Below are 144,179 nucleotides of genomic sequence, written 5' to 3'. Positions count from 1 at the left end.
TTTAAAGTAGAACATACCAGTAAAAAAACATGCACACATCAGACATACTACACCAGTTTTTCAGCCCCAAAAAGTGAGGTACCGTGGGCCCAAAATTATATAAAACCTGTATCTATTATTAAAATCAGCTTGGTTTAATATTGTGAGAACCACAGAAAATCAAGCTACTGAAAAAAATAATAATAATAGTAATAATAACAACAACAATAATAATACACACATTGTTTATATTAAAACAATATATATTATTTAAAAGAGCTTGATTTTATATTTTGTAGTCTTATTCACTGACTTTTAAAATGTGACATTTTAAAATGTGGTTTAAATGCAAATGACCTTAGGTGAAGTGCCTGATTTCATTGTTATTCAACAATTTCAGCACCAAATTCATATATTCAAGTTCATGGTTGGATAAGACCAATGTGTGGTCAGGCAGATAAGATACACCTGAAGCTCTGACAAAAACGTATTCTGCAAAATGTGGCCATTTTTACCTCCCCAGGTGTGTAAAGACTATTACAGAACAGAAATGCAACACAGCTCTGAGCTGCCTTCTGAGGTCAGTGGTACAGAAATACATTTCTTTTCCAGCTTTGGGAATACTAGGAATATTTAAAGACAGCTGTGCCAACCATTTTAACTCACAAAAAAAAAAATTACACATAATTACAGACCTTAGTGTACTTAAATTATTCCTGAAATCCCAGAAGCACCATTTCCATTAAAATGCTAATTTGTACAAACAAATTAAATGCTGGCGTAGTGCTAAAATAAAATTCTACATGTGCTGGCAAAATGGGCAAGTCTCATATATTTACCACTGTATGCTCATAGCTTGCAGCAAAAACAACAGAAATGTAATGCTACACAGATTTAAAGCACATGGGAAAGAGGTTAAGGTTCAGCAACAAAGAAACTCAGGGAGGAATTTTACTTTTCAGATCACCAAAAAGTCAGTTGGGTCCTGCAATGTAAACTATTATTCATCATTTAAAATTAAAATAATCACATTAAATTTGGTGCATGAATTATATCAACAGCCCATAACATCAATGGATTTATAAAAGTGTATATTACAATGCATAAAAACATTACTCAATGCATTGCAGTGTAAGTCTGATAATCTATCAGACTTGGCATCATGGGTAATCTTTAAAGAAATGTCTTTTACAGGGAGATAAAAAAATAATCATGTTGCATTTGGCATTCGACATGCTGAGCTAATGCATTTAGTTCAGGGGCTAAATCAGGAAATAGAAGCACTGTGCATAATTTAATGGAAACTATCCGCTGTCGAAGAGAGTCCGACCACTCTTAGTGGCCACCGGCGGAGCCAGTGAAAACACGAATCTGTGTCTCAGCTTGACTGTGAGACCACTGCTGTGGAAACCTGAGGAAACACAATCGTTTTCTGAAATTCATTATACTGTGATCTGTCACCATGGAGTGGTGTAAAGTGCTCTGTGTGATACAAAGGGATGTTAGTCAAACTCTTACAGTACTTGCCGCAAACATAAAACATTATTATTGAGAATTAGACCTAAACTTAAAGGGATAGTTCACCACCCAAAATTCTGTCATTTATTCACCATGATGTTATTCGAAACTTGACTTTCTTATTTTCTTTTAGAACACAAAAGAATACATTTTGGAGAACTGTTTTTGGCCATAAAGTGGCAATCAGACAATACTGAAAAAATATTGAGATTTAGAGAAAAATATTGAAAAATATACTTTGTGTTCCAAGTCAGTCAGGTTTGGCAGTAGGCTACTATATGTGAAAGTCCCTTTCATCAACGGGTGTATAGTTTGTCATGAACAACCTTAAAATAACATTAAAATCCAACTTTTTTAAAATGGGGCAGTGTATTGAAAATGTAAAACAATCTTTAAAAAAAGGCATTTGTTTCATATCACAATTGAGGAGTAATAAAAACAGTTTTATTCACAGGCCCAAATATGGGCAAAAATTAATATGAAAATCTTATGCTTGTGATGTCAATCAGTGAGATATTTACTTAGATCAAATGCATACAAATATATCAGTTATCACTCTAGATCAATAACTGCTTAATTAAGGTCTTAAATGCTTAGTAAACGAAGTAAAAGTTGTTTCAATCCAGTAAATGTTACTGTTTACTTTGTAAAAATAATTTCACACATGTAACAAAACCTAAAGGTAGACATTTCTATAGTTATACTACAAGGCCTTTTATTTGCTAAAATGGTGTAAACTACCAATCAGGTTACAGAAGGCATGATGAAGAGTAGAAAAGAAGGAAAGAAGAATTCTCCTTGGCAAGTATGAATTCACATGCCTTTAGCTGGGAGAGGGCTCCTGGTGAAGGTAACGGTGGCTGTGTTCTTCTGGTAGGCATACTTGATCTCAATGGATGCTCGGAACCAGCAGCAGACAAACTGCTATAGGACTGGATTTGCATAACTGGGTCATTAACTGTCAGCTGTTGTTCTCTCTTTGGGGAATAACTGTCAGTAGGCGGGTGAGTCTTCCTTTGCTGCCTTGCAAAGAGTGTGGGAAAGATAACTTAATTCACAGTGAGGAAATAAAGCTTCTTTCTATTTCTGTTGGAAATGATAAAGCATTAGGAGAGACTGGGGCTTGTTGTCACACGGGGAAGATGTCACAATAACAAGGTATACCTTAACTGTAAGGTTTTGAGTCTTAAAGGAATAGTTCACCCTAGAGTTATTATAGTTCTGTCAGGACCACTATCGTCAAAATGTTTGACATTTAGCGTACAGTTTCGACTTGACGGTATGGTTCTGGCCATCCATGCAGCTTGGGAGAGCAGCAATAACCGCCCCCAACAAGGTAATAAAATAAAATAAAATAAAATAAAATAAAATATAAAATAAAATAAAATTCGTTACAAACTCTTTCTCTATTTTATATTTTATTAATATATTGTAGTGTTAGTAAACAAACTAAAACTGAAATAAAATAAAAAATATATTAAAACTGTTTAAAAAAAGACTAATAAAAATAACGCAATCACAACAAAATTTTATTTGTAAAACAGCTAAAACTGAAAGAAAAGATCTATTAAAAACTGTAGCATACATAAATTACAAAAGCAATTTAAATTAAAATGAAGATGAAAAGCACACAAATATATAGAAATAGTTCAAAATAGTAATACAATAGTAATAAAAAAACTAATAGCATCTCATTGTTACCTAGATAAAACAGGAAAATAATAATCCTTTACTCATCACAGTTTCATTCAAAACCTGTTGACTTCTGCGGCACACAAAAGCAGATATTTTAAAGAATGTTTTGGTCCCCAAAAAAAGATGGTCTAAAAGGCTCTAAAACATCACTGGACCCCATTGGCTGTAATTTTATGAAAACAGAAGAAAGTCAAACAGGTTTGGAATAACATGAGGGTGAGTCTTTGTGGACATGAACCAGGGTCTTAAACTGTGTCAACTTAACAAATTTATTTTCACTGGAGAAAAATAAGAATAACCCTTTTATTACAGCTTTATGGATGTTTTCAGGATACATAATGACTACAAATTAAATATTTGGTCAAATGTTGATTCAGGGAATTCTAAAGATTTCCTGTGTACACCTCTAAGCAATATTCTAACTTAATTGCACTGAACCAAAAAGCTTTGATACTATAGTCTTTGACCTGGAATACCTCAACAGTTTGCCTGCCCTCTGATGCTTTTCATTCCAACAAAAGCTGTTCCGCTAAACATTGACACACTGTAATAAATCAGAGTGATTTTGTTGTCAAAGCTGATGGTGAACTGGAAAGTGGTCAAGTCCAGCTATCAAGATTTTTAAGAATCATCCCATTAAGATCCATTTACGTAAGAGTTTCCTTAATTTTAGAAAGGATCACAGACCTTTAGAGACTGATGCTGATGAAAATACATATGTTGTTCCAGCACATCTGGGAACAGTGCGATAAGAATAATGCCCATTTGAAAGTGACGTGACATAAAGCCAAGTATGGTGACCCATACTCAGAATTCGTGCTCTGCATTTAACCCATCCAAACTGCACACACAAACCATGAACACACACCCAGAGCAGTGGGCAGCCATTTACGCTGTGGCACACGGGGAGCAGTTGGGGGTTCGACTAGAACTCACAACCTTAGGCAAACTCTCTAACCACTAAGCCATGACTTCCCTACTTGTTTACACTGGCACAGATTTGCACAAATCAAAGATGATAGACAGAAAAAAAAATTAAAAGAAAAAAAAAGGTCATTTGAGGACGAGGTATAATACTTATAAATAGCTGTTCATGACATCAGTTTGTTAAATGCTGCATGGGAATTGTTTAAAGTTAAAGATAAAATCAGATTGTGACATAATAAACAGAATTCAATTCTAGATAATATAATATAATATAATATAATATAATATAATATAATATAATATAATATAATATAATATAATATAATATAAACCATTAAAAAGAGATATTCTTTATCAAACTCTGCCACTCCCCCCTAAAACGGCTCGTTCAAACATGCCCCCCACGTCTACATCACTATGTGGAAATATTTGCGTAATGCTGCACATTTGTTCAGCAAAGACGGAAGGCGTGTTTTCAGTTACCGCAGTTAGTGTTGAAGCAGCCATGTCAGGGAGATGTTTGTGTGTATTTAGGCCACAGCAAAATCACTTTATTTGGCCTTCAGAAACTAGATGCATTTAGGAATCTTTAAGATTACTTACAAAAGAGCAGCAACGCATTATGGACGACTGTTTCGTGAACCTAGGAGAGGAGGTAATTCTGATTTTGCTACGACAATCCGGCGCTTCTGAATCAGCTATGTCAGTATTTTATATTATTAATTGAAGTATTTGCTCTTGATTGTTCAAATGTACAATTTTGCGCATCTTGTGTGTGTATGTGAGAGAGAGAGAAAGAGAGAGAGAGAGAGAGAGAGAGAGAGAGGGTCACACAGTGGAGTCATCTGTCTTAACCGTCCGTGGCTTGTGTACTGCAGACACATATGAGCTTGAACTGATGGTAAAACGGAGGACATTATTAACTGTCTTTACATTTACATTTGTCTTTACATTTTTTGAAAGATGAAGCTTGCGAGTCGCGATTATGGAAAGGGGCATTACATTTCAGACGAGTGCTTGCAGTGTTCAGCCAATCACAATGCACTGGGTCAGTTGGCCAATCAGAGCAGATTGTGCTTGTCAGAAGGAGGGATTTTGTAGAAAATGACTTGTTCGAGAGAGGCGGGGCATAAAGGACCTATAATACTGTACAGTATTTGAAAAATAATGTGTTTTATGCACATTAAAGCATGTCAACATATTCTGTTACACCAAATACACCAAATAATGATCTTCAAAAAAGCATCATACGACCCCTTTAAGTTCACGATGAACAAGATTTAAAGTGACTTGATGTTTTGATTTTGTGTGAGCGTGCAGTGCCAATCCCAGATGTAACATTCGGCGTGATGATTGGTCAGACTTCACTGCGGTTTGTGTCAATTACCTCACCGCTGTACATCAAGGCCAGCAGCCACATCCATAAAGCTTTTATACATCCAAAACCTGCCAGCAAACTCACACGCATAATCAGTGCTGATGAGTTGTATGCAACATTTCTGTGGAATTTCAAAATAATCAGAGGCATATACTTTATTGATAAAACATATGATCTAATTTTAATGTGCTTGAAGCATCTTTAGATTTTTTATCTTCAACTTCATGAAGGTAAAAGAAAAATGTCTTTAATAGATATGTATTAAAATACTGAAATAAAGGTACATTAACTTTCAAAAGAAATAGAAAATGTTGAATAAAATAAAATATACATTAAAATAAAATAAAACTTTTAGTCAAGTAGGCACCCTTTATCTTTATAGGATTTATAAGATTTTATTTGGTCACAAAACTACCTGCTCAAACCAATTTTCTAAATGAATGTCAACCTCTCCATGGAAAGAATTATTAATTTATATTTAGCTTTGAGCTATTTTTCTTTTATATTATTTTATGCAACTCCTCTGGGTTAGACACAGTGCACCTCTCAGCATTCTCCACCTTCGGGCTGTATACGCATACAAATGGCTTTGCAAAGTGAATAGCAATTACCTTAATCTGAAATAAATAATTTAATTTATTACTCATGGAGAATAGAGACAAGCATGTTGAAGAGCATTTATTTCTAGCAGAAATACAGTCCAAGTGCACTCAAGTCTTTTATGTTTATAACCATTCTTACTCCTTCTGACCTGGCTGTATTGAGTTGTATGCTTCATTCAAGAATAGAATATTAATACTTTGCACTGGCATAACAAATAAAATAATAATGAGATCTAAATATGAATCATAATTAGTGCATGAAAGACATCATTAGACTCGTAGTATATTTCTTCAGATGTTATGCTCAATCATCTTCTCAGCACAAAACATCCAGAAACTGTCAACAAATATTTACTGACTGTTCAGCAGTAAATAAAATTGAGTACAAAAAAACAAAGGATTTGATATAATAGTAAATATTCAAATTAATTTCAAACCCATACTGTTACTGCTTAAGAGGCTTTGATATTTATCAAATGTGAGCCAATAATGAAAACTGTGCAAATACATTAATTCAACGGCTGTTGTTATTAGCAAGTGGTGCCCACATGTTTCAGTCATTGTCAGTACTAATGTGCCGTCCATGTGTAAAACAAAAGTCTTTGGCCTAAAGGGAGGTTTTGGCTTTATGCTACACAGATGTGTGTTTGGAGGGTTATTTGCTGTGGGTGTAGTATTAACCCAACTGACTTAAGTAATGACCTCATGGTCATTTACAATTTTGTGACTTCAAAGAAATGAGGACTGTGTATAATAAAGAGGAACGTTTAGTTCTAGTTGTAAACACACATGCACAGACTATGCTGTGTATTTCAGAGGGGACAACACGATTACAATAAATGGAAAAATCTAAATAATAAATGTTTTATTGATAAACTCATATTAAGTCAATACATTTGATGCCATTCTGGTGTAATAGAGGCTGCATGATAATATGAAAGATATAATAAATATAGAACCCCCCCCCCCCCCCCCAAAATCTAAACAACAGAAACATTATTTCTTTAAAGATAATCAATGAAGCCAATATGTTTTAAAATATTAATATTTGAAAACCAGAATGATGAACTTACAGAAAGTCAGTTATGTGACAAGAAAAGCATAAAAGACCCCATTAGATCCCTCTTGACTGTGCGTCAAGGTTAAGCTTTGTTTGCATTTACGCATTTTGATTCACTATAATGCCATTGATTTACTTCTGCGGCAAATCTTTTATTAGTGTGTATGGTTGTGTTTCACCTGGTTTGTATGAAGTCTTCATACCGAGTTCTCAGAAGGATGTAGAGACAGACGCTTTGATGTAGATCAAACCAGTCTGTATGTTTTAATGTTCCCACATTGCTTCTTTCAGGTGTCAGATCTGTTACTTGACAATATCATTGCAAGTAAATGATTAGCCTACAAACAAACACATTAAGGCTAGTGAAGCACAGCACTTATTAATATAAGCCACAGTGGAGTTCAAACGAGCATATTCTTTGCCCTTTGAAGAACGATCACAAATAATTGAAAAGAAAAAAACAGTTTAAACTCAAAATAAGAGTATTACATTACTCTCGCCTCATGGAGCAGTTCTAGCAAATACACATGTCTTATTATCTGTAATGTAATAGATTCTAGAGCTGGTTCAGACTGTTGACAGGGAACGTTAAAGGCTGAAACATCACAGAAATATACTGCCTTTATTAACACATGGCTGAGTGCTTCTAATGTTCAGCCATCACGGAAGGTGAAAAAAATACTCCTGCTGTGCAAGCAAAACATAAGAAACCTTTATACCGTCAAAACCTGTGCAGAATTTATGCGCACTGTAATTCATCTGCGGACATAAAACATAGAACATGTTTTCACAGATTTTATACTTCAGATGTCTTGTCTGCTATGAATTTTGCCACAGCTGTGTAGAAGTGGAATATTTCAGCATGCATAACTCAATTCTGAGAATGTCTTATTTGAGAATTCTGGTAAACAGATGACGCCAGTGCTGTTTACTGACTAAATACTGAGAAACCAATGACAGTGAATTAAACCATAACCTAAATAAATATGATAAAAGCCAGAGGCAGAAAAAAAATCACAGCATTTTGTCATAAATGAGCATGAATACATGTTTAGAGTATCTGTGAATTCTATTAATGAAACAGACCTGAAATAAAACATACAGCATGTGATGTTGATACATTGCTGTTGGGCTGCGAAATATAAATTATGGAAAACATGTAGATATGGCTTAGTTTCAACATGGAGAAACAAATCATATAGTGTTGCGGCTTGAACAGTATAGGTCAGATATTTGACAACTGCTATTAACGGTCGGTCACATTTAACTTTTTCTGTGGGAGCCAAGTATTAACAAATGTGTGACTGTATTCTGGAAATAAGCCTTAAAAATGCCTGTATTAATAAAGCATTTTATGAAGAAAAAAGTTGCTTATAATAAGTGGACAACACCATTTATTCCTTTCCTTTCCTTTAATCCATATTTAGGATTAATTTGAGTGGCAAACCACTTTTAGCCTTGTTCTGTCTGACCAGGGTGTTTGATCTTCTAAAGATTTGGCAGCCTCTTGAGTGGAGCGGGAGGAACAATCTTTGGTGGGCCATTTTAATGACATTGAAAGCCCATTGAAGCGTACAGCCAACATGTGTGCCAAACATTTGATTGATGGGAGCAAGTTTAGGGAATTTATGTTCTGCCCGAGGTCAATACTGTTCTTCAGGTTTTTTTTCAGGCACCATAAGGCTGCTTTGCCTATCTGCAAATGGTGTGGGATCTCACGGTTATTGCTTATGAGTCGTATGAGTTCTATATAAAATTCTAATGAAGGTATGCGGTCAGTTGGTCTCTAAGACAATTTCGAGTTTGGCTGTATGATTCATAGCTTCCTAATAGCCAACTCAATTCCGCAACCTAATATAGAAAGATTGCTGGTTTTACATCGACAGCATAATGGCTACCTAAAAAGTAGGCCACCAAATCTGAACTACAGTACATACTGTTTAATGAAGGAAATGGATTAAAATATTAGATTTACAAATGCAACGTTCCTAGATATCCAATTAGCTTCAATGCTGAAATGCAAAAACATGATTAATTTAAGCTAGAGATTACGATTTGTGACGTTTTAAAAATAGGTTATTTTTCTTAAAAAGGCGCATTAATTCGCTTCAGGAGGCCTTTATTTACCCCTAGGAGCCATGTGGATATTCTTTATGATGGATGGATTGCTCTTTATTGGATTTCTTTTGTAATCTTGAAAAATAACACCCATTCACTGCCATATAAGTCTTGGAAGAGCCAAGACATTTAATGTAACTCTGATCGGATTAGTCTGAAAGAAAAAGTTATATACACCTATTATGTTTTTGGACATTCAAAAACATAATGAACAACAGTATTACACTAAATATTTCATTATAAAAAAATGTGCACAGGGATATGAAACTGATTTTTATTTTATTTTTTAATTGGTTTGTTTATCGAAGATGAACTATCCGAATCAGTTGATTCAAGCTACATAATCGAGAACAGTGTTTGATTACAGTGTTTTGATTATGTGGTTTCTTCCCTTGCATTTTTAAAATCCATTCAAACATCTTGGAAAACATTCACTTTCGTATCGGTCAGATATGTCCCTAAACCACTAACCTTCTAAAACGTTTTGGTAGTCTTCCAAACTGCAAGTCTGAGCATTCACATCATAACTGTCAAAAACTTCAGAAACACATTGGACCCCTCTCTCTGAAATCCATTTGTAAATAGGGTCCCTAACCCGAGCAAAGTATTGAATTTCTGGAGAGTGCCTGCCAGGATGGGAACTACACAGGTCAGCTACTGCAGATGACCTGTGTGTGCTGAGCAAAGCCAACAGTGTCAAAACAAGGTAAGACAAACCTCTCCAATATAGGTTGTGTCGCGCCTATGCATCCACCCACCGGTGTCCCATTTCGAACATTTGAATTTTTGTCCCCTATGAGCGTCCCAACCTATTAGCAACATTTTGCACTCCCTTTCGTCACGTTGCCACAATGCCACAGATTCTGTGGGAGGGGGGCGCATAGCCTGCCAGTGCTCCAGTTTTGCATGATGGATGAATCCGGTGGCTGCTTGGGACAGATCGTCTGTGGTAATGGCTCTCTAAGGACCCCAATCAGCAATGACTGGAGCTCAGCGGATAAATAATGAGCCACAGGATCCTGCTAGACCCACTCTGGGGGTCCGACAAGGTACCAGCAGCACATTGTGGTACAGAGTCAGCGGTCTGTTTTCAGCAAGATGATATTCATAGCATTAAGGGAGGGAAAGTCAGTTATATACGTATATTCTCCTAACATATGCTTTGTTCTGGAAATACAGGCCTACCTGTCATTCCGTATGCACTCGGCAGGTAGAAAAATCTATCCCAAAAGGGAGTGTAAGGTGTGCTGGCTTTACTTTAAACATCACGTTGAAATTCTGAAGGCTTGTGTGGCTCTGAAAGCCTCTGAAGGCTCCACTGAGATGTTTTTTTGTAAGGTAAGAAAGCAGTTCTGTGCCATGAGGCATTGAGTGCTATGTTGACATGTTCCTTCAGACAAAAAAATAAAATAAATAAAACTGCTGGAAAATCCAGCTTCAAGTCGACATGAAATGGCAATTTATCCTATCATCTAATGCTACATCTACATTAATCTGGATATATTTCAAAACAGTGTTTTTGTTACAAAACACTCTCGGTTCACACTTGTTCACACTGACATATCTGAAGACGCTTTAATCACCTTGTGATTACTTCTGCTTTCTGAGTAAACATTGCAACGTGAAAACATAATTTTCCAATGAAATTCTTAAAAAAAAAAACACACACAGTTTTAACTGGATAAAAAACACTGTCTCAGTGTGGACAAAAGGCCAAAATATAGAGAAAAAGGGGTTTTCATTTTCATCCATATTAACGTGGGTGTAGCCTAAAGCATATTATTGGTTCATCTATACATGCGTTTCATTTTTTGTAAACATTTTAAGGGACAGTGAATATGAATGCAATTATTGTTCAATAACCCCAGGTTAAAGCACTAAATTAATGACATTTCCCCATTTACAGTGACCTAATCTGAAAAGTGAAAGCTATTTACTTCTTCTTACCAATTAACAATTTGAACTAATACAAACTACAATAAGTGTGTTAATTACAGTGATAATGAAAAATACTTTACTATTTGTATAGAATCTAATAATGTATTAACCACAGTTTATAAACTATGAATTAATATAAACGAATAGTTTGTAAATGATTTGTAAGTACCAGTTGGACCACCTGAAGATGGTAAGATGGTAGCAGCTTTTTTTGCTGGTCCAAGATGGTCTACCAGCTACGGCATTCCAAAACGCAGTTACCATCTCAAGCTGGATTTTCCAGCAGGGTAAACACATTTTAAATGGAGTGACAATGCCAGAAGGATACATTTCACATTTACATTTGGTGTAAGCACATTTCTTGTGGCCATTCAGGAAATGAGCCTGATTCCTATACAGCATCTTGGCAAAAGATTAAATTATTACACTTAACAGATGGTTGGGAACGGAAGGAACCAACCAAAGCGGCTGATGATGCCAGCATCCACATGCCAGTATTCCTCTGAGCAACCTTCCTGAAATGGAGCATGAAAACCAACAATATTTATGACGAAAAAAGTGATGCTAGGCATATTCGGTTGGTGACATATAAATGGAGCTAAATGCTTAGTGTTGAAATGCTAATTGCCCCTTTTTCATTAAATAGCTGTTGGAGAGCATTCTGCATGACAAATTCCTAGCTGTGTTGTTTTGTTAAAACAGATCTTGAAATAATCCATCTTTTATCAAGAGCTGCTAATAGTCTACTGTCTGCAATTCATCTGAGACACTAAACATCACAGCACAAGAAAAATGACTCTTCCTACTATCATAATTTTGAGTGAGCCTACATTTTGCCATTAACACAAATGCATTTCATATTCACCGTTTTTCATTTCTTAAATGAACTCAGATTTAGACTCTGTAAAGAATGTTTTGTTTCCTAACAAGCCTAGCGCCCAGAGCTGAACTCTTTCAGCTGCTACTCGCGGAGAAAATGGATAATAGTGCTTTACAGTGTGATCACATAAACAGTGATTACTCCTCGATGGAGCTTTCTCTAGAAAAAAAGAACAATCTATTCCCATACATGTCAAGTCAGACGATAAATAATGGTTTACTGCATAATATTATAGCTCTCAGAGTGGGTGTACATTTAAAGTGGGAACATTATGTAGAAATATGTGATGAGAAAGTCCTTTCTTGTCAAAAGTGGGACAGTTAAAGGTCAGGAGAGTCATGATAGAAATGAGAAGCCGTATTACGATGCACAGGGGATTCATTATACCTTCTTGACACCTATATTTTAATATTTTATAGCATCATAATAAATAATTGTTATAGGAGATATACAGTAAGTACACACCGTAGTATTCTAGTTTATGTGCTGTAACCGGTTTTACAACAATTTATTAATATTTATTCACTGTGTACTGAAAATCCAACCATTTCAGATATACTTACAGTACATGCACGAAGACTTGATTTTTTTTTTTTCTTAAAACAAATCATATGAGCAGATACAAAATTGCTGCAACCCCGACCTTACCTAACCACAAGTCAAAACTCAACTACATCTTTTAAAGAAAAGGTCACATATTATTATGTTCACATTAGAAATACAAAGCAGAAATACCACACTTTTCAAAAAAAAAAAAAACTATAAATAATAATATATATATATATATATATATATATATATATATATATATATATATATATATATATATATATATATATATATACTTTAGTATTTCCATCTGATACTAATCACAGTATTTATTTGTTATTTTTTTTGTTTATATACCAATAAACAACTTACGCTACTGTCTGAGGTCAGTAAGATATTTTATTAAAGAAATTAATACTTTTATTCAGCATTGAGTTGATCAAAGGTGTTGATCAAAATATAATAAAAAATATTATAAAATCTCTTTAAAACAAGATAAATACTGTTCTTTTAAACATTTTATTAATCAATGAATCCTGAATATATATATATATATATATATATATATATATATATATATATATATATATATATATATATATATATATATATATAATATACATTTTAGAATTTTGATAAGGATAATAATTTTTTTTTAAAGACTGGAGTAATGGCTGCTGAAATTCAGAGAGAAAAATGTATTCCCACAAAGGAATAAATTATATTTTAAAATCTAGAAAAAATCAAAATATTTATTTTAAATTGCAATAATATTTCACAATATTTACTGTTAATAGTTACTGTTCCTTTTATCAAATATCTGCAGCTTTGGAGAACATAAGAGACTTAAAAAAAAAGAAGGAAAGTCCATACAAACCACATTGGTCAATATTGTACATATTTTAACATTACACATCAATATGCTAATGCAGAAACTTAAACAAATGTTTAAAAAGTAAAAAAAAAAAAAAGGACATTAATATAATATATAACCACATTTATTCGAAATTACTGTGTTTTGCAAGACGTCTATGTGGTTATTTTCCTTTTTCTATTTCTATATTTTTCTTTTCTGTGAGCGTTGGGATGTTATACACATATAACCTTGAAGAAAGTCACAGATGCTACAACTCTCTTCCTTATTTTTATCTGATTTACTGTCAGTACTTATTGACAACCTCATTATATTGTGCGGCGAGTTCGGATTGAAAGGTTAATAAGCAGTATGTTTCCAGGGACAAATCTATCTCAGCAGTGTCCCTGGTCTACATCCAATCTTTCTTTGAATTTATCTCCACCTGTCTTGTCGAGACATCAACATCCGTTTGTGGGCCCGGAACTAATTAAAGCCGAATACATGCACGGCATACCCACCAGACCACACAAACACTGAACTGAACAGATGCAAAACATCCCAACTGTGAGACTCAGAGATAACATGAAGCAGAAAGAGTGTGAGGCTACAAACAGCAATTTAGTTTGACAAGGTTGTCATTCCCATTTTTTGTCCTTACCCACTACGTAAACTGATTATAACGTATTTTAAAGTGTCTCTGGTTTTGGCAGGATGGCTATAATTAAGATAGAAGTTCTTGGATGACAGTGGTCTGGGTAATATCGCTCACTCCTCATTTCACACCCACTGTGATTACACCGTCATTCAGGACGACTGCCAGTGTGGGCCAGTAAGATGTGACATATAGCCACTCCACCTTTGGGGTATTTAGTTTGTTACCTTACTAGGGTGCTATACAATCCTTACTGACAGCTGAGACATGCTCAACAGCAGTATCTCTCATACAACTTATTCAAGTCCTGGCCATCATAACATCTTTTGAGTATGTTAAGGTTTAGAAATAAAAGCAAAACTTAAAGGTAAAGTTCACCCCCCCCCCATACAAGATCAAATAAATAAATCAATAATATTTAGCTTTTTATGATCTTCATATCTTTCCAAACCTGTATCCATTTTTGTCCATACAATGAAAGTCAATGGGCTCCAATAATGTTTGGACCCAAACATTTTTCAATTTATCTTTTTATTTATCTATTTATTTTTTATGGGCCACTTCGGTAAGCTGTCTGCCATATTGGAATGGTCAAAACCGGTCCATGAACACTCAAGAGGAAGCCTACTGTGCGTCTGCAACCATTATTATAGGATGTATAAATATCTATATCTGCAATAGACTTCAGCTGATGATTTCGCTAAACTAACACAATACAACAAGACAAATGATTTATGTAAAAATATACCATAGTTTAAAAACCTACAATATTGAGGTACTAATAATAAAAAAAACAACAACAACAACAAAAAAAAAACACACACACACACACGTTGTCAACTACTGTATGAAAGGTAATCCCGTTTCTTTGCTAGTTCTTGGCGGCTTTTACAACCAGAGGCTGCACAATGTTGTGGCATCTTGGACAATTCACTGACATTTGCCATGCATAATTTTACAAATGGGAAAACCTTTCACAGGTGAAAATGTGTTGGTTTGTGCTAAAGCCTTTGTCTTGTTGTATTGTGTTAGTTTTGTGTGAGTGATGACATGGTGACTGTTCCTAGATGATAAACGTGTCGATGAATCTGAAGCGGTCAAGTGTGGCATCTATGTATACAGTATGTATCTACTGTATAGGGAAACTACAATAATTATATATGCTTTACTGTAAACCAAACTTGAATTTCAGCACACAGCTTCAGTTTTTAACAGTCAAAGAATGTAAGGTAAGATTATATTTACAGTAGTATAAATAGTATAGCTAAACTGTTTTACTATAGAAATGTTGAACAACCAATTGTAAAATCATACTATGTAACGTGTAATTACATATGTAATACATACTACTCAAAATTTCACTGTTCTGATGTGAAAATATGGAAAAATATTTATATGATTCATGTAATTCAGAATTGTGAATGTCATAAGTATTTTTCTTCTTTGTTTTCAACATATTAGGCATATAAATGAAACGGAATGGTTGCATATTATTTGCAAACAGTTTAATGATTACTACTTGTTATTTTACCCCTAAGTCAATTTATTTATTTAATTCCTTTCAATAAAGACAATTACCTTTGGGGTCTGTTCTTTAATTACTTCCTTGCCTTTTAGAAAGGTTTCATATTACATTTTGTTCACTTAGGAAGATCATTTAGATGCAAACATTTCAAATTCTTTACAAATAACGTTACAACAGTTGAGTCAATATTCTATTGGCACCAAACTTGGTCCTTTTTGCCAAAAAATGTGGAGATTAGCTTGTATTCTTACAAAATACTTGTGTGGATCAAGTTTATGATTAATACTGGCGCACAGGAGAAAAACATTGTGCATTATCTTAAAGCCGATTCAGATTAACATTACTGGGTTGTTGCTTGCTCAAATGTTGCATCATATATTCAGTTGTGGAGAAAAATTACATGCGCATCAAGACTTCAGCTTGATGAATTATAGACCACTGTAGCTGCTTATGTGACGTCTATTAAACATACAGCCAGTGGACAGATAGTCATCCTTACACTCAAGTACAAGCTGCTTTGAAAGAATTTATATATATATATATATATATATATATATATATATATATATATATATATATATATATATATATATATATATATATATATATATATATACAGTACCAACAGAAAACAAAAACATGCAATATTTACTATGCATAGCCTTAGTTTGAGTGGATGACTGATTTCCCTGGAGCTAAATTACACTGTCATCTCAGTAATTATGATTGATTGCTCTGACAAAATGCACATCCCTGTGATAAAAATTCATAAATGGGGGATTTGGACTGATGTGCAGGTGCCATTTTTATATGGAGTGTTGCATAATGTAAAAAAGTGCTGGTTTATTTAATGCAAAGGGGAAACAGATTGAAAATGTGAATGATACAGTCCTAAAATGATTTTGTCGTAATCACAACGTAATTTTTATCAACAAAAATTTCAGAGGACCATTTTGTTTCCCACAAGATCACAAATGACTGATAATAGAAGATTGCAACACTTTTTTTCCCTCAACGAGATCTTGAGGACAAACCAGAAGTATAAGCAATAATAATAGTCATGCTTGCTTCAGCCATTTATCTAGCTTATTTATGTATGGAACCTGGATGCGATCTAACATGCAGTGAATAACAGTCCTATTTTCTTGTATTATGGGATTGTGTGTATACGATCCATCACGCCTTGACTCTTCCAATATACAGCTCTGCTGCTACATACCTGTCATCTACAACACAAAGTGAAGAAAAATCTAATTTCCTTCACGCTTCAGAAAACTCTATGAAAAGCCTGAAAAAGCTGATACCACATTGTTGAGTTTAGCATTTTGTGCAAAATGCCTTTCCTAATACCCCATCTGTCATGCAATAACATCAGCTATTGGGTCCAGAGGTGAAGACATCCCTGTGTCACGCACCGCGTTGCCCTCAAAAGATACAGAACATCTGACAAGGCCAGCCAGATCAAAGGCCCAAGAGGTTGTCTGCACATTCTTAACAATATTTGCTTGATAACAGCTGGCAGATTTTCTATGTAACAACATAATAAGAAAAAGGCGCTCATAAGGAAACGGTAAGCTCCTCTCCTTTACCAGAGAGTTCTATTTAAGCAAAAGGCAATACTGTAATGGTGAAGTGGGTCATGAAAACAAGATGCAGATGTTTTGATTTCCTCCATCGCTGGACATGGAGGATCTGAGACTTAATGCCTAATCAAAGAGATCAAAATGCGCGCTTATTGATAGAGAAACAGGAAATCATATCGCGTGTGATGGATGCCTGTGTCGCATGAGGTTTTTGGTGAAGTTTATCACAATATTAAGATCTCTGAACTTTGGGTCAGGGCTATGAGCCAGATTAACTATCAAAGCAGGTGACTGCTCGCAGTCGCACTTTTATAGGCGTTGATGGGAAAGGAGGAACCCATTGACGGCTACAAGATGCTGTTAGACCTCACGCAGGTGATGTAATTAACAGTTCCTCAAAGTGTTGCTTAGTGGACAAGAGAAAACTGATACTAGCTGTGTAGTAAAAAAAAACATTTAAACAACCCTAAGAACAGGACCGTATTATAGGTAGGAAATGGTTACAAATTTACAAGTTACAAATTTCAGCCATTAGGAATGATGCGTACCTGCAGTCTCATACACCATCCATACCCTTTTTGAAAATGAAGTACATTTTAGCATACTTAAAAATGGGCATTACAGAAAAGGCTTAATTGCAAACCCAATGTAATAATATTATTCAACTGCAGTTAAAATGCATTTAAGTATCTAAACATAATACTTAAATGCATTTTAACTGCAATTAAATGAAAATGTATTATAGTTTACATTTTGGAATTTATTTTCAACTCACTCTTCAACTCTTCATAAGAAGGACTTATGAATTTTGAACATCTTTGAAATATTGTTAAAGTGTAATGTCAAATGTACTGACACGCATTTGTAAACTAAAATATACTTAACCCTCTGTCATTTCTGAACTTGTATGTCATGCTTTTAAATACATTTTTACTGTATATAATAGTAATGAAGAAGTTTCAATTTAGTACAAATAGTAATTTAGTAAAAGTATTAACTTTTTGAATGACACTTGACAGTTAAAATCAAGAACTTCAAATGTTCTTTAGTAGGTAAGTCAACAGATCAAAATAAGTGTACTTTTTATTATTTGACGCATAAAATGTGCACCATTCTTAAATATGCATGACTGTGCTTAAGGTTGGCTAAAACATACATGCGTTGTTCCTGCAACATTCCTACACTTTATAAATAAATGAGCATAATAAAAATATAAAATTATACAGCATAACAGTACCGTGCATGCTTTCACAAACAGAGGCTTGTTCTGGCTAAGAGCAGACACATTTATATTCATTTGTGCCACGCATATCACACAGACTTCTCTCTAATGAATCTTATTAGTACATTAATTGCAGCTGGATCATGGCTAATTATTACAATGATTAGTTGAGCAGGCACAGCTGCAAAACAAAGGCCTGCAAAGGAACTGTGGAAAGACAAAATGAAATCTGCAAACCCTTTAAGCTGTTTTTCAGAAAAGTATAAGTCTGCAAAGTATATCATGTATACTATGCACATAGTATCCAAGTTTATCTAAAAATGTGCTAACTTTCCGACATATATATATATATATATATATATATGTGTGTGTGTGTGTGTGTGTGTTTGTAAATAGTGACTTGTGCATGCTTTTTAAACAGTAATGGTACAGTGTTGTCACATGACCATTATGAGACAAATTAAAGGAAGACAGTTCTCTCACTACCTCTCTCTATCTCTTTGTTTAATCTGGTTTATTAGACACACTGGACATGGAAGGTTAAGTGTTTTGCAAGATAAAGTAGCTATATGCAAATTTCTATAAGTAGAATATGTATTTGTAAGTAGTTTTTTCAGTATACTCTACACACTATATATTGCAGAAATATTTAAAGTATGATTTTCTCAAAATAGCCTTAATTTGTAAGACTTAAGGCTACGTACATAACTCACAAGATATATTTTAAATGCTTGAGAACATTGAGAGAGACTGTAATGTAAATGTATTAAATACGCATCTAAGAACTGTGAAGTAGCTGAAGGTGTACGTCACTGGCTTTCTGGGAAAATCCTCCAACCCTGGATGGAAAGAAAAGCAATGTGTAAGAAAACAGTTGTGCAGTTCAAACACTGTACTGTTTTAACTTGAAGCACTTTTCACACCAGACTTCTGTCTGACTGTCACTAGCTGAGAAATGAGACACCTGTGTTTTTCTAAAGGAGATGAGAAACAGGTAGCGGACATGCACACAAATGCCTCACACAAATGCCTCACACAATCGCCCCATAGTGTGATCAGACGTGAGAAAGGGCCACGGAGAAGAACATGTCAGATACAACACATGGCTTAGTATCTTTCCAGGGTGGATGGCTTCTGGCTGTCAACGGGATAGTGTGTGTGTGTGTGTGTGTGGAGGAGGGGCGAAACACATGTCCCAGATGTGAATGTGAATATTTACATTACATGGTTATGCAGCAAGAGCAAAAGGGCAGATATGAATGACACATTTAAGAAATTTGCAGGTTAAACTTCTACCTTCACATTTTTTAGAGGCACATTATTTACAAAAATATTGAGTCCATTGCTCAACAGGGAAAATGATACGCTTGATCACTTAAGCAGAACAGTTTGCGGTCTCATTCATAAGTGCAGCACAAACAAGGTTGAATATAGTTAAAGATCTGAACAACCCCTAATGTAAAGTATTAGCAATAATAACAATGAAACTTGTGCAAATTAAATTAACATGAACCCAGATCAATTCATGCTGTAAACTGTGACATCTAATGCAGCAAGTCAGAAATTTGTATTTTTTTTTTTAAACAATTAACTTTTATTTTAAAATGGTTCCAATAAATCTCCTACATGAACTACTCTCTTCATGACCTCTTTCTTTGGAGATCATGAATTATCAGTCCTTTTTAAGTATTTATGTAACTATAAGATTTGCAGGAATAATACTCAATGCTACTTGATAGAGTCATTGTGCAAAGCATTGCCGTATCCCAGCATTTACAATAAATGAAGTCAAACGAAAACAAAATGAAAGGGAAAGGATCACAGACCTCTGAAATGTTTATATTTCAATGATATAGAGTCTGGAAAAGAGAGCAAAACACTGGGTACTTTATTATGGAAAAACGTGAAATTGGGAAAAGTCTTATCTGGCACATATTTCAGTCTTTATACAAAAACAGAAGAAAGGCTGGCTACAAATCTTGATAATTTATACAAATTCAACAGTTAAAAAAAATATTTTAAGTAAACACCTCTTCTGCTCTGAGAGCACCAACCTCAATATCACCACCTCTCCAGATCCCTGAGGAAAGACTTAAACACTCACACCTACTGTATGTGTGCAGGTGTCTTAATCATGTAAGTCTGACTCTGCATTGTGTGAGTCGATGTGAAAACTGTCTTAGCTAACACATAAGGTACAGCTAGGAACAGCACAGAATCGATGCAGTCGCATCCAATACATTAGAAACTACGCTGATAACTTACACTCACGTTATGACTGAGATTTAATAAAATTACAAATGATTTACTATGGTAATGTACTAACTATGAGGAATTCACATCCTTTGATAGCATGGGAGGCCTGTTATTCCACTCTTACACTATTGAAATCATAATGGTGTTTTTCTGCATTAAAGGAATATTTTGAAAAATTGCGGAAAATTTACTTGGTTTGAAGTGGATTTGCTTATTACAAACATGCAGTTTTTCACTTAATTGATGGTCTGGAGTCATGTTGATTACTTGTGGGGGTTTTTTATCAGCTGTTTGGACTCTCATTCTGACGACACTCATTCACTGCAGAGGACCCACTGGTGAGCAAGTGATGTAATGCTACATTTCTCCAAATCTGTTCTGTTGAAGAAACAAACTACATTTTGGTTGAGTAGACTTTCAGCAAATTTTCATTAATGGGGTGAACGATTCCTTCAAAAGGATAGTTCATCCAAAAAAGAAAATGTTTTCATCATATACTCACTCTCATGTTGTCCCAAAGCTGTCCCTTAAATTCATATTTGGTGTTCTTCCGAAAAAATTAAATAAATGCTTTGGAATGACATGAGGTGAGTAAATAAATACAGGATTTTAATTTTTGGGCAAAATATACTTTTAATATACTGCATGATTATACTATAATGTCCAGTACTATTTTAGATATTTTATTTTCTAAACTGTATAATATTCAGCAATATTAGAAAGATCCGAGTATTGACTATCGTTTGCACTTCAGTTTAGTAACTTTGGAAGGAAAGAGAAGACAATGCAAGTAGAAAAATGTGAGGAAACAGGTTTGTCTGGGAATCTGTCTAGACGAAAGCATGACAAATTCTGGGTTTATTCCCTTGAAAACGCTCCCATTACACACGTCTCATTGAAACAATGGATGAATTAGTTCAACTGAAAAATAAATTTTTAGAAAGGGCATCTTGAATCAGAAATATTTCATACACTTTTGACATATAACACAGAGCCAGCTGTTTTCTTCATTTTTTTTTCGCCAAGACAACACAAAAGGGAACAAGCTAATACTGACTCGGACATCTGATTTGACATTTGGTAGACCTGTAAAGGGATCGTTCACTCAAACATTTGAATTCTGTTATTTATTCACCCTCATGTCATTCCAAATAAATCTGGTTTCTCATTTCCATGCTACAGCAAAGAATGGGGGACTGAAATTTTACAGAAGCATCAAATAAGATGTTTATAAGACATTTCTATATTCATCACACAAAGCTAGCTTCAGAAAATGTGGAAAATTCGTAGTACAGGTTTATTATAATTAAACTAAAAATAAATACTGTAGTTAATTACTTAAAATACTTGAAAAATGAATTTAAAAACAAAACTATAATAGTATTTCAGTCATACTAAAATAACACTGGAACATGGACTACTGCTTTTCATCCTTTTTGAAGTTTGAAAGCTTTCTTTGTAATTGTATTTTTTATTTTCTTTTTTAATCTTTCAGTTTTTATTGTGTTCAACAGAATGTGTTTGAAGGTGAGAAAACAACAGAATGAAATCTTTGGGTCAGAAGTTTTACTTCATTTCTTTAAAGTCATAGTGAGAAGGCTCATATCACAAAAATGAAGAAATAAAAAAAAAAATACAAATAAAATCCTTCATTAAAAAAAATTGGTGGGATCACCAATTATTCCTACTCCCTACATATTCAAAACTGGAGATCAGGAACAAGGATGGACAAAGGCAATAATAAAATAAAGTAACTGCAGGATGAACTAAACAATTCTATACAAGTACTGTAATTACATATAATGGTTCTGGCTCACTGTTTTCCGTGTTAGAGCAAAAACATCACACTGTGTAACGTGTCATTTTATATATTAGGTTCCATTTATACACTCAAACATAGAAGAAAAATATTAAACCAACATTACAAATAAAAAATCCCTTACAAAACTATGGCTGTATATTGTTAGAGGAGTGCAATAAGGATTTGTATTTGGTTAGGAGTTACCAGTCAAAGCTTTGCGTTTAAACTACCAGAATGTTGAACCAACTCAAGTCAAAAGCACACTGCTAGCAGGACTAGCCAATGTTTTGTTTATGATCCTAAAGGTCAGATTTAATAAACACTACTTTTCAAAAGTTTGGGATTTCACGTTTTTGACAGAAGTCTCTCCTGTGCTCACCAAAGCTGCATTTATTTGATCAAAAATACTGTAATTACTCAGTAATATTGTGAAATATTATTAAAATGTAAAACTATATATATAATATATATATATATATATATATATATATATATATATATATATTCCTGGCAAAGCTGAATTTTCCAGTCTTCAGTGCCACGTGATCCTTCAGAGACCATTATAATATTCTGATTTGGTCAACAAGAAACATTTGTTAATGAAATGATCTTGAAAACAGTCAGAAAAATTTTATTTTTCTATATTTTTATAAAAACGGTGATGCATTTTTCATGAAAGTTCAAAAGAACAGCATTTATTTTTATAGAAATCTTTTGTAACATTATGAAAGTCTTTACTGTCACTGTTGATTAATGTCATGCATCCTTGCTGAGCAAAAGTATTAGTTTCTTTCAAAAAATACAAATTAAATAATCTTACTGATCCTCAAACTTTTGAACAGTAGTGTAACTGTGAATTCACACTGCTGAATGCCATATTATAACAAGTGGACATTTTCCATCAATATTTAATATTAGTAACGAAACGAGGAAATAAAATCAACTCCATCTTTCTGTTAAAGATTTTTTGCAAAGTAAAGCAAAGAGAGCTTGCAAGTTCAATTTGCTAACATGACACAGCTTATCGAATGTCCCTTTCCTGTTTTCCTGTCATTTTTGGCAAGATTAATCAAATGGATCCAATCTCATGAACCCAGCAGTTATCTAGCATCATGGGCAGGCATGTCTAGATCAATGGAACATTGATGGAACATGTAAAACCATCCGCACCCCAAACCAAACTTCACATATCACCCGTGCTGCTATGTACAGTGTCAACAAGTCTACAACCTCACGAATCACTTGTCATTTTGACACAACGGATGTGTGTTTATTTTACATTGAGAAAGATTTAGGACATGTTTGGTATATTGATCTCATTTTGTTGATGTTCTGATGATTTTTCGTCCGCACGTTTCCATCAGCAATGATGTGCTCATTAAATATTAATGATTCCAATCATATGAATGGAGAAATGACATTGAAATTTAATTTACATGCAGAGTATTATACCCTCTTGGGGTTGTAGCACTCTCATTCCTTCACAATTTCATACAGCCTCAGGACAAATATTGCCCTTCAAGACTATTAAGCATTGACTAACTAATTAAAATCTAATTTATCATGAGACTTCAAGTATGTATCTATGGGCCACTTCAAGTTAACAACTCCCGTCACGTTTGGGGAGCTTCGCAGTTCTAGACTGTTCCAGAATTCTTGGTTTCACATGTTCAAGCATCCAATGAGGTAAGCCAGGATTGAAGACGTTCTTTGTCAGCCCTAGGATGTCGATTACCTCATTATTGAGAGCTCAGAGAGAACAATTTCTTTACAACATCAGTGAAGTTGCTCCATTAAATCTGTCCATTTCAAGGAGCCATGGTCCTCAAGCCCTGTTTTTCCATGATGTTCCACAGCTTCCGCAGGTTGGACTGAGTGATGGTGTCGTCTGGCTTCAGCTGCAAGGCTCGCAGGTAATTGGCCTCCGCTTCTTGGTGTTTGCCATTGAGATGGAGAATGGCTCCGAGGTTCATTAGGGCTGCTGGATACTATGGAAGAAAAACACCGGACAGTCACTTTAAGATAGAAAATAATATCCTTTGCATGCATATTCTCAAGCAAACCCAGGTTCCAGTGAAGCACTGGCATTTCTGAAATATTTTCTGGGTCACATGTCCATAAATTTAGCCAGAATCTCTCTGTTATTCTACAGTCTATAACTCTCCTGGATGCACATCATCTGTTTTACTTATGTCAGGGTTACATGTTGAATGCATCAGGCATTAATGGAAACAATATGTTGACTACGCTCATTCTTCTCACATGAGGAGATTTCAATAGAGGTGTAAATCAGAATGAACCTAAACTAAACCCAACATTCCATGAGTCCTAACATGGACATAGAAAAACATTTGTTGCAATACTAAAACACAGGAAGGCATGACCAAATTTTAAAACGAGCTGATTTTTATAAGTTAAACATTTTTAATTGCAAGAAGTCCATTTTTGGACATGCTTCATGCTTCACTTGACACCTCTGAAGGTAGACAGTCATATATTATATAACACTCATGAGAGTAAAACTAACACTAACTGAATTTCTAGGGCAACTGCCATGGTTTTCCATACAGAAATGTAAAAGGAGACGATTGTTGTAGAATTATACAAAGCATAAGTAATATTTTAGCACAATTAGACCCAACAGAGAGACCTCAAACCTCAAAATGAGACTGAGGGACAAATGAACTGCAAACTGTGGCATTAATGGCACTCAAGTGACATATATACCTTCTTCTCTAAGCCAAATATATTCTAAGCCATATTAAGCAATATTTTCACTAGTTTCAAGTAAAAAACAAAAAAACAAAAACAATCCATAGAAAACCGGAAAATGTACTTGTGAAGTTCTGTCAGTTTTCTTTAATCCTTAAACACAACGCAAAACAATATACAATTAGAAATAGCAAAGACCTGTAAAAATTAGTTTAGAAGATTCCTTCATATTAACATAATACATTGGACCCTAATTTTACTGAATTTTCCAGAGTGTTTATCTGAAAAAATTGTGTTTAATATAACCAAAAATGCCTAAAAATCATGGTATGATTTTTTTTAAATCACTGTGAAGTGATACTGTTAATCAAAATTAGATATTCTTAATGCATAAATAAATTTATAAATATTGGTTTAAATTGTAATGGCATTATACAGTTAAATTATTTAATGAAAGTAACTCACCTACATTTTATATTACTTCTATATATATATATATACAGAATATATATATATAAATATTCATATCATATCCATAAAAAAAAGACTGGCTTCAGTGTGAAAAACAGCTTGGAACCCTTGAATTAAAAAAGTACACCCAAAACATAACATTTTTAGTTCCATGATATATTGAAAAGTCAAGCCCTGGAATTGATATTTATAAGTGCAATTTTATTTTTGTTTTTGTATACTATTCAGAAGGGTGTAACGTTTAATTGTTGTTCAGATGTTTTTAAAGACCCATTACTTTAGATTTCTGTAGAATAGGTCCTTGTGCCTTTACCAGCCAAAAACTATGAATAACTGTCACCACAACATACAGCCTTTCTAGATATTATCAGGTGAGAGGAAGTGCGCAGCGGAGGGGAATCGGCCAGGCTGTGGCCTCAAGACGTTTCCTGACCCCCCTGCTTCCTCTTCACCCTACACTACATCCACACAGTATCCTCACAACACCATCCTGGCATGTAGTCACAGCATCAGCGGTACCAGATGTGGAAAGGATCATGGGATCTTTGTTGAAACAGCTGCTTAGGAGACAAACATCCCTGAAGACAAAAAGTTGAGACACTGCACAACACTGAGGCAGCATTCAGAAAAAATAACAAAAAAACACCAGGACACACACACACACACGCACGCACGCACAAAAACTACTGACTACTGGTATCCAATATCTCGAGATGTAATGTAGTTTGAGTGCACTTCAAAGTAATAACATAAAGGGAATAACATTATTCTTATTATTATTTAATTTTTTTTTGCATTTCAAAGCAAAATACCAACAATATACAAATATACAAAGTTTTCATACTCGTGTATAAAATACAGAGCAAAGGAAAGAAAAAGTTCAAAATACTTGAAATGAAACCCAAAAATGTTTTTACATTTACATCTTTACATATTTTACATCATTATGTAAAATAAAGTTCATCATAACAAATTAATTAGTAATTAATAATGTATTAATAATATTTGTTTTAAAAAAATGTCATTATATATATATATATATATATATATATATATATATATATATATATATATATATATATATATATATATATATAATGAAAATGTAATTATATTATTATTATAAATACAATTTATCAATTTTAAACTCATTCTACTGTTGTTTTAATAAATGTTAATTTGCTGTTTTACAGTTTTTTTTTCTGTGTCTTTACTGCATCATAAACAGGACAGGACAAGACAAGACAAGACAAAGCTTTCTTAATCTAAAGTAGACTTCACCTAACAGGCCTCCGATCAGCCATTGAAAATATATTTATAATTTCCATCTTTCCATTTTGCACTTCTGTCTGGTGAACAGGGCAACTTTGTTTCAAGCAGCTGTACACTGAACATCAAACGCATCCACAGATTCCAAAGAAATCAAACAACTGTGTGTTTTGTGAACCTCACAGTACACTTCCCTGACATACTGCGTTTCTTTAAAGTTCGAGACTGATGCTGTGAAAACAAACCCCAAAACCACCAGCAGAGCTTGTACAGTTGATCACTGTTGAGTCACACCATTCAAAGTCAACCACCATGTGTGTGTATGGCACACGTCCCATGTGAGGCACGGCTTGGATACTTACATTGGGTCTCAGGTTGGCTGCTTGTCTGTAGTACTTCTCAGCGGCGTCATTGAGGCTGGCTTGCCTGAAAGAGCAAAACAAACTTTGCGTGATACTTCATCCTGTTGCACAAGTTTAATTAAACCAGTGACATTTGTTGACCAACTTGAATGCTGAAGAAAATTGTGCAGTGGCCAAAGAGGGTTATAAAACTGCCTAACTTTTCACTAGAAAATGTGCCCTCATTTCTTAGGTCATGACCTACAACCTGCTGAATGCTCTTTGAAGATCTTTAGCTTCTTTACAACCACAAGGTTTTATTTGTCATAAAAAAACATATATATCCACTAGCTGCTTGTATCTGCTGGTAGCAATATTGTTTTCAATATGGAGTGTTTTCAATATGGAGACAATGACCGTCTGGCAAGAAATGCTGGGTTGTAATGACATAAGAGAGCTGAAAATTTCCTTTATTTATGATAGATGACCACTTTTCTTATACTGGCCGGCTTTATAAACCCTCTTTCATTCTCAACAAAATGAAAAGAGCCAAGGTTAAACGTTTCAAGATATAGCTTTTTATTAAGGGAAAATAATACGTACTGCAGAGAGATGATGGATATATTATTTGTGTGGAAAACATTCCAGTTTCTTAACCTTGCCATAAGGGAAGAGAGATGAATGAGGACGAAGAAAAATGAAGATGATGCGTTGATATACAATTCAGGAAGAAATTTCTACAAGCAATTTCTGCAAATATTATGAGTTGAAGAGAAAAGACTCATTCTATTTATAGTCCCTCCAGAAAAACGCGGATTTGTTTTGTGATTGTTACTGGTAAAAATCCTTGATTTTGCGGCACGTTCTCTTAAAAAATGCGATGGAATATGCGGAATTTTTTTGCAATTTTATGCAATAAAATTGCGTGAACTTGCAAAAACTGTGGTTTGATGAAAAAGAAAAAAAAAAGGTGATTTCCCCCAACACCTTTTTCTCACTAGGCTACTACCTTAATGTAAAGAGTAATTTCTTATTACTTCCTATGATAAGCGAGCATACTAAATCACAGAATATTTTAGTTGCAATCTCTTACTGTAACGTAAACCATTTTACATACTACTAATATAACTGTAAGTTTTTGGTACTGTTCTGTAACAAAAAAGTGCAATCTTACAACTGTAAAGTTGCATCAACTTCTGAATGAAACTACAACAGTGTTAGTAGCCTAGTGAGAAGGGGGTGTTGGGGGAATCACCTTTTCTCCATTTCATCAAACCACAGTTTTCACAAGTTCTCGCAATATAATTTGGCTCCACTGTCATGTAACAAATCGGGAAACTGCTTCGCGCGTTCTTTTGCGTTTTTTTTTTGTTGGCAAATAAGAATGATTCGCTTCAAGTTTCACCGTGGTTTCACCGCGGGGTTTGCAGATGATGTTCATGTCACGTAATTACGTCACTTCATAAGGTTCCCATGGCAATAGGGGTAAAATGGCGCTTTACTTGTGTGAAGCAAATGCAACATTTTTCAACTTTCTGCTAATATATATGTGAGTTTTTTGCCACGAAAATACAGGGATTACGAAATCATGCTAGCTCCGCATATTTTGCTTTCTGAAATCGGCAATTTATGCGGCAAACGAGCGGAGTGTTTGAAAAAATGCGACCCCGCATAAATATGCGCCTTTGGCTGATTATGCATTAAATCAGGCGATCGCATAATCGCGTTTTTCTGGAGGGACTGTATTTAGGACATACTGTATGCACTGGTGCTTATGTGGACATAGGGCTGCACGATTAATCAAATGTGATTAATCGTGATTGTCATGCGCATTTAGTCAGTAAAGCCGGTTCTTTGATTAGCAGGAAAACTCCATCACCTGCTTTCAGGTGGAGCATCATTTACTACACAGAGCCATAGTTCTCTGACAAGGTTTGCAAAATTGCAGAAGATATCATTGTAGATTTATGAAATCAACTAAATTGTTCGTGATAATGACAGCTTTCTCCGTAGTATCTCAGTGAACTATGGCTCTGTGTAGCAAATGCTGCTTCATCTGAGAGCACGTGAAAATACCACATTTTATAACTTTTAACTCCAAATTCACTTCATAACGTCAGTTGAGTGTTTAAAATAAATCCTTATGTGAGATGATGTGACTTCTTAAACAGAATAATTAAGACAAATAATATTTCACTGCAATATAAGTAGTGATAAAGGCTATGTCGATTAGCATTTCATTATAGATATACTATATTATGTTGAAAATGATAAGAACTCCGATATTGCCATAGTCGCGTAAGCATTTAACAAAAAACATGCGTTACTATTCACCCTCCACAATACCGTTTCACAATCCTTTCCTCCTGAACGATGAGTCTGTGTAATTTTCACATGCACACGCGCACAATAAAACGTGGCTTGATCGTGACCACAACTGTCTGCAGGGACAAATGATTTTGTTGTAATCGACAGTGAGAAAGTGACCACCCTTAACATAGAATCAAAACTGTGTTAAGACTGGATTGGTCTTCAAGACCACAACTGCAATAAATGATACAAATCTAAAAGACAGCATCAGTTGGATGCTGATATAAACCTCCAAAATACAAAAAATAATTTCTGGCAACCAATTTTTCCTCTTTCCCTGCTCAGTCTACTCATTATTTCATTCCAATGTGGTCATCAAAATTCTGAGAAAAAGCATAAAATAATTCATGACCCATTGATGTAACCATGTAAGACTGTATTAAATGAAAGCTTCAATGGTAAGCCTTTATTGTACAAAGCTATAGAAATCCTCACAGACAAATGTAGAGGTATGGATTATGGATTAATAACAGGAGCAACGGACACAGGAGGCAATTTATCTGAAGTCTGACAGCAATTGTCTTGAAATGTATTGTGGAAGGGGTTGAATTTGTTACAAAAGTAGTGCTCTGAAGGAGATTAATTCTGATTTAGAGAACAAGAGGCTTTTAGCAGACTGTAGACTACTAGGACTGTCAGACTAAAATCGTTTCTAGGATGCATTTTCTCTTTGTATTGACATTTATAAAATATTGCAAAAGTTTGCGCACATCTGTAAAGGATACACAGGTAAAGATGATCTGCGTGAGATAACTTGAGGCACTCCTTCTGGCATGGTAATAATATCTTGTAGTTTGTGATGCCCCGCTATTTTCAAATCTTGTAGTGTGTGCATGTTTAAGATTTTAGGGAAGAAAATCTGCGAAGACTTTCATTATGTGAGTGCTACAACCATTTCATAATTGATTAGGATTTTAAAACTCCTGTAGTCTGAGCCCCGGCTTAAATCTGATACTTTCACAGACAAACACAACAATATGGGAGAACTAGTTTGGAGGTAGTAAGAGTTGACATTTTACTTTGTATAGCAGTGACACAGTTTGGTAACCAAGGCTCGTTTGAAAAGGGCAAGGAAACAGAGTAAGGAAGCAAACTTGTTGGTGCAGACGGGCCCCTGAGAGCTGTAAGAAAATGCTACACATCTGAAGCGCCCTCGTCCCCACCACACATCAGTCAAATTCGCCCCCCACCCAGGACCCTTCTGCAAATCCTTCCAAGACAAACACACCAGGAAACTGATCTTCAAATGAGTTGGACCGCTAGCTAGCACGAAAGCAGGGGACACAGCTTAAGACTGCAATTAACAAACAAGTGTTCTTGTAGCATAAAGCACCATGCAAAATCTGCTGTAGGGTTGGGATTCTTTTTAGAAAGTGTGTAACTAAATACCATGTGAACTCCATGAAGTAATTATGAGAAGTGTATTCAACAGAAACCTCGAGGCGAGGGGATTAATGCAGGCTTTCCATTACATGTCCTGCAGTGCACCGCAACAGAAAGAAAGCATCCATGCAAATGTGCAGATGGAAAGAGTGAAAGAAAGAGACAAAATAAAAAAACATCCTATAATGCAGCCGGTTTTGCTTCAGGATCCAGAGTTCACACTGGACATCAAACTGGCAACCCAACACAGAACCAATATTGTGCAATGTAAAAAAAGAGGGCACCATTCACAATCAAAATCAAATAAACTCTAGTTCAATTTCTGGATTTGCACATAATTTTTAGTACTGTAGTAAACAAAAAATAGTAATGCAATTTGAATTTCAAGGAACATAATTAAGCATGGAAATCTATATAAATCTTGTGTCAACAAAAAGTCAGTAAAGGCTTGTTTGAAAATTTTGGGGAGGTTTACTTGTCACTAACTTGTCATTCCGATGGAATATCCTTCAATTTATTTACATCTATCTATCTATCTATCTATCTATCTATCTATCTATCTATCTATCTATCTATCTATCTAGTATTGTATTGTATCATATAAAGTATAATGAAGTATTTAATGTCTATGAAGTATGTTAGTATTATAAAGTATGTAATGCATTTATTTTTTCATTTTTTCCTGCTGGCTGCAACTCTGTAAGAACAAACCGGTGACACATTGTTGGTTTGCAAACCACCAGCTGACAACCAACTGGATGCTGTGTGCCACAGAAATGTTGATGTTTGTCCAGGAATTATGGGTGTTTAATCATAGCAAAAAAAATGTTGTCCGAATGGATTTAGCGTGTCCTCCTCACCTGAGCATGTGAGCTGCACTGAAAACCACATCAAATTCTTCACTGTCCAACTGGGCGGCTTTCCCTGCCATTTCAGCGGCCTCCAAAATCCGCGAGTCCTCCAGCAAAAACTGACCTAAGGAAGAAGAAAAAAAAAAAAAAACAGGGGATTTTTTATTTTATATTTGCTTTTACTCCTTCGGAAAGACATATGGGAAATATTTCCTTTGGCTGTGGGACGGATAGTTTGGTCTGCCCTCTCAATGATTTTGTGAAACATGAGATAAGTAAGGGCGCTTTACGAAACATCTGACAGAGCATTTGTCCAATTGAGATTTCTCCGATAGGCATGTTTCCGTGACTAATTAAATGCTTACTCCTGTAAGGTTGAGGAAAGGGGACTGACTGGGATCTGAATCCTCTGCAGTATTGTTGCTTGAGGCATCAGTCAAGACTGAAGTGGAATAAATAACCTGCCTGTATTTGGCGAAACGGCTCTCTACACTTCTGAACACTACTGTGTCAGAACCAAATATCTATTCCCAAACAGCAATGGATAAGTAAAAAATCTGGCATGAATAAGCTCTTTTCAAACTATCTTTATCTGGTAAATGACAGTGGTGGTCTATAATGCGAAACGGAAAATACAAAGCAGCAGCCACGTTCCCCGATACAGTGGTTATGCACTAGAGAACAATAGAAGGAAATACAAGATCATCCTTATGGTCTTTGGACAGTACGAGCTCTAAAGATGTCTGATCAGACATGTACTAAATTATATTACACAGATGCATTGGCAGCGATCGAGTGGAAAACATATTGTCGGAGGTTAGCCAGTGATTCTGTGTTTATCAGGACAAAATCCATACATGGGAGCATCCAGGGACAGGTTTATAAATCTCTAGGATCTGATGGGAAAAAAATGGTACAAGAAAGACTCCAATGCAATATTTTTATATCATACAAGAATAATACAAGATATTAGAAATGCATATTGTATAGTATTAATGCATTTAGATTTTTTTTTTAATGTTTTCAAAACCCTAACCCTAACCCTAACCCTGACAGTTTAGTTTTTGTCATTTTTCACATTATCATAAACTAAAATAATCCTTTAATCAACATTTTCTTTTTAGTCTGTAAAACTGGTTAAAATTATTAAAAATGGCACAATAAAAAGTTTATTAAACTGACATTCATCAAAAACTATGACTGAAATTTTTTTAAGTTAATGCTGAAAATAAGGATGTGATGCACAAAAAGTAATAATTTGAGAAAAGGTGCTGAAATGAAGCAAAAATACTGTATGGAGGTAAAAAAAAAAAAAAAAAATCCCAAGGAAGAAAACTGAGCTTCAATAATCTCTGTTGGCGAAAATGACCTCAGGATATAATTTGGCAAAATCACAAAAGAGGGAGAGATGCTTTTTCCTCAGAGGAATAAGACCTCGTTATCTCTCTCTGCTCGCTGAGGCGTGGGACGATTCGTCTCACTGGAATAACATCTGTATATCAGGTACGCTTCAGAGAACACCGAAACAATGATTTCCTGCACGGCACCATCTATCTTGCTGTGGAAGAGCCTACAAACGTAACCTCAATTACAAGACAAATGCCTGCTAAAGAACTAAATGCGAACAATTATGGCCAACATGGAGTTCACGAGAAACCGCACAAGGTGTATTTCACGAATTTCACCATGTCAGCAAAGCTAGAGTAGATGCAATGCGTGCATTCAAATGACCTCATTATCTTGGCATTACTGGATGACTAGCTGATGTCGTTTCAGCCCATGTGTGCATGTTTAGGAGAAATAAAGTAATACCAACCATAATGCATATAGCAGTTTCCTTTCGTAGGATCCAGCTCGATCGCCTTGAGAAAGAACTTCTCCGCTTCTGTTTTCTGACCCTGAAATGAAAAACAAACAAAGCATATCAGGAATTTCTTCACGGCGAGGGTTTCATGAAAACTTTCTTTTTTCAATTCGTAACCTTTGTCTTGATATATAATGTTCACTAGAGCAACAGGAAATGTGTTTAGCAATTCCAGTGCTGCTACAACTGCACACTTTTGACTCGATTAATAATTAAGAATTATCCTTAAATAAAAACTACATTTATAACAGACAAAAACAACAAAAAAGTTTCCATTTTATGGTCTACAAATAAAATGATATTTTATATTTAATGCAATGGGATGCATCATGACTGTATATTATGCTACTAAATAAATGCAATTTTTATTTAAGAAACAGTTTTATTTGACAAAAAGAAAGAGACCCCTGAATGACAAGAGAATGAAAAACCGAGAGAACATTTAGCGTCATTATATAAAAATATTCCAGAGAACTGAGTGATAAAAACCAAATACATCTCCAGTACATCTTAAAACCTGAAGAATTCATACTGTTTCCAGTCAGAGATGTATAATAATACCCTGTTCTCACGATTCACTTGATTAACCATGCATGGATTTATCTGCAGACCAGATGCAAAAGAGTGATATATTTTTATTTACACTATATCATTTAAATGTGTACAGTGGAGTACATTAAAATTCTGTTTTGTTTCATTTGAAAAAATGCATTTCTGTGTCATACACAGAGGTTGTGTTATCATTCTAAAGCAATATCCTGCTTCACCCCTTCCCTCTGAACACACACACACACACACAGACCCCTGTGCTGGACCCCTGACCCTTTAATCTGAGCATGACATCAGAGAGACAACAGACACACGGCTGTTCCAACATCTCTGGTGTTCATGAAGGGATTCTGAGCCTGATTAGCGGCGGAAATGAGAGAATTCAATAACACAGCTGAAACCCTCACACATACACATACATAGACACACTCGCATCCCTGGGGTTGGGCTCTTTGCCCTGGTGAGTTTGTGAGGGGAGGTCAGGGAAGGTCAGCCCAGCAGGGGAAAGGACGGAGTGAGTTTCATCATGTCTCCCTCTTTTGACCCCTGACCGTGAAGATTTCCCTGTTCCCCACCAGGAAATGATGACAGGACAGAGTGATGCTAACAGGATGAGCACTGCCTTCTCATTCATTTATATTTTTAGATTAATTAATGACATCATGACGCAGGGAGAAATGAGAGTTAGGACTTTTTCAGAAATAATTCTGTTCTTTGGAAGTTCCTATTAATCAAAGATTCCTGAAGAAAAAAAAAAAACTTGCAAATTCAAAAAAAAAAAAAAAAAAAAAAACAGCTTTCATAATAAGATATGTTTCCTGAGCATCAATTCTGCACATTAGAAAGATTTTCAAAGGATGACTTGACACTGAAGACTGGAGTAATGAAGCTTTGCCAACACAGGAATAAATAACATTTTAAAACATATTCCAATAGAAAACGATTATTTTACATTTTAATAATACTTCACAATAAAAATTTTTTTTAAGAGAATGACATCACTGGGATAGGAATATATTGTATTATCTAAACCAATCTTAAAGAGCCATTATTTAGTGCAATCAATTTAACGTTTTAATTCAGTGTAATTACTTTTTTTAAAAGCTATACAATTTAAATAACTATTAGTAATTGTATCTACAGATTTTTCTATTGACAGAACAGTTCAGTACTGAAGTACAGTAATTATTTTAACAAATAATGAAATGTGTGTTTAATTTTATGAAATTAATTGGAATATAACAAAAAAAGTCAACTGACAGCCTAAAAAAAGAATTGTTGCCATGCAAGTACACTAAAAAAATAACAGACAGGTGTACTTCCAAAGCCACATCATGAATGAAACAACATGTTTTAAGTATCATATCGGTGGAACTGAAACAAATACTCACTCCACTTGATCAAACGCGCACAAGTGCTCAAATCTTTTTTCCTTTCATCCATTCAAGTTTATTCAAGGTTAGTGAACGGATCAAATCCCTGCCCAGGCCCACTAACCCCCGAGGTAGCTTCGTTTTCATCCAAAGGATTATGGGTACTCATGTTTTACCCCGTTTCTGCATTAAGCAAGCAGAAACCGCAGGGACCTGAGAGCTTTGAGCTGAAAACTTTCTTCAAAATCAATACGGCTCTGAAGTGGACAACTCTTTTTGAATTTGCTCTCACTTGACTGTTTATGAAGACTATGCTATTAATACTACTCTGTTTTTGTTATTTGCACTAAGGTTTGTGCAGTCTCAAGAACATCTAAACAAACAAATTAAGTGCAAATTTGATATACATATAAATATAAAAAACCGTAAGGATGCATTATTTAAAATAAATGCTGTTCTCATGAACTTTTGAACTTCTTATGAACAATTCATCAAAGCATTCTGAGAAATAATAATGATAAGCACAAGACAAAAAATATTTAAAAATAAACCAAAACAGTTATTTGACTGTGCTCTTGATTGAAAAAATACAGTGAGAGAGGACGATGGATATTTCCTTAACGTTTCGGGAGCATGTCAAACTGCTGCTTCACGGTAAGATACAATATTTTTCTTTAGAATCGCGTGCAATGATGAGCCATTCACAATGAAAACAGGAACCTGTATTAAAGTAAACAGGGTCAATGTTGACTTTAAACAATACTGCTTAGTCGAGGTTCCATCACATCTCTCATTTGATTTTCTTGTCATAGTAGCTTAATCGTGAAGCTCCATTTCTGTTAGAAGCACCCAGCACAATGCCACTTTCAAAAACACACCGCTTTCCTTGTCATGTCTGCTGAGCTTTCAAAGTTGGTAAATTAAGATGGCACATGAATGAAAAAGGCCTGAAGAGGACCATATGGCCAGAGTGGAAATGAAAGGAGACAAACACAGGTAAATGTGAGACAATCCGCTTAGCATCAGAGCAGGAACTCTTAGAGCCATCGCCTCTCCTCAACCCTTTTTAACACATCTTCTCTCTTATCTGTCCACACGGATTTCTGCAGAGTGAATTCAGACCCCAGGCATAAGGAGGAGTAATCAGGCCTTCTGTTTTTTAGCTAGTTAGCTACTTTTTTGGTTTTAAGTTTCAGTAGCAGAGAGAAAGAAAAAAATTTCATTTGGTCTTAAGGTACTCGTCTAGGTTTAGATTCATGGATAAAAAGGGTAACTGCTTCTCTTAGACAGAAACCAATGTGTGCTCACGCTTTGTTGTGGCTAAAGTGTATTTAACGTTCAAAACATAGTTTTTTTTCTAACAGACAATCATGTTTGAGGTACTAATCAACCATAAAATGTTTGTTTGGGGCCCACTGACTTTTTAATATACATGGACAAATGTTTTCTTTTGTATTCCACAGAAGAGCCATACAGGTTTGGAAAAACACACAGGATCATAAATTATAATAAAATTTTATTTTAAGTATAAACTATCACTATTCTGTTCTAAAAGGGATATTGTATTGGTTGCCCTTTGCTTGTGTTCAAACGTATAACCTTTTGTTTGCTAACCTAAATCTCCAACAACTAGCCAACTCAATCCCTTATTCAGTCAGTGTGCTTAAGAGTGTGAGTTTACCGTCATTGCCAGGAGCTTGCCGTAAGTGAGGTGTGCAGGAATATGGTCTGGTTTGGCTCGGAGAGATTCCTTATACCAGTGTTCTGCCTCGGTCAGTTTGTTCAGCCTCATGTAGGCCTCTCCTGTGAAGGGAGGAGACGGGGTCAGAAGTTAATAAAGCACATAACCACTCCCCTCGCCGGGGTTTATCCCATAACAGAAACGACCCACAAAAATTTAGACAATCGATGAGATGTGATACTGGAGCCCTCGGTCCATTTAAATAAACTGAGCAACTGAGTGAAACCAACATTAAGTGATTGTTTTCTGATCAGCAGCCATTCAGTTATTTATTAGAATTATATATTTTTTTATACTAGATTATTTATAGTTGTTAATTTAGCAATTTTTGCATGTTTTGTACACTTTAAAAATAAGTTTATTTAGTTAACTACTTTAGTTAACATTAACTAAGCATGAACAATACTTCTACAGCTTTTTTTTTTTCAAAATGTTTTCAACCTTTACCAATGTATTATTAAAATGCTTGTTAACATTAATGCACTGAGAATTAACATGTACTAACAATTAACAACAGTATTTTCATGAATGAACATCAACAAAGATGAATAAATACTGTAATCAATGTATTGTTCATGTTAGTTAATACATTAACTGATATTAACTAATTGGACCTTACTGCAAAGTCTTTAAAAATAAATAAATAAATAAATAAATAAATAAATAAATAAATATATTTGAAACAAATAATTTATGCTCACTCAGGTTGCATTTATTCGTAAGTTACTACAGAAAACAAAACTTAAAAAGTAAAAATTACAAAATTGAAAATTTAATATTCTTCATAAATCATGTGTTTCAAGAAACAAGTTTTTTGCTGAATAAAAGTATTCATGAAAAAAAATTACCACAAATATATAATAATATTTTTTTAAAATATATATATATATATATATATATATATATATATATATATATATATGACAACCTTTGACAACATTTCATGTGACTTTTCAAAATGTAATTTATTAACTTATCAATTAATTAAATAAAAATATTTACAAATATATAGATAAAATTTGATGTATAAAAAACTAAAACAAAATGCTAAAATACTGTGTCCTTCGGTCAATTCAAAGCCGTGTCTCTCCCAGAACCAACCCTACTCTTAAAACTGACTCCATGATACGAGAATATAAAAAAACACACCGGTCCTTAAACAACTTCTAATACCTCAGCCAGCCTCCAGCTTTCATCCACCTGCAAAAACACACATGCTCCTCTCAGAAAGATTATTACAGAAGAGCGTATCAGCTACTTCACTGAGATAACACAGCCTAAACAATGTTAATGTAATGTAATTAGAGCTGAAATAACATAAGCAGAGGGTACGTGACTACACTGGGGTTTCACATGACCGCCATTCTCAAAACACGTCTGTCCACACTCATGCCATGTTGGTGTCAAATATTGAACACGTAGGTCATTAAAAACGCCTGAAGTCAAATAATGCTGGAATTTTTAGCTATTATTTTAAAGATAAAACAATGTCATACAGAACTAATGACAGCTGGGAATGATGTCGTCACACAAAACTCTCACCATGTTTGTAAATTAACAAGAATATTGCTTTGGAAACGCAGCTTTCGAAGAAATACAGAAAACTTGGACTCATTTGGCAAACTTTAAATACAATTCTTTATTTGGCACACATTTTTTTTTGTGCAATAGAGAAACATGGTTTCTGAAGAGTCCAGTATAAAGAATATGATCAAATGGGATCTTGAATTAAGCAATAAAAAATAAATAAATAATAATAAAAAAAAACATTACGCTACTGTAATACTTTAATATAGCATGGATGACCTAAAGTGATCAAAAGTTACAATAAAGCCATTTTTGATATGATTTAAAAGACATTCTATTATTTTGAATGTTCTATTTCTCAGAATGTTGACTCAATCTGACCAAAATCAATTCTATAGATCAAAGAAAGCTATGGAAGTGGGTTCATAAGAAAAAAAAAAAACAAGACATACACTGCAAAAACATTAAATTATTTTTGTTACTTATTTTTTTCATTAAATTAATATGTTTATTTATCAAGACTAAAATTAAACTGATCAAAAATGGGAGTAAAGATGTGCCACTTAACGAAAGATTGCGACTTCCTTTTAAACTTTCTATTCATCAAATAATCCTGAAAAAAATCTATCACAGTTTCCACAAAAATAATAAACAGCACAACTGCTTTCAACATTGATAATATTGCAAAATGTATTTCTTTTTTAGCTTTAAATCAGTATATTAAAACGATTTCTGAAGGATCATTTGACACTGAAGACCGGAGTAATGGAGCAATGTTTATTTATTCAAAAAAAATTTATAAACAGCAGTCATACAAATATATCTGACTCTGGAACAAAGCATTCTAGAGAGTGTTAAACTTACCCATCATATTATAAAGGCTCTGGGGGGCAAACTGCCTGGGCATCTTCTGTATCGCCTCTTTATATACAGATATGGCCTCCTGAAAACCGAATTTACCATAAATTCATAAAAAGATACAATTGAAAGCATAAAGTACTCAGACTAAAGGTCTGTTCATTCCAAGTCTGAATTTTTACAAACAAAATAAGCCAATTCAATCAAAAGTCCGAAATCTCAAATTGCGATGATCGTTCTATTCAGAGGCTATGATCACTTATGTATTTCCTGTGAAACGCTCACAAATGACACACTTCATATATCCAACAAATCACAATTCAGCATCGGTCTGAAAAGCTGTGGTGTGCAGACTGACTTTTTATTACATCAGATTTGGTGTGTGCATACTTTAAATCTAAAGGCTCTGACTGTGTTGGAGAGCGTCTCACCTCCTGGTGGCCCTGCTCATGAAGAAGCTTTCCCAGGTTATACAGGCAGCTGGTCACTGAGCTCTTGTGTGCATGAGGATCCTTCAGGTTTTCATCTGGGATATCGGCACAAGTGACAAAAGTGCGCTTGGCGTCTTCCAGACGGCCCTGGTTCATCAGGACAATCCCTGTGTTCAAGTAGGCGGCTGAAAGAGAGAGAGAGTAAAATAAAAAGGTGAAAATAAGTGCAAAAGGTAATGAGGCTTATTGAGGCTCAGAGAAAGACTTCCACTGGGGCTGCAGGAATGAACTAGTTGATTTATGCAGGTCAGCGGCCTGCAGTCTAGTCGATGAGGTGCCAGTACATATTCACTATCGCCCCGGCCAGAATCAAATCTAAATCAGCAGGGGAATATCCACTCCAGCTGCAGGCTCAATTCTGATGCTCTTAATAGACCATGCATACAAACAGAACCACAGATTTAAATGAGTTTATATCACAGGACGGGACAATTTATCACGACTCATGCAGCAGGGACTCGGGGAAAGCAGACATCTATCACTCTCCTAAGAGATGCAATATGTGCCTGCTCTGATCTCAAACTGTTGCAGATCTCTTGCAGATGTCTCACAACACATCAACGTGCGAGGAAACGCTACTGCACTAAAGTAGCATGTGAGGGAAGTAGAGAGAGAGGAAATATCTTCGCACCAAAATCCAAGGGGGAATTCTTTATTTGCACCACTGCAAAAACATGACTTGAACCATAATTCTCTATTACTGGGTTATATTACTATTTTACATATTTAATATGTGTTATTTTGTTATTATTTTCCTTTAATTTATAGTGTTTATATTATTCTATAACATTTGTATGTTGTTGGTACTATTTTGTGCCACTTTTATCCTCTTTTTATTTTTAATATATTAAAAAGTATATATATATATATATATATATATATATATATATATATTAGGGGTGTAACGGTTCACAAAATTCACGGTTCGGTTCGGTTCGATACACTGATGTCACGGTTCGGTTCGGTACGGTTCGGTACGTTTTAGATACAGCAAAAAGAAAAAAATGGCAGATAAATTTCCTTGATTTTTATTTAAATGTTTTATTTATTAAAACTAACAAAGTATGCATGTTCTTAAAACCTGCGTTTTCCACTACAGAGTAAGGTCTCATATCCGCGGCTATAACGTAAATGCACCATTCGCTGCGGTGATGTCCGTATACGGAGCCCAGGACGTCACCTGTAGGAGAAAAAAAATCAATCCGTGGCGACGGTTTTGCAATCCGTCCCCTCAGTTTATAAACCGTACTCACGAATTCATAAACTGTTCACTCGATTTAACAAATCGTGCCCACGAATTTCCAATCCGTGCACTCAGATTTTGTAAACCGTACCCTCGGTTTTTGAATCCGTACTCACGAATTCATAATCCGTGCGCACGCTTTCGCAATCCGTTCCCTCGGATTTGTAAACCGTACTCACGGATTCATGCAGCAAACTCCTACGTGTTAACATACAGTTTTATTGAATATTATTATGTGGAATAGGTTTACAGCAAAGTGCCTTAAGTGATTCTCTATCAAGTGTAGTACGAGGTGGAATACAAAGATTTAATAAGAAAGATGCGCATTAAAATCTTGTTCAATTGCTGATAATCTATAATAGCACTTGATTATTATTGTGCAATAAACCTGGCATTGTGACTGACTCTGGAGTAATTTTTTCCTCTTTTGTAAGTTATTTTGGATAAAAGATTCTTATGCATAACCTGTTTAATAATATATAATAATGATACAAATAAAAATAAAGTTATTTTTTATAATTTTAATTTGTAGGCTAAATAAATGAGTACAAGACAGTTAAAATGTTTGTCATAAAATAATTTGTGAATTGCTTTATTTTTAAATAACCTTTGACAGTTTTGGAAATGCTTGTGTACAATTCTTTCTTAACATGAAGACTTATTTTTGTGATTTTATTATACTAAGCTCCACCCACCTCACCCCACCTGCCGGAGTTAGATGCATGTTTCACTGTTAAGTGTAAAATGCGTGTCAGTTTTCAAATCCGAGGGAACAGATTGCGAAAGCGTGCGCACGGATTATGAATTCGTGGGTACGGATTCAAAAACCGAGGGTACGGTTTACACAATCTGAGCGCACGCATTGGGAATTCGTGGGCACGGTTTGTTAATCCGTGGGTACGATTTGTTAAACCGAGTGAACAGTTTATTAATTCATGAGGATGGTTTATAAACTGAGGGGACGGATTGCAAAACCGTCGCCACGGATTGATTTTTTTTCTCTCCTACAGGTGACGTGCGGGGCTCCGTGGTACCGAGCCTTCAGCGCGTACTGAGTGAGCGAGCGCCTGACTGAGTAGCCTAACATAAACATATAAGTGTGTTTTTTTTTTTCTTCGGGGGTGTCAGGGGCGTTGCCTGTTACGTTGTTTGGGTTATTGGGCTACCTTGTTGAACGCATAACATTATATTTCACACACCTTTTTTATTTTCCAAATTTAATTAATTAGTCCAACGAACCGTTCGGTACATAATGCGTACCGCGTACCGAACCGAAAGCGTCGTACCGAACGGTTCAATACGAATACGCGTATCGTTACACCCCTAATATATATATATATGCCAAAAGTTTGGAATAGGTTAAATAATAGTTAATTTTAGCTCATAAGAAGTATCTTAAGCTGACCATGGCTAAATTTTTTGGATCAGAATTAAGTAAAAAACGCAAAACGTTGAACTATTACTTATATTTAAAATAACTGTTTTCTATTTTCACATTTTTTATTTCTGTAATGGCATGGTTGAATTTTCAGCAGCCGTTACTGCAGTCTTCACTGTAATATAATCCTTCAGAAGGCATTCTAATATGCTGATTCGCAGCTGTATTTATTATTTTTTTATTTATTTTTTACATTTTTATTTAATATTAATGTTTACTCTTTTGGTTAATAAAATAAATACCCTACAAAACAAGGTAGACTTGACCCTAAACCATCCTTACTATACATTGGTTGACCAGCTAGATGATTCTTAAAACATCCATAATGTTACAATTTTTTCAATCTTTTGTAAAGTAAAATTGGCTTAAAAATCCCCAGACCCCTCTGCACACATCATCAGAATTGTCTCTCTGGGCAAATCTACTCATTCAAGCAGAGCAGCAATAATTTCCTCCCATGACTCTAAAACCAACATGGGAAATTTTATGAGAAACCTTAAAACAGCCAAAAATGGCACATGCATATCATTTGGATACGGGGCAAGCGAATGAATCCACACCGGGCCAGATAGTATAAAAGGATTTTGGCCTGGATCTTTTTTTTTTCTGTTGAAATCGAATCAAATGTCAATCATTCCTTGACAAGAGTGGAAACAAAGTGACTGTGTGTGCCTGTGAATCATCATTATTATTTCTTTAATGCTGGCCAAGCGCGCGCGCACACACACACAGGCCTTTTAAATTGTAGTTGCCTGGACACAGTGAAGACTGAGTAGGCTTGAAATTGTTAATAAAAAGAAGATCTGTACTTACAAGCCAGCGTTGGCCTGCTCCCAATGGCCAGCTTATAGTACTGGAGGGCCTCTGAGAATCTGTTGTTTTCCTGGAGCAACAGACCCCTGCAATCCAAAAAGTAGAACAAATGAGAACAAGAACAGTTACAAAGTATGAGTAACACAATTCATTCAAATTAACAAACAAGGAAGAAGTTAACAAAATAAACCATTATATTCACTTTACATCTAAATTTGTTCAGTGATATTTGAGTTAAATAACTATGAAATTGACTTCCAGAGAACTAAAATAAACTCAATGCCCTGTGTTTGTACAAATATTACAAAGGCTAGAGGGGAGTCTAAAAAAAAAGTTGTTTCCCAAATTCCCAATGTATGACGTCGGGTGCAAAATCTGTCACTCTAAACTCCCTCACTGCTGAGAAATCGAGATGCATCGAGAATCATTTTGTAATCGCATCATAACTCCATGAATTAAAATCAAATCGAATAGTGAGGATCCCCATCCCTAATGCTTTATATGGGTAACCAAGAACTGTGTGTGGTATATGAATTACATATTAAGTGGCTTCATGCCCTGACTGAGGGGGTTAATGTGTCTAGTGACACCGTCCTCTGGAAGGCTGATGAACCTGGGGACAGTCAGACTCTGGACTCTCAGGAGATTTATTGAGCTTTAAAAAGGAAATATTGATAGAGTCGGCTGTTAGAAGGAAATATGCTCACTCACAGGTTATACAACATATCGGCCATGTTCCTCCGGTAGTACAGAGCGTTCCTGTAGGCTTGCTCGGCCTCCACCACTTTTCCCTGGTTCTTGAGAACGTTTCCCAAGTTACCCCAAGCTTAGGAATGAGAATAAAACATTTAAAAAAAAGAAATTACACTGATTTATGTATTTATTTTTTCAGAAAAAGAGAGTAGATGAGTGTGCAATTAGAAAAAAGTTAACTGAGTAAAAATACAATAAAATAAAATAAAATAAAATGTCAAAATCGTACCAGGCAGTCATAATATTTCCACAATATTTTATTATGGTTGTATAAAAAATAAATTTATATAGCAACCAAAATGTCATGTTTCTTTCTGGTAAACCAAAAATGCAAACTGTGTGCCATTTCTTGTTACATTATTGGTTTCATCTTTGATGTGGTCTCAGGAACATCTACAAAACACTTTCCTAAAATTTCACAATGTTGCAATTAGTTTGGCTAGGCTACATCACGACACTACATTGTGAAACTTTATGCAAACGTTTTGTGCTTCCAAAGCACATAGCACACTGGATACAGAATCTGAAATTCATAAAGGGTTTTGAGAGGCACAAGCAAGGAAAAAAGTCAATTACATTACATTAATGCAATCTTAGACGCTACTCATGCATAGTACAGTATCTGTGCCATGAAAGGGGCAAGACTGTAAAATTGGATCACGGGAGGTAATTACAAAGCCATATTGAAGTAGGCTTGCTTGATAAATGATTTAAATGAAATTGTGACAATCAATTTAAGAGATTTAAGCAAATGAGGATAACGGTCTGTCGTTAATAGATGGATTTCAATCAGAGAGGATGATAATTTAACAGTTCAGTGGCTCTCCTCTACACACAAAATGAATTTAATGCATGTATCCATATGAGTGATAAACTGAGAGAACTTCTAATGATTCTAATGCATTAAATGATCATCTTGAGCTTGCAATAAAATATTCTTTGCGCTAATGAAACTTGGAACTTAAAAGGTATTTGCGATTGTTTTTATGCCATTAAGCGCTTCGTAAATGTCAATATCACTTACCTAAATTATTTAATTAAATGTTTTAGATTTAAATTGAAATATTTGAGTAATAGACCAAAAAGGAGTACATAAATAAAGAGAGGATGAGGAAACATGATACAACATCCTCAAACCTCAAAACTTTCCATGATGAGCAACATCGTAATTAATAGTAATTAATTGCTCCTGTGGTTCAAGTGGCAGAGCATTGCATTAGCAGCGCAAGGTTGTGGGTTCGATTCCCAGGGAACACATGTTAGGTAAAAAATGTTAGTGTGAATGCACTGTAAATCGCTTTGGATAAAAGCATCGGCTAAATGCATACATTTATTAATATATATATATATATATATATATATATATATATATATATATATATATATATATATATATATATATATATATATATAAACTTTACAATTAAACATAAAATGGAAAACAAAAAAAATTACTAAAAGTGAAAAAAATGTAAATATTTTCTAAAATAACTCTGGAAAGCAGGTAGTCATTCAGTAGGAGGTTGAATCTTCTGAATAGCTTGGACTCTGTTAAAATTACCTTTAGCAGGGTTCACAGATATCCCTGATTTGTATAGCATCTCTTCATTCTGCCAGTCATGGTTCCTCAACACCGTCTTAAACCCAAAAAGAAGGACCAGGGCGGCAGAGCAGCCTAGCACCAAAGTTCTGAAGGACTTCCTTCTCAATCTGACATATAAAGATCTCATCCCCACTGCTACCAGCAGGCAGAAGCCCATACTAGGGATGTACAGTACTCGCTCTGCCACCACAAACCCCACATAGAAGAATAGGTTGGTGGCAGGGATGAAGGGAACGCCCAGCAAACCCAATGAGAAGACAACCAAACTCTCTGTGGTGGGTAAAGACGATGAATAGTGTTTTGCAGTACCATTTGTTCCATTTAGCTGCACTGAGTTTGAGTAAAAAGTTGAGTGTTCATAATCAGAGCTACAACTGTGTCCATTTGTGGACTTCCCGTTTGCTACATGAGGTGCTTTCCCGTTGGTCTCCTTGCTTCTGGTTGGGTAAAGACAAAGCCCGAACCAAGCCAATGCAAGAAGCGAGGTGTAGAAGGCCACGGTGTGGAGGTTCCGCCAATCTGCGACGCTCCTCAGAAGAGGCAGAGCATCCATTGACCAATCAAAACTTAGCATGTCAGGGCACAGGAGGAGCCAAACGTTCATGGCAGGGAGAAAAAAGAATGTTAGCGTCCTAGTTAGGAAACAAGGACAGTCTGCTGCAGGGTTGTCCGAGTTGGAGAAGTTCGGAGGTTTGTTGCCCATCCAGTAAAGACGGCAAGCCAGAAGGATGATACCCCAGAAGCCCAGCAGAAAAACACTCAAGAGCAGGTGCAGGTTCTTCTTCTGAGAAACAAAAACAGAGAAAAACAACACGGATGAAAAGAGAAAATTAGCAGATTTTAAGAGCAGATGTGGCAGAATCAAACATAAAATGAACAAAAATTAAATTGGGCTGGGTACATCCAACCCACAACATACAAAAAAAACTTGATTTCATTTAGAAAAAGAGAGGTATGCAATAAGGCAGAAAAAAAACATAATATAGCCATTAATAAAACAAAACAAAACAATACTAATATATATAAAAATAATAACCAAACTAAACTAAACAAAAACCAGACAATCAAAATATAACAAAACAAAAATATATATATTATTAACATGAACACACAACACAGATGAAAACACAAAGTGACTGGAACATTTTAAAAAAATGACACTGCAAAATCATTTTTCTCAATATGGCTTTGGTTTTTCAAACCCTTGTGCTCATGTCTGGACCAGGTCTTGTGGTCTTGTTAGTAAATTAATACTAAGATTGAACAATAAGCCAACGTAAATTGAGCCCGGAAAAATAAATACTGGAGCACAATTTGGAACACAAGCAACCTTCATGAGCCATTTGTTGGAGTCTTAAGAGTTATTCAATACATACTGTACCACATGCACATACTACGGTTTCATTGTGACATCAATCCTTGCAAGGCCTGTGGTGGTTAACGAGAATCAGCTCTTTGCATCTCCAGTCACTGCAAACAATTTAAAACTCCTGGCCAAAAGTAGACACACATTTTCCACATTTTTCAGAGAGGCCAGAATAATAAACATAGAGTCACTGACTTCTGGTCAGTGAATACAGCTTGACGTCACAACATAAGGCAGCGCTGCATTCATCTCTGTCTCACACAGCCGGCTTTTTCAGACTTTATAAAACAAACAAGATATGGCCTCATAAAGGTGCCAATACATCATACTGCAGCGCTGATATTAAACACTCTACCATGAAAATGATTTCAGAGTATTTATGGAGTGTTTGAATGTTTTACATGTTAAGTAAAAGGAGGGAATATTGTACAGTTCCTTGTAGAGCAGCTGCAAAAGTTCAGTACGCCTTCCTTTTCGTGTTGATTTTGGATCGAGGACACCCTCAAGCAATTTTATGACTTCCTCCAAACACGGAACTCATTCGGTACAGACGTCAAACAAACACGCAATTGATTACTTCAAGGCCTTCTTTAATTACCATTAAAGGGACAGTGCTCCCCAAAATTAGTATTCTGCAATCTTCTTTTTTCATGTTGTTCCAAACCTGTATGACCTTCTTTGTTAGGGAGGATGTTTACACTGGTTTCCCCAGTGTAAACAGTTAAAAGTGAATAAGGACAGAGACTGTTGAGAAATTATTTGTCTTATTCACTATATAAGCCATATGAACATTTGTGAAAGAATCTGTGAGATGATAACATAGGAAAGGGCCACATAACACCAAGAAAAGCCTGAATAAAAATTTTGATAATTGTAATTTTTGGTGTTAAAGAATTTTGATATATTTAAAAATAAACTTTTGGTTTTATGAAATGAATATAACATACAATGTGAAATAAATACACTCGCAAAGCCGACCTCCATACTGTACATCATCAGCCCGGAGCTGCTTCTGTGTACAACTGTGGGCGCAAGTTACATTACAGTGATTATTATGTTTTGAATATGGATATTTTTCTTACAAAATTGCATCGATTCGCTACAGGAGGCCTTTGCTCACCCCCCGGAGCCATGTAAGACAATGTTTATTATGGATGGGCACTTTTTATTTCATTTCTTTTGGACTGAAGCACCACAACACCTGCTGAGTGCCGTTAAACTGTTTGAAAGATCTAAGACAATTTTTTTATATAACTCAGACTGGATTAGTACGAAAGAGGAAAGTCATATACACCTAGGATGCCTCGAGGGTGAGTAATGCATGGGCTAATTTAATTTTTTTAATTCTTTAAACTTTGTTTTATGGATTTTTTTCATTTTTTTTTTTTTTAATGTAGGAATTTTTTTTGAAGAAAGTTGTCATTTAAGATTAAATATAAAAAAAAAACCTGATGAATTTACAATGAAGAAAGAATCTAAAAATGCAATGGGGTCATTGTTATATCTGGATATATTTGCATAGAGAATCGTGACTGTTCTTCTTTCTTATATCTATTCAACCATCTACAGCTGCCTTCACACATAAAAAAAATACATTATGAACATTCTAATGGACAGCTGACAAAAAACAAGACACCAGTTGAGTGACAAAGGCCAAGTAGCATTTTATTTTTTTGCTTGGCAAATTCTGCTATTTCCTTTTGGTTCGACTTGAAAGTCCAGGCATAGTACACTACATCTGTAGTACGGAGACAATTCCTGTCCCTAATTAGTGAATAACACCAGTAAGAGAGCGACATCACATAGCATATAGGCATAGTTATTACATCCTTGGAGTCAAAGAATTCCTAGCAGGAAAAGGCTTTCAAATGTCTTCACATCTAATGACACTTCTCTCCTGAATGTTTCTTTTCATAGATATAGGATTTTCCAAGTGTCCAGGAGAGCTTTGGGGTGATGTATTACTGTTTTCATCTAGCACTGAAGGACTGTGAATTCAAACAGATGAAAGTATGGGAGACATTCATTCTTTTACATTGATATAAATCTCTGCAAATAAGTGTGGTGATGGGGACACATCTGTCATTTTAGTGCATGTGCGAGCGAATGACTGAACTCCACATGACCCTCTCAGCCAGTCTCACCAAGAGCCTGTAAATATGGGACATTTCTTGTGCACACACATACAAATATATAAATAAATAAAAAGTCAACGCTATACGAATTACCGGTGGTCTAAGGGCGCTTAAACCCAGTGGGGGTGAGACGGCGCAAGTGAGACAGATTGTGAAGCTCTAGCGGAGTCTGAAGATGTGTCAGTGAGGTCATGCGGGAGTGTGAATGCTTGCTCACAGGATTCTCGCTGGATTTATGAGGCGACTGCAGGTTCGGCCTGCACAAACTCTCGAGAACCAGCAAGGATTTTCAGCACTTAAAGGTTTGGAGCCAAAACACAAAGACCCTGGGATTTGCATAGGTTTCAATCAGTTTGTGTGTGTGCGTGCGTGTGTGTGTGTGTGTGTGTGTGCATGCAGAAGATACTATGCATGTACAAAATACTCTATTTCAAAATGGAGTCAAAACTGTATTTCTGGCAAGGTTATTGTTGTTAAACTAAGAAGAAAAAATATTTAAAAAATGTGTTTATAGAAACAAAGCTAGAACAAAAACAAAAATTAAAATTAAAGAATAACTGAACTAAAACTAAAGCAAACACTTTTAAATTAATTTTATTAAACTTGAACAATAATAATAATAATAGAATTACAAAAGTGGAAAATATAAAAAAATACATTTAAAATATTAATAAAAACTATAACAGCATATAAATAAAATGTAATAGTGTGATGTTGATCATTCATTCTAAAGATCATTCTAAAGAAAATAAATATTTCATTTAAATCAAAATATTTCATGAAAATGTAAATACTTTCTGGAATGCAAATATGATACACAATTCAATCAATCATATCCCAAAGGATAAAATCAAGTTCCAAACCTTTTTGCCTCAGAATATTCTGTTTTACTCTGAAATAGGTCACAGAACAAAACCTTCCAAAATGTTGTTTGACTTTTCTTGCTGGGAAAAAAAACTTCTCCAATTCTACAACAAGACACCGTATTTGAGAAAGCAGGGATGCGCTTGCCTCATTGTATCTGAAGAGTACTGATGCACAATGCTGGACAAAATGTAGCTGTGCTTAACCAAGTGAAAACGTCCTCAGGCTGAGTGCACGGAAGAAAAACTGAGAAGCGAGTTTAAGAACACAAACACATAGGAAAACTATTTTATTCACACTATCTGGCCATCAGACAAACAACAATTGTCACTTCTAGTCTGCCTAGTATCAGTGGGACAGAGTAAAACACAGCTGTCTTAACCACATTCATATGTGCAGCGTGAAGTTGCTGCACAAAGACATGTCACCATAAAAATATTGACTAAGCATCATCAATGTTCATCTTCCTGAAACGATATTCAGTTCTCTAGAGATGAGTTTATGCAAGGGAAGGGAATAGTACAAGACAACCAACTAGAAAGGCAGAATAAAATCAGAAAACACCAAACCCTTAGAGAATCTCCATCATCTCCCACATAAACAAAGAAATGTCCATCTTCATAATACGGCTTCTGTTTTTAGTGTCAGGCCTTCTGCAGCTCAATGTGGTATATAGCTTTTGTCTTATTTTTTTTTGTCTATAACCCAGTTTTGTCATGAAATAAGTGGTTTAACACTGCCCGGCAGGAGGGATGGAGGTTTTCTCCTTTCCTCCCATTGTCATTACCTCTCCATCAGTTTGACATGAAACCGCTAGAAACAGGCATATGAGGATAAAAACCATGAAGATAAAGCACACAACAGACCAATTCAGAAGAAAAGTGGAAGAAAGAAAACCATTTTTGGCAGCATTTTTTTTTTCAGGACACTTTGGAAAATTTAAGAAGCTCTGGATATTAACAAAAACGCATTTGTAAAAAAAAAAAGAGAAGAGATTTACTGAATAGGGAAGGTAGAAAAAAAACAGAAGTCATTGTTACACTGTTTTGTGCTCCAAAAAGGTATGATATAATTAGCTGACAATTATTTTAATGATCATCACTGTTTTCAAGACTGCTGTTTGAATTATATACTTGAAAATAAATAAAAGTAGTAAAAATAAAATGTACAGTCTGAATTATATTTTGCATATCCAATCTCAAACAATACTGATCACTTAAAAAAAAAAAGATTAATAAATAACAAAATAAAAAGTTGTTTACAGATTTTGTCAATATTCAGATGTGCAAATAAACTGTGCATCTCTCGAGTTTCTTGATGCATGGTTAATTCGTATATTCAAACAGATTTAATATTTAAAAGGCAAGCTGTATGCCTTGATATAGCTCTTAAATTATGTAAAAATAAAATAAATAAATAATAAATAAATAAAATACAAATTATATATATATGTGTTTTAATGTCTGTAGGTTTTAATGTGCCACCACATGGAGAACAACATCACAATTACAAAAACTAACTCCATTAGAACTCTTATCTACTCCATCCGCAGGTACACCACAACCTAAATCAGTCCTGCGACTCCCAGCCGCTCAAACAAATGAATTGCACATGGCTGGAAAACATACAAGCCATTCTGCCAGAGCCAACACCCTGTGAGATTTGCGATTCAGCTTCAACGCGCTGAATATTTGCTCTGAAGCTGCTTTGAGCACAGTTATACACGGATCAAGAAAAAACAGCCAAGATGCCATATGAGGATTTAGCTTTTAAAATTCACTTAAACCAACAAGCCGCTCTCATATTATGTCCAGATTGCTCTTCTTCCAGGATATTTTGAGCTTTCCTCAAAGTTTCAGAGTAAGGATTTTTTCTTTTTCTAAGTCTGTCAGTGTTTCCAATGCATGCCTCATCACTCTTGGATTTAACCTAAATGACTGATAGAAGAAGAAAGTGATAAATATTGGAATTTCCTTCATGAGTAAATTAGCTGTAATCATGAGGGATTTTGGGAGAGCAGTTGAAGGATAAAAGCCATCCGTGTCTGCGCTAAAAATTCTGCTGCTCTTAATGAGACACTTCAAATGAATCCTCATGCAACCTTGGGCCTGAAGACAAATGTAGAGTGCTACTGAAGATGATTTCCTTTTGTGACAGACAGCAGCAAAGATATACAGGAGTTACACTCAGATAACATTTACTGGAGAGACATTTATTGGAGCAGAAGCTGAGATAAGATAAATAAAATAAATTTGAGGAACTGAAATGTCACAAGACATGATCTTCCAAACAACACACCAAGTAAGAGAGAAAATGAGAGAAAGTAATCAAGAAATCAAGAATGCAAGATGCTATCTAATGTACTGATGAAATCAGACAACCAATAACAATTGGTTATAATAATAACAAAAATGTTTTGTCTACCATAAAATATGATTATGCTGGGCAAAGACAGCCTTAGAATTGTCTGCAAGCACAAAAAGAAAGTGATATGATGCCAGTGCCACAGAAAATTCTCCATCAGCCACAACTACAAAATCAGCAGAGAATCACACTCCAGCATTTTCGTAGCCTGAAATACAACAAATAAAGACTTTTATCAGGCCTGTAACACTATTACTTTATACTGCTACTATACTTCTAGAAACTACACCAGTTCTTTAGTCAGTGAGAGCTAGTGTTAAAATATGACAAAAAATGTTTGTCAACAGTTTTCCCCTGACGAAAACAAGACGATAATAAGGTCATGATTAAATGAACATGCAAATGTCGTTGATGAAAAAAGACGAGACCAAAATGTAGTTAAAAGAACAAAAACTTTTTAATCAGAGCTTAGTTGACTAAAACGAGACTAAAACAGGACAAGTCCACCTAATTGTTCCTGTGGCTCAGTGGTAGAGCATTGCGTTAGCAGCGCAAAAGGTTGTGGGTTCGATTCCCCGGGAACACATGTTAAGTAGAAAATGTTATCCTCAATGCACTGTAATTCGCTTTGGATAAAAACATCTGCTAAATGCATAAATGCAAATGTAAATAATCGCAAACAAATGACACCACTTACAACATTTGAAATGACTCACAATAACTTCAACATCAACAACTTATCATTCTCTCAATATAAATTAAATTGACTGAACCTTAACCAAACCCCCTAAATTCCTTTACATTCCTTATTGCTTAAAAAAAAATTATATATATGTGTGTGTGTGCGCGTTCTTGGATGGCTAAGCTGAAAAGAGTGACGCAGAGCTTGCATTCAAGCCGATGCAAATATGAAACTTTATATTTGACTATTAAAAAGAGACATTTATTACCTAGCAAGGCCATGACAGCGGGAAACACAAAGGGGATCAGAAAGTTGAAATTATTCTGGCCTTGGGTTTTGATTGCTTTTCTAAACTGCTCTTAGTATTTCAGTCAGGTCAGAAGTCCGATTTGATCACAAACGGAAGAATGACATCTGAAGGATTTATAGGCCTATGTGCCAAAGTATTAAATCTTTCCAAGGTAGCCAAAATAAATGCCTCGCAGCTATGTATCACCACTTTCCAAAAACATGAAGTTTGACCACAAAAGAGGAAAACCTGAAACGCAAATAAAGTGATGAGATTGTGAAACCTCAATCCATTCAAACTCAGAACTGCTCCCTGTGAAAAATTTATTGAGTGCAGCCACAGAGAGACCTCCTAGCATAAACTTCTGCTTCCTAAATCGCTGCTGTTTATTTAGCCTTAATGGTTCGGCGAGCATGTGTGTGTCCACAATCCTCAGCAGCAGTGAAAAGATACAGATTCATCCCTTTCAGGTCACTAAGGTCAAGGAGAACTTTCTGCAAAAACAAGGGTCAAGGGTCTCACCTCAGTTGAAGGGTGGAAGAGAGAGCTGGTTATTCACTTCCCCCACCAACAATTCATGCTGGACCTGAGACTCGAACTCGCAACCTTCTGGTTACAAGTCTGACTCTCTAACCATTAGGCCAATAACACTAACACTAAACTACTTTTGAGTTTTTTTGTAGCTGTTGCAGCTTGGCACTCCTGTGCACCGTCAGCAGAGCTCTCCAAAACTAATCATCTGAACTGAACACGGACTTGTGATTCTGCTGTGTGGGTTATAATGTTGAAACTCTGCTGAGTTTCCAGCCTTGTTGCTGCATCAACGTATAGCAAATCCAGGGCTGTTTGTATTGGCTGCGCTTGACCAAAGAAAACAGGCTGGATGTGAGTGAGTGCCATATGACAAGCTGTGGTATATGGCAGATTCTTTGTGTACATGTAGGCGGCCACCTTGAGGTTATACAGTGTTATACTCTATGCTTCCAGCAACTGTTTCTTAGCACTAAGTACACATAAAGAACATGAAAAACCCTACAAGTTCCCATAAGACGGCGTCAGTAATGGTGTTAAAAGCCTTTCTAAGGAAATTATGGATTCCTGAAGACCACATTTCATCTTCAGCCAGACCAGCGCTGGACCGGAGGAGACAGGCATCAATAAATCAACCAGTCAGCAACTACAACCCAAACAAAGGCTTACTTCGGCCCACGGATTACATTAGGGCTTACAGTAGAAAGACTCTTGCCTCTAGAAAACTCCCGTGAGACACAAAACGAAACTCAAACTGGCTATTTTCTTACTTTTAACCATGTAAGAATTTTTTTTAAATACAATGGAAGCGGATGAAGACCAAGAACAGCTGTGATCACTATTTACATTCACTAATATGGGGAATAAGCAGGTCAAACAGGTATGGAGAATATGATGATGGAATATTATTTTTTGTTTATAACTATTCCGTTCACCATCTAGTATTTTGCATAGAAACTAAGGTTCAAAAATCGAAATATTTCTCTGAAGATATGTAAGATGCACTTATATTATTACTATTTTAAATAGGTGATGAAACCCATTGGAATAAACAAGATATTCGGTATGTGCGATGCTATTATAACTTTACTGTATATAATTAAGGGAAGGGGTCACATCATGTGAGCATCATTACCTCATCCATTACCCAGAAAATTGTAAAAAGTTCTAAATCTGCAAAAAGAGACTTCAGTATCTGACAAGGGATTCAATAAGTACAGCCGTGCAAAAGAAATTTACCCAAATCCTCAGAGACAACTAGTCCCAGGCTGTAATTGAAAAAAATGAGCGATAATAAAAAATAAAACAAAACACTCTATATTTGGAAACTAAAGGCAGCGAGAGAAAAGCAATATAAAAGAGCAGCTCCTGCTTCTGTAGGCAAATGTCTACCGAAAGGATATGGAGATAGAAAAACACAGAAAAATTAAAGGAATGAAAAATATGAACAAGGCAGACACTATTATTAGAAATGGAAAAGAGTGTGAGAATAACTGCACCTATACAGCTCCTATAAACTACAACCAAATAATACAAGAGCACTTTCCAGTGAGGTTTGAGAGCACTATTTAGCTTCTGTATGTGTTCAAGCACAACTGCGTAAAATTGATAATCATCTCACATTTTTCTCATTTTCTCACGTGTGCTATATTGCTGCTGAATGACAGAGAATGATATCTCTTCAGTACAAAAACATCGCAGTGCTGAAATACAGCTGAAGTGGCAACAAACTGACATTATAGAAAAATGGAGCCGTTCCACTCTAGCATTCATGTCATGAGTAGATGCTTCACGGTTCTGCTGCAGCACTTTAATAACTCCAACGTGCTACAACAAAGACATGAGAAACGGACCAATATTACTCACAAAATACAGAATATTACACAATAAAAAAAGAACTACTGAGGAAAACTGCAGTGAAAACTGATAGTGCTGTCAAAAAAAAAATGTTTTAAAGTTTTCAGTAACATGATTTTGCTTTGATTACATACGAGATATTTATGCCTGCGATTGGATCAAGAGTAGAACCTCGGAAGCGGATCTTCGTGACCCGAATTTGTAAACAAAATCAAGCTAAATGCAAGATTCTGCTTGGCAACTACATAAGCTTCCCCTTTATTACATTCGGTTTTATAAAGTGGTATACAAAAGCAAGTCAATGGGACACGTCAATATTGTAAACGGCGGCTGTGAAAAGAACACAAAACTCAAAAGACTGTAAAAATGCTATAAGAACTATAAAAGTATAAAACGGTGGGCTGGAGAAAGATGCGAGAGCCCTTTTTCCTGTGCAAATTAGCATAAACAACAAAATATAGCCTACACCGGTGAAATGAGAGAGTGGGTTTACCCTGCAGACGTCCCTGTGATCATTAATCACACTGCTGCTTAAACGGACTCTTTGTTATGATAATTCATATTTCTCCTCTTGGTTTTATAGAAATGAGTGCCTAATGTAGCTAAGAAATCTGTGCAGAATGAGCCCCCAGTAACAACCACCTGTCAATGAAACCTTTAAGTTTACATACTCAAAGATCACTTAGGTTAGATAGGTGGTCTATGTAAATTACAGAGAGCTGATGGCTGCTGCAGTGATGCAGTCTTTGTATTAAAGGGAACATCAAACTGAAAACCAGAATTTATTTTGTTCCTTTAACATTAGTTCACAATTACCATGTAGCTATATATAGACTTTCGAAACTCTAAACTTCATCCTGGAAAACAAGATGCACAAAAACGTCATTTAGAATTTACCACAGCTGACATCTGCTTGAACAAACAATTTGTTTTAGTTTTTTTTGTTGTGGTTTTTGAATAAATATTTGTAAATGCTAATTTATTTCCAGTGTTAAAGTCATCAAATTGCATTATGTATATCATTAACGGTCAAAAGTTTTGAATTTTTATTTTTTTATTTTTTTATCCCTTATAATCATCAGGCTGCATTTATCTGATTAAAAATCAGTAATACTAAGAAATATGATTCTACTTTAAAATGACAGCTTTATATTTTAATATATCTTAAAATGTTATTTACTCCAGTGATTCAAATCTGTATTTTCGGCATCATTACTCCACTCTTCAGTGTCACATGATACTTCAGAAATTATTCTAATACGATGCATTTGCTGCTCAATAATTAATGGTCAAAATCATTATATCAAGGTAAGGTGGAAAATGGTCATGTACAAAATTAGTGTTCCTTGACTGGTGGATTTGAGAGGAAAAAATAAGATGCTACAAAAGTGCAGCATGTGGCCCTTTACGAGTTAACACAAAAGCTGCATCCCAAATGATGCAATATACACTGTGAAATTATATGTATTTATACACTATGTACTCAACCATGTACTGTAGGTTATTTGTCATTTATAATCAGAGCTACCCCTCCCCCCCTTTATACGTAATGTTGCAACAGTTGAGTGCATGAAGTGTCCAACATTCCACACTTACTAACTTTTTTCAGTTATTTAAGTGCATCATCAGAGTATTTCAAGTGAACTTTTTCTTTTTGGAATTTTTAGTGTCAACTACACTTCTCACACTTGTTACTACAAAACATCATAGAATAGTGCATAACTAGCCGATTTGGGATGCAAATAAATCCCTAAAAGCAGTTTTAATCCAGAAAAACACCAAACTGAACTGCAACCCCTGAACATGTTTCCCTAGAATGCAACCAGATGGATTTAATTAAATTAAATTTAATTTATGCATTTATCAGACGCTTTTATCCAAAGCGACATACAGTGCATTCAGGCTATCAATTTTTACTTATCATGTGTTACCGGGGAATAGAACCCCCAACCTTGCTTGATGGCCTTGATTCGTTGCGGAGACTTTAGAGGATTGTCACAAATCTCATTTCGACCTTCAGATGTTCTGCTCACTCAAAGAGTAATTACATGACTTGGCGAGTCAGCTGAGCATTATGCTAATTGATAATTAGGGAGTGAGAAATTATGAGCAGATACAATAAAATGAGCTAATCTGCGAGTCATTTATTTGCAGTCACCAGATAAATAAGATACTCCTTTTATTAGAGATTAAAAGCTTACTGTAGTAGTTTATCACTTTTTTATTATAAATAAACACATTATGAATTAACATTATAAATTCTGTGCATGCATTACAGAAAAATAAAAACTTATAATACAAAAACCTAAACAAATGAGACTTTGATATTATGTATTGAGTGTTTATTGCAACACTGAATGAGTTCATTCAAAGGTGAGGCAAGCATGCCAGATCTGATTGGTCAGCCAAAACCAATCAGCTACACATGACCATCTTCTCAATCATACCAGATATCTCCAAATTATCATCGGATCATCTCCACTGCAGTGTGGTTGTGTGGGAAGAGCGAGTCTTGTGTTTCCAGATGCATTAACTCAAGTCTGAGGGTAGACAGCAGAAGAGAGCGCTGCTCAGACACAGTTACCACAGAGCACTAAATATAGAGGAGCTGTGACAGATCACTGGATCTGAGCTCTTTAACATATAACTCTGGGAAAAACAAACACTGAAGCCTTGCAACCCTTCTCACGCATCTCTCCGCAAACTAAACAGCAGCTGAAAATGCATGAATTATATCAGACAAGGAAAAGGCAGAGATACGGCACACATTTTCACATGTACAAAAGAAAGATTTCTTGTAACATCTTAAACCTTTTGCTTACACAAGAATTTTTTTTTTTTTTAAACAAGTCGTTTCAGCATCTTACACTAAAATATTTTCAACTGCTTCACTGAAACTACTTTTTGGATGACATCACTAAGCCCTCTTAAATTTCAGCCCCTCAAGCCCTACATTTTTTTAATAAATAGATGGATGGATGGAACATTATTATGCAACATTATTATTAAATGGCCCCTCTTCTGAAACTACTTTGTTTTTTGGATGACATCCCTAACACTATTGCAAACCCAGAACCCCTTGCTATATATTATTAGCAACTGATTTGCAATATATCTATCTATCTATCTATCTATCTAGACTATGCTGTGTGTTAGGGAACACTTTTAGGTCTTTTCACACAGTCTTCATCTCTGAATTCCTATGTCTTAAATGTCACAAGTAATGCTGTGCTCTTTTGTGTGAGAGAGCGAGGGCAAAGGGTGGTATGCCCGAATGCACGACAGGATCACTGCTTACGCTGATCTCACAGACACAACAGATTCTTTTAATGCAGAGAGCATAGTATCATCTTTACTTCAAATTCCAAATGTAAAAGTGCTCCTGGTGGGCATGTGCTCCTGTATGGGATGATGTCTACAGAGCACCACTTCATCATACATTGACAGAAGGCATTAGAGCAAACGCATACCATCTGTGTGTGCTTGTGTGCATACGTGTCTATGTGTACACACAAGGCCATGTCATAAATTCACACCTGTTCCCTTAAACACAGCCACACACACCCAGAGCTGAACTTAACACATGCTTCATTGACATACCAGGGCTTCCTTCCAACTGAACCACCCACATGGTAAAGCACTTGACTTATCGAATACCACAGTGCTCTTATAGGAAAAAGATGGTAAAAACATGCCTGATTAAAGCTAAATTCCCAATGCCTTTACTTTGGATGTCAAAATGACATTTCATTGTTTTTCTTAGTGGTTTTAGAATATTGAAGTTTATATATTTATAAAATAAGGTATATATTGTGGTCTTTGTAGTTAGACCTATTTTTTAACAATATTATAAAGTTTTATTGAAGCCTGATTCTGCCACAAAAAGAGAAAATCACGCTTTCATTTTAATCACAATTATGTATAAAACCAAAATTATGACATAAGTGATTTTTTTTTTTTGAGATGTCAATAGTGCTGCAACGACGCGTCTACAAAATACTAGTACTACAAAAATACGTCGACGTGCTTGAAATGCGTCGACGCGTCACACTGTTTGTTTACATCTCGTGGAATGGCATACTGGGAATGGAGAAAGTCGCATTTCATCACAAAAACAGAGACCACTGTTATTACAGACCACTGTAATACTTTAAACAGAGGACAAATAAAATGGCCCTTTGTTCCCTTTGCAAAACCGATATGGTGTACCACTGCAGCACAAATGCGATGCACGAGCACCTCAGAGGAAAACATCCTGGCGCTCTCCGTTGTTACGGTTTAACTGGTTACCGTGTGATCTGGTGACAATCTTCCTGGTTCAGGTCTGATATTCTTGCGCTTGCGGCATTCTGAAAAGTTGAGATGTTTTTAACTCGATGCGGTGCGGACGCGCCTGGAAAAAACGAGCACGTCACTGCGTCGCTTCAACTATGAGCCTATATTGGAAATAACGAACTTGAGCGCGCAAAAGACGTGATATGTGAACGGCCCCTTAAAAGACAGCGCGCCGCGAGACAACAGTCACAAACCACCGAGCTACCCCAAATCAGCTCCAGATCTCTGGAAACCATGCTAAACCATAGCAGAACCCAGACTACATTTTATGGTTTGTGATGCTAAAGAACATTTCATGACGTCTCAGACAACTGTAAATTTATGGCTACTGTGGTTTAATTATAAACGCCATCATAAACTCATATTTACCATAGTAAAATAATTTTGTTTGCCTCTATTATTTTATACTGTAAAAACTTCAACCACATTGGTTGAAAATGAATAAAGGTTGAAATATTATATTAGAAGTTGTACTTATAATTTTTTTGTAAAGTTATCCAAAGGATTCATTAGCTGATAAAAAAAGAACATTAGATTAATTATTTATTGTAATAAAAATAATCGTTAGATTAGTCGACAGAAAAAACAATCGTTAGTTGCAGCTCTAGATGTCAACTTTTTCCCAATGGACCTTTTTTAGCAATAATGTCTTCTTATTTTTGTAGTTTTAATTATGAAATTATCAAAATAATTTTGACACCTTAATCTTCAAATTTAGATGCCATCTCAATTTCAACTTTAAATCTCATAATTATGACTGTATTTGCAATGTCATTTTTATCTTATTACTTTGACTGTCAGAATTTTGACATTTCAACTTTTTTTAACTTCTTTTTAAATTTCAATTTAGTAGCTCATTATCTGGGCTTTTTATTTGATAACTATGATGATTTTTTTCTTTGAATGGCAGAAATCTGCTTCTATTATGTTTGTTTGCATCATCCACTATTTCAAATACTGTGTATGATATTTATATACTTAATTTGATTTACTACTGGCTAGACTTCATAGTTGTCATTGATGTTCCTAACGCATTTTTCATACTACAATTACATTCAAACAAATTAGAACACAAATTAAAAAATAGAAACAACAGGTAAACAGCTTTTCACTCTTACTGCACAAAGCCATGCAAAATCCTGTCACAATGCTTCTCACAAGTTGACTTTATTAGCTTACCAACAATGCTGTTTGTACTGCGGAAAAATGGCAAAATTGCCAAGTCCTCAGGAAAGACATTTTACAACTTAATTCTGATGAATAAACATTGTGATCTCATTCTGAAAGGTGTGTATGCCAAACATGGTGTGCTAATTGCATCTAACTTCAGTATCTGTTACTGAAAATGAGCCTATTAACTTGTTCCAGAAAATTAGCTAATAAAAGAGCATTTTCCACATAAACATAAAATGATTACACCATAAATGCAACAGTTGCCATGCCAACAATGTTACACGTGAGTGTTAGATGTTAAAAACCTTCATTCGTTGTGATGCAGGTTTGATCTTCTCTAAAAAAGTATTTTGTTTTAAACTAAGGGTTACAGATAAAGTTTGAAAGTCTGCGTCAATCTGTGAGCATCAAATTTTAAACTTCTCAGCAAGCATACTTTGATTGGCTGTGAGCGTGGAGGCTTTTTTAAAAGGGTGTGCAATGACCAAAAGCATCATAGAGCTCTAACAGGACTCTCAATAAAACTCCCCCAAGAGCTTTGGAGGGAGACGCTGCCAAAGGCACTTAGATCGCAGCTCCCTGTTAACTCAACATGTGCTTATGCACTTAACTCATTCTCTCTCCTTATCATGTCTGTACGCACACGCACACTTATGCTCCATTCTCGAACCAAACATGCTGCCTACCTAGACTGCATTTTAGACATCACAGGCACCCAAATGCAAGCAGTTTCAAAAATACACAACACTTTTTAAAACACCTTGTTTTAGACTAATTCTAAGGCAGTATAACATATTTCCTACTTTTACTCATCCTACTGTTTGCTTAGCAACATGATATTGTCAAACTCTATTGGAATCAAATTATTTGAGTCAAAAGTCCCACATGGAGCAATTATCAAAGTTTTCAAATTGGTCATTTAGGAGGCTAAATGATAGTTAGGATGCAGACAGTCAAACAGCTCATTAGGTTTTAAAACAGAGCTTTAGATTACTTCCAAGATTCCAGTTGTTCATAAGTAAAACGCTACCCCTAGACGTGCTTTGATTTCCTGTGATTTTTCTCAACAACAATGCCTTAATACAGCCACAGTCTTTTTTCCTTTCCATTTTTGAATTGGCAGGAGAAAAATAGCAATAACGGTATAACCAATTAAATCTTAAAATCATAAATTTTTCTCTTATCAGCCAAGCAGTAAAATTAATTAACAGCTTATCTGTATTATTCATAACTTTCATATTGCGTGTCCTTAACATAATTGTCCACAACATCATTTTGCGGTTATGTTAAGAAAACCACAATCTTTTTTTAATTGAAATGGAATTTTAAGATGAAGAACCACTAAAGATTGACTACAAACAATATCACGTTAAACAGACTAAATTTTAATTTCTTACAGCCTCATTTTCACGCATCAAATTAAACATTGCATCCAAGAGAAGATTAGAAAGAAATTCTGAACACTCCAGGGAGATTCAAAAAAAAAAAAAAAAAAAAAAAAAAAAAACACTTTAATGCAGTTTAGAAGCCTTTTGAACTTGAAATAATTTAACAGAATGCACCATCCATCTTCATAATTGTCTTGAGTCAAGACCAGCTGCCCAGGGAGCTTTTACTTATGGGAGACATTATGATTTAGCATCGATATAAAAGTATGGGATGATGTCATAAACTGCATACCACAATTAGATAAGCTTCCCAATTTACGATCATATCACTATTCTCATACAAGCCTACACATTTAAAACGGATGGGCAAGCGCAGACACCAAAAGTTCTGCACCAAAACAGAATCATAGACAAGCCACATAGACGGATGCGCTCTAACATCTAAACACTGGTGTTTTTTAGTTTATTCCCCGTTTAGTTTATCGTCTCATTATAGCGAATGAGTCTTCAGGCCCTTGGATGTAGGAAGCAGTTTATCTCCTCAGTAAAACCCATCCAGCTTTCATCTCTGGAATTATTGCTGCACTGTAGCCTGGCAGATGAGAGGTATTTGTCCTTGGGCTTGCAGATCATAAACGTCTTGATGCGTATGTGTTTACATAGTAATTCTGGCTTCCCCTTCAACTCCGCTTTACTCTAAGCTGTCGTAAGTCAGACTGACACGGTCTCTCCTCAAAGAGGAAAATCTGGAATTATTTGCCTCTGACAACGTGCTAATACTATTGAACCGGATGACAGCAATGTGAAAACACAGCCGGCCCTGATGCGGAAAGGATATGTGAAGCACATGGGTTCACGGGCAAATGAATGCTCTCTGGCACATTGTGAAGTGACACATTTCTACTGTACGGCTTAATATAGTTAAAATGACAGCTGGGGCTGATAGAAGAGCTGATGATTGATGGGGAGATGCTCAGTCAGAGCGCAGAGAGCTGTCGGATATGAGAGATCATGATCCTTTGTCACCAACATGCCAGACTTCCCAGGATGAAGTGATGTGCGATCACAGAGCCTGTCTGCTGCCGTCTAAGAATAAGCCAAAGCACAGATCAGCCTCCCTCTGAAATGTGATGAGAAGTGAAGCCATACTGGTTCAAAATAGACTTACTATAAGCACAAAAATGTATACCAGAGTCAAAAATTTAACATTTTAAGGGAAAAATTTGCCCATTTTAGGGATATTTTTTTTTCTCTGTAACACATAAATTGCAGAGCATGCCATCCATTTATGTTAAATATATTCAAACTGAATAAATTAACTGAAGTAAAATCTCAGTCTAAACAACTGTTAGCTACAGGTTATAGAAGGTGGAAGATAATACTGAAATTCTGGTTATGGCCGATAACCGACAAATGAGGTTTTAAATGTATTTAGTTTTTCTTCCATTTTAATTATTTTTTATATTATTTCTATATTATTTTGTCTAAATGGATAAGAAAATGTGAATTTATGCATTACCAAATGATTATATTTTTAAAAATTATATTTATCTTGTATTTATTTTAAAAAAGGTTTTAAATTATTTGTGTTATGTTTAAAGGCATAGCTAGCACAAAAATGAAAATTTTGTCATTTATTCACCAATAAATTGTTTCATACCAGTATGAATTTAAAGGGTTAGTTCATCCAAAAATGAAAATTTTGTGAAAAAGCTTTCTGTCCCTCCAATAGAATTGGTTGAAGCATCAAAAATACATTTGGTCCAAAAAAAAAAAAAGAAAAAATATATTACAACTTTATTCAGCTTTGTCTTCTCTTTCGGGTCTGTTGTGAGCACGTTCACAACACTGCAGTGACACTGCTGACTTATGACGCTGCTGAACACGTCAACTGAAGTTGTGGCCTAATGGTTAGAGGGTTGGACTCCCAATCGAAGGGTTGTGAGTTCTAGTCTCGGGCCGGATGGAATTGTGGGTGGGGATAGTGCATGAACAGCTCTCTCTCCACCTTCAATACCACGACTGAGGTGCCCTTGAGCAAGGCATCGAACCCCCAACTGCTCCCCGGGCGCCGCAGCATGAATGGCTGCCCACTGCTCCTGGTGTGTGCTCACAGTGTGTGTGTGTGTGTGTGTGTTCAATGCTCTTTGTGTGTGCATTTCGGATGGGTTAAATGCAGAGCACAAATTCTGAGTATGGGTCACCATACTTGGCTGAATGTCACTTCACTCACTCACTCAACTGTCACAGCAGTCGCACTCACAAGCTCTCGGACTAAATCTAAAAGATCTTAAACTGTGTTCCGAAGATAAACTGAGGTCTTACGGATTTGGAACGACATGAGGGTGAGTTATTAATGACATCATTTTTGGATGAACTAACTTGAATTCCTCTGCTGAATGCAAAAGAAGATATTTTTAAGAATGTGGGTGACCAAACAGTTGCTGGTAGCTATTGACATCCAGGGTAGGGAAGAACATACTATGGAACTTAAAGGCTACCAAGCAACTGTTTGCTTACCATTCTTCAAAATATCTTCTTTTACATTCAGAAAAAGAAATGAACTCACACAGGATTGGTAAAACATAATGCAAAAATTTGAATTAAAAATTTAATTTTATCCCTTTAAATGACTGTGACATGATGGCAATGGTAATCTTAATGTAAAAAATATTAATAAATAGGTATGCACTATTAAATATTGAAAAAAGTCCAACATATATTCTGTATCAACAGTTACAATAAGAAAGGTAGTTTTTTGATTGAATACAAACATTATTTAGGAAAAAAATCTTTACACTCTGGCAAGAGAGTTCAATGGACTTGCAATCCTCAGTCCCATTTGTGCACACGTCAGTATATTTTGCACTGACTGGCTGAGGGTTATGTCAGAAGGTTTTGATGGTCGATGGTAAATCCTCTTGACAATCCAGAGTTGAGCCAAAGTCGACCTGATGGTCAGGTGCTTGAAGAGCAGAAACCTGCACAGTCAGAACCAAGGCACCACTGTGTGCAATCCTTATAATATCATTGATTTCCCTGTCCTGCTCTCTCCACCATACCTTATTTTGCACACATACACATTGACTGCTGCTGTTTATGAGTGATCGCTGCACTAATTGCTGTTCTCATGTAAACACAATACATCCACATCATTAGACCTCATTAAAGGAGCATTCGTTATGATCGTATTATTAACGGCCAGAGTGTAATTTCAGGAGGTTAGCAAGGCCTTTCCAGCCTCACTTGAAAATTTTCCAATTATAAAGGGTTCATTAAAAACAGGACTTTACTGGGGACTGATTTCACCCGTGACGGGTTCGGATGAACGAGAGTTTGAGAAAGCAGAACGGATCATTGAAATCTAAAGAGCCGGCATTCAGCAAACTCCAAATAAAAAAGGGAAACATAGGTGCAATGAGGTTGCCTAAATTAATTGCAATTACAGGTCGCCTTGTGCTGCCAAGCGAAAATACAAACATATCTGACCAGATGTATGTTAATACACCAAACAAACACCAATTTTCTTTTGACTGACCTATGCGCTTTCATTTTTCTACTGCATTATGAAGAAAAAGAAAGAAAAATAATACGGTTTGCTAAGGTTCACTCATTTGATCATACATGCCAAAATGTTTTCCAAATTTTATCCTGATGGAAAGCAAACACCACACATAAAATTGTATTCAAATTATCCACCAGTACACATAAGCACTATCCAAGAATTTAGGATATCGGATTCATTAGTATAAAAACACAGATGGTTTTCCAAATGGGTAAGATAAAGGCCATTTACCTTTAGGAAGAGAGAGGGAACCTGCTGCAGCTTCAATTTGTGGAAGACAAACACGTCGTACATGGCAGCCACGGCCAGTACAGTCACGCCTTGCTCCTTCCAAAGCATGCTACAGGAAGCACACGCCAAAGTGCCCAAGAACCATGTCCAGCTCCATCCATGAGCACGGCTCGTCCTCAGGGAACAGTGGTGAAAGTAGCAACGCAGGGCCAGGAGGAAGAAGAGGGCAGCTCCTACGTCAGCACGGCCCACGATGCCTGCCACAGCCTCCGTGTGGATGGGGTGAGCGGCAAAGAGAAGCCCGGCCAGCAGGCTCCAGCAACCCGACCCCAGCAGCAGGCTTGAGAGACTAGAGAACAGGGCAGTCGTGGCGCAGTGTAGAACCACATTGACCAGGTGGAAACCCCAGGGATCTAAGCTGCCCAGGGAGTAGTTGAGTCGAAAGGAGAGCGTGCAGAGCGGGCGGTAGGACTTGTGGCTACCGCTGTGGGTGAGAAGTGTCCCCCAGAAGTCATCGTAGAATATGTTGATCCACGGCGTTTCAGGGAGAAGGTCCTGGTTGGTCTTGATTGCACGGCTGTGTGGGGAAAAATAAATAGTTTAATATTTAAATAATTCTAATTTATAAAAGGTCAATTCATTTACTATTGTGTGCACAAGTATATTGCTTTTAAAAGTTAAGGTTGTGTCAGTCCTCATCCTACATCAATTGTTCTGTTAGTTTATGAGATATGACAGACATTCATCACTTGCTGAAGTTCTAACACAGCAGTCTTGACAAAAGATCAGGACAGGGCATGATTAAAACACATCACAGAAATGAGACCATATGTTAAAGTATAAAAAATGCCCGAAAACTGAACAATATAAAAATCTTTCAGCTTTGTCAATGTCATTCAGTAAGGCAAGCATCACTACTATTGATTTTCCAACCTGCTAATGCTAATTCTTTAACTTTGGCATGCAACTCTTCCTGGAACATTGCAGTTGCAGACATGAATGAATGGTAGGACTGAGCAACATATATTTGAGAAAAAAATTATTGTTTACTTCTAAACATGCTCTTCCATTTAATCAAAGTCTTCCATGATATTCTGCTCAGGAATAGCAGTCAGTTTAAACAATACATTTAACATTTTTCACAAAAGGATGACCTTCTAGTTAAGTAAGGTTGGACTGGGACACAAAACAGAAAGAAAGGTAAGGAGGGAAAATTGATTTTGACTTTCCTCAACATTTAGAAACTGCGGACATGTACCACACCCTTCACCAAAAACAAGTAAAAGCTCAACAGAACAACAGGGACCTCTATTTAGCCTTTAGCAAGCACAGAGTTGTACCAAATGCCTGTCAATCACACCAACCCGACTATGTCAGAATCTGTCTATTGGCTATCCTGAAGAAACTGAGACAGAAAGAAACCGAAAGCTAATGGGAATGAAAATGCATTAAGACAGCCAATTGTGTGGAAGAATAAATGTGCAGTTTACTCTTTGGTTTGAGGGCTTTTGGGACTAAATACGTCTGAAGAAAGCCTTATAAAAATGTAGAGTTGTTCAGGGAACAGGAGGAGGCAGGGCAGGATATGCTCTGGAGGCCATAGACACACTGTGCCTTTGCTGTCTGCCTGCATCGCGCCGCCAAACAAGGTAGAAAGAACCCTCAAGACAAGCAAACACCACAAACACATGTAAACAAAGCACCTAGGCAGTTAACGTTATCCCATATGCAGTCATCCCTGCCAAAAACCATGTCATTCAAACCCAAGGCAGTGGTATCTTGATGTGAAATAAACACACCCTACCTCCTGTGATCGTGAATGTATGCCTGAGCACAAGAAGATGGTGTTGAACCGTAGAGCGTAATTAGTCTCCTTAGAGAGTGCGAGCAATGACATAAGCTGTTATTAAAACATGCATGAGGAAATATGTGACAAGTGCGATAACACACCATCAGTGCTACTGAATAATCAGCCTTCACAGTAATGGTGCCAAGAATATGCAATCAACACAGAATGGAGACAAAAAGTTCAATTGAAACATGTGACAAGAGAAAGATATAATGCAAAAAGAGCAGTGGATCCCTGGCTGTAGAGTGAGCCAAAGTCTTTGATCATTTGTTACTTGCTAGCACACTTGCACAGTTGCCAGCAGCGAACGCCTGTCTACCAGTCGTCCATGAGAACAGATGGAAATGGGGAAAGTGAGGAGATGTTACAAAAGACAAAACTGCCAAAAAAAGAACTGATTCAGGAAATGCATCAACTTCTTGGTTGTCTTGGGAGAAATTTTTAAACGAGACGTGTTGAAATTGCAGCCATTGCCTTGTAAGAGTCCACAAGAAAAACAGATGCTCTGAGAACCACATTTCTCAGTGAGATAAAGCTCTCCATCATCAGAAACATTTCAATTCCCTGCCTTGACTTTGAATCACTCACTTCTTTGCAGAATTTCATTATTTTCCCCCCTCAGGCATATCTTCATTTTCTCCAAACCATTCGTCAAATAAGATCTTCATCCTTCCGTACAAAAGGATAACACGAGAGCCATTGTGGCTCAATTACACATCTGGTTCATTTGGAAGGGGTTGCCAGTTTACTGGATATTTTGGTGAACCAAAGAAAACAAACACTTTTGCCTGATAACTTGACACCCAACAGCCCAGACACAACAATAGACTATGTGCCAGGCCCGGCAGGCAGGGGCTTCCGAGATCAGCTTTCACGTGAAGTGTGAATCAAAAAGAAACACTTGGAGCTCTGGTGGAAGATTGTAACTGAATCTCAGGAACAGTGGAAGCTCTTGGATTGCTTCATGAGTACATGGATTCTTGAGCCACTGCCTGATTTGGCTTGACAGCACCCCAAGGAAGTCTGACTCTCTAGAATGATTCTAATTGGTGTAAGTGAGACAAATAATGTGAAAGCTAATCTCTGCCATGGTCTGATTGCTCTTACCCATAAAGGAAGTAGAGAGGGACAGAACCATGAGTCCATCAGAAGCTTTTTAACATGCAAGAGTGCATTCTTACACTTGACAAATCTCAGTGGAGCCGTGGTATCACGCAATCCCGAAACTGGACACTTTGCTTTATCTAGAGTCCAACGCCGGGGATACTGTGACCACATCTGTCAAAGCATGCTTTCTTATCGCTCTATCCCTGCCATGATTGGCACTTTGTTACGTTTTGCCCGACCCCAGCTCTAATGAGAAGTGAAATCCAAAATAAGTCCGGTGTAATCTAGAGCCCAGATCTGTCAGACTGGGAGCAAGATTCAACTCTGCGTCCATGAGAGGAGCTTAAATGCTGAGGTGTCAATAGCAGGCCGCGACCTCAATGTTTTGGACAAGTACAGCTTTGCTAAATCCAAAACAAAGGCTTATAATTCAAGCCAAAAGCAAAACAAACCATGCAAAGAGTCTGGTCTTTGGAATCAAAAGCAACAAGTGAGCTACTACGGAGTCCATGTATTGCCTTACTATCTTCACCAACTGGATGAATAGTCCCGACGCATGATTAGCTTAGCGGACAGAGTAAATTCTTTCTGCCAAAATGCATGAATGTCAGCTGGCGTTCATATAATGCAAGTACATCAAGGGTCTATATGTTATAATGAAGCAAACATAGCTCCCTTGAAATCCAGATATTCTACTGAAAGTTTGAGACAATGCACACTTGTTTCTATTTGTGCCAGCAAGTGGGGGGGGGGGGGCACAGGCATTAGGGAGATGTGTTTTTCGGTCTGCCAAGTATGTGTCATCACCCAGCTACAATGTCTGAAAGGGCCGCAGTCATATTTTGAGAATGCCTACAGAGAGGCCGTCCGGTCTGTCCACTCTGCTCTCCTGCCTGGGCTTTTGTCTATGGTTTCTTCCCATGAGAGTGCCTGCAGGTCAATAACAGAATACAATCCCCTTATGTGGTGCTTACACCCGAAGAGCTCTCAGGAACAACAGCCTTGTTCTATTGTGCAGTTTCATGAAGAAAAGCTGCATAGGCTATAAAAGAGGAAAATCAATTAATTTGCTGGAATAAAGGACTGAATTGTTAAGGAAACACCTTCCAAGCTGAGCAGCTCACACAAAGTACTTCTGTCTTTCATTCTTTCAGTTCTTCCTTAATTCATTCATACTCTCTTTCTATCAGTTTTTCTTTCAATCTTTCATTCTTGCTTTTCTTCAATCTTTCTTTCTTTCATTTAATCTGTAATTGTTTTCTGCAGTCATTCTAACCTTCATTCTTACATCCTGCTGGTCATTCTGTCATACTCTTATTTATTCTAGAGGTCATTATTTCATTCTATGTCATTAGTCCATTCATCCATTAATTAATTAATTCATTCATTCTTCCATATTCATGCATTATTTTGTTTTCTTTCATTCATTTTCATTCATTAATTCTGCATTCATGCATTTTTTTGCATGCATGCATTCTTTCGAATTCATTTATTATTTTGCATTTTCTCATTCATTTATTGGATACGGTACAATGGTTATACCATGTTTTTTATATTGATTTAACATTTTACCATGTAAATACTATAATATAATCATTATGTACAGTTTTATATATAAAATGCCATGGTGTTTCTTTCTGATACAATCACTGCAACATGGTACTGCCGCGATTTTCTAAAAGAGTAAATCACAAGGCGGCATATGTTTTCCAGTAAAACCATCAAACTTTCAATATCAACAAACCTAACTGCATAGTATTAAATCAATTATTATCAGTCATATTAGTATAATAAATTAAGAGGAAGTTGTGGCTCGATACGTAAGATCAATGGAAACCTGAAAATGCTTTTGTATTACCAAGATTGCAGTGCATCCTTCCTATAGTTCCTCTGATGAAGAGCATTAGTTCATGCTGCAAATCATGTCAAAAGATCTTACCACATCACATCTTAAATAAAAGACCTATTTGCATTAATAAATCATTTACACATGGCAGATTATAGAGGTGCAAAGAGGTTTCAAAAGGCTAGTCTTATTAATGCCAGCATTACAAGTCAATTCATCCACCTAATAAGAAAAATAAACTATTGACATTTCAAAGTCACAAGGGTGTTTTGTCCCCAATTTACACTCAAGAGGTACAAAAAGAGATCTCTTAAGATATTAACTAATATATTTGACACTTTGAACAGGTCCTTGTTAAACAGCACATAATCGATACCATGGTAGATTAAGTCAATGCATTTCATTATGTCAGTCTGGCAAGTTAGTCAAAAAGTTAACTGGTGTATTATTGAATTAGGGTCAGACTAAAGGCTTTCAGTTGGTGGGCTTCAACAAACAGTGAAGCAGACACATATTGAAAGGGTCAGCGGCTCTGCAGTCGGAAACAAACCATCTCAGGCCACCATGAAATCAACATGGTCATGGCTGGACATTGTTGATCCAAAATGCCACAATAGCCACATTATCTAGTTTGAAATCATGTGAAAGCAAAAGGAGAATGGGTGTGGACTGTTCTCGCGTTTTGGTAGTTTCTGAAACAGTATTATACAGTAACATTCAAGCATGATTCAATTTAGGGCAATTTACACAAACTCTAATCTTTGTACCTTTTCAACAAAACAATATGCACACATCAGCATCCATTTTAACTTTTTACCAGCATGAATGAATCAATTGTCCACTAATGGAAAATCAATGAAAGCGCCACTTGCATTTAGGTTTTATTGACAAAAAAAAAAAAAGCCCACTCAGCACATTGACTACTAAATTAGCAGGGTGAAAACTGACCACCACTTTTCATTATATCATGCCACCACTCCTGGGAAAAAGGACTTACTGTTATATGAATTTCTTTCCTATGAGGCAATTGAAGTCAATAGTAACTACATAAAAGCAATAACTGATTAGACATGCATATCCTAAAGGAAATACCGGTACATACAAGACAACAAAAAATACTGTTTTAGTTGAAAAACAAATGTGTAATGGTGAAATTACCTAAAAGTGATTTAAGTAAAAGTAGGAGAAGATGATTGAGGGACAAGGACAAGTAAAAGAAGTGAAATAAAAAGAAGAAAGAAGAAGAGAAAAAGGAGAAAGAGAAGTTTATAAATTTAACTGGTGACTCTTTCCTCCACTTCCTGTGTGCAGCGTGTCTGTAAAAGGCAGAGAATTATTTACAAAGCATGGGTGGCTTTGGCCAAAAGAGCGCTCTGCACCCTACACATCTGTCCTGCAACACTTTCATGGATCGTAACAGACTTTGTAGAAGGACTATAGGAAGAGGCTATTTTCATCCCAAAAGAAATGTCTGGCCTCTAGAGAAAAAAGCATTTTAGAGTTTATTATAAGGCGGCGTGGAAGCCACTGAAAGGACATGCCTGGGCCATACACTTGCATTTTAGATTCTCAGAAATCAGAGGGCATATGCTAGGACAGACTGTTTTCTCACAGCACAAATAAAACCAGGACGCTCTACCATGTCGCCTCCCTTGTCTTTTATTTCCACGCAAACGCAATCTGTCAAAAGGAACATCTCAGATTTTTGGCAAAACTGTGGGTATTTAAAAATGGGCAATTAAAATAAATAGGAAAAAGCTGTTTTGCGACTGCTAAAAATGTGACTTCAGCCTCACATGGTAAACCACTAAATGTCTCCTTATGTTTACACTAGTATTAACAAGAACCAAAACAGACCAAAAAAAAAAAGCTGATTTTCTGCCAGAGTTTGTGCAAGATTAAGATCTTCAGAAATGCAATCCATATATATACAAATTGTATATAAACTACCGTTCAAACGTTTGGGGTCTATGAAATTTTTTAAATGTATTTAATAGTCTCTTATTTAAAAAAATCAGCAATACTTTAAGTTACCGTTTTTTTATTTTCTTACAAAAAAATTTAAATGTAATTTACTCCAGTGATGGTAAAGCTGCATTTTCAGCAGTAATTTCTCCGGATTTCAGTGTCACATAATACTTCATAATTTATTCTTACAGGCTGATCAGGTGCTCAAGAAACATTTCCTATCAACAGTTTAATGGGTCATTACTAAAAGTGAACACATACACAAACACACACACACAAAGTGTTCAGATGTGTGCTTCGTGCTGTATCAGAACAAATCTTTGGAGCTCAGTTCATTTCCTGTGGATCATAAAGTGGCACGTGCGTCAGCCAGTCAAGCACTTCATACTGCAAACTAGGTCGTCTGTTTGGCATCACTGATAACACATGATACATCTAGCATACATCTAGGTTATAAATGTGCTGAACAGGGATTTTTTTTTTTTAATAGCCTTCCAATAGATTGTTAAAACAAATTTACTGTTGAACTACATGAGAGACTACACGCATATTGCTGACCTGCAACAGGAAAGAAGAGTGTAGTGATCAAAACTGATGCTACTGTAAGTGCTAATGCCCAGCTGAAAATCAGTTGCATGAACATATCCACTATGTCAAGAATGTGTTAATTACATGGCTACATTTTTAAGACTAGTCTAAGCAGTGCAGTTTATGCAATTGGCCCCTGGGATTTTAAGGTTTGTTGCAACTGGTACCAAGTTCTTAAACCACAGAAAACACAAAAGTTCCCACTAGGGGTGTGCGATAAATATCATACGATAATTAATCCGCATCTTGTCAGTAAAGCCGGTTCTCTAATCAGTGGTAAATTCCATCAGGTGATTTCACAAAGAGCAGCTGATACTTCACGGAGCTGTTGTTAACTGACTAGCTGCGCAAATCCACGTTCATTATCATAGTTTAGTTTAGCGCATGGAATTTACCGCTGTTTAGATAACCAGCTTTACTGACGAGATAAGCAATAATTATTGTACGATATTTATCACGCAACCCTAGTTCCCACTCTGCAGTTCACCCATCATTATGGATCACCCATAATCAGCGTTATGAAAACTTCTTTCAAAAAGTAATTTGCCAGGCTACTCGCCATTTAATAACAGTTTCATACAGTCTTATGACGATGTAGGTAGCTATTAATTAAAGCACATGCAAAGAAACCACTAAATGGATAAAAAACAATTTCAACTTATATTATTTATAGGGCAATAATTATAACTAAAAATAAGTTAATTGTAATTTTAATAGTACAATTTTGTCACATTTAACAAATTCATTTTCAAGAACGCTAAATAAATTACCTTAACGCAATTTTTAAGATCACTATTTCTGTAATTGTATATTCTATATGTAACTGTATATTCTAATCTATATTTGTCAAATAATAACAAAAACAAAAACAACAAGTGCATAAACAGCTGGCAAAAACAAAAACCAAAACTAAACAAAAACCTAAACAAAACTAAACAAAACACACACACACACACACACACACACACGCACACACACAAAAACACACAAAACAAAAATACACTGTCATGGTTTTGAAAACAAATAAACTGCTTTTCACTGCTACTATTTTAGTTACTAGCCAACAATGATAAATTCCTCAGGATAAGCTTTGTCAAATGCTACTAAGCTGCTGCAATGGATACAAAATGACATCCATCCAATATCAATTAGTCTAATCTGCCAAACGTGTCATGCTCTGTGAATCCTCTGGTAAATGAAAGAGGCTTTGTTTTATCCTGAGTTTGACCCAGGTTTGAATACTCGGCCCACTCTCTGGCCACAGTACACAGGCCTCTCAACAGGAGGCTGTTTGTCACGGCTCGAGTCCTTCTGGCCAGAGTGTAATAAATTCTTCTTTGTCTTCTCATGGAGAGAAAGAAAGAGAGAGTGGGCGACCTGCTCGTGATGTTTGCATGCAAGGTCTATCCTGAACACTGATGGGATGGTTTATCATTTGCGCGGCTCTTGTTGACCCGCAGGAGCACGTGGGTAGGGAAACGAGGAGTATGACATCGGCTGGATGAGAACCAGCTGAAGGAATGCGAAGGGGAACATGTGGTAAGGGGATGGGAATCCACACAAAAAAAACTCCTCAGATGGGAGTGAATACACTGCGCCCACTGAGCAGGCTTTTCTTTTCCCTTTTCTTCCTAAGAATCTCTTTTTTCCCTCATTTTTGGACCGGTGCACTAGCGACATTCTCAGTGTTGCCTTGTCAGCAGGGTGTCTTGGCTTTCCGGCGAGTTATGTGCAATAGTCTTGCAAATGTCAGAAATTTTAAAAAAGGACATCTGCATTGTAGACAAAAATCATCAGAAATACTGAATTTAGCTGAGTGTCTTTTGCATCTTAACTTGGCTTTGCTTCTGCCACTGGAGCACACAGATTCTTGGTCTCCGGACACGTGGCGGATGTTCTGCAGTTGCGGGCTGGAATGCCTGCTTGCATGCAATGCAGTCCTTTTTTATGGGGCATACCAGCAAACAGCCCACGCCAGGCCATGGCACGCTATTGGTCTAGCCAAGACTCACTACAGTTAAGAGCACAGCACAAGGACCGTGAATGCCAGCAGCTCAACCGACCAAATCTGAGCATCTTCAGTAAAATATTGGCAGCCAACACAATGCCACACACACACAGTTCCCACTGCCTTCAGACCATAAAGTTTTTTTCCTGCTGCATATGGCTATTCCAGGTCTTCTCCTCTATCTTGACCCCAAAAGCCTTTGTTCATTACAAGTCTGATGTGTTGGAAGGAATACTGATTACTTCGGCCTTTCAGAAGACACCAGGTAATCTATTAACTAGAGGCCACGATAGCAAATCAATCTGAGGAGGCAGAAAAACCTCCAGGGTGATCTGTGCTGTGCATGATTTATAATTCATTTAAGCTGTATGCCAGAAAATACTACCATAGTCAAATGTTAAACCAAGTGTAAAATGGGACAAAATTACAATGGTAAAAAATCTAGTATGCAAAATTAATATAACAGAGGATGGGTTTAACAAACTGTCTTTTGTTGAAGGCTTAATTACTGTAATCTCATTTGATTTAGTTTTTTCCAAATGTAAAATGAAATAATGGGCCAATAAAAAGTTCTTGTCTTGTTGTTTCTTTGTAATTATTTATGAAATTTACAAGCAATTTCTGAGTGAAAGGTCTTTCAAAGTAAATCTTACAACACTTTCTTCTAGTATAGTTCAAAATGAGAAAAGATGTTCGTTCTTTTCAGTGTTTGCTACTTCTAAAATCTTTCATCCCCTTCTATTATTTTGTCACGGATAATCTTCATAATTACAATGCAAAAACCCCCAAAACTCTCTCTATTCCACAAACAATTCCCTTTGTTAATGAGCTCACTGGAGCACAAAGCACACTTCCATGTGTGATTCCACATGTTCCGCATTAATTATAGACAATCACAGAGGATCGTTCATAGAGTGTTGCACAGTGTGATCTCATTAGACACAATCACACCGTTATCCCGGATGCCTTTCGTTCCAGCGCACACACTATTAGTTGCACATTAGGGGGCTTGCTCATAATTAAAGTTACATATGTTGACTGTCCTGTGCGTGTGTCCAGTGAGTGAAATCACAGATGACCCCAACCAGCACATACATGATGAGACCTTGACTTTGACCCAGCCCCTTTTCCTGTTGCGGAACACATCATACTTTCAGTATGTGCAATTCATATTTTACATAGTAGTAATACTGTTTACATAGTAGTTATGGAACCACACAAGTGAGGAACCTGTATATATATCATATAAAGATATCACTTTTCAGTTATATTTCACACACACACACACGAGTAAAAAGCAAAAAAGCCATGATAAAGCTTCCAGAAAACAATCCAAATCTCATTCAGTGCGGGCTGGCCTTTGACTTTTTAAACTAACTATTTTCTTAAATTAGTGGCTGAAAGGAAAATAAGAGGGGGAAAAGGTTTGCAATGAAATGAAACACATCAAAATCCTTCCCTTAAGGCGTGACATTAATTTGAAAGTTACTCAAATATATTTGCCGATGCTATTGCGTGAGACGAAAGCGCCTGGTTATCCTGTAAACATTCTTAAAAGGAACTCAACCAGCCACTTAACTGTTTATAAATGCTTTGTCTTCCACATGGTGTCAATTTGCTTTTTTGTAAACAAGCTCATTTTTGCATTTTAGACTTTATAGTCACAGAATCACAGAAACCACACCACCATCCTGGTAAGCAATCCTTTTTTACAGCCTTTTGATTTCGCAATTGACTTTTTAATCATCGTGGGACCACAAAGGAAAGACATCAGTTCTTTTGAGAATCGCTAAAATTCAAGCTCAAGTTACCAATTACCACCTAGAACGGATTCATTCTAAATCGTTTTAAAAATAGCTAGCAGATTTTGCTGCTTGAGAACCTTTCAAAATATTTGGTCCATCATATGGTTTCAATGAATCAGAACCCCAGAGATCTTCAGTGCACGACTGCAGATGACCACGCCGGGGCGAAAATTCATCAGAAAAAAGCTACAATTTCATAAACACAGCCCTTCTTCTCCTCCTCCTCACTGCCTGAGACAAAGAAACGAATACTCGGCACAATCATCAATCAAGAGCATTCTGAGCCAAATCTCCACCGTCTTCTGAAGTCAAATCCAAACAGTCAGGCCACAGCAAACAAGCTCACCTTGAACGAGGCCAGTGGCACACCACGCACTCGTCATTGTAAATCAGATTTTCCTGCCGTTAATGTGGAAAAAGTCCTAATACACAATACATCACTGACCCACGAGGAGCTTAAAACCACACCAGTTACGGCTAAGTTATGCGTGATAGACTTCGCTAAAATTTTGATGACAGAAACCATTTGTTTGAAATAAAACTGAGGTATCATGGAAGTCAGCACTTCAGATGAAGCCTTCTTGACAAATGGCTTACAACATTCTTCCAGATGACAGGACATACAGACATGAACCTAATCCTGAAACACGTTCCAGAGGTGTTTTTATTTCCTCTAGAAGAAAGCAGAAACATCAGGAGGAGGAGGAAGTCATTTCCCATTGTGAAGTGTGTGTCTTTGAAGTCTTCAAACAAAATGAATTTCCTGATTAACAACAGCCTTGTGCCTGAGAAAATGAGGTTTGTGTTGTTGTTTAAGCTTGAGCTTTCTTTGATAAAGTTCATGCAAGAGGTCTTTCATAAACATCCTAATCAGTGACTGTTTACACTCACCGATTTTCATCAATCCGAATTAAAGTGGCAGTGTGTCATTAGCGGCACAGAATGGATTTGCAACATGAAATAAGTTTCCAAACACTACGCCTGTCCACTCTTTTTTCAGACAAATACTTAGCCCTGCCCCCAAACTCCTGCCACTGGATGAGATAATATCCCCGTTTTGCACCGGATGGGATTCTGAACCAAATAAAGTTTTGAAACCATCACAATCATCTTTACACGTTTGAGGGAAATCAACTTGCAAATGGATTAATTTCAGAATTCAAGAAATCTTTCAATATATCCGTTAATATTTCCGCCAATGCAAGCCAGCGAACAAGTAATAAAGCATTTGCGCTAATAAAAACTGCATGTTTACTAGACTATGCATTAATTAAAGTCAACTGTTATTAAGTTTGCATGAAATTCATAAAAAATGTGACTTGTGTGACTTCTACAGATGTGGAAAAAGTGCCTAAGATCACAGTAGTTAAGACATTAGTACTAACCACAACGAAGCAAAATGAAAAAGGGAATTCGCCAACATCAAACAGTTCTTTTAACCAGAAATTGACTTTTTTTAGAGTTTATAATTGAAACACAAGCCATGGAAAAACATGAAACTAAGTGGTGTATATTATGTAGCAGAACAGCAGATGTGAATATGCCAACCATCTGACAGAGGTCTGGCTCCTTTCAATCCATATAACACTTCAAATATAACTCCAGGTCTGACATACACTTGATATATCATTATGCACTCTATAGTCGATTGATATAGAAAATTATAAAAATGTTCTCCCCTGCTGATGACTCTTAAGCACCAGAAATGACATTTTACCAAATTGTAACTGTCATTTTGCTGTCTGTACTGAAAAAAACTGCAAAATAAAAACCCATAAGCATATTTCTATGGAGGTGTCTTATGAATCAAAAGGCAAGCACAATCATACAGCACAATCAGCGTAGTCTGATTCATGTACATAAGCCTTGACAATCCCTTGAGTGTCAGTGTCTAAAATTGAAATGCCTCCTTTTCACTGCTCTATCATGGCAAATGAAAACCAACAAAAGGGAACTAACATTCATGGCATATCTGAAAAGCTTGCTAGTGGTCTAGTGTTGGACTTCAGTTGGGGAGCAGAAAGATTAGGAGAGGGGGTTGAGGGAGGGTTCTCCCAACGCTAAGGACAAAGAAGCAGCCTCAGCTCTGCCCAATACACCAACCCTATGAATGAACGACACAAAGAAACAACTGAGCCTCTCAACTGGCTGCAGAAGGTGAAAACGAGGGAGAGGTGGAGATGGAGAGGTGTTTCTCTGCCCACACTTGAAGGCACTGCAATAGAGGAACAGCGTGACTTCGATCATGTGTGGTCCATTACTCAACCAGAAACCGCTTGACTATTCCCCATGCCTACGAGACAACGGAAGCTCCATCAGTAGTTGAACAGGGCTGATAGCTAAGAAAAGCCACAAGAAACAATAGATCGGCCCATTCATCGTCATTGGGGAGACTATTGAATGGGTCGCAATATGCAGGCACTGCAAAATACCTTAGGGGAGAGGAAAGCAGTGCCAGGTGGCAACTTGAATGAAGAAAAAAAAAAAAAACAGGAATATTGCGGTGACTCTATTGGAAGGCTCGCAAAACAAAAAAATGTTACTGGTCGACTTAAGTCTTCCAACTAATCAGTGTTTACTTTAAGTAAATGACAAGTGAACATCAGGGCTGTGCACCTTTCAGAAATGAATTGTGAATACATTGTAAAATTGAATTAACAGGGTGGCAAATGACAAGCCAATTTGGAAATGCATAAAAACATACAAGCAACAAGCAACTTCAAGATAATATTTGAATGTTCGCTTAATAAAACCTTGTTAAAGTTTTGAAAAAAGGCTTTAATATATGAAGAATAGAGGTTAGAATGATAAACTGATCAGATGTTGATGTAGAAACACTGAAATAGCATTTTCTTGCACTCCAGTAATGTTAGTTTTATTAGCAACTTTTTTATATAGTGTAGATAGATCTATCATTTCCCAAAATACATTACTTGTGTTGAATGTTTTTTTAAATTTCTCTTCCTGCCATTCCAATTCTACTTATTGTACAGTGTGGTCAATGTAAAGTAACACATAAATTAAACATTTTGCAAAAACTTAATGAACACTCCAAACAAAACTCAAACTGTCATAGGGTTTCCATATAAAATGAAATGCATAATAAATACACAAGGACACTTTGCAGAATAATTACAACGTAGATTCATTTGACTAGCCAGTACAACTACTGAAAATCTGTAAATGTGTTCCTTTCTGATGAAGGTAATGGCAAATATAAGGTTTACTTTTTTATGTAAGAGAAATAAAAACAGTCTAAATTGTAAGAAATGAACTGCTCAAACACGTTAAGCTTCTAGTGTTACAACGTTTGAGGTCTCGGACTTTGCGGCTGCTCAACAGCTACTTCTGCCAAAACGTCTTGAATTAAATAATATTATTTTGGGCTCAGAGAGTTTCAAAAGGTGCAAACCCAAGTCAGTTCCCATTCGAATCAGTTTCTGATGAGCACAGCCGACATTTCGTTAAAGTGCCTTGTCTTTACTAAAGTCACAACCAGAAAAACAAAACAGATGGGCTCTAAACTGGCTCAGATCAAACAGCTTCAAACAGCTGCATCAGTGCACGCCAGTCTGTCGCTGCTTTTCCCATCCTGGCCATGCGCAGAACAGGGGTCACAAGGCACAACTCAGGAAACCTCCTCTTGAAGAATTAGGGTCAAAGCGTTAGTGCGTGTACGTGTCAGGAAGGAAGGTGTAAAGGATGGTGACTAAACTAGCTCGGAGATAACAGTCTTGCACATCCTCTTGAAGACCGTTCGCGGTCTGCTGTACAAGCAACAGGCTCTACTGTGAACATAAGCAGACACATTCAGATGTCATCAGCTTGTTACCGCCGCTGACAGAGGACTGTGTGTTTGGGGTGTTTAATAGCATGGAGGCTAGCTTGAGGGCATTTGTGCTGAATGTAGGAAACACAAGCAGCCCATTCTGCAATTAAATGGTGAGGAAAATATGGAAGCAGTATTGTTTATTTGTCAACAAATTGTAAGTGATTCACTTTTTTAAATCAAACATAATTACTGAAATAAAACATAGAATATATATTATGAAATATATTAAATATTTTACAAAGAATATATATATATATATATATATATATATATATATATATATATATATATATATATATATATATATATATATATATATATGAATTTTTATATCAAGCATATCAAAAATGAAAAAAATATAGAATGTCTATTGTTTGTATAATAATAATAATAATAATAATAATAATAATAATAATAATAATGTAGTCTTCGAAAGGAAAGATTAAATTATTACATAAAATAAACTAAACTTTCAAAATAAATGATATTAAAATAAATTGTTGACTTAAGTCAAGCATTTGTCAAAAATGAAATCAAATATATAATGTAGAATACTTATGTAATATCTAATGTTAAGGAAAGGCAAAATGAAGACAAAGGAAAGATTACATTATATTAATTTATTAAAATATCTAAATTACTAATACTACTTGTTGTTTATATCATTATTATTTTATTATTATTATATTTATTTTAACACCACTAAAAAGAAAAGTGTTTTTTTGTTTGTTTGTGTGTTTTTGCCAATGCAAAAGTAACCAACATGATGCTATGGTGCTATGGGTGGTTGCCAGGGTGCTGCTATACGGTTGCTAAGGTGTTCTGGGTGGTAGCTACTGTGTTAATAGCTGGTTACTTGCTGGCTCAAGTCAAAGCCCCCCCCCACAAAAAAAAAAAAAACAAGCCACATGATTGCATCATTTGCACCTGTGGAACAAAAAGTGCTGGAAAAGTAACGCACCAAATTTTTATATTGAGGGTGAACGGGTTTGTTCTAAACCACGAATCATAGGTATGAGCAATAATAACAGCAAAACTTGCCTCAGCACTAATAAATCATTTTTAAAAAAAGCAAATTCAAAGGAAACTGTAACCAAAAGAGACTTCTGAAGCAGATTTATCACTTTTAGGATACAAATGTTCAGCACAAAGACAATTAGTGTTGACAGCCACATCTAACCACTGCACAATCTATTGCTTAAGCTGTCTAAACATTAGATTATCTTATCAGACAGCTCAGGCAAAGAAGCATTCGAGCTGAGCCAAGCTACAGCGAAACATCATGAAACATTACCTCTTCTTATTAGGCCGCTTAAAGCACTTGGATAAGAATGGCTCATTTAATCTTCCCTGCACTTTATAACTTCAGCAGGAATTTTGTTTAGTGGAGAATGAGGATAACCTGCAGAAACAACGCTCTGACAGGAATTCAAGAACGTCTTGGTACAAGGAGGACTCCAATTGGGGAACATATTTCCAAGATGTGCTCTGTGAACAGATATCTGTAGGTTGATAAATGCATTCTGTACACGCCAAGAAAAAGGTCACATAAAATTAGTCTTTATATGTCCAAAAAAAAAAAAAAATGCTAATAGTGTATTTCTGCACTTTAGACCTCATAGGAGAAAAAGTCATATTATTCAAACTGTATATTCACCAAATTAATAGAAATAACACGGATGAAAATAAATAAATCAAGCAGTTCACAAAATCAATGTAACATGGTGAAAAGCTAAAGCTCAGGAATTAGTCCATACTAGACCTAGGCAAAATATATCAATATTATTATTATTATTATTATTATTATTTGTTTACATTTATTATAATGTAAAAAGATAGGTCTCATACATATGTAATATAAATCATATAAAAAAACTGGAAAAAGGCATAACTGTAGACACACTTTTTTACAATATTTAGACAGACAGATATGTCAAATTGTTTTTTTAGCTATATTTTCCAGCCTAGAAGCATAGCACCAGTAGTTTAAAAAAAAGTTCTTAAAGTCGGCATGAAATGGAAGTTGCGATCTTTTTTATTCCTACTGTGACGTATATCTGAGTTTCACTGACCGGAAATCTGACCCACAAAGTCTCAGCTTTCAAAATGTGCAATTTTATAATTTTTTTTATCCATTTAATAAATTTAAAAATACATATTTTTTATACAATAAGTATAAATTTTGTGACAGATCACTGTAGTGCCTCAGTTCTAGTAGTTCAAACATGAATCGATCTCTGCTAATTAAAGCTCGAAATAAACATGAATGAACATCAGAAGGTATGTTGTCTCAACCGAAGAAGACATCAATAAACCATTTTCAAGTTCGACTCTAGTGAAGTTAATCTATTAACTTTCCTGTCTGGTTTGTTTGTCAGACAAATGGCGGTTTTGGCATTATGATTGGATAAATCCTCTGTCAATCAACCTCCTGGCGAAGGGTGCTAAATAGTCACTGGACAGTCAGTACAGTCCGAGAGAAGGGATGTCGTTCAAAGGGGAAGGGGAGATTAATGTTTTTGATTAAAGATTACAAGAGCCAATTAATATAAAAAAAAAAAAAAAAAAAAAAAAAAAATGTAATTGACATTTCTGATTTCAGAACACTTTGGCGTATTCTGCCCATCGCCCCCACCATAGGTTAACACTGTTTATTTAAAACAAATAATTACACAGGAGTGCAAAGAACAACAAAGGACACTGTGACCTAGAAAGCACCATTCGAAATTATTCAGAGGCTCTCAGCGACAAAAGGCTTTCCAGGGTACCACATGTGAAGTGACATCATACAGTCGTAATTATTTAATGAGAGATAGACAAAGCAGCAAGCTAGTAAGATTCCTCAATAAATGCAATTATTTTTACTAAACTAACCTACTCTGCAAATAATCAAATAAAATAAACAACAAAAAGGACAGCATGACATAAAAAATTTATTTCTAAGGCAAGTTTCATTATATTGCTCATACTTCAGGTAGAACTAATGGGTTTTCAACAAGCAACCACTCAGAACACCTTGGCAACCACCTTTTTGTTGGAAATGCCATGGGAGCCAAATGTACTGCATTCCTGGAAATAAAACATAATAAGCATCTACAGAATTGCAAAAAACTGCTTAAAAAAAAAAAAAAAAAAAAAAACACCTACCATTGCGTCAACTACTAGCTTGGAAGAGTGACTTATCGCTAAGTTTCTGACAACTGAAAGCATTGCTTTCATGTGGATACGTTTACCACATTTTAAATCAAAATGACATGAGGGGCCACGTTTAAAGAGAACAAGAATTTTTGCTGCTGAATTCTGGAACCACATCGAGATACAAACATACAATAGACTCCTTTTCTGATGGAAATATGTCTGTCATTTCCTCAATTCACTCACTCTCAAAATATCTTTCTATAGTTATTTTTCATATATATATATATATATATATATAAAAACGGGCTATATATTAACGGGTCTGGGCGGGTGCGGATTAAATTTTTATATTATCACGGGTGACGGGTAGGATCTGGTGCTGAACTTTGCGGGTACGGGTCTCAAAAAATGGACCCATGCAGGACTCTAGTTTGGACTCTCATTCTGACGGCACCCATTCACTGCAGAGGATCTATTGTTGTGCATGTGATGTAAAGTTACATTTTTTCCAAACCTGTTCTGATGAAGAAACAAACTCACCATCAACATACATTTTTAATACAATTTTAGTACATTTTCAGAAAATGTTATTTTTGGGTTGAACTGTTCCTTTAAAGTAAACAGCAGAAGAGGAATTTTACACACCAAAAAGGTTTAAAACACTGTGACTTCCAGACCACCTGTATGAAGCAGCCCTGTTAAACAGGGACTGGGAGGTCTGGGAAACCGGCTGGGAACCAGGCCTGTTCACCCTGTAGAAATCGGTCGCAGTAAATTCTCTCCAGGACATTACAGATGCAAACTCATATAGTAAAGGACATAAACTACACAGCAGGGTGGCTTCCCAAATGAAGAAACCTCACAGAAGATAAACTTCCATATGAAAAAAATGTCACTGATATGTTCAACTAGCATAACCCAAAACCGACCTGAATTCAAGATGTGTATTGTTTGTTTGTGCATTCATTGTTTGCCTTCAGCACAGACCTAACCGTCATGGCACCACAAAGGCACTTTCTCATCACAATAAAGAAATCAATACAACACATCATGAAGCTCTGTTTCTAGTTTGGGTTGAGCTATTTTTATAGGCACATAACACTGCACAGCCATGTCAGCTCGAGTAGAAATCTGTTTTATAGGCACACGTTGCTTGTGAGCCTGGGAAACAGATAGCGGCTGCGAGTAATCTTCTGCAGGTTACAGCATCAAAGCCTTTCTGGAGATCCTCTGCATATTCTGTTCACTGCCAATGATAATTACACGAAGCATCCTCTCATTAGTGACACCGGATAAGATTCTCAACCTGCCGGGCTTGTCCTTGCATTCAACTCCACACTCCTGTGCTTTTTTATTTTGGCAAGCAAGGTAGACCAGAACATAACATCCCTGTCCAGTATATTGCATCAGCTTGCATCACGTTTAATGCTTCTGTTAGTAATGCACTGATATTAAAATTCTGACTGATATTGATAAGCTATAATTACTTATGTTCAGTCCCATAAATGATACATGCCTTATATTAAAATTCTATATTTTATTTTTTAAATAAATAAAATCACTTGTTTTAAATTCTACAAGCGTATTTAGGCAACCAAACTTTATAGCATACAGTATAAAAAGTACAGTATTTTTTAACAGCATTATTCAATTTAGATAACTTAGTGTTATTTATTTACTTATAGTCCTGAACTCTGACATCTATGTAAATTAAAAAAATAAAAGGGGAAAAAATAGTAAGCACAATTATACCACTTCACCCCTTACCTGTAACATATAGGCTAATAACTAATATTTTGACAATACATGTGCATCCCTAGTCTTCTGATAATCTGAGGTCATATTAGATTTAAGCATATAAAAAAAAGTTTCACTTCCAAAACTAGAAACTAATTTCCAGAGCTGCAGCAAATTTGCTTCAGTGCATTTCCTTCTGTCGAGAAGACTTCTGTTGTATATTCAGCCAAGAGGCAGACAAAACATTATTACATTTTAAGATTAACCTAATACTGAAGCTTTTTCTTCCTAACATTTGAATCCAGGTTCTCCAGCATATCGTTGAATAGAAGGATGATGCAAACTTGTGCATGAAAAAGTCAGAAAGATGTGAAGACTTGAATTAGAATGTATATCAAGCACAACGTTTTCCATCAAAATCAGTGTCAGATATGCAAAGAAAAAAATCCCTATATTCCTCATACCTATATGAAAAATTTTCCAAGAAACCTTGATATTTTTTATGAAAACTCAGAAACATACATATACAACAGCATGCCAAAACTTAACTGAAAGAACATAATTAAATAAACTGAAAGAAATGGACATCCGAAGGACTAACATGTCAGACATGTTTGGATGGCTGTGATGTTCAGATGTTTGCAGTGCAAATCAGAGCATGTCAAGCTTAATTTAGGGTGTATCAATCAATCAATCCATTGAGGTCAGTGTGACTGGATCAGCGTTTATTATTGCTCATTGTGATGATTTTTGCGTGGTTAAGGTCAGGATTCACAGAAACACGCTCAGTCAGACTTATCAAGGTTAATTAAAGAAGAAATGGAAAGAATGAGTGTTCCACCAAGTATGTAAAGGCACCAATATGGACAAAACAGAAATCATAAAGGTGACAAAGTCAATGATTTTTGAAAAAGGAGAGAAATCCACCTACTTACTGTAGATCATCTATCTTTCTAGATTCTCAAGTAAAAACTCAAGAACATTTGTGAGGAAAACCCCAAAGGCTTAAGCTTGAACCCAGTGCTTCTGATTGCTTTTCTCCTTTGAGATCATAAAATAAAAAAATTAAAAAAAAAAAAAATTTAAGTTCAGTGATCAGATTGAGCTGAGGGGTCAAAACCTGAGCAACACCGACCAAACCCTGACGTCAAACACACTGACAATCCTATGACAACCAGATGACATCAGTTCGAACGACTAGCAGAGATTTACTAGTGCACTCATGGTCAACTGTCTTTACACTGTGTTGCATCACACAGCTTAACAGTAGCTGTGTTTCCACTGTCGAGCCAGTGCGAGCCAGGGCTTTAAACCGGCCAGGCGGGGCTAATAACCTCGGGCCAGTAGCACCGAGGCCAGAATAGTGCAGCGTTTCCACTGTCGGTCCTGAAGTACCGCTGCGCTTCACTAAAACACACCCTTTACACGCCTCTCACGAACAATGTATCGAAACCCCATTATTTCACCAACAAAGAGAAGTTATCAGAAAACTAAGAAATAAGTCACTTATAGCCTGCCTATAAGTCACATTTAGAATGAATGATAATATCTTTATTTTTATAAAAGCTCCTGAACAAAAACCATTGTTATATTTTTATGACCTAGCTAGGCCTAGGCTACGCGGAGCTAAACTCTCGAGACGAAACTTATGACAGATAAAATATGTTACTAAATAAATTCACGATGGTGATAGAGAATAAGAAGCTGACGTCTGATTTGTCCAAGTGGTTGAATTTATCATGTTTACTTTGGTAACGTTAATGTTTAGCGTGCATAGTCTTTATATCGCTTATAAATATTTCTGCCTTGTTTATTGATTATAATCCATATCGGATCAAGTTATTTCAAACATTTGCTGATTACTGAAAGTGAGTTTTGAGCTCAACTTATTTAAAAAAGTTTTTAATACTGGTGTTATAGCTGTTAGCTTTCTGAAATGATCCGCGTCGCTGACGCTCTCCAGACATGGAGAAACTCCGCCTTTGTTCATAACCACTCCTCTAGCCCCAGCTGACCGCTTTGGCCCAAGGTTTTCGTTGGGCCAAAAAACCCTGGCCGCTGGCCCCGAGGAAGCCCGAAAGAGGCACGATCAAGCCCCGGAAGTGACAGTGGAATCGCGACTGGCCCTGGCACGCACTAGCATGCCCGCTTTTAGCCCGACAGTGGAAACGCGGCTAATGAGTCTTGATCTATGTGCAGATCACCTATTGCTACTCTCAGGACAGAGGTAAAGCCTCTCTCAGCAGGATGTGTGGAGGCACTTCAGCTCCGTCCACAGCACTCGTTCAGGTTCATCAGATAATCCCATTCCCATTTTGTGATCAGCGATGTTCACAGATACAGTTGAGAGTAGCAGTAAGCTTTGTCAAAAGAGTAGCCTTTGTGGTTTAACTATACTCCACCCATACTGGAAAAGTAAACAAGTTTAGATTAAGACACACATAGCGCATAGATAGTCTCTCTTAAAGACATGACATCTGCTGCCGCCCATGTATTCCATTCGATTAATGTGCTGAATTAATTAAATCAGCACTTCGGCATCTGGGGGTGTTTCCCTCAAGCTTCTGTAGAATAATTAAATGAGAGAGGGGAGAGAGAAAGAGAAGACAGAAGAGGCACCAGGGGAGGTTGAAAGAGAGCAAGAGTGTGTGCATTCCTAGAGCTCAAGTCTTATTAAATATTCAAGCCACGCAAAGTGGGTTAAAACCTCACACAGTACGCACATTCAGTTTTGCTCAGTGGCCATAAGCATTTGGGATTTGTGGCCAAATGCATCTAATCTTGGCACACAATGTCCTTCATCACTCGGTCTTCCTGACAATGTCAGGGCTATGGAAACAGATAAAACCTACCCAAGACTCTCTGTTTTCACTCTGCCATGGTAAAGGAACTGTTAAAAGATGGTGCTTAGATCAAAAACAGATAAATAAAGTCAAGCTAAAATGGCTTTGCCAATATAATTAGATTTTTGCAGCAGGGCAGCTGCAAGCTGTGGGTTACCAAAATGACTACTTGACTAAAGTAGTTACATTAGTGAAATTTTGGCAACATTTTGCAGTCCATTGATTAGAAGGCTCTTCGTCAGACAAAGTCAGCATATTAGCTCAAATCTTTACATTGTGGGAAGTCCATTTTCTAATCGTTTAACATTTTTGGAGCCTATGGTGTGCCAAGTTTTTTTTTTTTTCTTGGTCAAGCACCCAAGTTTTAGCATTTTGCCATTGATGTGCGTGCTTTGGTTCCATCTTTGCCAAGATAGTGAAAAGCCACCAGGGTGTAGAAGATTTGTGCTCCTCTCGCAAGTCATTATCACCTCACACAACACTCGAAGAGGACGAGTGAGCTAGGATTGTGGATAGCCCTAGCTCACATGCAAGCTCTGTTATTTATGAGGTGCAAAGTGGAGTATTATTTCTACTTCCTCATCCCCTCTCTTCCCTTTCCCTGGCCCAGGACTTCTTAAACGCAAAGAATAATACACATATATAGATTTTATGATTTGAAAAGTGTAGGTGCAATTGACCAAACCCTGTTTTGGCTGTGAGTGTTACTGCTGGAAGGCGACATTGCCTTTGGTATGGTAAGGCTCAGTGCATGAAAACACAGGAGTTGGATCGCTTTTGTTCCAAGAAAGCAGCTGGTTTAACAGTTCCTTATTTAAATCTACAGAGGAATAAAACCATTTGAACACTCTGAAATACCTCACACTTGACGACCATCATGAAAAAAAAAAAACAGCTACTTCACAAGATTGGCTTGGACAAAATGCATGTTAAGTTTCCTTCTTGTCTTCATGACAAGCCTATTTCTCCACTTCAGAAAATATTGTGCAATGCTCATACAAACAACAAAAGTATGTAAAATCGGAAACCATTAAAAAGTACAGTGGTCTCAAAAATCACTTGGTCCAGCATGTGGTCATTTTATGAAAATTGGCTCAGTAAATCTGAACATGTAAAAAAAAAAAAAAACGGATATGACATTTAGCTGCCATTAAAAGCTTAGCTGGATCCACTGCAGTGAGTGCTGTCCTCAGCATTGCTGCCGGCCTGTTGGACAAACAGAGCTGTTGTCCTTTAACATTCATTTGAAAGTGTTTTTGTGTCTTTGAAGAACACTCTCTCTGAAGGCCGGCCAGGAGATGGTTTGCCCCAGGCAGGCCAATGATGGTTAAATTGGGTTAGAACACAGATAGCGCCTTAATTATTCCACTGCATTGATGGCCTCTGCAACCGTCACCTCACACACAATCAAAGCCAATACCGGCAGGATGGACAGGAACTAATCTGGCCGATTTCAGCCCCACTGGACTGATTCATCATATCCAATTAGTTAATGGAAGACAACGGATAGAACGCCAAGCATTTATTGAGAACAGGGATGGCGATGGTCTCCTTTGATCAATAAAGAGTGCAAAGGCCTAAAGGACCATTCACCACTGGCCAACGTCCAAGTCAGCAACTAATGGACGTTTCCTCAGCAATGACCTAGTGGCCGCCAAAGAGCACCATTCAACCACATGAATCATCTCCAGAAAAGCACATACTTAGAAGAAACAATAGACATTTTACAAGTGATTCAAAATAAAATGACAAATAATCGAAACTGCTTTGAATCAACCAAAATATTTTTTGAATCTTTTGAATTCTCGCAGCAGATGTGAACACACTGGATGGACACTTGTGGTTTGTGAGTCAAATTAACCCCCCCCCCCCCCCCCCCCCCCCCAAAAAAAAACCAGGGACATAAGAAATCGAGACATTTTGAGGTTTATAAATAGTTTGAAGACCAGAATCAATGTTGAGGCAAAAAGCAGCATTGGTTTTATTGGTTGGTCGATTCATCAATGCTCCACGCCAAGCTAACACCACAAACACATCCTAATGGGTACAACAATCCTTCTTACGTTTCAACTACACAATAATGCCACTGTTTGGGGACTGCTTATTTAAAACGTATGAACATACAATTGAAAACGCCTCGCTAAACCGTAAATAAGCATGCAGAATCAAGATTTGGCAAATTCTTTGTCGAGTGCTCAAGATGTTTATCACCGCTTTTTAGAAATGACAATAACTGGCTTATATTACACTTTTGGAACCATAGACTATGAATACCCATAAATCTGAGTTGAAGGCATAATAGCAAAGGAGAGCTGAAAGATGGTGTCGGAAATATATTTTGTTCCCCACAACTACCTATTATCGACATGACAGGATTGCCAAACCCAGTAATTCCCTGGACAAAATACTATCTTCACACAACAGTGACATACCACAAAAACGCTCTCAAATGTGCAGCTATATGAAAGAAAACACATCTGGAGACAGAGATCGTTTGGCAGTTACAGCATCTTTCTAATGGTAGGACAGAAGTAGGCTAAAAGGTTACAGTCGAAATGGGTTAGTTTTATTTTCACAAACTGAATCAAAGGATTTCAGTGATTTCCATGTAATTTTTGTTATATGAGACCATGCGGCTCTGCTGGGCTATTTTATGTTAAAAAGAAAGAATTGGCCTTTGCAGGAAATGTACAAATGCTATGTTTCTCTCCCTAAAGCTACAGCTTGTAAATCACATAATGACCCTTAACACCAAGGATGTCAAAAAGTAAGTTTTTTGGTAGCAATGTAGTGACAATAAATTGGTACTATTCAAATTTATACAAAAAAATACAGGGGTCACAACTAATCGACTAGTTTTCCAGCAATCAGCCAGTTTACGGTTTTTAACGGTTTGCAATGTTTATTAATCTTGATTTTTTACAACTTGTGTGCTTTTCCTGTACAAGTCCGAGTGAAATGCTGCGCTAAAAGAGACTCACGAACACACACTCGTGCATAGAGACCAACAGCCAAGTCAAGGTTATTCATTAAACAATGTAACATTTAAGTTTGTTTCTCACCAAACCCTATCATATACCCACAAAACACGTTAAATATATGGCACGTGTTACATGGGACCACTCTGTAATAGTTTGGGGTCTTTTTAAATATACTGCAATATACTGACAATATATAGACAAGCACACGCAGAACTTTTTTTTTTTAAATCTACTTTTGTGATCTGAAAAAGAAAGTCAGTAGGGTGAGTAGATAATGACTTCATTTTCATTTTTGGGTGAACTATGCTTATAATTATTATTATTAGAATTTAGATCTAACTATAATTCAAACTAAAAAAATAAAATAAAAATAAAAATAAATATATCACACATATTACTCTATGTAACTCTAAAACTAAAATTAACACAATTTAAAAAAAAAAATCTACTGTCTCTGCTCAAAAATACTAAGAAAGAAAGAAAGATTATGTCAAACCATCATCCTGATGTAGTTTATGAAGCTCAACCAAGGAGTTTTACTTTCAACAAATATGTTTCCAAGTAACATTCTCCTGTGAACGTAACAGTATTACACAACAGGTTTCAGTTATAGTTTGGCCTGTTCCAACAGCAGAACCCTGTGGCGATAATCAAGATGTTTCTCGTGTTGTTTTTCTTCCTTTATAAACACAATTACAAAAAGTAAGCCCACCGCAGTTTGTGAATGTAAAAATCACAGCAAAGTCTGAAGGTTTTCTCAGGCCCAGACAGGGTGCCACTATGGGGATTTAACCTTTAATCTGGTTTATTGTGAAAGCCTGAGCCACCCTGCTAGAGTATGTTCTTTCAATGGGCATTACTGCTTATTAAAAATCCACAAAATAAGAGTTTAAATTAAATTTAGATGTAGACTTCCTTGGAACTTAAAGAAACTTTGGAGCTTAAAAAATATGGGAACCAAACTCCACACACTGAGTATATATACACACTGGTAATTTTTTTTTCTAAAAACTCCTTATACTGATAAACATACAGGTGTACGTATACTTTCCATTGTGTAAAGAGTGAATCCTTTTAGTTAAACAGAATTGAAAAGGCATCATTTTAAACATAAGTTAAGCCACCCGAAGCAACTCCATCAAGACCGGACCTATAAAGAAAGACAATCCTGGCCAACGTATGATTAAAGCATTTAAACAGAGCGTAAATTGAATATTAACCAAAGACAACCATTACATGAGCTGAAACCAAACCCTGTGAAAAGCTGTGTGCCTCTGTGGGTTCTGAGGTTATGGATTTCAGCGGGATCTTCTATTTCAAATGGATCTTTCCGCTATAAATCAGATACGGTCTAAGTAAGATAAATAACTCTTCAGTGCTCTTTATGCTGTGCAGACACAATCCAATTTAACTTGAGATACTTCAAAGTGATTGGAATGTCGACTCGAACGTGCCCGCTTGGGTGAAGGATGGAATGGAAAAATTCTACAGCCAGCCACAGCACCGATGTCAAGCCACCAGTGTGACTCCGGCAGTAAGATATGCAGGCTTTGTATTGTTCACACAAATGTAAATATCCTATTCATACAAAGCAAGACGATCTTTAATGGCTGGCTTCCATATGAGATCATGTTTAATCAGACAAATGCAATAGAAGTTTGAATGCAGAACTGAGAGATAATTACCAGAATTAATTTTTAATGGAGCTAATAATGTACTATTAGACATTGTGCAGCAGCTGTGGATGATTAATTTTAACATTAGCCAAGAAGGCAAGATTGTGTAATAATTATAGTTGAATATATTGACTGACAAGGCTTGAAATAAGTAGGCTTAAAATAACAAATGTAAGAAGCCTGGATTGTGTCAGAATGTGTGAAAGGCATTGCAATTTTAGGATTAAGAGTTTTAAAGTCTGACTACCACCCAAGTCCAGATTCAAAGTTCAAAACTCAAGTCGTGCACCCGCCGTGAGAGATAGGGCAAATATAACATGCTTGCAGCATGCTTATTGATCCCAATGCCCTCAATGGAGCTTGAGAACTGGGTCGTTTCTTTCCATGACATTAAATTCTTCCGTTTATTCCATTGGCATCCCCGGTATCTTTTGCTGGTGTCATCATAAGGCAATAGAGTGATGTTTCCAGAGTAGGGATGCACGATATTGGATTTTGGCCGATATTCGATATGCCGATATTTTCAAAATAATTTTGGCCGATGCCGATACCGATATCGATATATATACAAATATATACTGATATATTTAAACTTTAATTTTACTGAAGAGAAATCCATGTATCTCTTCTGTACTGATTCTACCATAAATTTATTATTTCACAAATGTAGACAGACATTCACATCTGAAAAACAGGTCAATTATTTCACTTGGAGAATATCGGTTTGGCTCATCGGCAGAAATATTCATATCGTATATTGTGCCGATATTATCATGCATCCCTATTCCAGAGTGATTTTTGGAGTGGAACCAGGGCTGGGAGTCGATCCCAAACAAAACTGATTTTGAATCGTTGTTGACTCTACTGTAATATCTGTGGGTGCGATTGTGTCTATTACATCAATTTTTCAGTCCAATAAGAGCATTAAGTGAGGGATTTTATTCCTTGCATTGACTTGAATCTTTTCAATTCACCAAAAAGACTTGTTCATTTTGTTTGCCAATTATTTCTGTGACTCTTTCTGTAGATTATAATAGTTGGTAGCAAGGAATAAGAATCTTTGAGTATTATGAGTGACCTTTCGTTCAAAACAGTGGTTCAAGATCAAAACAAAATATTCAGCTAGAAAACTTATATGAAGGTAATTTATACTTTAGAAATGAATTATTATTATTATTTTACCTGCACAACGATAATAATGCTGATAGGAAGGACATTTGCAATTCATACATCTTTATTAAATAACTAATAAGTTATTTTCAGTCTGCATACACATGCTGATCTCTTTCTTAAGCCTGTTCTGAACACAAGAAAAAACTGAAATGGAAACATGACATCCTTGCTGAATAAAAGCATTAAGGTCTGAATTCAATCCTAATTTGAGCATCCCCATAAATAAATAAATAACGATAAAAACAGGTTTCAAACAGACCCCATAATTGGTGATCGTATTGGCCAATATGGCTTCCAGTGATCTGTGACTCTGATTTTAAATCCTGATTTATAAAGAATAAATTCAAGCCCACTGTACAAATTTTCTAGCTGAATATCTTGTATTGATATTGAACAAGTCTGTTGAGTGAAAGATCGCTTACTCCTCGCCACCAACTACAGAAAGAGTTATAGAATGAATTGGGAAAGAAAAAAATTAACAAGTCTTTTTGGTTAACTGAAAAGATTCAAGTCAAAGCAATGAATAAAATTCCACACTTAATGCTCTTCTAGAACTCAGGTAATAGACACAATCACACCCAGAGTCGCTTAGGCCCTTCAATACAGAATCAATTTTGTTTGGGATCGACTCCCAGCTGTAGTTCCCTTTCAAAAAACACTCTGAAAAGACCAATTTATTTGACTTTTGATGACATCAGCAGAAGATACAGAGGATGCAGCTGGGATAAACTGAAGAATTCAAGTTCAGTGCAGTGTGGTTGGAAAGAAACCACCCACTTAAGCTCCTTTTGAGCATAGGCATCACTAAGCAACGCCCAATGGAAACATGTCCTCTTGGGCTTGTGAGCCCAAACTGGTCATTCTTTTCTTAACAAAGCTTGTTTTTTGGCTAATTGCCTTTTGAAGCTAGAAGCAAGATGTGATTACATCTCAATCTACGATTGCCAGAGATCTCTGTTTTTTCTCATGTCAATACATTACTCTGCAATTAAAGCTAGATTTCGCCAGCAAACATTTGAGGGCAGGAGCCTGCCAATTCATCTTACTACAGACAACCAGTATTAATCACTGAGACAATTAAAACACCCACATGCATACAGAAACACAAACCGTTCCCCAGGCACAGATGCCTTTCCCAGACACATTACGTTTATGTTTCATTTAGGACTGGAAAGTAGATGCTACAAGCAACAGATGATGTCATTTTATGACAATCTGCAAACAATACATACATAAAAAAATCTACATCTGCTGAGCTCTTCATCAGTGTTTCTTGTAATACATGTTAAAAGTGCTTCAAAATGTTTTAAGATGTGACTCCAGACAGTGAAATCCATTTCTGTCCATAACAGACAAACTGCATTACCAGGAAGCAACATCTGATTTTGACAAAGTGACATCCATTACTGCATTAGATGTTTGGATGATGTACTTCCTGACCTTGAGCGAGCCGGAGTCTGGCACCCAGTGTGCATGCGACAAGCTCAGATCTTGAGACGCCATCTTTTCCTGTACTCTTTCTACTAGGATAAATTAAAGTAGCAACAACAACATTAACAATAATTAAATCAAATAAAAAGTAAATGATAAAACTGAAATAAAACTATATAATGAGATAACATATAATGTATAAATAAGAAACATGAGGTATGATCAATGAATGTTACAGATAAGTGTTTTAGGGTCAATAAAAAGTAAATGGCTGAAATTCTATACTAATTCTAAAAAACTGAGAAATGTAATACTAAAATTTTTTAAATTAAATACTAAATAGTTATATTAGACTTTAACAATGGGTTTAGTCTTTATACTAAAACATTTCAACAGTTTAACAGAGGAGGATCATGGGAAATTGTAAAAAAAAAAAAAAAAAAAAAACCTTGTGTAATGTTGAACCTCACCAGAAGGTTCAACAAAATCACTCACAGACAGTGACAGGCCAGCACAATTGAGAATTTCCAAACAGTTCTTTTATTTAAGCCCTTGATGAGAAGACGGAAACTTTGAAGTTCTTGTGTTTGTCTCTCTGATGAGAACCATTGACTTGGGCCTCAAACTTTTATAGCAGTCAATCATGCAAAAGCAAACATCTTTGATAAGCTAAAGAGGGTCTGCATTATTTGAAATGGTTTAAACTAGACATGTTGACATTTTCAACATGCTGGCAGTGGATCTGGTGGTCCAGACTCCTACTTATTGATTATGTAAAGATTCCCACCAAGTCATCAAGGGCGTTTCTTCAGTTCTTAGTTTGTTATTCTTTAAACACGTAATCTAAACACACTTTCAGATCCAGAGAGCCACTGACTAATAAAACTTGATTAATCTGAGATACCCAGAAGAAGCAAGAATGTTGAATTACACGTAATAGTGCGGCAGAGTCTATGGCCAACCTGTCAAAAAGACATATGTATTCTTTTAAAAGCTACATTTCCTTTGAGACCCAAAAATAAACCTCCACTAACTTCCCCATCCAGGAAAGGAAGACCCCACTCTGCCTGACGTCCCACTGGGCAAACTAAACAGAGCGTGAGTTCAAGAGCGAGGGGAAACTTCCCATAGTTCCTTTTACTCAAGATCAATGCCCTGCAACCTATACAATACACAAAAGCGGTTCTTTATCAGAAGGAATGTCTGACTTCATTCATCTTTTTACAGTGAAAGATTGTGGATATAAAACATGACAACTTTCCATTTGGTTTTAAGACTGGTATTATAACGAATACGAAGGGTGGGGGGTGTAAAAATTGGCAGGCTAAACTTAGTAAAGGCCTTTTATTCAGAGTTTAGGGCAAACAGTGGATGTAGTATCCGATAAGGATGTAAAAAGTAAGTCAACACTAAAATAATAAAAATGTAATGATCAATGCTCAATCTAGTCTTGGTTTAAATATATATTATCAAGCACACCACAATGCAGATAATAGTGCGTGTCTATAATGAATATTTGTTATAATGTAATTTTTTTTCTTTGACTGTATAAAAAAATTAAAAATAAAATAAAAAAATAAAACACTCAAAGCAACGTTTTTCCGTTAATGAGTTATATTTAAGTACTAAATATATAGTTATGGTATGGTCAGTAAGATTTTTGTCCAAAGTTTAGGGTTAATCATTTTAAATTAATACATAATTAATTTTTTTTATAATTGTTTACATTGTTACAAAATAAAATAAAAAATTCTGTATCAAAAATATTCCATTGTTTTGAACTTTCTATTCATCAGAACTTTCTTTTGAACTTCCTATTCAAAGAATCCTGAAAGAAAATGCATCGCAGTTTCCACAAAAATAACGCAGTACGACTATTCTCAACAGTGATAAGAAATGTTTAATATGCAAATTCACCAAATTAGCATATTAGAATTATTGCAGAAAGATTATGCGACACACTGAAGACTGTGGTAATTTAACTTTGCCACTACATGAAAAAACTAATTGCATTTTTAAGTATATTACAACAGAAAACGGCTAATTTTAATTGTAACAATATTTAACAATATTACTATTTTAATTATTATTAATTTATTTATTTTGGTCTAATAAATGCAGTCTTGGTGAGCAGAACTTTCTAATCTTACTCATCTCAAACCTCTGAATGATAGTGTATATATATATTTAACACGTTTATATACAATATAGAAGACTTGATTATTATTTAGATTTTATTGCCTCCTCTTTTCAAATTTTGTATAGAGATTTTTCTAATTTCAGTAGTATAGCGTGGACTACTAAAATTACAATGTTCTGACAACCCTAATCCAGTCTGTCCCATAAACTACCCCACAAATGCTCTTCCCTGCCATATTGCTGTTGATGTCAGAGCTAGATATGTTTGTATGCATTACAGTGATGACAGAAGAGACAACTTGGAAGTAGGAAAACATGAACGCTGTTCCAAAAGCAATGACTCAACCTCCAAGATGTTCTATGCGATCACTCACAGCCAAAAGAAGGCCCCATGACAGCTGCTGGATTTGATTTGCTCCCTTTCCTCCCTCATATCTACTGAAATATTAACAAAACTAAAAAAAAATAAAAGAACAGATCTCAGTGTAGGGAGTCTTGATCTCCTCAGAGAGTGATATTGGTAATGCAGATCACAGACTGAAAAAAGAAGTTTAATGTCTGTTGGATGTTGAAAGACAGAAAACTGACGATGACAAACAACAAGTGTTGCTTTAGACGTTCAGATGTGTCCTTCATGGGGCCAAATAACAACTTGGTGCCAGGCATATGAGAGAAACTACATGCAGACAGGCAGAATGAGGGCACACAAATGTATCTCTATATATCAAGCTCTAATCTGGACTGTCACAGCTTTTTAAATCTTACAGATGTGGCACATTTCAAAACAAGTACATTTTAACCGCCAATGCAAATTAAAGGGATATCACACCAAAAATTTAAATTCCTCCATTATTTACTCTCCCTAAAGTTGTTTAAACCCCGTATGAACTTGTTTCTTTTGTTGAACATTAAAGAAGATTCTTTCAAGAATGTCGGAAACCAAACGGTTGCTGGTAGCCACTGACTTGCATTAGTATGGAAAAAAAAATGCTATGGAAGTCAGTGGCTACCAGCAACTGTTTAGTAACCAAAATTCTTCAAGATATCGGTGTTTAACAGAAGAAAGAAATTTGAGGGCGAGTAAATGATAACAAAATGTTCCTGAAGTGAACTCTCTCTTTAAATAGTGCTTTTAAATGAATAATTTACCATTAAAATGCTAATTTAGTCATCATTCACTCAATTAATCTTCTCCTCTATCCTAGTTCTCAAGTCACACTCGCCAAGGACATCAAACTTCACAGGTTCTCGCATGTCTCGTGACCGTCATGGTACATTTAAATTTCATTCAATTCAAGTGAGATTTGAGAAGTGACAAAAGGGAAAATTTCAGCCTTCTCTTAACAGACAGCCATCATATAGAATTAGAGCACATGTGGACTTCTTTTATGACACTTTCTTCATGCTTTTATCTTCCTTCAGTAACCGATGGCTTTCAAAAGAGCAGCTAAACATCTGCAACAAAACTTTTTTTTACCATGGAAGAAAGCAGTCATACAAATTTGGAAAGACTTGAAGATGGGCAAATGATGAAAGAATTTTAATTCAGTGGTAAATTATAAATGTAAATGTGATAAAAATAGACAACTAACGAATCACGAATATATTATATTATAACAATTAAAACACTTTTTTTACAAGAGATACAGATAATTAGACTTCCGGTGTCAATCATACCATTCAGACTTTAGATAATTTTCTAAAGCCTTTATTAATAAATACCAAAATCTAATCCTTCTAGCCCCTTGATCTCTGTAGGACATCTGGCATGATGTCAGATATGGAAAGCAGACGGCTCAGATGCCCTAGTTTGCTTACATGAGGTTGGCAAAGTCATCTCTGCCACAGGATTGCTGAATCAAAGGTAATCACAACGAAAAGATCAGTGTAGAAAAAGGACTGTGGAACTGAACCCCTCGAGAAAGGAAAGCTTTACTGAGTCTGAGCCAAAAACAACAACATTTGTTGACTATGCATAAATGCATTATAAGATTTGAGAAAATATTTAAACATCTTGTTGGATTGCTGAAAGTCTCAGTAAAATTATTTCTATTTACAGTAGCTCAATGAATCTCATGCACTGCTTCCTATAAGTGCAACAACTTAAAAAAAAATATATACATTTTCATATGATCTTTAATAAGTCAATGCAGCGAACATACATGAATTACCTGTAAATGAGATTAGAGACTTAAAAAATATTTGTAATGTTACAATACATAATGTAAAACGAATAAACATTATAAAAACAAATATAAATATTATATAATTTGTATATATTTTATTGTATTGTTTTAAATTTTTAATAGAATAATAAATGTAAGAATGTTACACATATACATACATTTAAATGTATATATTTTTTCCAGAAAAAATTTAATTAAAACTTATTTACACATGAAATAATTTTACACACACACACAACTAAGTGCAAAACATATTTTGTATATTGTTTTTATTGTATCCTTAATATTATTACATGCATACACTTTATATCACATAAAAAATATATTTTTTTATAAAACTATTTTATATATCAGATATTTTAAAAATGTTTAAAGCTACAGGGTCAGAGTCTTAAGAGTCACTTCCTTTTTTTTTTCTTTTTTTTTTTGGTTGAAGTCAAAATGCATTGAACTGCATTAAAACCATATTTTACATTTATGAAGAATATTACACATTTAAATGTACAATAACAAAAAATGCTGATGAAGTACAAGCAGATGACATGCATGACAACAGATAATCAAAAACAACAGAAACAACTAAAGTGCCTAAATACACCCAAATAACACTCTGGTCTTCAGTGGAGGATGTCTGTTGCGGCACATACATGTTTGCCAGGGCTGATCAGATTGATTCTGACAGGGTGATACACAAGGCACTGCATCTACTCCCTCCCCAAATAAACAAAAAACCAGCGCTTCTTTGTTTGAGCCAACAGGCAACTCATCCGAGGCTTATTTCTCATCAGTGAGTGCTAATGGTGTGCCCAGGCAGAAAAGTGAATAGAGACCACACAGATCTCCACAAAGCACAAAAGCTTTTTGGCCAGGTCAAGTCCCAGCTTCCTCTGCAGGCACAGGAGAAACTAGAAGGTAGACCAAAGAAAAGAGAGGCATGCTTTATTTATTTTTTCAAGTGCATTATAGAATCCTCCTTATATGCTAGCAACAGGGGTGTTTTGTGCTTCAAAACGCTTTACTGACACAGCACCCCCCACAATCCACAGGCCACTGCTAATCCTATTAAAATGAAGGCAGGCCGGCACAGGACAGGAGATTAGATCCATCAAGAACATTTGCTCTAAATCAAAACTCATGTCTCTGGCCCTTAACAATCTAGTGAAATGAAAGAAAATGATTTGTAAAGTAATGATATCATAAGTCCTATCATTACATCAATATTTGGTGGAAAAACTTCCATCTAAATATCCCCTGAAGCAAGAGCAAACTAACTCCCATCCATCTTTCTGTCGGTGCAGCCAAGTTTTGTTGTTCATTCTTTTAAAAGTACACTCTCGTCTGTAGCTAATTTAATTTCTGAGAGGGTTTGCAGTAGTTGTGTTATTTTAACAAATATTGCGACTTCGATTTGAACTGTGATATGACATACGTACATCTAATATTTCTGCAGCTTAGATAAAGCCTGAAAAAAATTAACAAATAAAAATCACACTGAAACTGTAGCTCTCATATGGAGGGGTGCGCAAAAAACAACAACCTCTATGCAAAACAAAACCCAGTTGTCTTTGCATTTTCATTGTATATGAACCTTTCTGAATGTGAATTTGTAGTCTTATTTAGTTGCGATTTATTTATTATTAAAATAAATGTCAAAATTTACTGAGAATTTTATAAAAAGCTCATTTATTTATTGTGATAGAATACTGAATAACAACAATACAAAGCTAAATGAAGGTAAAGAAATTGACCAAGCATGCATAATAATAATAATTTTAATAATGTTCTTATACATAGCATTCTTGAAGAGTACAAAAGAAACAAGTCATAATTTACTGCATGTATGTTTTAATTTGTTAAGTTGACTGCAAAATTGATAAAAATGCTCATATACAGTATGTATTGTAACAGAATGCTTCATAACAACAAAGAAGGTGGAGAAATTGACCAAAAAACTATTACTAAATTATTCAAAAATGAAAATAATAATAATAATAATTTTTACTCTTATTCCCAGTATTCTTATTTGTTGTTGTTGATTATTATCTTGAATATTAAGATGATTACATTATTCAAAGAAAAAATTGTATTAATATATATTATTGAAATAATTGATTGTGTAACCCTAGTTTTTAGGGCAAAGGTTAGAACAGAACTCCAGTGAAGAGCATTTATGTAGGTATAATTCTATCTTACTGGTGGCTAATGTGATTACTTCGATAGTTTGAAGGGGGCAGTGAAGAAAGCGGCCAAAATAATGAATCTAGACAGATAATCGGTTAGGTTTTAATTAAATGACAGCTACAAAGACGCAGCGTGATTGTAGAGGTAGCCATGCCATCCAGCAGTTAATCTGCACTGCTGTCTTCTACTGTGCAGTAAAGCTGCTGTACATATGGCCTGTCTGTTTTAGAAGGCCTGAAAGGACATCAGCTATGACCAACAACCCATTTTAGAGCCCCATGGGCAGCGATGGGTCAGGCCGCTCTGGCCTGCAGTTCATTTCGGCCCACACATCACAAATGACAATCATCTGCCCTGGCAATCACAGAAAGAATCTGCTCCCTCAGAGAGCCAATAGAGTGGAATGATGGCCATCCAATCTCAGTCTGTTCTGACAGTGCTCTTCACTTCAATAATCAAGCTGGAGAGAGAGAGAGAGAGAGAGAGAGAGAGAGAGAGAGAGGCTCCCTCTGCTTACCCAACGATTGAGAAGAGAAGGGAAAAACCTCGGCTTTGCTCCCAATCCCGAGATTTCAGTCTAGACGCCATCTGGACAATGAACATGGTTATCAAGAGGCACCTGCATGATTTGAGTATTTTATTGACGTAAAAATAAAGTACTTACATTAAATATGATAATAGTTTGCTCCATTGTCTGATGTCCATGAAGCAGTAATCTGCAAATGATTAAAGCATGCTTCTTAAACTATTAAAAAGGAAGAGCTTTGATCTGATGTTTAATAGCTCTTCTAAATATAATACATAATATTATTTTTTTGGAAGAAATTGATAATGGATAAAGAATTATTAAATGCATATCAATTTCATATAAAGTATTATTATTAATTATATAATAATAATAATAATAATAATAATAATAATAACAACAACAATAATAGTCTGTTACATTTATATAGAACTTTAGATTTACATTAATATAATATGATTTTGCCATTGCAAAGGATGAACGATAAGTTATAAAAAATTATTTGCATAGCTGTTCCCTTTTCAAAATATAGCACTGCTACTTTGGATCCTTGTCATTCATTCATTCATTCATACACACACACATACATACACATACACACACATACATATATATATATATATATATATATATATTTTTTTTTTTTTATACTTCAAGATTTTTGTGAGAGAGACTTAATCCGCTGGCTTTAAAGCATTCTTTATCGTGAGATAGTTAGTGATACCAGTCCTAATTTTTAGGCTAAGTATCTTTTCAGAGCATTTTAGAATGTAGTATTGCATTGGTATTTCTGTCAGAGACATACAGAATGATGTTTTACACTCAGTTTAAACCCCGGACACAGCAGGACTGCAGTAAATTGCAGAAATGGTTGGTCTGAGATTACAGCCTTGAGAAAGTTCACCTTACGAGTTCATGGCCATGGTAATTATAACTCAGATTGCTCAGTGGGAGACACCAAAACCCCACACACATACAGTAGAGCGGGTTGTGTTGAATAGTGTTTGTGGTTTGTCAGAAGGCCGCTGATCCAGAACTCAGGGGTTAGAATACATCACAGAGAGATTGGCCAAACAGGAGCCTCTCAGGGAACAGAAACGTCTATACGTTCCACAACTATTAACAGTCAACAATTCTTTGCAAATCCAGTTGTTCCTGAGAGCAATGAGAACACAGTTTTACAGTCTATACTAATAAAATGTGTAACATCAATGCTTTGGATAATCGCATCTGCCAAATGCACAAGTAAAATAATACAAGCACATGGAAAATAATTGATTTCAACAAGTTATATTTATGTTAAAAAAAATGTACAGTGTATTAATATTTATAGTTTAATAGTATTGTCATAAACATTAATGATTGGTAAATTTTGATTAAAATGAGGTAAATTTGGTTAATTTATCAATTCTAAACTATTTACTAATTTAAATGTTTTTGACATTAGTCATTTTTTGATATTTAAATTAATAAAAAGTATAAATGTATATCTACTGTAAATATATAATTTAGCTGTTTTTCTCCTTTGCCCGTTTGTGACGCTTATAAAACCATACATGTTCTAAAGAAAAATCTATAGAAATACAAACAAAAAAAATTCCACCGAGGTCCTCATGAAACGTATGCATCACAACAGATCTTTTCTTTAGTAAGCTGTACGTAAGAGTCAATTCACACATGTCATTTACACTGAGTTTGTACAATTCAACTTCTACTCCTTAACGTTGTGCTTCCTGTACACTTACAAACTGACTCACCAAAACCAATTTACCTAGCATTTGTCACTAAGATAATGTACATTTTGGGCTCTGATTCCATCTATACTCACACCAAGTCACACCAAGTTAAAGCAAAAAAAGCATTTATAATGCTGTAAAGTGAATGCAGCTATTTCATAAGCAGCTTTAACTTAAATTGCACAGGTGGCTGTTCAATCTGGTTCTTTATTTTATGACATCTCTACTCAAACCTAAAGATGAGGCAATACATTTCCCCCATTCTGGATGTGCCAAAATACTCCCTGAAGTTATATGACTTAACCCACAGCTTGAAGTCTCTTAAACTCGCAGGCCACTGGCATGCACTTGGAGAAGTTTTGCACTGTCTGTGCATAAAAATTTATGAGCCTCAGTTTTTAATCTTATCCCAAAAACTGTGACAAACGATCTAAGTATAAAGTCAACCATTTACAAGTCTCGCCAGTAAACGCATTGCACTTATTAATAAAGAGTGATGCAGAAAACACAACAGACTAACGAACAAAGAGTCTCTATGTTGTCTGGCTGAAGTATGAACAGACACATTACACTTGACCACAACACGCCAATGATACAAGTGCCTTGTCTCAAGAGACTCTTTGAGTCAATTGCATAATCACAGTCATCTGGAACGCTGATGTCTACATCACACTCCCCATGAATCCTCCTTAAACAAAAGTACAGAAGAGGAGGGACAAAACAAATAAAATAAAATAAAATAAAAACACCCACAATGCCTTGCAAACATGACCATCTGGACTGAGCTGTTGGAGGATTAAAAGGAGGCCGTGTAGGGGTGGTGCGAGCCATAGAGTGTCTCTCGCTCTAATCTTTCTTTCTCTGAGATAATTACAGGGTACTGCTGAGATGGACGGATTGAGGAAAGAGATGCTCCAAGTCTGGGTTGCCGCCCTTGGTTCTCGACATCACCACAGAGCCAAAGTGTGCGGTCGGATCCACAGGGTGGACACTCCAGCAGAGCCAGAGGAGAACAGGGCCAGACTGCACCACAAAATCCAAACCAACAGCGCAGGCTATTTAAAGTGCACGTCAGCTCATCCCTACAGCTTCAGCTAAACAGGCTTGGAAACTACAATCAGAACCACTCGGAAAATATCTTAATGGAGAAGAGTCAGTGGGGAGGTTTAATATGACATCCAGTTCTTACAGTGTAAAGCTTAAAGCACCAAAGACATGCTTCTTTGAAACATACTTGAGAAACATACATTTTTGGACAATAAAGAAAATACAAATTTATAGTATTTACATTGTTAAAAGCAAAATGGCATGTTCACAACCTATTTACTTCTGTAATCTGAAAATTAATATATATATATATATATATATATATATATATATATATATATATATATATATATATATATACATACATATACATATATATACATATACATATATATACACACACACACACACACACACACACACACACACACATATATACACACACTGTAAATATGAAGATTTAGAAGCAGCATAACTTGAGCATGAAAAATAGAACAATTAAAAAATGATATGAATATAGCTTAATACAATTAAGCAACATGACAAAGTAGTATATGTATTAAGTCATGCCGCTTGAAGTATGCAAATTATATAAAAATGAATATAAATACATATTTTTTCTATTTTATTCTAAACAAATATAAGTATATTAAAAGTGTAGTTTTCATTTGTGAAATATAATCAGATGCATTATGCAGAATGCTTTAAGTACTCAAAACCTGTTTAATGCTATTTGACATCCAAAATTAATAAAAAAAGAAAAAGAAAAAAGGATACCTATTCATCCAATATAAACCCTCCTTGTTTCCATATCCACAACATTTACATACATATTTGATAATTTCTCCTTACATAGCCAAGGTTCCACAGAAATGGAAAAATATATAATTAACCAATCCCATCATATAGTCCAATATGGTCGACTTTTCACGGTCCAAACAAATCTCACATTGCATTAGTTTCAGCTTCATATTCTCCTACACTCTGTAAACTGTCACATTATGGATTATGAATGCTTTGCAAATGCCATTTCATGCTGTCTTTATAAGTACTTGTGGAGAAGTACTCAGAATCTGATTCTACTGGACATGAGAATTTTTTTTTTTTTTGCCATTTTAGGAACCCATTCATCTGATTCAAAGCCTTCTCTTTCTAAAACCACAAACCCCAAATAAATACAGCCGGCTAGAACTTGAAACGGCAAGGGGTTTGCCCTAAATTTCAGGTGAATGACGACGATTCCTCATGCGAGCTCATCTATCAGGCCTCTGGACAGGTTCACAGCAGGCCACGGAGATGAGGCCATAACTCAGCCCTGGCATCTATCCACTCTTTTCTCCATCTCTGCTCTGGGTGTGTGGATTACAGCATCACAGACATGAGCTCCGCAAGTTATGGGCTCCACTCTGTAGCGCAGGTGTCAGGGTCAAGTGTGATATGGAGACGGAGAGCAGATACAGAGAGCTCCCTGGGGAAAGTTGGACACACAGCACTAAAGTCGAGCTTACTGAGCGAGATCTGAGCGATGGTGTGTCACAACAGCACAAACGGTACACGGATTCCAGAGGAGGAAGCAGCTGAGGTTTTTAAATGATGACGCGATGTAAAATGTAGTAATAGTTACTTCTTGTATTATTAGAGGGGCAGTTTCCCTTTACATTTGCAGCAACTGACTTTCCATAAATGGATTTAGGAGTGCATCATGTATAAAACCACAAGAGATGCAGATGCACTTTTAAAAGGCAACTAATTTAAATCGGGAATCTGTTTTTTCACTTAGAATTCTGTTATAATCCTTAAAACAATAATTCCTGTTAAGAAATTCTTCCAACACAAAACAGCCGCGAGTTGCCTGAAAAAGGAACTAAATGTCATGCTTGAAAAGGGACTAGGCAATCCAGACATTCAATGTAATGTTGATGAATAATTCATGATGCCTTTGCCATCAAAAGTTCACATCTTTCAGTTTTGGGAGCATTTAAGCCAGCATTTTAAGGCGAATGTTTTGTGCATTACTCTGGTTGCAATATATATGTGCAGAACCCACTTTGCTAAGTGCTCAGTTTCCTGTCTCCGCATTAAAAATCATAACCCCAATTCCTCAGTGCTTTTATTATGCTCCAAAATCAAATGCCAACCTCCCATTTTTAATAAAGCCCTTATACGACCTGGGATACCTGATAGTACTCTCTTAAAATGTTACCAACCTTGGTCCTCACAAGCCTTTGGTTTGAATAACAGAGGTCAGTGAAGTGATTTAAGAGATGGTTCTCCTTTACACGTGTTATATCAGGATTCAAAAGAAAAAAAACTTCTCTTCCCCCACCTTGTCACATCTGCTCTTTCTCAAGGCCAATTAAACGATAACTAGCACAGGAGGCGTAACACTGCCCAGGACCGGTCTGACACTTGTTTCAACGCTCCTTTCACCTCAGGGAACGCCGTCAGACAAAATGTCATTTCTGGTTTTAAATGATGTCTGCTACTGATTACAAACATGAGGCATTTAAAAAACAGAAGGCACTACTTGACAAATCTACTGAGACTGCAGCTTACCCAACAAAACCAGTACAATGCACAATCTGCAAAACCTGTAGTAACTGGAAATTTGGTATTATATCCCAGAGGATTCAAACTCACTCTACTAGCTCTGCTTTGACAGTGAAATGCATGTCTTGACGACCTGAGGAAAATGATAAACCCCATCTTTAAGATTCCACACATTTCTGAGATAGTCAAGTACAGCAAGAAACAAAAATCATGAATATCATGAAAAAAATCATTTTAAGCCTATATGGATTTAATAGCATGAGTGTCAGTAGGCATATAATTAAATAAATGAGTGGATTCTAACCCTGGAGATACATTCATTTCACAACTGGCGATAGAGGACATGCTCCTCGCTCTCTTGCTCTCTGGATTATTGCTTCTCAACGGCGCGTAACTGTCGTGCAGCTCTAGTTTCCGTTAATGTTATTATAACGTGCCATAACGCCACTTAGGAAAATAAATTTGCCATCCCCATGGGGTGAAGGGGAAAAAAAAGATTATGAAAAGCTACTTTTCTCTCTGTGTGAAAGTTGATGGACATGTGGCCCACACCAAAAATGCTAGGTTGTTTCAATATATATTCTATATATATATATATATATATATATATATATATATATATATATATATATATATATATATATATTATATATTATATATACACACACACACACACAATTTAAAGAATATAAAGACTAACTCAGCTGTTGTTGTGTCAAATATGGACTAACCCAGCTGTTGGGTTAAGCAACAGCTGTGTTAGTCCATATTTGACCCATAGTTGGGTTGAAACAACCCAGCATTTTTTGCTGGACCAGGTGATGAGATATTTGTTTGACAATGCGTATTTGAATATTACTAAGAGCTGGCAGCAGAGATTCACGATATTTTCATTGCATTTGTGTTATGAGTCGGTTCTTCTCATTCAGTGCGACTGGTACTGTCCGATTGCAGGACAAACTATTCCTATGATCTGATTCTAGTGAATCAAAATGGTACAACGCGAACGGTGCAGTCCGATTGACCAATGAATAACTCTCGAATGAGTTGGTTGTTTACAGGGCATAAAAACACATGAATCAGTCGGAGTGGTTTATGAATCGATCTGACTCACTCGATCCGCGAATTACATTCGTAATGTCCCATCCAAAATGAACCAATAACTGGACTTAAGGTTTGTGAGGCTTCAATCATAGGTTTTAACAAGAACATGTGCAGATAAACCTATGAGTTTTGTATGAATATTCTATTTAGCTATTCATTAAATATATAGAATATATTTTTAATATTCTTTAATATAGGCTACGTTTAGTTTTAATTTGATTTAATTATGCCGCCCCTTTAAACAGGGATTTAAAGTTTGTTAACACATTTTTTAATATTAAGCCTCATGTGTCAGTCAGCATTTATATTTTTTGTAGAAATATTATATTATTTTTAGAGTTTAAATATTTACAGTCATTTTGACAACAGACTGCTGAGGGCAGTAAATGCATGCAACCCGAATCGCATGCAATAATAATCCAAACATTTGTTCCGGAACACAATTCCCATTCCTAAATATCACCATCTGCCTCTAATTCTAAATTACCCGGCACAAACACGGTCAGATCCCCGGGGCTGACAATTCCCCTGTTATAAATTAACCAACAACGTGTGATATTCTTAGGCATCATCACTTTCCCGACAATCACAAATAAACAGAACGTGATCCGCGTCCTTGAGTGCATTCCAAAAAAAAAAAAAAAAAACGGCAACACATGCTCAAGACTCAATAATGTTTCAAACTTGCACGCCTGGCTGTGTTTATCCGCTGACAGTTGTCATGCTCGCGCCGCCATTCCCCGCGCTGTCGCAACATGTAACAGAATCAAAAGAACAAAAGCGCCGCTACTACATTCTGCTCAACATTCTCCGGTTGCTATGAAACCGGTGAACTCACTACGACGATCAAGAACGTGCAGCTGTATCAGGTTCATTCACTGCATACCTGTCATCGTAGCAGAAATCGGCGTCCAGTGTGTTGACATACAGGAGCAGTGCCACGGCGCTGCTCACCAACTCTGCGATCATCTCTCAAAAAGAAAAGAAGGGAAGGAAACTAAAGAGTAGAAGGATGATATTAAAGCCCTTCTTTGAATTCTTTCTTCGTCTTTGTCAAAATGCCTCTGCCAAAAACCAATATCCGAGTCCCCATCCTTGCAAAGAGTTGAAATGAATTATCCAGACATCCTCCTCTTAACCCATGTTATTTACGGAGAGAATCCTGTAGGCTAGAGAGGATGGTACACATACAGTATTTACATTACGCTCGACTGTGTTTGGGCGTCCTTACACCGAGAGTGTTGGGATGATGCATAGTGGACGCCGAATAAATGTCGTGATTGAGCCGCGTGTGGTTAGTTGGCTCCAGTGCGCGTGCGCACAACCCCTCCTCCTGGGTATGTACACACATACACACGGTCCGACTTAACCCTCTATTGCACACAAATGTTTGCAAAATGTTTGATTCCTTTTTTCTTGCATAAAATAAATATTATTTTGTCAAATAAAACATTTAGAATAATAATATTCGGGGGTGCTTTCCATATAAACAAATCAACTAAATTGATTGTTGGCGTCCCTGGCACAATTAACAGAATTAAAGACATTTTAAATAATGGAAATATGTGCTCTTCGATTATTTTGAACTATTGAAATGGTATGCAATCGAGAATATCAAGATTCATTTTTTTATGTTTCATTTGTTTATAATTTTACAATGGGAGAGTTTATGTTGCATTTTAAGTTTGTTGCACACTTTGCACTGTTTATTAGTGTCATGGTACTGTATATGGCAACGCCACTCAGAATGAACATACATTTATAGTGTGGACTTCAGTTTTACCACCTCTATTATCATGATGCTTATCAGTATATTTCAAGGTTCAAAGCAGATTTTAGTAGATTGATATAGTAACATGAAATTAGTTAATGTCACACTAGCATGAAATATGAAGAGCAAAACAGTTTAAATAAATGCACAGATGTGTTTAAAGCAATAGATCACTCAAAAATGGAAATTTGCTGAAACACTCACCCACAGGCCATACAAGATGTAGATGAGTTTGTTTCACCATTGCAACGGATTTAGATAAATTACATCACTTGCTCACCAATGGATCCAAACAGCTGATAAATACATCCCGATAATCCACAAGTAATCCACATTAGTCCAGTCCATCAGTTAATGTCTTGTGAAGTAAAAAGCTGTGTGTTTGTAATAAACAAATTCTATTATGATGTTTTTAACTTAAAACCTTGGTTCTCTATCAATAATATTGTTTTCTCCGGTGTTCTTCTCAGTTCTGATTAAGAAACACTCCTCTACATCTTGGATGGTCTAAGGGTAAATTAAATTGTCAGCAAATTTTCATTTTTGGATGAATTATTCCTTTAAATCTTTCGTATACAGCCTAAATTACATCTTATGACATAAGACCACAAGGCATGTCCTTTGACAGTAATAATTAATTAAGTCTCAGATTTAATTTGCTGTGGCGTTAACATTAATTATTGAATTGTGTCACAAATATAGCGGCATGAATGTAAAATGTGCTAAAAATTTGTCCTTTACAAGAAAGTGAAGAATCAAAAGGGAGTCATTTTGTGATTATCCAGATGATCAGCATACCATTAAGGCACACAATTAATATTATGAAACATTTTCACACTTGAAGATGTGTCCAGTTGAAAGAATTGGTGTTGAAATCATTTTGCATCTGCAACAATAATAAACAGCTCTTGTCTAGGTCAGCTATTATTAATCACATATAAAACAGCCATTATGAAAAAAAAAAAAAAAAAAAAAAAAAAATATATATATATATATATATATATATATATATATATATATATATATATATATATATATATATATATATATATATATACAGTACTTTCAATCCTAAATTAGCTGAATTTTAAAACATCCAGTAGAGGGCTTACATTCAGAAAACAAGTTATTGTCTTTGGCAAAAGTTGGAAAACACTTAACATTTAACACTGGCTTTATGGGTAATATACTGCTTTCTTCAGACAGCAGGGAGTATTTGGATGCCTTTGAAGACTTGAGAAATTGAAGAAAAGAAACTGAGGAAGAGAGAAAAAATCAATCATGTAGTTGCCGAGGACACAAAAAGTGCCCTATGTTCCAGTAAATATTGATGCAATTCTAGTTCAATAGTGAGACCCAGGCTACTTAGACAGTCTTCAGTGTGGCCATTCACAGAACAGCAGGATGCTATGATGTAATCGATTGCAGAAGTGAAGGAGGAACTGACACTTTGCTTCTATCTCACTGCAACTCATGCACTTGGATTTTCACTGAAATTGTCTTATAGGAGTGAATGTGCCATAAGTCAACCATTTGTTTTGTTTTTCTGAGACTATAATTAGCATTTTGTTTCCCCCAGACCACATGGCTTAATTTTAGATAAATTTGTGCACTAAAATAGTATTTTACATTTATAATTTTATCTAAATTGTATTTCATTTTTACAAATTAAAAGTTTTCATAAACATCCCATTCCAATGGCAGCTGCAAATTGCATGGCAAACTTCACATTTGAAAGTGTAAATGGCTTGTTTGAGTTCACGATAAAGAGCACAAAAGCCTAAGCACATATTGTTTGCTTCTGGGTAACACTTTAAGCTTATGAAGAATTATACACCATGTAAATTTGATGTAGGTTTAATGCAGCATGCTGAAATGTCATTACCTAAAGTCTAATATCAAATTCCTGTATAAGAAATAAGTTTAATCCCTCTTGCACATGTATTATTTGTACATGTCATTTGTCAATGTCAAATTTTTATGATTTTCTAATACTCTGTTTCCTGTGTGGGGAAAAAACCTTCATTACTATAAAGCGAACAGCCTGCTATTTGCATAGGTTTTAACCCTAGCTGCCTCAGTTGCCTATAGTTATTTATATTTACAACCAGTATTTTTTAATATATTAAAAGCTTCATAAATATGTTCTGAAAATGTAAGAGAACCTTTCATCTGTGGTTTAGCATATCTTGACTGAGCAGTTTTTGAAGATCTGTTTCAAAAGAGGGTCTTTTAGGTTTTTGCTAATTTTCAGTTTGCATCCGCATTTAAAGGAATAGTTCACCCAAAACGAAAATCTGCTGAAAATGTACTAATATTTCAGATTTGGAGAAATTCAGCAAAATCACTTGCTCACTAATGGCCAAAAAATAAACTGTCCTTCAGCAAGACCTTTTTTTTAATCCTTTTTTAGATGATGCTGAATTCAGTATATTAGCAATTGAAAATGCCTTTTCAATAAATTCTGCATAATTAAAACACGTCACAGTTACATAAACTTGTACCAGAAAAATGAGCATTTATCTTTCCTCTGCTTTTTCATTTCACATTTTGATTTCAAACATCATGCATATCCACTAGTTATGACTGCATAGTGACCTTCAACAGAGGTTGGAAAACAGAGAGCTTTTGGATGTCTTTCAGTGATTAAAATCACGATTAAATTTGACAGATTTGGCTTGTATGAGTCATGGATGACTAAGTGTCCCATTTCCGGTCATATGTGCGCATGATTTCGACTATCTGGGAAAATATGATGTTTGCCAGTTCCCTACTGAGCACCTATGGTCTTGAAGTCATGTGTGATGTGGAGTATGAATGAATACTGTATTTGGAAAAGATCCACTGATCTACATTATGTAAGGTTGGAGCAAAGTGTTTCATGCCCATAAAGCAAAAAGAATCGGCATTACACACTTAAGTACCTGCACCTGCACACATTCGCAACACATCAGAAGTAGTTAAAGTTATTTCCAGCAGAGATGAAAATCTCAGATTTCTCACAGAAGTGCGATAAATAATGAACAGATGAATGGCAAGGGCAACATAAAACCGTAATACAAAATCTAACCCAGAACATCACTGTTAAAACAAACTGAAGATTATAGATAACCCTCCTTCAGGTTCATGTCTACGTGAATTTATGTGTAAGGAAATTCCAGGGTGTAAATGATTGCTTCCTCGTGCTATCAGGTAAATAATCCTTCCTTCTGCAGCAGAATATCTTAAATTTCCCATCTGTTTATGCTGTACGAATGTAGGAATGTAAGCATTTTTGTGGCTTTATTCTCAAAAAGTCATAGACAGAAGGGGGTCAATGACTGTCATTAAGAGGCTTGGATGGAGGCCTGTTCCCCACAACCGGCCCGTTCCAGCCACTCATTATTTCTCTCCGCATCCAATGGCTTTCCCACATCTGATTTACATAATCAAATAACCCCGTTGTACATTTTTTCCAGACTCAAAACTTGAATCGCTCAAATAAACCTTTCTTCCACATTCTCACACATTTTTTCCTCACATATCAGTCAAATATCCATGTAGATCATGTTTTAAAGTCAGCTGTCTGGCATTCACAACCCATTTTACTTCAATAATATGGCACATTTCCAACTTGAAAAGGATGTTCAATGAGGAAAAAAAGTATGCAGGACTTGATTTTATCTGTTGAGAAATCATTGATCTTAAAAAGTAGACACAAGATAGTAGAATGATGACTTGGTTGAAAAATAAGAGGCATTGGTGACGTCAGCTGAAAAAGAAAGTCATTTTTAGCTTTTTAGATTTATAAGTACATTTTTTAGTTCAAATAACTTCCAGTGATGAATTTAAGTATCTTTAGTCATGCATCACTGTAGTCTCTGAACAAAAGTTTTAAGTGATTCTCTCTAATCTATCACACTTTAGAAACTGTCCCAGGTGTGATTCAGCAGGCATATTGACATTTGAACTATCCATGTGCGCAGATGGTGCGCTGCAGAATGCCTCCAGTCATTGGCCGGGCACTCCTTCTGGTGCCTCTTTTAAAGGTGGGTCAGCAGACTCTCTGGTGTTGACCTTCAAGTCCAGGACAGAAAGAGAGGGTGGCTGCAAGACATTTGGAATAATTAAGTTATCTAGATTTTATTTATAAGCTAGGATGGTTGCTAGGTTGTTAGTTGCAGGAAAGATCATAACAGTTTATAAAGCCTATGATATAAAAGTATGGCTTTTGGCCATTTGAAGTTTGCAGATTTGTATTATTACAATGCTGGTACAGGCCTTTGTAAATAAACAATGGGTTCGCTTACACATTAATCCCCGTTTATTTTTTGTGCAAAAGTCAGCCAGATGATGCTAATTTTGTGTCATCCACTGGATTTTTGACAGCTCCAGGAACTACTGATCGAACGTTGGCACTTTTGTATTCCTGTCCACGAACAGTCAGATCAACAGTGACACCAAAATTAAAAGTAAAATATGGATGTTTTAGTTTTTGGCAAAAGGGCACAACACAGATTCTCTCTCTCACTCAGGAATTCCCAGGAAATAGCAAGAACTGATAAAATAATAATAATAATAATAAATAAATAAATAAATAAATAAATAAATAATTAAATGAAAAAGCATGTGCCTTGCAGTCACTTTGTATAAAAGTTATATTCTGGAAGGGAAACATTTTATGTTTTTGCCCTGCTATGACATAAAAGAAATGATTTTTAAAGAAAAACATAAAACTTTCATCTCTCTCTACTTTTGAGTGCAACACCCACATAAATGCACCAACTGGTGCATAGAACCAAGACAATTTCCTAGCCTATATATTTATATGTGTAAAGATGTACTGTATGGGATACAAATATTTTTATATTTAATGGCTGTCTCATAAACAAATGACTGTAAAGATGTATGTGATACAAATATTTAATATTTAATGGTGCCTCATTACATGAGAAGATATTAGTGCAATAAACCTTAAACCAATAAACCTTAATATTACACTACAACCTACAAAGATTTGTGACTATATGTCATGCTCCTCCTTTCTGTATGCACTGCAAAAAGCTAAATAATATTTATTGAATTAATTTCTTATTTATTGCAGAGTTGTTTATTGGTGATGACAGGATCATTTCATAGAGCGTTAACAGCGAACAACTGTCAATGTTTCATAATTCTCTCATAGCCAAATACACATAGTCTAAAATGATAGACAGTTTTGGTGGCTGCACATAACGCTCAGCAATAAATATCAATCAAACCTTCCCATCAATCATTTCTGCGTATCCAGGCTTTGGCGCCCTTTGAACTGTCACTGACAACGTGACAGAACCTTCAACAGAACAGCTACAGAGGTATGTGGGGTGTTTCTAGACTCAAACCTTTTTGATTAAGGTTTTTACAACCAGTGTGGAGCAGCACTGGTTCTGATAAGCAGCGTGCCATCATAAAGCCAAGAAGCATGTGATGAGATTCCCAGCAGATTGAAGTTAATGTGTCTGGCAGAGGATCCGCATGGAAAGCTGAATCATCCCGTATAGACCACAGACAGAGCATTCAGCCGTACTACTGCTCTGTGTATGATGCACACACACACACACACACACACACACACACTCTCTCTCTTGTCCAGGCACACATGACAGCAGAGCATACTGCGGGGGAGCTTTTCTGGACGAGCTATACAGGATAAGATATCAACACTGACAGAAAACAAAAGACTCTGTTAAGTTAAGTTCATAAAAAAATGAAAAATCTGTCATCATTTACTCACTCATGTCAGTTTAAACCTACATCCATCTTTCTTCTATCAGACACCCAACACTTTTGGACTCCCATGATTTTTACTATTTCCCAGTAGTTTCTGATTAGCGAATTAGGATTTTAAAGGGGTTAATGAAGTTGCTAAAAAGAACATCATGTTGTGTATTTAGTGTAATATAATGTGTTTATGCAGTTTAAGGATCAAAAACACATTATTTTTCACATACTGTACATTATTGTTGTTTCTCCTCTATGCCCCGCCTTTCTGAAACGTGTCGACTTTTACAAAGCTCATCGGTCAGAAAAGCAAGGTGTGCATTGTGATTGGCTGAATACCTCAAGCGTGTGACGAAAATGTTACGCCCCTCACCATACTGTGATGCCTTCTCCCGGCATGATGAGACAAAACCAATAAAACCCATTACAAATGAGGCATTTGTTGGATCCATTGGGGACATAATTACTGATTATAATGACTTATACTGTCTTTTTATGCATTGCGTTGCGTATCGCACCATGTAAACATAAAACCATGTCTGTATTTGTGAAACGACATACAACAAGCGCTACTCAAACTCGGATTGAATCATCAGTGGAAAATTCTTTACTATAAACTACTAACATAACCTCGGTTCCCTGAAATACGGGAACGAGTACTGTGTCAAAGACACTATGGGAAAAACTCATTTTTTCTCCTGGACTCAAGCCTTATTCAGTCACGCAGTGTAGCTCCACAGCCATTGATTCGTGCAGTGTTATTAAAACAAACCAATGGCTCGGCAGTGGTGCTGCATGAATCTATGCCAACAAAGCCCGCCAAAATGGGCGGGGGATCTGGCTGTATATAGGCTGCTTCACCACAGGAATTCAGGTTACTTCAACTGAAGCGACGACTGAGCTGTGCAGCCTTTAGCATGGCAAGGAATGCAGTACTCGTTCCCGTATTTCAGGGAACCGAGGTTATGTTAGTAACCAAGTATGTTCCCTTTCAATACTTCACTCGTACTGCATCGAAAATGCTATGGGAACCCAGTTCAATCACACCATGCTAAGAAGGGGGGAAGACCAACTTGATCTGTGATACCAAGATATGACAATAGCAACTAGGAGCAGAATAAGCTCAGTGAGTTCCAACCAGCCGCCGCACAAATTTCTGCGATAGTCACACCCCTAGACCATGCCCAGGATGAAGACACTGCTCTCGTCGAATGGGCTCTTACTCCACTTGGGCCTTGCAGGCCAAAAGAAGAGTAGGCTAGCTGGATTGCGTCCACAATCCACTTAGAAAGCCTTTGTTTTGAGACCGGTAGTCCTCTGGTGCGGTTTCCAAAGCATATAAAGAGCAGCTCTGATCGCCTTATCAGTGCAGAATACTCTATGTACACTTTTAGAGCCCTCACTGGGCAAAGCAGATTCAGCTCTCGATCATCCTCTGTGTTTTGTAATGCAGAGAGAGTGACCACTTGTGCTATGAGAGGTGTGGAAAGCACCTTTAGTACATAGCCATGCCTTGGTTTTTAGGATGACCTTCGAGTCGTTAGGCCCGCATTCCAGGCAATTAGGGCTTATCGAGAGTGCTTGCAAATCGCCCACACGCTTAACAGATGCTAGTGCCAACAGCAGAGCGGTCTTTAGTGACAGGGCCTTGAGGCCTATGGACTGTAGCGGTTCAAAGGGGGCCCTCTTTAGGGCTCTCAGTACCGTGGGCAGGTCCCATGAAGGGACAGTGGGAGAGCGAGGCAGATTAAGCCTTCTGGTACCTCTCATAAATTGGATGAATAAGTCGATTCTGCCCACTGACTGGCCTGCTATAGGGGCTTTTGATGCTGCTATAGTCGCTATGTAGACCTTGTGCGTGGAGGGGGATCCCTTCTCCAAGAGCTCTTGTAAAAATGACAGTATCAGTGAAACATCACAGGAGGTCGGTTTTTCACCATGGTCTGAGCACCATGTGGAGAACACAGACCATTTGGAGGTATAGAGGCGTTGTGTAGACAGAGCTCTAGCCTGTGAAATTGTGTTTAGCACATGCTCAGGGAGTCCCGTGGGTTCCCATCGAGTTACCAAAGGTGCAGAGACCACATGTCTGGGTGCAGAAGCCAAATTGTTCCGTCCGCCTGAGAAAGGAGGTCCCGTCTCAGAGGAAAGGGCCATGAGGCCGCAGTCAGCATCTCTGACAGGTCGGCTATCCAGTGCTGATTTTCCCAGAATGGGGCTACAAGAAGAACCCTGCATCCCTGACCCACTTGATTACTTGGGGAATCAGAGGGACCGGAGGAAAAGTGTAAAAAAGATGGTTGGGCCAGTCCTGGTGCTCACTGTCATGCTGTCTGATATGACCAGCACGTGGTGGCTCTTTAGGTCTGAAAGGAAGCTCTGGCAGGCTCGTTGAACTGCAATAATCTTGAGGCAGTTGATGTGAAGCCTGCTCTCCTCACATCAACTAGCTGTAAAGCCGCAACACGCTCCTTCACCATTGTTGCCCTCATCGTCACTGAGTCTAACACTATTCCCAGAAATTATATTGGCTGGGAGACAGCGAACTCTTGGCAAAATTCACCCTGAGCCCCAGGTATTCCAGATGGCTGAGGAGCAAGGTTCTGTAACTCGATGCCTCCCCCTCTGACTGAGCTAGAACTAGCCAGTCATCGAGGTAATTGAGAATGCGGATTCCCTTCTGCCTGAGAGGGGAGAGAGCCACATCCATACACTTTGTAAACATGCCAGCCGCCAAAGACAGTCCAAAGGGGAGGACCTTGTATTGGTAAGCCACACCAATCTCAAAATTGGCTGTGACGGGGGGCCTATCTGGATTAGGTAAAAACTGCTTCGTCAACACCCGGAGATGGACGGCAAAACACACGTGGCAGTTTGGGTGGTCCCGCCGCAGCGAGACTTAGCTCCCTCCCCTTTCTTGCATGTAAATCAGGATGACGGCGGCAGCGTGGGATCCAGCACTACCTTGGGGCCGGGGTCCCATGTGTTAAGGGAACTGAAACCGTCTAGTGGCCGAGCGAGAATGGTGTCGAGGCTTGGATTTCACAGCCTGGGCAGCGGTGGTAGCAGCGGGTGCTTGGGAGGCTAACGAGTCGACACCTGCTTGGGGTGACTGGCAGTAGCAGATGAAGTGTGTTTTGGCAGGACTGGGATGACTTCTGTGCCTCCGTGAAGCGTTCAGTGAACCCTTCAATCACTGGACGGCAGAGGCTGCTGGGGGAGATCGGCACAGCCAGGAACTGGGCTCTGCCCAGTATCGTATCCTCTTATCCTCTCTCTTCCACACTGAGTTGTGGGCGGATGAAGGGGAAGTATGCAAGCGCACCGAGTAGGGGGGACACCATGATTTTGTAAGCTTGTCGTGGACCTCCGGGAAGAACGGGGTGGTTCTCTGATGAGGGGCTTTCTGGCGCCCTGGCAGAAACCATTCATCCAGACGGCTACGGGATGGTACCTTTGGAGGAGACCATTCCAGACCCAGCTCATCCACTGCCCTGGAGAGAACACAGATAAGTTTGGCATCCATCCCGAGTTTCGTGTGGCTGGGTTCAGATATTGTTGAGGGGGTGGGGTCCAGCGAGCACCAACAGCTCCTCAGCATCTGAAGCAGCTAGAGACATACTGTCATCTAGCGGATCCTTCTCAGACCCTCCAAACAAAACCAGATCACTCACGGCAGCAGAGGGACATTGGTCTGTCTGAATAAAGAAAACAATGAGTGGCGAAAACGATGCATGCAGGGGCTGAGCCGGCGTGAGCTCATATAAATCCTGCTTTAATTCTCTGCTTTGCCTTTTTTCCCTTGGCGTGGATGATCCTCAACTTTTATAAAGAATATCTCTTTGGGTTTGAGACTTTAGTCTTTGCAACTTTAGGGATTGTAATACTCCAAAAAAAAAAAATAGCATCAAATGACCCCTTTTTTATTCAAACCGATTCATGAATGAATCATGCAAAAACAATTATGAACCAGGGGTGCATTTCCTAAAAGCATTAATGGCTAACTATGGTCGCAAGTTCCATTGAACTCTAACGACAGAATTTGCGACTGTATTTGCTTTTGGGAAATGCACCCAAAACTTGCCGATGCATTAAAAGATCTTACTCAAATTAATTGACTCATGAATATGTAATCGCTTATGTTTCCTCTAGACAAGAATGTGTTGTATAACTATAAACATTTGCATTCTGCTTTATGTATATATAAGAAAACATGTTCTTTTCTAAATTAAAATGGATGATGAGTCACACTGATATGTCCCCAAATATAGTGATTCGCGAACAACTGCATTATGAAAATAAAGTAACTTTATGTTATTAAAATTCTGAAATTGCAACTGCATGATGCTTTCCTAATTCATATTTGGATGTGCTTTGGTAATTTGTCTATTGTAAACAATCAGTAACTCTGATGGATGAAATATCTTGAATAATGATTAGTTCAGTTTAATTTGAATGAGATTCAAAGATTGAGAAAGTAAAACAGATATCCCATCAAAGTTACATACAGGTAAAGTACACACAACAATGAAATGCTAAGCCCCCCACCATGTATAATCTGGTATGTAGTAACCATTATAACCATTCAGATATTCCTTTGAAAAAAAAAAAAAACACTTTCATGGAACATTGTGTTTCAAAACATTTATGAATGACACCATAAACATTCCACTTGACTCGTGCACTGTATTGCGAATCTTCTGAAGCCAACATAGCATTCTGTGATTAACAAAATTTAAGCCCATCTATCACCATCTGTGGTTGAAACGTAAACTGCAAGAAAAATAAAACTATGGTAGTTAACTTGCAATTACATTCAGACTTGATGATTAATTCTTAGATAAAAGGGAGTACTTTAGGCAACAGGAAAAAGTCAAATAATCTCTACTTCAAAGTCAAACATAAAATGAAAGCTTTAAAAAGAGAATTTATTAAGCTCTTCAAAATTCAGAGAAATGGAGAACAATCAATATATGAAACATTAATGACTAAAGATCGATGTTAACTGCAAGAGACCCAGTTATCTGGTTGTGAGAGTGAAATAGCGAAAAAACTTTATTGCCTACAGTACATGGCTTATAAAGGAGTTAAAAAATAATTCATTATGCATTAGAGTGAATGTACGGTAGGTGAAGACTGAACTCTCATGGGGTAAAGAGTTCAGGAAGAGAAAGACAGCAGGTGTTGGCAGGTAATGGTGTTAATTTGAGCTGAGATCAGTAAATAACCAGCCTGTGATGCTACAGGGTCTTACAATGAAGTACTCAAATAACATGAATGGCAATTATCTGTCATGGAAATAACCATTTACATGATTTGTGCACTTTATTTAAAAATAACTTTGGTCTGAAAGCATCTGCTAAGAACATAAATGTAAACTCATGTCGACCTTGCTGTATGTTTAAAAGAAAGAAAAAGACATTGGTGCCTAAAACTGATTTTATAAAACACATTAATGCACATTAAGGCCCTGTTTGCTGTCGACACTGATGCCTGAGACACAAGACAGCCTTCACAGAAAAATGATCAAGTTTGCTTAAAGTCTTTTTTTTTTGTAGTTTTTCATGAAGAAATTCGAGTCTAATGCAGGATTTAGCACCTCTGAGGAAGCTCGCAAAATTGCCTTTTGGTAACTTACAACTTCCCCTCCTAAGACCTATTGCATTAAAAGCATTACATGAGGAAGTTGGCCAAGGGCATGAAGCTTTTAAAAGCTTTGCTTTCCCACATAGGGAATAAAACTCACTCTTTTTGAATACTCAGATAGTCATTTGCAAGCTTTAAAATAACTAAACACCTGCACGTATGTAGTTTACAGTTTGACTATTGGTTAATTAATGATTTAAAGGTGCACTAAGTAAATTTCTTTTCAGTGGAATGAGAAATACACTGCATATTTGTCAGCCCATGGTTGATTAATAGTATTCGGATGGTTATTTTGAGTACATTTTTAAAAAGAACTTATGTTTATCTCTTGCATGTGTGCAAACATGTTCTAAATTCAGTGTTTATTCATTAGATCTGTGATAACTGGGTTTTGTAAAGTTAGTCATTCGTTTATAGTGTACAGGCTGACATGTAAAAGGCAAGAAAACTGTCTGAATTATAATGAGTCCAGTCCTGAATACTAATGCAAGGAGTGACTCTGTTTTCCGCTGCAGAGCACCAACAATAGATCTGGCCCAGTTTACTGACTGCTGATTTACCACTGAGTGTTTGGACAAAATATCCTCCCTACTTCTCCAGCTATAATAAAAAAAAAAAAAGGACATTGCAAGAAACACAGACATTGCAAGAAAATACTGCCAAACATGCTAAACTTTGCTTAAAATAGTAGGCTACATGAAATAATGACAGCTTTTGGTATTATAATGATCAGATACAGTCGCATGTCTTTGTTTGGAAACTTGAATGCAGAGCACAATTATTATGACAACTATCATTGCATCCGCAATGTAGTGAAATGCTCCATTTACATCTCCATAAACAGGGAAGATTGTGAGCACCATTCAAAATTATGTTCTTTCTATTAAAGAATAATAATAATAGTTCTCATGGTTTTCATTTTAATATCCTTATTTGCTGCTCATGAATACTTTCTTGTGGAAGTTATGATACACTACTATTCAAACTTTAAAACAAATACTTGCAATCACCAAGGACACGTTAAGTCGATAAATACATTTAGGGCCCTATTTTAACGATCTGAAACGCAAGTGTCAAAGCGCGAAGCGCAAGTAAGTTTGTGGGCGGGTCTCGGCGCTGTTGCTATTTTCCCGGCGGGATAAATGGCTCTTGCGCCCGGCGCAAATCTAAAATGGGTTGGTCTGAAGTAGCTTCATTATTCATAGGTGTGGTTTGGGCGTAACGTGAAATAAACCAATCAGAACTTCATCCAACATTCCCTTTAAAAGCAGGTGCGCAAGTTCCATTATGGATTGCTATTATTATGGCGTATTTACCAGGCGCACGCCAGGAGCGGTTCACAGCCGAGGAGACTGATGTTCTTGTAAGAGCCGTGAAAGACAGAGAAGTTGTGTTGTATGGGGATGGGAGAAACCCACCCAAAATAGCGTCGGTTAAACAGGCGTGGGAGGAAATAGCCACAATTGTTTCATCGATTTTTTTTTTCCTGGTTCTTGACGGACAAACCAATTTGTCAGATGTCCTTATATACATTTATGACCTCAAACATGTCTGATCCTTAATTACTACAATTAGCCTGAATAATTTGTAAGCTAGATTTATGCCTATTTTTTCACATCTTCGTGGCACACCACAATGATTTCCGTCATCTCATGTGTTAATATTTTTTTTAAGTGTAACAATTTATGATTTGCAAAAATAACTGTTGCATCTGTGTAGATTACATGAACAAAGTGTATGCGCGTTGTGCACGCTATGCATTATGGTCAAGCATGCGCCCTTAAAATAGCAGAATGAACAACGCGCAACGCGCCACTGACTTTAGACTAGGTTTTTTCTGGTCAGTGGCGCAATTGTTTAATGGAACATCAAAATAGCACCAGGGATTGTTTGCGCCGGAACACGCCTCCTTTTTTGCGCTGAACCGCCCAGGGAGTGCAAGTTCATTCACTAGTTTAGCGACGTGCTTCTGTGGAGGGAAAAGCGCGCTTTGCGCGGGTGCAAAATAGGAATGACACATGCGTCGGTGTACAAAGTCAATTGCGCTGGGTGCAAGATAGGGCCCTTAATGTTTTCAATGTTTTCCATGAAACTTCATCAAAGAATCCTGGGGGGGAAACACTGGTTATGAAATTCCATCACAGGAATAAATTAAATTTCAAGATATTATTTCACAGTATTACTGTTTACTGTATTTTTGATCAGATAAATGCAGCCTTGGTGAGTATAAGAGACTTCTTACAAAACATGGAAAAATATATGTTTTTCATATTCTTATACATGTATATAAACATATTTAGGAACATCACACAATTAAAATGATTAAAATCTAGGGTCTAGTTGTTCGCTCCTTAACCTACTTAGACAACGATGCATTTTTAACAATTTAAATGGAAAAAGCGATGGAAATACATAATGACAAACTGAATCCCTGGTTCAGAAAAATGCTATCTGAGTCATGAAACATGAAAGAGTCCAACTTTGGCCTGCATATTTTCCCTGTACGCAGGGATAATAAATAAAATAAAACTAAAGGCACCACATGGTCAATATCCTCATCTCTAAAGGAGCTGCTTTTGTGCACTGCATGAGGTGCTTTAATTACATCCCACTGGTTACAGCTCTGTCTGACATTATAGAAGATCTCTGAGCCATGGCTTCAGTATTGAGTCTGGGAAGCGATCAGTTTTTGTTTTTATCTGGACGTCGGGTCAGCACAGTAGGCATATCAGTGTAACACAGAGTGAGACAGATGTACAATGCAGGGAAAATTTTTTAAATCGGTCATATTGATTGATAATATTTTGACAGTCAGCCAAAACAGTCTCTTTTTCCATAACCCAGAGCCATATCTGTTTCCACTCAGCTGGACTAAAACATAAAGACCACTTTGAATTCTATATGGTAAACATCGCTGAAATACACTCTTAGGTTACTTCTTGTTTGGATTGCCACACAAACTGTGCACACTGTTCCCCACAAATTACATTTCACTGCTTACTTTAGATACAACTATTGCCTTGACCATACCTTTGATAAGAAACCATTTTCAAATCTTCAAAAAATAAAGCCAAGAAACCGTACAGAGCTGACCGTCACACTGTCGAACAAGAAACCCTGAACTTTCAAACAAAACACACCAGCCGTCAAATGTTATCTTTTTCTCACATACAAACTGCTAGCAATGAAAAACAGGAAAATGATTGGCTATCTAAGCTGGAAATGGGTTTTCCATTGAAAGGCCATCCTGTAAGGCCACAAGTCATACAATGTAAAATAGGAAGATTAAGTTTTACTCATATTTACACAAAGCCTTTCTATTCACAGGATCCTCAAAAGTGACTCCATATTGGTTAAATAATCTTAATGACCACTTCTACTGGTGTTTAACTAATTGTTAAATATAAAAACTACATTAGAGTATACAATTCCCATTGCTGTTTTCAGTAAGTGTTGACTTGTATAGCCTTCATTTGCCATTAGCTGATAAAGGGTACTGATAGTTCTTTTCCTAAAGTTATAAAAATCGAACAAAATTGTTCTACAGTTTGTACATGTTAGACTATACGCGTGTTGTGAAGACCTGTGTTGACAGACAGGTTTAAAAAGGTTTAAGGCCAGCACTGTGAAAAAAAAAAAAAAAAAAAAAACTTAAAAGAACTGAACTACACTCTTCCCATATGCTGGTAAAATCTCTTTTTCACAAACAATTGCACATGCATACTAAGCACCAAACATAAACACAGGAATTGTCTTCTAATGACACAGTTTAAGCAGTAGCAAACTAAAAACCTCAGTGGAGAGTATAAAAAACAACTTATAAAGCCACAGTGGCCTGGGCATCAGAACTCTGGGCTCCTGTCCCAGCTAGCTATAAAAAGGTTGTGATCATGTTATTTTTTTTATAAGTATGCTTAACTGTAGTTATGTTAGTTTTTTAAGTAATAATTACATATTTTCATAATGTTGCAGTAATTCTTTTATTATTATTATTATTTGTTAAAATTAAGACATTTACATTCAAAAAGTAAGTAGATAGACAGATGGATATAGACATTTTTCTGTTTATGTAATAATTTTGTTATCATTATTTTTTGAATAAATAAACTGCAAATAACCCGTGCTTCCTAAATCTGCACCCGAAATGCTGCGTTGTGAAAAGTTTTAAAAAACATCTCATGCTTGCTTGCTTGAGTGAAATGTGCATGTGCACAAAATTAACTATTCAGATTCAATTACGTTTAATCTGAGAAGCAATGTAACATTCTGGTCACTCTTTCTATTCATATTTTCCACTCTTCCCCTATAGCAAACAATCGGATTCCCCAAAACTGAATCACTGAGAGTCATCTGAGCATCCTCCCAAGACTAAAGATTTTTAATTAGCTTCTTGTATTTATTTTTCATATACAACATTTATGGGAAACAATGTTTATTTATTGCATGAAACATAAGGGCACAATGAAAACAACACGGCTCTGTTTGCTGACTGGAACAGAGTGCATGTGGTATTGTGCGAGGTGTGCCAGGAGGACCCAACAACAGGACACAACAACAATGATACAGCAGAACAGTCCCACTCTCGCTGTTTGCCTTAAAACGTACACACAAACATCTTGAATTGCTTAATCTCATCAGTGTAGTTTTATTTGTGCTGTGGTGTGCTCTGAAGTGGTGAGCTTCCTGGCTCCTGCCTGTTCCACCCATACATAATAAAGGGCAGCCAGATGAGGACAGAGGTTGCCAGAGTCCAATTAGCGTGCCGATCATTATGACTGATCTGGAGGCCCTCATTGCTCTTAACTACTGATTAAGAACCATATCTACCAACCACCAAGCTTGACTTTTCACTTAACCCTGGAATCAACCATGGAATATTGTATAGATGTTTTCAAAAAGCTAGTGAGCTGCCTCCCTGTCTTTATACACATCACTGCATAGGACATTACTGTCCTAAACATGATTAACCATTGTGTACGAAATGTGCTATATAAATAAACTTGCCTTGCCTTAAATAAAATATGCATTTGATTGATCAAAATATTAAAGACTGTTACAAAACAATAAATGCTGTCTATTTTGGACTTCTCATTCATCAAACAAATATTTAGAAAAAATACATTAATAAATAAATAAAATAAGAATGTCTGCTTTCAACATTGATAATAAGGAGTAAAGTTTTTATGAGCACCAAATATTAGAATGATTTCTGAAGGATCATGTGGCACTGAAGACTGGAGTAATGATGCTAAAAAACCAGCTTTGAATCACAGGAATAAATAATATTTTAAAATATATATTAAAACAGAAAAAGTTTTGTAATAAAATTGTAATAATATTACTGTTTTTATTGTATTTTATTTATAAAATAAATGCAGCCCTACAACAACAACAATAATAGTAATGTTTTTATTATTATTATTATATAACTGTGAAAAATATTGTATATATATATATATATCTATATATACATATATATATATATATATATATATATATATATATATATATTTTTTTTTTTTTTTTTTTTTTAATAAATCGTAGTAAATTATTTGCTGTAATAATAATGTAGAAATTGGATCCTGGATTTTCTAGCTGGACCGTGCTCCACAAGGCTGTGTGCTCAGCCTGCTGCTCTTCACGCTGCTGACCCACTACTGCACTGCCGAGTTCCACTGCCATGTGCCAAGCTCCAACCACATCATCATGTTCGCGGATGACACAACTGTGGTAGGTCTCATCAGCAACAGTGAGGAAACGCACTACAGAGAGGAAGTGGCAAATCTGGCTGAATGGTGTGGCACTAACAACCTGTCCCTCAATGTGGAGAAGACAAAGGAGGTTGTGATTTGACTAGCTGCATCACTGTCTGGTACAGGAACTGTAGTGAAGCAGTCTGCAAGACCCTCCAGCTGACAGTAAACACAGCTGCAAAGATCATCGTCGCCCCTCTCCCCTCCATCCTGGACATTTTCCTCACACGATGCTTGAGCAAAGCCAACAGTATCGTGACGGACCCCACCCATCCCGTCTCTTCCAGCTCCTACCAGACTGTACCGGGGCATCAGAGACTGCTCCGCCAGACTGCTCAACAGCGAGAACCCTGAGCTCAAATCACCCCACCCTCCTCTGAAACCCCACACAAAATCATACCTCCTGAAACATGGATCATCTCACCTCCTCCACCCCCCAAACACACCTCAACCTTACCACATCACAGAAAGACTGTCTGAAACATTTTATTTTTTTACACTACATTACAAATGATCTTGCACTGTTCCCCAGCCAGCTGACTTACAGTGTTTCTCTTTGCACATGTACGGTATTATGTGAAGCATTCACATAGTCCATATATTTTTATTTTTCAGTCTATGTACAGTATAGGTAAACATTTATACATGTTCATAATCAAAATCTGTCAGTAGGTTAGTTGTGTATAGGTTTATACTGTTTTACTTCATTGATGCACCATGGTCCTGTGAGGCATGATGTCCCCACATCTCTGCCTGTTTGCTACAAAGATTTTCTGACTGTGAAAATACTATGTGAGGCTACCACTGACATGCAACTCACATCTTCTGCAGTATTCCTGTTTATTAAAATAGACCCAGCAGCCAACAGCGTGTCCTCCCACCTATTGTGCTCGGAGAGTTTCTTCAGAACATGTACAGAGCAGACAATTACCATGGGGCCCAGGCATACGTCTGCCGCACATATCAAGAGGGAAGCATGCGGCTCTCACAGAGAGCTCTCATCCCACACGTTCACATTACAAAGCCACTGTTGGTCTGTAATACATTTCACGGCATCTGGAGCCAATCTTGCCATGCTGACATACGAGCCCTTCTCAGGCACTGACCTGACTGTCATCCGTAAACTCAGCCTTTGTGTTTTATATCACTCGTAATGCATAGAGGAATAGATTTAGCACAGAGGCAGAACATTAGAAAGGAGCGTGCTTGCAGATAAGAGACACTTCTCCCTAAAGGAGTGATTTTGGTACCTTAATGAGATGCTGAGCTCAAATATGCAAAACTGAAGTACGGTGGTTTACAGATGGTAGGTGACCACGTCTTGTGTTTGTAACCTAAAAGCATGTCTTGCATGAACCTTCAATGTCACATGAGCAAGAAAGCCCGATGAATCAAAGAGCTAATGTTGGCTATAAGCCTAGCAAGTTTGCCCCTACTGGTAGATGCTGTTACTACAACATTCTGCCAAAAACATATTTTGCAATTGACAACCATAAATAGCACATACAGATATACACACACACACACACACACACACACACACACACACACACACACACACACACACACACACACACACACACACACACACACACATATATATATATATATATATATATATATATTTTATGCAATTTAAGCTAACTCTACATGTATTAAATCTACCTGTAAAAAGTAGATTTCCAGGTAAAAAAGAAAGCAGCTATAAATATATAATTTTCAGCGACATTACTGTCACATTATCCTTCAGAATTCATTTCAACATGCTAATTTGTTACTAATTTGTTATTATTATCAATGGTGAAAACAGTTATTGTGAAAACCATTATAAATGTATTTCCAGGATACTTTAATGAATATAAAGTTCCAAAGAAAAATATGTATATATTTAAAAGTATTTTGTATTATTTATTGTAAAATGATATTAACAGTCACTTTGATCAATTGAATGTTTCCTTGTTGAATATATATATATATATATATATATATATATATATATATATATATATACACACACTTTTGAATGGAAGTGTACAGTACATGGTTAATAATGAGGACATTAATTATTAACTGAGCACCAAATCAGTAATAAATGCAGCCTTGTTGAGGATGAGACTTCTTTCCAAACATCACAATTTTTTTTAACCAGAAGTCTATATAAATTTGAGATGTTTTTAAAAATATTAAATGTATATTTGTAATACTTATATAAATACATCCTACGCCTGCCAAGCAATTGTCATTAAATGACCAATTGTTCACATCTTCAGGGGGAGATTAGTATAAGTTTCCATTCAGAATATCTGCTGGGAAACAGATTGTGTGTCCATGTAAAATGATTGCATCTGAATCCCAAGCTAATCTCTAACGCATCCGTTCACATCTGTTTGACTGGGAACCTCCTTTCATATCAGCAGTTTCAAAACTGCATTAGCACACAACCCTGGGTAATACAGGCCCAATGGCAAATGTAAATGATGATAAAAAAAATAAGAGCAAAGTTCTATGTGCAGTCTTACAATAGCGAGCCATTGCTTGAAAAACAGGCCCTCAGTCTGATTCATTCTCACCCTCGGGTGATATTTGTGAGGAAGACAGGTGCTAGAACGGCCAGATCCATCCTCGCTCACTCCACTCACTCTGCTTTCAATTTACACGAGGCTGTGAGATTGATGCGAAAGGGTGAACAAATTGGTCGACTGAAAGAGGATGCTCTCAGGCTACATTTGTGATTGATTTTCCTCTTACCTTCACAAAAGATCTATTAAGATCTGAAGTTGGATAGCACAGGATATTGCTCCATTTGAAGGTTGTTTCAGATGGATCTGTGCATCGCTAATAAGAACAGGCTCGTGGGAATGATAAACCTCAGCAAATAAAAAAGATGAGCTATCCTTATCACCATTAGGACGACACGCTTCTGCATACAAATAATCTGTAGTTAGCTTTATCTGTGAAAAAGATTTAATAAATCACATTTTAAGTCATTTATAGAGGTCACAGAGAGAGTTTGAGAGTTTTCAAACGTGTCTGATGCACATTACTTTATTAACCAATGAGAACTTCATTTTCATTCATTTAATTTATTTATTTTCATTTATTTCATTTATTCAAGGTGAATGTCATATTTAAATAATGTGAAAATAACTGTCAACGTCAGTTAAAAAATCATTATACATTATATATAAGTCTTAATTATGAGATAAAAAGTCAAAATTATAACCTGTAATGTTGAAATTATGACTTTAAAAGTTGTAATTATGAGATAAAAAGTAGAAATTTTGTCATATTAAATGTATATTATGTATATTATATTATTATTGTAATGTATATTATATAAAACAATATTACTGTTTCTGAATTCTTTATCAAATAAATGCAGCATTTTTGGGTATAAGAGACTTCTTAAAAAAAAAAAAAGATTCACATAAATCACATGAAATACATTATAAAAACAATACAAAACAGTGTTTTTTTCAAAAAACTATACCTTTAATGAAAACAGGAAAAGCCTCACAAAACACCCGGCACACAATCATAAGATTTCAGAACATACACTCACCAGCTGATAAGAGCTCTTAAAAATAAAGACCCGAGAGATATGCAGCTGTTTTCTGATTCAGAGCAATTCACCATTATGCTGCCAAATGTTCCTATCACCCCATTTCAACCGAGCACCTGTCCTCTCACAGGGTGAATTGAAAATATACGATCATCATTAATAAGTCAAGGGAGTCTTGATTTTCTCCCAGCCGGACTAGGCAAACCCAAAGCTCAGGTAGTAAGTGTTTATGAAGCATGCACAGAGACATGGAAAAACCTCCTTTCTTCATAAAATAGAATTTCTCAGAGGTTTAAACTTTGGCAGAAAGAATTAAAAAGAGCAGAAAAAGCTGCTAAATCAAGACACGTTTGGGAGTCAGTAGACACTGCACTCTAGCCCAGAGAACTGTCAAGGGTCTTTAGATATAATTAATTCCAGTCCACTGCCATCACCAATCAATACATCTGAGGTTTTTCCAAAGAAACATGCTAAATTAGATCGGCAGCGGTGCCAAAAACACACTCAGAATCCTTTATTGTGCACTATTCTGTTTGAACTGTAAGACAAGTTGAGGATGTAAATAAATTAACCAATACATGAAGTCATAATAATGCTTAATTATTAAAATTAAAATTTTCCGCAATAGCTCAATGGAAAAATATTGCAAGATTTGGCTGAAAGTGCAGTTCTGTACAACCGTGTAAATCAGATAGCATTTTTTTTTTTACCTTTATAAACTTCATAAAACAAGTCTTAACACTGTTAAACACAAACACAGTAAATCCAAGCAGCATAGATCTAAATTATGAAAGCATGTTTCTATCATACAGGGATATTAAAAAACAAATAATAATTATTATTGCAACTTCCCAGACGGCAACATAGTGTCGGCCCAGATCCGGCCCACAGATGTGGGCCGAATCTGGATCGAAACTGCTTGCTGTCAGGGTTTTTATTTCACAATACTTATTTTTTTTCTGCTCACGATTCTGTTTATATTTTACAATTTACACTTTTTTCTTGCAATTACGAGGGAGAAAAAGTCAGAGTTGCAAGTTTAAAAGTAAGAACTATGAGATTTAAACTCACAATTGTGAGAAAAAAAAATTAATTGTGAGATAAAAAGTCACAATTAGCTTTTTAATTCTTATTATTGTTATTTTTAATCCTGTGATGGACACGGGCTTTCATATTGAAATAGAACGAACGAATGAATGTGAGGTAATTTTGTGAATAAATATATTTGTAAAAAAAAAAAAATACAAATAATACATTTATATCAAAATAATATCAAATAATTACCAGTAAATTTGTAAAATGTATAATGCAAAAAATTATAAAGAAATTTTGGCAGGCCTTTTTTTTAAAGACTGAAATAAATAATTCAAACCATTTCTAAATTTCACAAAAACTTAAAGCAACTTCAACAAATTTACATGTGGATCCTCAAGTAAGTGACTTGCTCTCTCTCAGATAGATAGATCAGTCATATGACTTTGCCTTAGAATTAAGCTAATGTTATGTATGATGCAGCATAATTAAGTCATTATTACGTGCTGCCCTGCTGTTTAAGTAAGCAGCTCATATACTGTAGGTTTTTAGAACAGGACATGTGTTAACCATGTCACTGATTTTTTTCTTGGTATAGTTACAGACTCCATTCAGACAGAACAGAGATCCTCCAGCATTAAAAGAATAAAATAACATGCATTATGTGGCTTTCACATAGTCTGTAATCTTGCTATGGTTATTGTAGTGAAATACAGCTCTAAAAAGAAAAACAGGCAATTTTGCTAAACTGCGTCAGCAGCACTAAGAATACCTTTCCAGCGTGAATCATAAATGACCTCGAGGTAAAGATGTAAACATGTTTTTGCACAACCCCGTTTCATTTTAACTCTAATAATAAAGGTGTCCCAATGTATAATTCATGGCAAACGGATATCCAGAACTACCCGGCTTTTCACCCAAAGTGTTTTAAAAGGCCAAAGGAAAAGTACAATTCAAGAAGAATAATCTTAAGTAAAACCCTGTGAATTATCGTCACCACTTTTTTCATAATTTACTAAGGGCCAGAGGGCCTGGCTAGATGAGCTCAGCTCTTAAATACAACAGTAGATCTCCATAAAAATGATAAATGATCTCTTGTGAGGAGAATTTAAAAGCTTTCTTAGTTAGGAGTCCTAGACACTGTCAGCATTTTAAATTTTTTGAGATATTTTACTTCAGTTACGTGAATGAATATAATAGGTTACATATCTGAAATGCATGTTTTATAAAATGTCTAAGTGACTTTGACAGCAATGTGGTATCATCAATACAACTGTTTTACTACTAATCACTAACTTACGGTGCATTATTGTAATTCTAACTGATTATAAAAGTAAAATGTGTCATCTCTGGCAGTGATGTATTCCACATCTGCACAAAACCAGATGCAACAGTGAGGCACATATCTGTTTCATTCTTTTTCAGCTCTGTCATAGCCATGTCTAACCTACTGTAACACTGCGGTTTCCCTGCCATATGTTTTAAGTAATTCTGTGGTCGTATCATTTTAACACTATGGTAAACTTCTTGTATCACCGTAATAAAACAACAGAAGACTCTTATTACGTTATTAGGTAGTTAGTGTTAAATTTCTCATACTGTACCTCTAGGGTGACAACAAGTCAATGGCAGCCCTGTTGTGGTGGAAACATTCTTTAGTACATTCATATTTGCAGGGCAACAATTATTCAACTCACTGTTCTCAATCTCTTTACTTTCTACAACAGACTCTTTCTGCATATTAGATACAGTTAATACACCAGGTGCTGACAAGGGACTGTTTATGAGCGAGTGAGTCAATGAATCATTCATTCAAATGATTTGTTCAAAATATGGATTCATTTAGGAATGAGACAACTGTTTTTAGGAGCGAGTTAATAAAACATTCACTAAAATGATTCATTAAAAACACTGATTCATTTAGATACTGAAAAGTCATTGCGTCTATGAGCGAGTTACTAAATAATTCATTCAAATGATTCATTCGAAACATGATTCATTTTTGTTCAGTGGTGCGCTACGATTTCGGCAGTGGCTTTTGGAACTCCTCTTTGTTGGCAGATTAAATTTTGACAAAATGACTCTAAAATGTAAACCCCCCCTGATGTTTACAATCAATACATTGCTCAGTTAAAGGAATAGCTCACCCAAAAATGTAAAACTGCTGAAAATCTACTCACCCTCGGGTATTTTTACCTGTATAGGAATCTGTTTCTTCATTGGAACAGATTTGAAGAAATTTAGCATTACATCCCTTGCTCACCAATGGATCCTCTGCAGTGAATGGGTGCCGTCAGAATGAACTATTCTTTTAAAAATAAATGGCACTTGATGAGATTTTATCCTTGATTAATGCATAAACACTGAGGAGAGTTTAACCTTGAAGTTTGTTGGAAATGTCAAAAACGTTTTGGGGTCACTGTATAATATGCAGACTGGGTTCTAGGGGAATCTGTCAAAAGACTCCGACTGCATTTTCCATCATGAAAGACTCCATAAGGATAACATTACATGACTTCAGATAAGTGGCATGGCGTCTCTGCCATAATCAGCTAAAGCTAACTTAACTCCACTTAAACCACAAACAAAGCAGTGGGTCTTTTTCTAAAACCTCACCAAATTTGCAACCCAAAGCTCTGTTGGCTCATCTCTCACCATGTCAAAATATGCAAATGAACAGAAAAGCCTTACCAGTCGGATAGCGAATTATGAACTTCCATGATGTCTGCTCAGATTTCCCTCACTGGAGCTTGCTTGCGTGTCTGTCATCAAGACAATCTAACTATGAAAGCTGTGTTGAGTAGAGGGCTAGAAACAGATTTCAGTTCTGATATGTAACAAAAGTTCACATTCTAGAGGGTCATATGTGCATTAAGGAACATTAGCAGACCAGCACTGCGGAGAATCAAGCTGTAGTTTTTTTCCACATTCAGAAATAAATAAACAGTCTAATTGTGGTTTACTTGGTCATTGAACCTTTTCAGACTAAATTTAATTCATCCTTATTTCCACTGTAATGAATGAGACCGAGGTAATAGACCAGCAAAGAGTAAATTACCCAAACAATGCTTTATCTTCTGTCAGACAGACATTACTTAGAAACCTAACAAACGGCAACAGATATACAATGTATCAGTTTGATCCATTGAAAACAGCTTCAGGGGGAGCTCTCTGTTAGATGTCAGCTTGGTGGGATGTTGTGAGTTTCAGTGAGCATCACTGAAGTCTACATGTACACGGTGTTCATATGTGAATAGTTTTTTCATATCTTGGAGTTCTAGGGTAAAATGCAGACACTTGTAATTATAGGAGAAATTAAAAACACATCATGTTCTGTGTCTGTGGCTTAAACGTGAAACCGCACATCTGTGCTGCATATGTTTAAGAATGGGCATACTCTGTCACATTGGACACAGCAGATGTTCAGGTAATTCAGAAATATCTAATAGGGAAAAATATGGTTATGTACAATGGCACTGAAACGTATTTGGACACTTGAATTTTATGAATGTCATTGCATTAGAAAATATTAATCCAAATAACATCTGCAAATTTACAGCACTAACATTTAACCAGCTAACAATATATTAATATTTTATTTCAGTATAGACACATAACATTTCTATTCATCAAAAAAATAAAAATAAATTAAAATGTAAAAAAAAAAAAAAAGCAGCGAAACATTACTAATAATAAGAGATGTTTCTTGAATGATTTCTGAATGATCATGTGGCACTGAAGACTGGAGTAATGATGCTAAAAATTCAGCTTTGCAATCACATAAATAAATTGCATTTTAATATACATTAATATAGAAAACACTTATTTTGATTAATAATATTTCACAATTGTAACAATTTACTGTATTTCTGATCAAATATAGGCCTTGGCGAGCATTAGACTTTAAAACAAGGGGGAAAAAAATCTTACTGACCATAAACTCTGTATTTTCTGTACTGTATACAGTATATATCATTTTAACCTAAAAACATCTATATGTGATTTTTTTCCCCCCATTTGATTTCTCCAGAGTGGAATGACATTTATATATTTCATAATGTGGTCTAAATGTCCAAATACTTTTTGGGTCCACTGTATGGTTTTATAAATTGCCCGAAGCTTCACAAAGATGAAAAAGATTGTGGTCTAGATAAAAACAATAAAAAAGCAGCTCAAGTATCAGTGGAACCTCGTAAAATTGGACCTGCACTAAAATCGCACCAAATCAACTAAAGCTAGGGAAGCACTAAAATAATATGGGTGATAATAATGGGCAAAATTTAACTTCTGTTATTTTTTATTCAACCTCAAGTTGTTCCAAACCTGAATGATCTTTTTTTTTTTTCATGTGAAACACTAAAGAAGATGTCCAGAACCCTTTTTTGGTCACTATAAGCTTATATGAAAAATAGCATGTGCGTGCCGCAAAAGTCATTGTTTTGTGTTCCACAGAAGAAAGAAGTAAGCGTTTGGAATTATATGAAAGTGAGGAAATGATGACATAATTTTCTTTCTTTTTTGTGTTAATCAAAAACGATACATACTGATATATGACGACTACATCAAACTGTTTCCTAAAACATCCAGTACAAATGCATAGATTTGTCTCTTTTTCCAGAATTACATCACTTCCCAGTGTGCACTTTTGATGGTCTATAAATGAGTGTGGGGAAAAAGCATGTCAGTAGTACATAAATCAGAGGACAGATCATAGCGTATTTACATTGAGCCCCGAGCATGTGTGTCAAACTGACACGGCTTGATGTTGACGGATTCCGGTCTGTGTGTATGAGTGTTAATGTGCCACAGTGTCCATTTCTAAATGTGCGTCCACTCTGGAATCGCCTGCCCGTCTATATGAAGCAAAGATGTCTGGGAACGTATTTCTACAAGTGGAAAGAACAGCTGAGAAATCACAGCCCCAGGATTAGAGTCTGTGAAGGAAACACAGTGGGTTTCCAAAAGTTCTGTGCTGATGTAAAATGGATCGATCCTTCATGTTAATCCCAGTATTTACCCAACACACTCCAGTAACTATAAACACTGGCCGACACACACAGCGAAACGGATATGTGTGATCAATCAGTGAACAACTGTGGGAAGAACGGCAGTTCTATAGAGCTTCATATGGTAGAGGACTTCAATGAGGCGATTTGTCTTGCCAAATCAGTATCATCACCTGATCCATCTCGTTCCAAAATGCTGTGATGGTTTCTTGACAGATTTGCATTACAGAATTTTATGTAGGAATATATCTTACAAAGAGAAATAAATCCATGTTTATTTAATATATCAAGGACTGGTTTGTACAATGAAGCATTCTATCTTACCAAAGGAAAAATTAACTCCAGGTTACTCTTTCATAACTTATAGGAGACTAAACAGGGTTCTCTTTTTGTTATTTTTATGTTATTGAACAAATCTTCTTAAACTCAGCAAGGCTATAGCAAACATAAATATGTTTATAAGATTAAAATTTTACAATTTCAACTTTGTATTTTAATATATTTCAAAATGTAATTTATTGAAAGTAATTTATTGTTATTTATTATATTATTATTATATATATATTTTTTTTTTCTTCACTAGGTTAAAAATAATATTATTAAAAATGACACATACTGTTCCCATACGGTTCAAAGTTTGTGGTCGGTAAGATTTTTTTATGTTTTTGAAAGATGCCTATACTCACCAAGGCATTAATTTGACCACACATACTGAGAAACGGTAATATTGTGAAATATGACATTTTAAAATAACTTTTCTACTGTACTTTCAAGAGTCTTTGTTAAAATAGAAAGTTCAAACGAACGAAACGATTTGAAATATAAATATTTTGTAACATTATAAATGTCACGTTTGCACAATGTAATTTGTCCTTGTTGAATAAAAGTATTACTTTCTTTAAAACATTTAATAAAAATAAAAAAAACAATAAATATATTTAGACAGCAGTGTATTACAGTAATCCCTAAAAAAGGGGAAATGAGGGTAATGGAAAAAAACTATCACTCTTGAGAAATAATACAAATACAGATATATTAATGTGAATAACATGTATAATTTTATTTTAGAATAACTTTAATGTTTTGAAATGTTTGAGCTCATATTGAGATCACTGACTATTGATGTACAGATTTTCAGATTGCAATGTGACATCTTTTTTGAATCCTTTGAGGAGGGGAGTCTTCCTCAGAAAAAAAGAAATCTAACAATCATGATACTGGAATGAAAAAAGAAAGAAAAAAAGATGTTAAATGAGATATTAAAGTGACCTCATTTGTGAATTTTTTTTTTTTTTAAGGGCTGCTATTGAGAACTAATACAAAACATATTAATTTATATTTCAGCATTCTCACTGAGGAGCTGTCCACTTAACCACAGTGTCATATGGATCTCCCAAGGGAAATTATTTCAAATTGGGAAAGGAAGTCCACCTTTTCAGGGTCCTTCATCTTCTCTCGTGCTTGTGTTTGAACAAAGCTGCCAAAGAACAGCAAAAGATGTGTAACTCATATGCCCTCTGGTCCTATTAAAATGACAACAAAGAAAATTTATTGCAAAAGAAATGATCTTTAATCCATCATTTGCTGGACTAAAATGAATGTCCATGGGCACAACTTGAAAAGAAAAACAGCAGACACCCTAAACTTTCAAAATAGAATGTTAATAAGTTTTTAAGCACACATTAAATGCTGACAGATAATGAAAAAGCGCCTCTAACTCAAATCCATGTATAATTTATAGCACTTTTAGCATTTTAGGGCATGTGTTTGAGCTCTAAAAAGCTGAAAATCAGTGCTATTGCTGAATATTTCTAACATTCTGTTTAATACAGTGAACTCAAAAGGTATTTGAACTTTTAAAAACATATTTTGCTAAATGTCTGTTAAAAAAGGGTTAGGGTTAGGGTTAGGTTAGGGTTAGGGTTGTGTCTTGATTTTGTGTATATTATCCAGAGCCACTGAAGGTTTTCTTCCGGAAAAAAAGAGAGATTTCCTGTTTACCTTTTCAGCGTAACATTTGGTTCATTAATAACATCTTAAAAGACATTTGGCATGTGGAAAAACAAACGCCATCTTTGACTTTGTGTTGTCAGGGGCATTTGTGTAAAATGACTAGAGCTGATGTTTTCAGAACTCATTTATCATATGTTCACTCTGGAAGCGATTCAAATTCAACTTTACTCGCTCTCGGATGGCCAGTGCTAGACGGCCCAGCATCCAGTAAAAACGGGTCAGGGCTTTTCATAGGTCACAACAAGGCAGACAAAAACATTCCGTCTCCTCGGTTGTGACGTAACAGCTGATGGATGTGCACAATCTGGCTTTTGTTTTTCAGATTACAGTAATGCATATTTTCATACTTAATGCTTATAGGAGACAAATAGGACAGAGAATACATGCCGCCCACATCTGTGGTTTATCTAATGGTGTAATACGCGTATAATGCAGTTCGTTTTGAGGATATTTAGCAATGTGATTATGTCTGGAGTGGTGCTAAGGGTTTGTGATTAAAGCATTCTCTTTAATTGAGATGGATGACAATATTAACGGATTGACAAGTTTAAAGTACCTTGGGTCTGGTTCACATTAAATTACTCTGATATTTAATCAGACAGAAGTGTCTAGCTGAGATCAGTAATGCTGCTGCTTTAAGGGCATGCTAAGAATTTAGATTTTTTTTATGTGTGTGTGTACCCATGAATAATGTTTATAATTTCTCTTGGGGTCAAAATATTATGGGAAATCTACACTACAAATGATGCAAAGTTGACTTAGATGGGCGGAGTCAATGGAATGACAGCTGATGCAAAAGGAAAATACACAGAAGTGTGACAGACAGAGAAGCCTAAAACTGCTGCTACCATCCAAAGAAGCTGTATGAAAATAACACCTAGATAATAAAACCTAGAGTTCACCCTGTGCATTTCATTATAAGGATGTGTTTGGCAGTTCAGTAATTAGCTGAACTCCATGCCCTCTCAGTATTTCAGAAGCGAAGAGGAACTTAGGCCACCTCTGTGCATGCATATGCACTGATAATATGGTGGCAAACCAAACTTGCTGACTCTTTATTTGTTTGTGAAAAGCATCTTTCCTCATCATCCAGTAATGCTTTTGTCTTCTGCTAAAACCACAGAGGATTGGAAACACTTATCTATATTGTCCATGAAGCTGGATCCTTCACAACAGCATGATTAAAAGCAAGCTACACCAGTCAATTGTGCAAAACCAGATGTGCAATTGTCATAATGTGGTCACTGCTTGCAACAAGCGCAGAAACTTGTTCTTCAAATCTTTTGCACTTTTCATATAGAATTGTTGTGCAACCTTAAATTTCACTCTGGTCATTATAAGAGATATTGTTACGCTGTCCTATTTGATGCTTCATCAATGTAGCAACAGAAAAGAAATCATGTTGTATTCTCCGTACAATTGCATATTTTAGCTTAAGAGATCCCCCCTCCCACATTCCTTGGCTCTGAAACAGAGAAAAGCAGCGTCATAGAGAGAAAGATGTGTGAGAGTGCAGTATCATGCCATTTGAGCCAGGTACTGTAGGATTTATCACCCATGTGGTAACCACATGTCTACTTCTCGGAGGAGGACACTTGATTCATTCTTGTTCACTTGGTCTGGTGGGCTTTATCGGCTTCGGCAGCTTTCTTCATTCCATGAAAATGTGAAAAAAAAGACCTGAAAGCACATGGGTGAACTGGAATATACTCTAGACAACCTGGTGTGACTGTTTGAGGGTTTAGTCTCTGTTATTTATTAGTAGTGCGGTCAAGACAATGCACTAATTGTTTATCAAACCAATTAAATAAATGTAATGAATTCAAAATAATCAAATGAATTGCCATTAATAATGATAATCAATTTACTGTATACCTGTATGATGATAAAAGCCCAAAATGATTATAATGAATCTAATACATTATAAAAAAAATTGTTATGGATGGATGGATGAATGCATGGATGGATGATAGATTAAAAAATGGATGCATGGATGGATAAACTGACAGATGGATGGATGCATGGATGGATAGATGCATGGATGGATGGATGATGGACAGACAGACAGACAGACAGAAAGACAGAGACAGACAGACAGACAGACAGACAGACAGACAGACAGATAGAAGATAGATAGATAGATAGATAGATAGATAGATAGATAGATAGATAGATAGATAGATAGATAGATAGATAGATAGATAGATAGATAGATAGATAGATGAATCGATGGATGCATGGATCAATGATGGATAGATGGATGCATAGATCAATGATAGATTGATGGATGGATGGATGCATGGTTGGATGAATGATGGATAGACTGATAGATGGATAGATGGATGCATGGATGGATGAGGGATAGATTGAATGGACAGATGGATGAATGATGGACGGATTGATGGATGGATGGATGGATGGATGGATGGATGGATGGATAGATGGATGGATGGATGGATGGATGGAGGAGTGACAGATGAATAGATGATGCATGATTGATGGATGGAGGCACGGATGGATGCTTAGATTGACAGATGACAGATAGATGGATGCATGGATCGATGATAGATTGATAATTAAAAAAATAGTTTATTTGTTATTGAATTTGACTTAAAAGAACATATTTTAAATTAAACATTTAATAATAATAATATTAATAATAATAATAATAATAATAATAATAAACTTTATTTTATATAGCACCTTTAAAAGCAGCTTTTCAAAGCTGATTAATTACTCATTACTGTAATCAGTTGAACGGCTATCATTGAGCCAGGAAAAACATGCAACATCTACAGTACATGCATCTAGTGGTAACTGCCAGAGGATCTCTGTTTAGTGCTGAATTTCAGTGCCAACACATTTCAGTGTGGATTATGTCCAGGGCTGAGACATCACAGCACTGATGAGGCAGGAAATTGGACTGTAGTGCAGCATGGTGCAATGACCACAGACTCCCGCAGGACATTACAGGTGGAGTGACATCATCCATACAAATAGCCAGCAGAAAAGCAGAACATACTGCAAGTACTTAGAACTGCCTGAACATCTTAATGTTCTCTACAATAAAGTGGTGGGAACTACTATGCACTAAAGGGAAAATAAGACTTTTACAACAACTAAAGGTCTATTTGCACCAAATGTGAAGCAAAAATATGCAAAACACAAACTATAATTGCTAGACTGAAACTGAGTTCATGTCTATGTAGTAGAAAAAAGGGAAATAAGAAGAAAAAA

At 36.1% G+C, this 144,179-nt stretch overlaps 1 protein-coding gene across 1 annotated transcript; it reads right to left on the bottom strand.

Moving 5' to 3' along the window:
• Positions 1-23,054: 23,054 nt before the first annotated feature.
• Positions 23,055-111,738, bottom strand: LOC113061538 (transmembrane and TPR repeat-containing protein 2-like). The gene is made up of 12 exons (XM_026230711.1): positions 111,307-111,738; positions 66,970-67,546; positions 46,148-46,973; positions 44,545-44,659; positions 43,834-43,919; positions 40,280-40,464; positions 39,855-39,933; positions 37,404-37,525; positions 33,753-33,834; positions 31,946-32,060; positions 27,354-27,417; positions 23,055-24,527 (listed from the first exon to the last, which is right to left on the bottom strand). The coding sequence occupies exons 1-12, from the start codon at positions 111,387-111,389 to the stop codon at positions 24,348-24,350; spliced, it is 2,514 nt and encodes an 837-aa protein (XP_026086496.1). The 5' UTR covers positions 111,390-111,738; the 3' UTR covers positions 23,055-24,347.
• Positions 111,739-144,179: the final 32,441 nt, after the last annotated feature.

This window comes from Carassius auratus, chromosome 43, assembly GCF_003368295.1.
Source record: "Carassius auratus strain Wakin chromosome 43, ASM336829v1, whole genome shotgun sequence".
Classification (NCBI taxonomy): domain Eukaryota; kingdom Metazoa; phylum Chordata; class Actinopteri; order Cypriniformes; family Cyprinidae; genus Carassius; species Carassius auratus.
The sequence above is the reverse complement of the archived record's forward strand: the minus strand, read 5'-3'. Positions and strand labels throughout refer to the sequence as shown.

Coding starts and splice junctions, on each gene's coding strand:
- LOC113061538 (XM_026230711.1), bottom strand. CDS start 111,389: ATGATCGCAGAGTTGGTGAGCAGCGCCGTGGCACTGCTCCTGTATGTC. Junction 44,660..46,147: donor ATCTGTGAACCCTGCTAAAG/GTAATTTTAACA, acceptor CTCATTCCTAAG/CTTGGGGTAACTTGGGAAAC. Junction 24,528..27,353: donor CAGCCAACCTGAGACCCAAT/GTAAGTATCCAA, acceptor TTTCTTCCATAG/TATCCAGCAGCCCTAATGAA.